The 143,160-nt window shown below is 33.7% G+C and overlaps 8 protein-coding genes across 11 annotated transcripts; 3 read left to right on the top strand and 5 right to left on the bottom strand.

Annotated features, from left to right (window-relative positions):
- The first annotated feature begins 3,581 nt into the window (after window positions 1-3,581).
- On the top strand, window positions 3,582-13,209 carry LOC129947114 (caspase-8). Its single transcript, XM_056057549.1, has 5 exons — window positions 3,582-3,801; window positions 5,254-6,024; window positions 12,071-12,281; window positions 12,344-12,650; window positions 12,725-13,209. The coding sequence occupies exons 1-5, from the start codon at window positions 3,709-3,711 to the stop codon at window positions 12,858-12,860; spliced, it is 1,518 nt and encodes a 505-aa protein (XP_055913524.1). The 5' UTR covers window positions 3,582-3,708; the 3' UTR covers window positions 12,861-13,209.
- Window positions 13,210-30,326: 17,117 nt separating this feature from the next.
- Window positions 30,327-51,246, bottom strand: LOC129947828 (transmembrane protein 198). 3 transcript variants are annotated; one of them, XM_056058555.1, is made up of 6 exons: window positions 50,346-51,246; window positions 37,988-38,090; window positions 35,732-35,994; window positions 35,311-35,475; window positions 34,966-35,238; window positions 30,327-31,029 (listed from the first exon to the last, which is right to left on the bottom strand). In XM_056058555.1, the coding sequence occupies exons 1-6, from the start codon at window positions 50,418-50,420 to the stop codon at window positions 30,853-30,855; spliced, it is 1,056 nt and encodes a 351-aa protein (XP_055914530.1). In that variant the 5' UTR covers window positions 50,421-51,246; the 3' UTR covers window positions 30,327-30,852. The 3 variants fall into 3 exon arrangements, with proteins under 3 accessions (XP_055914530.1, XP_055914531.1, XP_055914529.1); XM_056058556.1 differs by lacking the exon at window positions 50,346-51,246 and adding an exon at window positions 49,832-49,918; XM_056058554.1 differs by lacking the exon at window positions 50,346-51,246 and adding an exon at window positions 49,812-49,904.
- A 9,380-nt stretch (window positions 51,247-60,626) lies between these two features.
- LOC129944396 (glucose-6-phosphate 1-dehydrogenase) lies at window positions 60,627-89,117 on the bottom strand. Of its 2 annotated transcripts, none has more exons than XM_056053785.1 (5): window positions 88,781-89,117; window positions 63,491-63,618; window positions 63,274-63,420; window positions 62,987-63,204; window positions 60,627-61,855 (listed from the first exon to the last, which is right to left on the bottom strand). In XM_056053785.1, exons 1-5 carry the CDS (start codon window positions 88,800-88,802, stop codon window positions 60,796-60,798), a joined length of 1,575 nt encoding a protein of 524 aa, XP_055909760.1. In that variant the 5' UTR covers window positions 88,803-89,117; the 3' UTR covers window positions 60,627-60,795. The 2 variants fall into 2 exon arrangements, with proteins under 2 accessions (XP_055909760.1, XP_055909762.1); XM_056053787.1 differs by lacking the exon at window positions 88,781-89,117 and adding an exon at window positions 85,513-85,672.
- Window positions 89,118-96,204: 7,087 nt separating this feature from the next.
- Window positions 96,205-98,555, bottom strand: LOC129945777 (RNA polymerase II subunit A C-terminal domain phosphatase SSU72). Its single transcript, XM_056055697.1, has 4 exons — window positions 98,164-98,555; window positions 97,900-98,029; window positions 97,700-97,825; window positions 96,205-96,529 (listed from the first exon to the last, which is right to left on the bottom strand). Exons 1-4 carry the CDS (start codon window positions 98,388-98,390, stop codon window positions 96,428-96,430), a joined length of 585 nt encoding a protein of 194 aa, XP_055911672.1. The 5' UTR covers window positions 98,391-98,555; the 3' UTR covers window positions 96,205-96,427.
- Window positions 98,556-102,412: 3,857 nt separating this feature from the next.
- LOC129946474 (zinc finger protein 665-like) lies at window positions 102,413-104,828 on the top strand. Its single transcript, XM_056056669.1, has 4 exons — window positions 102,413-102,654; window positions 103,496-104,350; window positions 104,423-104,551; window positions 104,615-104,828. Exons 1-4 carry the CDS (start codon window positions 102,511-102,513, stop codon window positions 104,792-104,794), a joined length of 1,308 nt encoding a protein of 435 aa, XP_055912644.1. The 5' UTR covers window positions 102,413-102,510; the 3' UTR covers window positions 104,795-104,828.
- On the bottom strand, window positions 104,812-112,352 carry LOC129946473 (large subunit GTPase 1 homolog). The gene is made up of 5 exons (XM_056056668.1): window positions 112,162-112,352; window positions 110,894-112,096; window positions 105,433-105,586; window positions 105,165-105,370; window positions 104,812-105,082 (listed from the first exon to the last, which is right to left on the bottom strand). The coding sequence occupies exons 1-5, from the start codon at window positions 112,255-112,257 to the stop codon at window positions 104,867-104,869; spliced, it is 1,875 nt and encodes a 624-aa protein (XP_055912643.1). The 5' UTR covers window positions 112,258-112,352; the 3' UTR covers window positions 104,812-104,866.
- Window positions 112,353-115,199: 2,847 nt separating this feature from the next.
- LOC129946305 (sperm-associated antigen 7) lies at window positions 115,200-117,307 on the bottom strand. The gene is made up of 5 exons (XM_056056439.1): window positions 117,123-117,307; window positions 116,896-117,049; window positions 116,641-116,812; window positions 116,414-116,570; window positions 115,200-115,517 (listed from the first exon to the last, which is right to left on the bottom strand). The coding sequence occupies exons 1-5, from the start codon at window positions 117,199-117,201 to the stop codon at window positions 115,411-115,413; spliced, it is 669 nt and encodes a 222-aa protein (XP_055912414.1). The 5' UTR covers window positions 117,202-117,307; the 3' UTR covers window positions 115,200-115,410.
- Window positions 117,308-118,863: 1,556 nt separating this feature from the next.
- Window positions 118,864-121,722, top strand: LOC129945798 (actin-related protein 8). The gene is made up of 10 exons (XM_056055718.1): window positions 118,864-118,996; window positions 119,057-119,215; window positions 119,279-119,479; window positions 119,629-119,792; window positions 119,869-119,989; window positions 120,062-120,331; window positions 120,394-120,621; window positions 120,714-120,909; window positions 120,981-121,109; window positions 121,464-121,722. Exons 1-10 carry the CDS (start codon window positions 118,970-118,972, stop codon window positions 121,634-121,636), a joined length of 1,668 nt encoding a protein of 555 aa, XP_055911693.1. The 5' UTR covers window positions 118,864-118,969; the 3' UTR covers window positions 121,637-121,722.
- Window positions 121,723-143,160: the final 21,438 nt, after the last annotated feature.

Below are 143,160 nucleotides of genomic sequence, written 5' to 3'. Positions count from 1 at the left end.
TCTTAAGCCAAAATCAAACAGCATTTAAACCCAACAGAGGATGTACGGACGCCCTCCTTTATATCGATCAACTCATTTCCAGAGCCTTGAGCGCTAAGAATCACATCTCGATACTCACCTTAGACTTCGAAAAAGCTTTCGACAGGATTGGGATTCATGTAATCCTAAACAAACTTAAAGAATGGAGTATTGGCCCCAAAATTTTTAACTATGTGAAATCTTTTTTAACCAATAGAAAGTTCTTCATAAAATGTAACAACTCCTACTCTACCTCATACCGACTTGAAAATGGTATTCCCCAGGGCTCACCATTGTCAGTAGTGCTTTTTTCAATTGCCTTCCAAAACATTTGCGAAATACTTTCTAAACGTAAAGCTTTAAACTACTTCATTTATGCAGACGATGTATATATTTTGTGTAAAACTCAAAGAATTAATGAAATGGAAAGTATTCTCTCAGAAGCAATCAAAGACATTTTAGAATGGGGAGTCACCTCAGGTTCAAAACTCTCTTTAACTAAATGCAAAGTGCTACACATATGCCGTAAACAAAATTGTACACCCCTTAATTTATGTATTAATAATGTAAATCTTGAAAATGTAAAAAAATTAAAAATATTAGGATTAACCTTTAATAACAAATACAATTGGCGTGACCATTGCTTAGATCTTAAGATGTCTCTAGCCGCAAGGGCAAATATTGTAAAATATCTATCTAGCAAAAAAAGTAGTGTACATGTAAACTCACTCTGTAATGTAACAAAATCTTTTATTTTAAGCAAAATAGATTATGGAATTTACATATATGGAAACTCACCAAAAACAACACTAGGAATTATAAAACCTGTCTATCATCAAGCAGCGAGATGTAGTGTTGGCGCCTTCCGAACCTCCCCCATCAAAAACATCCTGGCAGAGGCTGGCCTACCAACGATAGAAGAAAGGAGGGAAAAAATAACACACAAACTCTACGCAAAACTCATCTTCTCATATAAATCGCCAATTGACAAAGAAATAGACCTAATGACGAATCGTAAAAAGAGATACAAGCAACCATCAGCCCTCTCCACAATTTTCGAGTCTGCAAAAAATGAATTCCCGAAAAAGAACCTCATCAAAATAAAAAGCCCCTATTCATTGGAACCTCCCTGGCTAATAGATCCAACCTCTTTTGTAATGGATCTAGCACCGTATAGAAAAACGAACACAAACAACTTAACATACCGAAAGCTCTATCTTAACATCTCATCGGATCTCAAAGCCAATAACTGGAACTTCAAGTTTACGGACGGATCAAAGACCAGTGACAACACGTCTTTTGCCATTGTCAATGATGATGGTAGTACTGTTCGAATCGGGTTACTCCCACAAACAGCTTCCATTTTCACCGCCGAAGCCTTTGCAATCCTTAATGCAATAGAAGTGGCAATCAAAACTGGAAAAAACAATGATATCAACATCATCAACAACATCCGGTCCCTATTAATAAAGTCAACCAACCTCATAAAACTAATGTGGATTCCAGGACACGTTGGTATTATAGGGAACGAAAAGGCCGACGAAGCTGCCAATCTTGCTCACAAATCACCATTGTACCTGTACAACTTCTACACTAAAAACGACATAGTAAGGGGTCTTATGAACAACATTACAGTTATCGAAAAGAACAATTGGCTCATTTATCAACACCACTACACAAAAGTCAACCCCACGAAAACACCACCCAATTATCCTACAAATCTCCCAAAAATTATGATCACTAATTTTATCAGACTACGACTCGGCCATACCTCTGCTACCCACCTCCACATTCTCAAAAACGAACCACCACCTATTTGTCCCAACTGCCACACTACTCTCAATCTTCAACACCTGCTCTACAACTGTGAAACAACTAAACCATACATCACAGAAATACTTACCGGAAATGATGTCATCGAAATCTTAAGCAACCCAACTAAACCTAATATATTGAAAATCAATGAAATACTTTTGAAAACTAAAACTTCCATATAAATCTATTACCATATTATGTCAATAAATTATAATTTTAAATAAATAAGTTAACCTAGAATTAAGTTTATCTGAGCGTAAGGCCACTGTTGCTTTCAGCTCTATTCTTTTATATTAACGTGTAATTTCATTACTCGCTTAATAAATGTATAATAATAATAATAAAATTTTATATTTTATTGTGGATAAATTATAAGAAAATTAAAATAAAGCTAACTCACATTTTTAAATTAAAATAAAGAAATAATCCACGAAATCGAACACTGAATAATAATAAACACTCTTTCGCCTGTGAATCCGCCAAAAAAAGCTATCGGATTCAACATTACGACATTTCAAACTCGCCTTCGAATTCGTTAATTGGTCGAATTCAAAATGAAGAAGGCGAAAGAGAAAGCAATAATTGAAAAATGGCAAACTCGTTAGCAAAACGATTCGCCGCGAACCTCATGATCAGGCCCCAGTGGTAATTTTTACTTCCTATTAAAAACTATAATTTTTTTGACATTATAGTGTTGCCAGAGCCTTAGTAAAATTGTAATCGATGTATAAACAAAAACGGTGGGAATATTGTCTGGATAGAAAAAATAGAAGAATAACAAGGGTGGTAGCAAATAAAAACGATTGAAGGTGGATTTGCTATAAATCTGAATGTGTGTAAAAGTGACATAATAAAGATGAAACTGTTGGGTATGTGACTGTTTACTTCTGCCGGTTTACCTCCACTAGTTTTCCACCGCCTATTTAACTCTGTCAGTTTACCTCCGCCGGTTTACCTCTGACAGTTTACCTCTGGACAGTTTACCACCGCCATAAGGTAGTTTAAAATGTGGTTTATTTTGCTTATAGGGTGCTTCTTTAGTAATGCTTTCTGTTTTTAGCGTTTTATATTATAGTGCCACTCGGCCGTGAGTTTATTTATTTTTAAATACTTTTACTTATGAATGTTTTTGTATGGTTAATTTGACGTTTTGCCTATTAAAGAGGTATAAATTGAACTTTGTTTGATTAAATTGTTGAAGAAGAAGATGTACTGTCAAAACTATCAATCAAAAAATGTATTATATTACTATTAAATGAAAATTTGAAGTTGTATTAACATTTGCCTTAAATAAATATTGTTTGTTCTTTTGTAAAATAGTATTTTTATTTGGAAAATCCTTATCAAGTACCATTCGAACACTTTCATCTATTCCGAAGTATAAGTGCTTCTTGTTGCGTATAGTAGCTGTTTTTTCGTTTTCGGAAATGATACATATACAATACTTTGCTTTGTAAAATTGTATTCTGGAAGTGTCACTCATAATTCATTGTATAAAGAATAAAAATAAAAAAACAACACGAAACAAAATGTTAAAAGTTTTCAATTAGAAGGTAGTTTTGAAAATAATAAACTAGCTTACCTGCTCTAGAGGTAAACCGTCCGGAGGTAAACCGGTGGTGTCAAACTGTCCTGCTTCGGAATAGTAAAGTCCACCTTTATCTACGAATATATCTTTGAACACAGCCTTCATTATGTTCATAACTTTACTTTGATTTGTTTGACATCTTATCTGTCAGGAAATTCTAATCCGACGACAGTGATTTTTCCCAACAGTTTGTTTTTGTTTCGATTCTTTATTTTTCTATTTTAATTTTTACTTTTTACAAGTTTAGTTAAAAATTCTAACAAAGTCAGTTTAAGAGAAATAAAAATATGAGTTTTAATAGTAATATTCTTTCAAAAATAAAAAGTATTGATGTAGAGGATTTATATTTGGTTGAAAATGATTTATGTTACCACGAAAAGGTAGAAAACAACAAAACTTAGTTTTATTGGTTGCAATAAATACTTTAATTATTAAATTAAATTTGTGGTATAACCATAAGTTTGCATATTATTAAAATACATATGTTATGGTTATGGTTCGGTTCTTCCCCTAAGGCACGGATCTGTTGAATCAATGCAATTCATTATTAAATGTATGTCCAATATCCAAAATTATAAGACATTTTAAAAACAATCGGTTTGGTGAATTTATAGTAAACATGTTACTAACTATTATTGGATTATTATATACAGGCTTTTGGAATAAAACCAAATAAATGAAGTCATTTAAAAAATTACTCATACTGTGGCGAGAGTCCTAAAAGCTCTCGGCATACATAAATCTGCTAGTCTAGATGGTAGCCCCAGTACTATTCTGAAAAGGTGTTCTTCCACACTTGCATATGCTTTTGTATCTATCCTTTTCTCCTGAGCTCGTTTAGAGTAGTTATAAGACAGCTAGTCTCCCTAAAATTATGGATTAATTCCACTAATTTCCCTTCTCTCCAAGAACATGGAAACGCTGATTAAAAATCATCTTAAGAAATATCTTATCGACAAGCAGGAAGGTTTTAGTAGCAATACGTCCACTGGTGATCTCATGTGGATTAGGCATATTTTTTTCTAATCGCTTAATAAAATATAAATTAGATGGATTCAAGTTTAAACTTTGTGCCCAGAACTATCTTTCTCTTTTTTATAAATAATCTCTTGTCTCCAACTTCTAATCTCATCAAATGTTTTAAGAGTATAACTGTCATATCTGAGCTAGTGCTCCAGTATCTCAATTAAGACTCTTAGACAATATTCAACGAAGAGCTTTTAAAATGATTGGTGACAATAAAATCTTTGATTCATTTACGGCCCTCGAACATCGTCGTAAAGTTTATTGCCTCTTAGTTGTTTTACTTTATTTTAACTGATTATCTCGTTTAACAGCTTCGTAAACACCTCCTTTTTCAACAGTTTGACCTTTACACTTCTACGAATGTTCATCATTTTTTTAAAGCTCAAAGTTGGCCGAAATATAAAGTACAGAGATTAGGGTTAAATCTATGCTCAAACGCCCAAATTTAAAGTTGATAACCCAAATCATAAAGTGAGATAAATTCCAAAAAGGGAAACGTCGTAAAAAGTATCACTAAGAAAACATCACAAAGCTCGAATAAAATTTCATATCACCCAAACCAACATTCAATGTCGTAATGTCCAAAATTAAAAATGTCATGGCCAATGTCATGTTAAAGCCCAGAGATTCGTTCATTAACCTAATACGCGAAAGCCTTACTGCGTTATATTTTTCCCTTTCATTGCAATGTTCAGGAATTTAAACCCAATGTCTTACCGGCACCATATTTTTAACCCCTTCCATTTAAATTATAATTCAAAAAATAAAATTTGAAGATGAACTAAAAGTGCTGTTTAATTTCTTAGGTATCCATCGCTTTTCTGCTATTCGCTGACTCCAAAACAAATGCACAATACATACTCCAGAAACTCCTAATTATATCATCAACTCAAGATGCTTCCACAGATATTTTAATAAGCTACACCAAAGTAAATCAAAATTGGAAACCATACCTTGTGGAAGCTCTGGCAATAATAAAAGCAAACAAAGTATTACGAAAACTTGGATTACGTCTTTCCGATGTCCGAACACACTTCCTGCCACACATACCCGAAATGAGTTTACACATCAATCCTATAGTTAAAGTACTTTATTCAATGTGTGAAATGTTAACACCAATCGAGGCTGGAAATCTAGTCTTGGAAGTTCGAGATGCAATAAGCCAACAAGATCATTTGCGTTTCTATAATTTTGACTATTTAGAAATTTTTCTACTTGACTGGATAACAAAACGTGTATTAGATGCATCTGGTAGTCAAACAACTGATATTTCTATATTAATTGATTATTTTAAACTCAACAGTATGCAAAATATGAAGGACATGTTAGCATACGCATTGAGAGATGTGAATGCTGAAGCGAATGAAAGTGAGCGTAGGGATTCTCAGGAATTGGAAGTGAAGAAGAATTATGCGAATGACTTTTCCAGTTCTACAACAACAAAAAGTCCAGAAGTGGTGCATCGACCTTTGGATCTAAAAACTGGAAACTGTTATAAGGTTGAAAGAGAAAGTGCAGGATTTGTATTAATAATAAACCAGAACAAATTTCATAGTTCCATAAATCCCGAGTTACAGGTAAATTATTGAAAAAGAAAACACTCAAATAAATTACAGTGCCTCACTTTAGTATTGTCAGAGCAAGCTTTTTAAACTTTGCAGCAACATTTCGAGCTATTTTGTTAATTTTGTTTTGTCTGGTATATGCATATTACTAAACATAATTAGTTTGATTAAAATAAGTTTTTCAGGTTTAAAGAAAAAAATATTGAAGTTAGAAAATACCTTATTTCTCTAGCACAAAATTATAAGTATGTTTGTCTTGAAATAATTACAGCTTTCTGACAGTTATGCCACTTAAAAAAAAAAAACAGTTGTTTGCGAAAATAAAATAAAATTTATTAAAATGATCCCAATAAAAAAGAAACAACCGAATCGGAAAGAAAAATTAGTCAAGGCAGGTCATATGCGGAGATTGGAAAAATTATGGACAGGAGCCAATACACAATTCGCAGCGTTGTGAAAACCAAATACAGCACTCCAAAAAAATTACTTGGTCCCTACAGTAAAACACCTCTGTGGAGGAGTGATGGTATGAGGGTGCATGTCTGCTGCGGGGTGGGCGAGCTTGTTTTTATCGGCGGAATTATGGACATGAAAGTTTATATTAATCTTTTGAAATAAATCCGAACAAAAGTGCTGACAAATTGAACTTAACAGGCTCGTTTACGTTTCAGCATGACAATGACCCGAAACAAACAGCTCACGAAGTGCGTACGTGGTTGGCATATAACATTGCATATGTGCTTCCACACCCACCACAATCCCCGGATGTCAATCCAATTGAGCATTTATGAAAAGAATTGGATAGACGCATTAAAAAGCGTGTGATATCTAATAAAGCTCAACTCAAACAAACATTGGGCTGGTTCAGGCAACATAAGGCACTTCATTTGCAGTCAACTTCATTCTTTGAACGTACATTTTGACCAAGGCAACTTAGTTAGTTTTCCAAGCGTCATTAATTTCAAATTCAGAACTTAACTTCACAAATTTTTACTTTAAGTTCATAGTACAATAACTACCAAACACATTATTGTCTAAAAAAACACTCCTCAGACAAGCTACAAGTCGATTACGATTTGTCTTTTGTGTTGTTAAGAAATAATACTTATTTCTTTTTTAAATTGAGAAGTAACACTTTTACAGAAAACATTAAATGGAATTGTGCAAAAAATAAATAAATTATAGAGTAGTAAAGCTCAGCTTTCACTTGAATGAAAGAACATGATCAATTGTCATTTTGAAATAAGATGACTTGACTTGATAGTAAGAGAGATCTCAGCTTACTTTCCAGACAACTTTCCAATAAAGTTGCCTTAATTGGAAGGCATTTTTTTGGCTGCTTGCCAATCAGATACTAGAAACTTGCCTTATTTTCAAGAGAAATGGCAAAACATTGGAGAAGAAACGACCAACAATTTGGTACGTTCTATGCCAAGGCGTTTGGAAGCAAAAGGGCCTGCCTGCTTAGTACCAATAGATTAGATTAAATTCTTTATTTGGATACTAAAATTACATTAATTTAAAGATAAGAACATAAGGACATGGCGTTGTTGCCGTCTGCCTGATAGACATTTCAGTTAAAAATAGTTTAACATTATGAAAGTTTTGTTTTTAGTATAAGAAATAAAAACTGTATTGTTTAGTGATTTTTCTTAACAATTTTCAAATATAACAGATGAATAATTTATTAACTTGAATATATTTGTATAAAAAAGATGATAAATAATACAATTTTTAATGATTTTATAATCTTTAAAGAAATGTACACAATTTTGACATGATTTGAAACACAACAAATTTGACTTAAAATAGCTCTATTTTTTTCGATTTTGCATTCTCATTAATTCGAGACTTAAAACAGTAATTTTGCCGTTATCTTAAAATAAACTTTTCCGTTTTTAAAAACAATTATAGTAGATATCAAATCAATTTAGTCGTGATTTGAAACACGAAAAATACTAAATTCTCAATTGCCATAATTGGATACATGACCGCTCAAAAGCTACTTCTATAAGCTTAAGCATGTTTGCAAAATTTGAACAGATTCGTCCAACCACTCAGCCCGTTAAGAATGTCAATAAATTGGTCCGTAGACAAAAAACTCACTTGGAAATATAGCCGTCGTATTTTTTGTAATATTGGACAAACTGCTATGAAATGATTTATAACCTCCACGTCTTTTCTATTGCAGAGAGTGCAAATTTGTGAGAGGTCCGATCTATGGGGGACAAAGTTAAGATTAAGGATCTCGACTCTAGCTTTAAAAATTGTGCCGATAGCTTCCGAAGTCATTTCTTTACAAAAAATAGTTTGAAGTTGATGACAATTGATGGTTTAAGCGCTTGTATATGTTTCTGCTTGCCGATGAGGATGTACTTTGCAGGTGTTCTAAATATTTAGCCATTCCTCTGCATTATTTTCCCTTAAGGAGAGTACTATATCAACTCCTGCAGCACAGCAAGCGCGTTCCATTATCTGATACCAATACTAACTTATATTTATGTAAACTTCTCTGTTTAAAGATTTAGTTTATGTACCAATAATTTTCTGCTGGAAGATTAAGATATTTTGTTATTCATTATTTTTTTTTTCTTAGATCTGGCAAACTTATTTAAATTAAATTAACTGCGTTTAATAGTACATATATATATATATATATATACCAAACCAATACAAATTTTAAAATAGCGTGTTTCGAAGGCTCAAAATGTTGCTTTAAATTAAAAAAGCTTACTGTGCCAATAATTAAGTGTGGCATTGTATATCTGTAGATACATATTTTTATACATAAATAGATCAATATATTATTGCTAAAAAAGAAAATTATTTGTCAAATCAAATGAGGGCAGAAGAGAAAAAAAAAGTAAACTGTTTTTGAGAGCACACAACATTTTGATTGCTTACCTGAAATATATATTAGACGGTAATTAAAAACGATTAATTTCAGCTATATAAGTATCATAAGTTATAATAACTTCAACACTTATTCTACTTTAGTTTAAAAGGAAACTCAATTTAAATTAGAGTATATAAGGCTAAGGAACAGCCGAATTTAATATTACAGCTTATTTCATCTAGCAATTTTATAAGCGTTAAAAGTAGAATCTTAAGTTTTTTAAGGTTACCGTTTTTTTATTGTTTTTGGAATAAGTTTTTTTTAGTTAAATGAATATATTCCCTTGCATAATTAATATTTTAAAATCGTCCCAAGATCTAAAATTGAGCAGCTAAGAACTAAAATTAAGCAGCGAAAACTTTTCGTAAACCATTTAAAAAAAATGTCTATCTAGGTGAAAAATGTATGCGGTCAACATGAGTCCAGCAAAAGTGCAGCATATCAATAATAGAATAGGAGAAGTGCGCCGAATAAAATATTCACTTCCAACAGTGATCCTACCAAGACAACGATCCGAAGCACAGTGTATAGTCTTGGTTGATATGCAACTGCCTTCATTCAATGAAACTGCCATCATAGTCATTGGCTGCGTTCAATCTCGATATATAGGGTATCCGGATACCTTTTTGTTAGTGTTTTACGTGTAAATTAACAGCTAATTAAAAACTGCTGAGATGTCAAAAAAGGAATCCAAAGGTGTCCAAGAATTTCTGGGGTATGTAGGTATCTGCCACAGCAGATTCAACACATGGTCAATCTAAAGAAACTTGAAAATTGATTTCAGTTTTTTGTATTTGTCGGTAAACAAAAAGATACAAAATGTTAGTTGAAGTTGTATTTTAGGATGTTCTGTACATTATATACGATGATGAAGCTATTTGACCCCGAATTTTAGAAGGTAATTATGATCTATTTTCACATCGCAGCTTAAATGTTTCTCTACCAAGAAACCAGACACACATTGGTGGAATCAAGCTATCACACAAATTTTAATTGGCTTACAACTTTCATGTGGGTGCGGTGGCGTAGTGCGTAGTGCACTAGCTCCTCACACGCTAGATCGCTTGTTCAAGCCCAGCTCGGGCAAAAAGTTCTTCAAAAATTAAATTGAACATAAAGCGATTAAGCACCACTAAAGGAGTCTGATGATCGGGTTGGTCCCCGTGAAATAGCTATGACTCCAGCCTATGAACTTGGTGATAGCACACACAAGTTGTTGTTGTTTCATTCTAAATATTCAATTTTCCAATTTGTTCACCAATAAACGTTAATTTACAAGTTGTTGTTTTTTTTTTAATAAAAGTGGATCAAATAAGTCGTAACATTAAATTTGGCTGTATTCTTAGAAAATGCAAGGTAGCTTCTATAAATTTCATTCGTTGTATTTGTAAAGTTGCATAGTTATAGAATAAATGCTAAGGTGTAATATTTAATTTTAATATCGACTACAACTTATTGTAATTTGGAGTTATAGTGATTTAAATGTTCGCTGGAACAATTAGGATGTTACCCATTGTATGTGACGTACAAATTTCACACATGATTAATAAATAATTATCGATGATTTTCCCATAGAAAATTTCAGTGTGTTTACCTAGTTTAATCTTCAGAAGAGTCAAGAAGACGCCGGCTGAATGCTGAAATGCCCCAAATACAAAAAAATTATTCCTCAGAAAACGATTTTAAAGGTTTGAAACATAATTTCGTAATTTGCATTTGAAAATTTCGACCTTTGAATTTTTATATACATGAATGGAATATTTCTTTTTTTTAAATTTGAAGCCCTAGTTAAAAACATTTATGGTTATTTAAAAAAAAAATTAAAGTTTAGAAAAAGTAAAAAATGGATATAGAACCCTTTCCATACGAATGTTAAATCTATGAAAACCAAACTGCAAATTTCCTATGGATATAGAACCTTTATGCTTTTAACATTAGGAATTCAACGATAGCAAAAATAATAATAAAATATAAAATTTCTAGCACTTTTAATTTTTTTAAATCTACTTGTAGTGATAAATATATAAAAAAAAAAGAATATTAATATAATGGCTTAACCCTTCCCTATATTACATTGACTTAATTTTAAGTCGATAAAAAAAGTATGAAAAATGACAAAGTATTTTTACACTTTACAATTAAAAATACCCAACATGAACTTTGGTTTTTAAAATTTCCTAGAAAAATACAATCAATTTTATTCGGAATTGGTTTAAAAAATACTTTAACATTCATAGGATTAAGTTTTAGTATTTTTCTTACAGTTTTTCAAATTAATTATATTTGGTTTGTACCTTTTTTGTTTTTATCCATTTTAGTAAAAACAAAAAAAAATGCTTGAATATTATCGATAAAAACCTTATTAAGAATACTCTAAATGCATTTATATAGTTTCTGAACCTGAAGATATAGAAATAGTCTTATTAAAAATATTTTGTTCCCCTTATTTTTATTTTTTTTAAATATAAAAAAAAGAAGATATTATGGCCTTTTTTGAGAAATTATCCTTATAAACACAGCAGATATTACTTAATCAGCCCTGAAAACTATCAAAACCAGAATTGAAGCGTCGAAAAATAATCAATAAATATTTAATTAATTATAGACAGCTTAATAAATAAGTCATCTCGAAAATGTTACTTCTATTTATACTTTTCCAGCTGATTGCACTTTTGTCTATGGATATAGGGCACATAAGCAGGAAAAATGTCACTTGGTTTCAATAGATTGTAAAAGGTTACATGCTCTATATGCCATCTCATGTGGATATGAGGAATTTAAGCATTAAGCGTCTGTTTTTAAAACTTTAATAGAAATACTGCCCCACCTCGTACAAATTTTGGATATGCGGCAATTAAGCACGAACAGAACCGAAAATATGTGGTCTATGGAGCAAAACTAGTTTCTGTAACTTGCATTTAACGAATTAGTATATCTTCATCTTTAACTCAGTTTTCAGAAAAAGTGGTCTGTGGGGCATTTAAGCATTCAGCCAGCGAAGAGTCGTGGCAACAATTCATTCAGAATCACTAACCATTGTTTTTTTTTAAGCTTGGAAATTGCAATAACATTTTTGATTTGAAATTCATTCTTTTATTTTAACATAACCTGATATAACATTTTTTCTAAACTTGATGTTTTTTTTTTTGTTATCAATCACAGCACCTCCTACCAAAAAAACCGTTAGCCGAACGCTTAGGCACAGACGTTGATAAATCCTCGTTAGAAAAAACGTTTTCATCATTTGGATATAAACCAGTTGTAAAAGATGAGCTTAACCACATTGAAGTTCTAAGTAATATTCGAGAAATCGTTAAGCGTTCCATAATGTACGATTCGTTAATTGTATGCATACTAACACACGGCTGTGAAGGTTTGTTTGGAAAATAATTCTCAATAAAAAGATGTCTCAAAATGCATGTATACAAATTTCAGGTGCTGTTTATGCATGTGATAGCATACCGATAAAAATTGATGACATCAAACAAATCTTAACTGATAAATCTTTGAGTCGAAAACCAAAAATGCTTATAATACAAGCATGTCAGGGTACAAACCTCCAAACAGCCAAATATAATGACGCCAATTTAGAAAGTGACTCACCTGAGGAAAATTCCACAGACTATGGAGATATGGTACAAGCAATGTCAACAGTCAATGGATTTGCATCGCTCCGCCATACAAAAACTGGATCTTGGTTTATTCAAACTTTGTGTTCAAAAATTAACGAGTTAGGCGATAGGTGATATATTTTGTTTTGTTTTGTTTGTTTATCCATTAAACATTTTAATTTTTTTGTCTATTTATCTTCAACAGCGAACACATTTTAGATATTTTAACTGAAGTGAATAATGAAGTTGGAAATAAGAGAGGATTTGATAACGCATGCATGACTCCAATATCTTATCAGACACTTAGGAAAAAGTTTCGTTTACCAAGTCGATTGGCCTAATTTGTTGTTTATTTAAATAGTGTTATGAATATCTTTTTATATTATAATTAATATGAATATATTTTTATATTATAATATTTAATATGATAAATTGAAAAGTTTTATAAATAAAAATGTAAATGCTAATTACACTAGTCAACAAAATTCAAAATTTGTTTTGTCACACGAAAACTTATACCAGATTTTGAATGTACAATAGCCACCAAACAATAATGTATCAACAGATAAAAATTGACACAACAGGTTACTTCGTGACATCAAGATTTATATTTTTATGAAAAGTTCAAAAATCAGTAACATATAAAAAAATATTTCTTAATGTAAAATAAATATTTATGACTTGCGTGAATATTTGGCTTCTGGTAGGTCCATTTTAATTCCCCAGCAGTAATCTGCTAGCATTCCTGGACTCCATTTCCCTTGATAGCCCTTTTCTATGAAGGAAATGTCCTGATGAAACCTCTCGCCTTCTTCGTCGTTCACAGCTTTCCTTCAAAGTTTGTATCCTTTCTCTGTCTCTACTGCGCAATTCGCAAATGAAACAGCAATGTTTTGTGTAACCAAGCTGTAGCCCAAGCAAAGGAGCAATGACTTTAAAATCCCCACAAATTTTCCAAACATGTTCACTGTATTTAATTTTTTCAAGAAGGAACTTCATGTTTTCGTAAGTCTTTTTCATGTTAGAACCATGGCCAACCAGCACTGAAGGAAATTTGTTTCCATTGGGTAGCAACACTGCTTTCAAGCTAGGTTTTGAAGAGTCAATGAACAATTGCCAGTGACTTGGATCGTATTCAAAATTTAAAAAATTCATCACCACAGGAATGTTATTACAATAGACTAAATCATCTGCTTTAGTAAGGTTTCATTTCTTCGTCACGATGTCGGAAATAAGAAATTTTCGTACCAGGAGAAATTAAATTCCAGTCGGTTAATCTAGACCCCAAAAGCTCAGCCTGTTTTTTTGACAAGTTCAAATCGCGTACTAAATCGTTTAAATAACTTTGTGTCAATAAATGCGGTTTTTTTGAAATTGAAGGCTCATAACTTGGGTCACTCTCTTGAGATATTCCACTTTGTTGGCTAAGAACAAATTCCGGACAAGGAACAGAATCCATACTTTCTGCTTGATTTGGAGGCTTTGGCACAGGCAGTTCGGTGCTATGTAGGATTGGTCTGTTGGCCTATTGGGTACTGGACAGTGTGTTTAGAATTAGTTGTTATGAAATGAATATGTAGCTGTCACAAACAAACTGAATGTGACTGATACAAAATAAATAAATAATGACTTATTTTTGAATGATGGTACATCAACATAAATAAAAATCATCACAAAGTTCGTGTGACAAAAACAGTGTTAACCAGTGTCAGTGTTATTTGTTAGAACAGCCCCAGGTGTTAAATTTAATCTCAAGAGTCACAAAGAAAGTTATCCAATATTTTTAAATTATATTAGAATTAATTATTGCTTCTAGGAAATAGACGGAGTTCAAAAACACTAAGAACTCCACCAAAAATATCACCAAGGGTTACTCCATCGAAACCCCCAACGCAAAAATCAAATGACATAGAAGTCATTAACGAAAAAGGAACCATCCATGAAAAGATCGAAACAAAAGATCAGCAGTGTTTCACAAAAAACAACGAGATCCACCAAGTTGAATCCGAAAATTATTTCGATAAATGGCAAATAGAAATCTTAGCCAGAAAACAACTTGAAGCCCTTGTTGAAAGTCTTCAGCAACAAGTGAAGAGACTCGAAGAAAAAGTCAGCTTGCTCGATAAAAAGTCCGTGAAAGACAATATATCAAGTCAAAAGTCACCAGTAGTGAAAAGCCCACAAAAAACTGCTAATGAGTTTCATACTGATGAGGAAGAGCTCCTCCTTGAAACTGAAGGAAACCGAAATAAACGTAAGTCAAAGAAACGAAAAGCAGAGAGTAGCCCAGAGGCTGTTATAAAATGTCAGCAAACAGGTTCAAAATCAGATACTGCTACAAAAATGAGAGCATCCAATAAAGAAATAAGAGATTTACCCCAAAATAAGTCTCACGTTAAAGGTACCAGGCAAACTGCCCCACCCCCAATTATGATCTCCGGATTGGCAATGTTTGGCGAGCTAAAGAGCATAGTAGAAAAATGCACGAATAAGGCATGTAAATATACATCATACAATAAAGACAATTGGAAAGTCATTGTTGAAGACGCCGATGCGTATAGATCTGTCACTGAAGAATTGAACAAAAAGAAAATTCAGTGGCACTCGTACGAAAATAAAGCTACAAGATCGATAAAAGTAGTAGCAAGAGGCCTTCACTCTTCATGTGTTGCCAAAGAAATTGTCGAAGACCTTATACAAAAAGGCTTTCAAGCTCTCGATGCCAATAATCTTATTAAAAATGAGATAGTAAAAGACTCCACTGGGGTATCAACGACAAAAAAGAGATCTCTACCTTTATTTATGCTCACGTTTGAAAATAAAGAAAGTCTCGATAAGATTTACAGTATTAAATCAATTATGGGCATAGTTGTCAAAATTGAACCACTGCGAAAGTCGAAAAGTGTTCCACAATGTAAGCGCTGTCAAGCCTTTGGGCATACACAAAAATACTGCAATCGCGAGTTCGCTTGTGTTAAATGTGAAGGCAGACATGCAACCAAAAACTGTCCCATGGGCAGAGAACAGAAAGCGAAATGTGTTAATTGTCAAGGCAATCATCCTGCAAGTTACAGAGGATGTCCAGTAGCAAAAAAGTTCCAAGACACAAAAAGAAAAAACAAAACTGGGAACAAGTTTAGAAACTCAACCAACACAAAACCAGTAGTTGAAAGCAAAAAAGTAACGGTCGATAACATTACTAAAAATCAACCGGGAAAAGCAATTGCACTAAGCAAAAGTGATGAAAATAAATCCTATTCCCAGATTGTAAAAAATGTGCGGAAGAATGAGGAAACTTCTATAAAAGAAATGCTGGAACTCATCCTGAAAAGGATTGACCAACAAGATTTAAACATAAAACAGCTAAGCGAAGAAGTCGCTCTTAAAAAACAATGATGGACAGAACACTCAAAATCGCAACATGGAATGCAAACGGTCTCTTACAGCATGTATCAGAACTAAACATCTTTTTAGACATAGAGCATATAGACATTTGTTTGGTGTCCGAAACCCACCTCGCTATTGAACAAAATCTTGATAATAAATTACCAAACTATACATGTTATCACGCTCCGCACCCAGCTGACAAAGCTAGGGGAGGATCAGCAATACTTATAAAAAAGTGCTTAACACACTTTGAAGAACCAAAGTTTACTAAAGAAAACATGCAAGTAACAACAATTAGTATTGGTATAAAAAAGAAAGAATTCAAAATAGCAGCTATATACTGCCCTCCGAGGCGCTCTCCAACTGAAGAAGACTATGCAGAACTCCTACATTTGTTAGGACATAACTTCCTTGTTGGTGGCGACTTCAATGCTAAACACACCCAATGGGGATCTAGGCTCATAACAACAAAAGGTAAACGGCTATACCAAGCAGGCCGAAAATACAACTGCGAATTTTATTCTTCTGGTTCGCCAACATATTGGCCATCTGATACTAACAAAATACCAGACCTTATAGACTTTTTCGTAGTTAAAGGTATTAAACGAAATCATATAAGTGTCGAAGGTAATTATGATTTATCATCAGATCATACTCCAGTAATTTTATCACTGAGCGAAACAGAAATAATAGAAAAAAGTAATCCCAAGCTCGTGAATAACAGAACAAACTGGAACGAATTCAGAGACAAACTTGAAAATTTTATAAACCTAAGATCCCCTATGCAAACAATTGAACAAATTGATCATGAAGTAGAACAATTTATTGCTGATGTGCAGCAGGCTGCAGAAGAAAGTACTCAAACTATTTCGAATGCGAGAGAAAAAGAAATAAAATATCCTATCGAAATAAAGGAGTTGATATTGGAAAAAAGAAGAGCTAGAAGAAAATGGCAATCCACTAGATTCCCAGATGATAAGGTAGTTTTTAACCGTCTTAACAACGAATTAAAAAAAAGAATCTGTGAGTTTAAAAATGATTCACTAAGTAGATTCCTGAAAAGTCTGACGACGGATGCTTCTACAGAATACTCCTTATGGAAAGCAACTAAGCGTCTAAAAAGACCTCAGACACAAAACCCGCCGATAAAATCTCAAGATGGTAAATGGATCGGAAACCCGAAACAAAAGGCTGATCTCTTTGCTGAACATCTCGCGAATGTTTTCAAGCCATTCCCAGCAAGCACAGCTACAGATCCCTTACAGTTTGTTGACAGAAACGACGAATGTGAAATACCTTTTGTCACGCTCAAAGAAGTAAGAAGCATGTGTCAACATAAGCTGTCAAACAAAAAATCACCAGGGTACGATCTTATAACTGCTCAGGTTCTGAAAGAAATGCCTCTTATAGCCTTCAAGAAATTATAATAAACGCATGCCTTAAACTAAGATATGTGCCACATCATTGGAAAATTGCGGAAGTCATTGTTATACCTAAACAAGGTAAGCCACCAACAGAAGTTACATCTTACAGACCAATATCGCTTATACCAATCATGGCAAAAGTTTTTGAAAAACTGCTACTTAAAAGGCTTAACAAAATAATTGAAGAAAGAAGACTAATTCCGAGCCATCAGTTTGGATTTAGAAATAAACATTCCACGATAGACCAAGTGCATCGAATTACGGATGTTGTGGAAAAGGCACTTGAAGAAAAACAAGTATGCTCGTCTGTATTCTTAGATGTTGCTCAAGCTTTTGACAAGGTTTGGCACTTGGGACTTGAGTACAAACTGCATAGGGACTTCCCCAGGCAGTACTACGAAATACTGAAATCCTATATTACGAACCGACTCTTTAGAGTACGGTACGACCAAAATTACTCGGAACTTAAGAAAATTGAAGCCGGTGTACCACAAGGAAGTGTCCTAGGACCAACCCTGTATCTGTTATATACAAGGGATATTCCAGTGGACATCAACGCTATCATGGCCACCTTTGCTGATGATACTGCAATATTGGTGCCAGATAAATCCGTTACGAAGGCTACACAAAAATTGCAAAATGCAGTCGATAAAGTTAGTGATTGGACGCACAAATGGCGTATCAAATTAAACGAAACAAAATCGACGCATATAAACTTTACAAACAAAAACATAAACAATGTTCCAATTTTTATAAACAGTACAGAAGTACCTTACTCCAATACTGCCAAATACCTTGGAATGAATTTGGATGCAAAGCTTAAATGGAAAGAACACATCAAAAAGAAAAGAGAAGAACTAAACTTGAAGTACAGAAAAATGTACTGGTTAATAGGAAAGAACTCTGACCTTTCTATCCAGAACAAACTAATGTTATATAAGCAAGTATTGAAACCCGTTTGGACATATGGCATCCAACTATGGGGCTGTACAAAGAAAACAAATGCTGAACCCATCCAAAAATTCCAAAGCAAGGTCCTTCGTGGAATAATAAATGCCCCTTGGTATATAAGAAATAGCGATCTACATCGTGACCTTCAAATTGAAATGGTTACAGAAGTGGTTAAGAAACACGCTGTATCACACAATAAGCGGCTGCAAAGTCATACTAACTCTGAAATGGAGACCGTATTAAATGTACGAGACAATGTTCGGAGATTAAGAAGAACCAAGCCTCATGAGCTGATGGGCTAAAAGCTACGGGAAAGTGTTATAACCTTAAACTTCCCCCAATGCGATTTTAAAAATTAAGAAATAAAAATCATTTGTCGATCTTTCATAGATTGGTCCTGATTCACCGGTGGTTTTAGTGCGGTAAGAGTCCCACACTACTCGGTACCGATTCTTACCGAGTGTCTTTTGAAGATTTCCATCGGATATAAAAAAAAAAAAAAAAAAAAAAAAAAAAAAAAAAAAAAAAAAAAAAAAAAATATTAGAATACTAGTAATTCTTTTTTTTGAAATGTTTAACTTTCGAACGAAACTCTAGGCGATTTAATTTCAAGTTTTTCATATTAATTTTTTTTGAATAATTAAAAAGTTTTAAACAAAAGAAAATGAACAAAGAGAAGTCTGGAATACCTGCAGAAATCGAAGCAGTAGATGGACTCATATACAGATAGGGCGACCGATTCTTTGTGAGCAGATCTATTGTTACAGAAAGTTGAAACATAGCATGGTTGTAAGTTCTCAGAAATTCGAGATACGAAAATGATTTTATTGATTAATGCAACTACACAAAGGGCATTAAAGCAGTTAATGGTCGATATGGGGGTGCATTGTATGATTCACGTATGAGGTCTCAGTGCGGAAAGACCTTCCTTTAAAGTCTTTTGGAAACGTAGAAGGTTTATTATGGCTTAAAATGGCATTCAATATGATTGCTGAACCAGGTTGTAGGCTTAAACTCTTTCTTGGAGATTCTAGCTATCCTTTAGCCTTCGATTATGAGTCCATACCGTGCAGCTGAATGAACGTCTGAATCAAAATTCATCAAAAAGATTTGCATCACAAGATCGATTATGGGAAGAGCTTTTGGATTCCTAAACAGAAGATTCCGATGCCTCATTTCGGTACGAGAGCTTCACTATTCAAATTAAGTTTTGGAAAACACACCTCATTTAAATTTAAGTAAACATTTTATTGGCGAAGGCGATTGCCAGGAATATTCGAATGTTGCTAAAAGAATGGTTTAGATAGTGGCTTACATCTCTCAACCAATCATGTGTGCGAGTAATGTTGTCAGAGATGGAAGGGACCTACAGTTTATATGCCGAATCCGAACGGCTAATTTGAAAGCATTTTTTCATGAAAAGATTGTCAATTCCTCGCAAGAGGCAGTACCCGTGAAAAAAGTTAGGCGGCACATGCAGGGATTGAACCGAAGACCCCTTGAATGACAGACCAACGCACATTTTTTTTTAAATCAATTTTATTTATTATTTTTTAAAACTATCTTAAAGCTAGACAAAAATTCATAAAACTAGCCTAATTATCCATAACTTACAACTAACTTACTGGTCCGATACGGGCACTCTAAGTTAAACAATAATACATAATTCTAATGCCTTTCGGCCTTAAGATCTATTTAACTTCAATTCAATTTTATTTATATTTTTATTCATTTGATAATTAAAAAAAATTAATATCCATATCATTTTTTTAATTTTACTTAAAAACTACTTAAAACTAACTTAAACTATACCTTTTCTACCTATAAACTACTTAAAACTAGAACAACCACAACAGAAAATCTAACTATCATAAAATTTTTTGTTTTTCATTTTTATTATTTTTTTTAAATTATTTTTTTGTGCCCTACCATGCCTATTCTGCTTAAAACTATGAAACAAGTATGTAAGGCGGCCAAGGCTTAAAACCACATCCTGACTAACCTCTATCAAGTGCCGATTGAAGCCACCAAAACTGGTTCTCCCACTTCACCCTATCAGTTCGGTCCCGTTCGCACACAGCCCTACTGAACCGAAGTTGCTGTGCTCTACCTTGTGCCTTGACGTCCCGATTAAAAAGGAGTCGCGGTAGATTAGCGGAACTGTCAATCTATACTGTATCAGACCGCATCTGTCAAAAAAGAGGAATGCCTCTGGTGGAATGAAGCCGGTCAAGCGTGCACTCTCAAAATACTCGTCGTTCGGATAGAACGCCCCAAAAATTAAATTGTTGGTCGAAGACATAGCTCTTGCAATGTGATATCGAACGAGCTTTATCACGAAACTGTCAATTCTGTTGATTCGAGCCCCGTTGTATAGGACCTCGTTGGAATAGTAATGTAAGTACAAAAGAACACAGTGTCGTAAACACTGCCACTCAAACCCGAAGCTTCTCCATCTGGGAAGGGGCAACGTTAAACCACACAGGACAACCATAAACAATCATCGGCAGAATGAGGGCCATGTACCAAATTACCTTCACTCTGGGGTCAAGCCGACTGCTGTAAAACAGCCGTTTTGTCAGAGCGAAGGCTCCTGTGGCCCTGGTCAGAGCAGCATTTATATGTCTGTCGAAATATAAATACTGATCTAACCAGATACCGAAATACTTCACCACATTTTTGCTCTCTAGTGGCTGCCTGTGAAGACCAACGATGACCATCTTGCGCCAATTCTTGCACGTATCCCTCGTGGCCCTAGCCAACGGAGTCCGAAACAGAATTGTCTTCGAATTCTGGTTATTTATTTTCAGTTTCCAGTCTTCACAAGATCACTGATTCTTGTCGAAATCACGCTGCAAGAGAATTCTAATAACCTCAACCGTTCTGTACGAAATTGCCTTGTAACACTACCTATCAGATGGCTGGTGTAAATGCTGAAGAAAATCGGCGAATTTACCGCTCCCTGTTGAAGACTATTTTTAATTAAGAATGTTGTGGTACAAGTACATTGCCACTTTTGACAACAAACTTTCTACCGTTTAGCATATCATAAAGTATATACAATAATGGCTTGCTTACGCCAAGCCTGCTCATTTTTAGTTAAAGACCCTCTAACGATACGGTGTCAAAGGCCTTTTCCAAATCAACCAAAACAGCACCTGTGCATTGTTGCTTTGATTTATTCCATTGGATATCGGAAACGAGTTTAGACACAGCATGAATTGTGCCATTTTTTTTTTTTTTTTTTTTATAATAAGCGCACACTCAAGGGGATATATTACCCTTATTATGTAGACACAGTGTGAGCACTAGGAAAGGGAGAGAGGGGTTGAAAGGAGATGTCGGTGCACATTGGCTTTGAATTCCTGAATATTGCAATAGCTGGGAAAGACAGAGTGTGGTAAGGCATTCCACATTCGCATAGTACGGCTAAAGAACGAATCTCTATACTTGACAGTACGACCGAAGATGGGCTCGAGGATATATTGATGAGCATTCCTAGAAGCGCGAGTATTACGGTTGAACTGTTTAAGGGGAGGAATGCAGCTGGCTATTTCTCTAGAGCATAAAAAATTAAAATAACGGTAAAACAGGGTGAGACAAGAAACATTTCGACGATGTTCAAGTGACGTAAATGATCTTATGATGGTAATATCACCAATCAATCTAAATGCTCTACGTTCAATACTATCCAAGAGGCTTAAGTAAGTTGCAGGAGCACCAGTCCAGATATGGGCGTTATACTCAAGCTTTGGACGTATATAAGACTTGTAAATAACAGCCAGATCAGAGGGGGAGAAAAACTTCTTGCATCGCCTTAGAAAACCCAAACATCTTGCGGCATTTTTGGCGACATCGCGTATGTGATCGTTCCACAAAAGGTGGTTGGTGATACACATACCAAGAATATCCAGATGTTCAGTTTCCTCGATGCAAGTGCCATTTATGGATAATGGCAGCGGGGGTATATTTCGCTTTAACGATACAAGACAGCATTGCGTTTTCGAAGCATTAAATTCCACGCGGTTTCTTTTTCCCCATTGTACAATGCTGTTTAGGTCGGAATTTAATGAGCTTATCATATTTTGTCGTTGCAGTTCCACATCCGAAGAAGAGGGGTGTGAATCTGAAAACGAATATGAAAAGCTAAGAGTACTATCGTCAGCGAAACAATGTATTGGATTAGATGTTGCAGACAGGAGATCATTAATAAAAATGAGAAAGAGTGTTGGAGATAGAACAGAGCCCTGGGGCACACCAGCATTTATTTTGTGGTTTTCAGACTTGAATCCATCCAATACAACTTGTATTGAACGATTCGAAAGGTAATTACTAATCCAATGAAGGAGGGATTCGTGCAAATCGAAAGCACGCATTTTCGATAAGAGAGCCTGATGCCAAACCCTATCAAATGCTTTTGAAATATCTAGTGCAATAATCTTACTTTCTCCAAAGCTATGTAAAGATTTGTTCCACTGTTCGGTGAGATGAACCATGAGATCACCAGTGGACCTATTGCTACGAAAGCCATACTGTCGGTCATTAAGAAGCTTCCGTTCTTCAAGATATTTCTTGAGCTGATAATTAATCAGCGTTTCCAAGAATTCCTCATATTTTTTACAAATGACCAAAAATTTTTACTGCCTTTGGGACATTGCAGTATTTTTTGCCGTAATTTTTGGTCATGTAAAAATTTGGTCCGTCGAATATTGGCGTTGTAGGCCTTCCTGGCTTGCTTGAACTTATTCCGGTTTTCCTCAGTTGGATTGGCTTTAAAACAACGGAAACTTACCTTCTTAACCCTAATAACCTCTTCACAGCTCGCATCGAACCATGCGTTTTCCTTAGGTCTGATGCTTTTAACCCTATTCGGGATAAAAGTTCTCATTCCAGGAGAATCAAACTTGTGATCATATCAGCGCTGGCGTCAACGTCACTATCGAGGAAGCATAGTGACCAGTTAAAGATCCTGAAATAATTATTAAGACCGTCCCAGTTGGCTTTCTCGTATTGCCAAACGGTTCTCTTAGGAGCTCTTTCTTTAACTGGAGAGTTTTTACACGAGAAATTTGCTGATATGACACAATGGTCAGATGTGCCTAGAGGAGATAGGACACTAATAGTGTACTTACCAGGGTCAGAGGTAAGAAACAAGTCAAGAGTGTTTTCTGCTCGACCTACCACGTCCAATATTCGTGTGGGCTCGTTGACCAGCTGAGTTAGGTGGTTTAACTCAGCGAAGATCTCAGCACACACTCCTTCTGGTGTTGACTGGCCCGAATGTTGAAGCCATGAAGAATTGTGTACATTGAAATCGCCCGTAACAACGATTTCAGTGCGAGGATAGGACGAAACAATTCTTTGGATGGAATCAGACAAAGCATCAAATTCACGAGAAGTTGATACTCTGTCTAGATTTGGGCTTCGATAAAGGAAGCAATAGTGAATGATTTGCTTATTCACGGAAAATTTAAACCACATAAAATTGAAAAAAGAATTTGTGCAGGGACCATATTGTGGCAAAAACTGATAAGCAACATAGTGCCAATACAGCTGGCCTGTTTAAAGCAGTATGGGAGTACACAGAAAGAAAATTCGATCCAAGCCCACGAATATTACAATAATCTACCCTGAAATTTCCAGCCATTGCAAATAAAAGAAACACAAAAACCAAAACAGACGAAGACTATAAGAAAAATATTACTGAGTTGAACCACAGAATGCTGTTCGATACACGGCACTACTAGTGTTATGCCTTAGTAGTGACAATCTGTTATCAACGATGACGTAGTCAGTGTATCAATTGCATTAGTTATTAAACACAATGCTATTTGATACACAAGCTAAGCCATGCGACTGTACGAGAGGTCATGATTTAATATGAGATATTAATTTTTAGACGAAGATTAAGTATCTCTCTTTTAATTCGAGTTTAACTAATAGTTTTCTTTTAGCATGGCTTTTCCTTTTTGAATTCAAATAATAGTTTTTTAAGTTTTTACTTCTCTTCCTTTCCAATTTTTAACTTCCCATAGGAAGTTATTGTAATGGGTCCGATTTGTCAAATTGAAAATTTTGACATTTCTCGACGTTTCAAGGTCCCTAGAGTCGAAATAAAAGATTTTTAGAAAGATGTCTGTGCGTGCGTGTGTACGTACGTTTGTACGTCCGTACGTCCATACGTCCGTATGTCCGTACGTCCGTACGTCCGTACGTTCGCGACGTTTTTTTCGTCGTCCATAGCTCAAGAACCAGAAGAGATATCAACTTCAAATAAATTTTGTTATACAGATAATAAGGCAGAAAGATGCAGAAAGGGCTCTCAAGAAAATTGCGTGGGTGGTTTTTTCACTATAGCAGGTTGAAAAAAAGGTGAAAATTTTGTTTAACCCTAAATATCTTACGAACCAAAAACGCTAGAGACTTGAATTAAATTTTATAAAATATATTGTAACGTGATACCAAACAGATATATTTTTTTGAAAAAAATCAATATAACGGTTTTTTTTATAAATCAATAAAACTGAAAAAAAAATTTGTCACCTCCAAAATTTTACGACTGAAATATGATTTTATCTCTAAAACAATTTTGTGCAACGAAGAATAATGTTTTTGACATCTGATAAAATTTTGACAAAAATTGAATTGACAGTTTTTATTACAAAAAATAAAAACCTAAAAAAAATGTATAAAAGTTGCTAAAAATTGATTTTCGACTCAAATATCTTTTCAAAACTTTGAGATATTGGCTTTAATTTACTTTTATATTTCAAAACATCTTGTTGTCAACATTCAGTTAAATTTTGAAAAAAATCGATTTTACAGTTTTTGTACAAAAAATTAAAAACCGAAAAAAAATTAACAAAAGTTCGTAAAAAATGATTTTCGACTCAAATATCTTTTAAAAACTTTGAGATAATAGATTCTAACTAATTTTTTCTTAGAAGAAATATTGTTTTTAACATTTGGTAAAATTTTTAAAAAATTCGAATTGACAGTTTTTTTTACAAAAAATAAAACTCTAAAAAAAACAATACCTACTAAAACTTGGTGTAGTTATTCAGTCTGCTCGATGCAAGTACCACTCATGGAAAGTGCCATTGGAGGAGGGTTACGATTTTGCGACAGTAGACAGGATTGAGCTTTCGAAGCATTAAATTCTACACAGTTTTTGATTCCCCATTGAACAATGCTGTCAAGATCAGAATTTAATGAGCTTATCATACGCTGCCGTTAGTAATCCACATCCGAAGAACAAGGATGAGAATCTAAAAACGAATATGAAAAGCTGAGGGTACTGTCATCCGCGAAACAATTTAGTGGATTAGAAGTTAAAGACAAAAGATCATTTATAAAAATAAGGAGGAGTGTCGGAGACAAAACGGAACCCTGGGGCACACAAGCGTTCATTTTGTGAATATCATATACCTACTAAAACTTGGTAAAAATTTACTTTCGGCTCAAATAGCCTTCCAAAACTTAAATATATTGGCTTCAAACTTATTTTATTTCAGAGAAAATATTGTTTTCAATATTCAGTAATTATTATATAAAAATCCAACAATCCGTTTTCTTCATAAAAAATAAGATCTACAAAAAATAGAGCGCAAATTTGGTAAAAATACATATAGAAAAACTTTTAAGCAAGACAAATCGACAGACAGGATGGGAAGTTATCAGTGTGGGTCGCATCCCAGCCTCTTTTTGTTTATGTCCCTCATCACCTCATTCGAATTTGTCTGGAAGAAAATTTAGTTTTCGAATGGAAGAATTTCTTTATCCCTAGCAATCGCATTGAATATAATTTTTTTTTCTTATAAAGGTGCTGAGTTATGACTAACTTGCTTTGAGAGCTTAATACAAATCCAGCTTGAAACAACTCAGCCACCTTCACCTCGATTAGTGTAAGGGATTTATACATATGTTTTTAAATTTAACAACATGGGATCCAGATAAATGTTCATAATTTTCTTAAACTTTCTTTTAGTGTTGTCTTTTAAATCCGCCGAAACCTGTGATAAGTTAAGGATAAAATAATTATGGATGGAATCATATCGATTTCGATGTTCCCTTTACATAGAACAATGAGAAATAAGTTAATTGCTACAGTGGCTCACAGCTTATTTGATACAGTGATTAAAACAAAATGAATTACCAAATTTAATAGTAGCACATACAAACATTTCACGTAGGCTTATAGATTCATACTCATAGTTTAATTTTGCATTAAATGGGTACCAAAATATTCTACATACTTACTCTTTTTATATACAAAAAGTAGCATTTGCTCAAAAAACACCTTACGACTTAATTGGTACACCTAATTTAATCTAATTTTATTTTTTATTTACCCGCAATTGGTTGTTGTTTTCTTATTATTATTGTTCCTATGGTTATTTGAAACAGTTTTTCACAATTTTTTGTGTGATATTGTGAAACGTTATATCAATTCTAGTCTTTTTATTAAAGTGGGTCGTCGAACAACTGTTGAAGTCCGCGAAATGGTTATTCAGCATTATAAAAGCCGAAAATCTATCCGCAACATTGCCAAACGTGTTGACCTAAGCCCATCAACGGTGCAACACATAGTGGAGTGGTTTGTTCATTAAAATCAAATCAAGGACAAAGAAAGAAATCCACCAAACAAAATGTTCAATCCTGCTGATGAAAGATCAGTCGTGTGCTTCGCGACAATAATTTCAATATGGCAGAGTTGCACGAAAGTAACCTTTAATCAGCAAAAAAAATCAAAGAAGGCGTTTATCTTTTGCTAAGGAACCAAAGGCAACAGTTTCTGGGATTCAGCTATCTTTGAAGATGAGTTAAAATTTAACATTTTTGGCTCTGATGGGATGTCCTATGTTTGGCAAAAGCCAAATACGGAACTCAAAAAGGAGAACCTAAAAGCTACAGTAAAGGATGGAGGCGGAAGATTATGGTATGGGCTTGTATGTCTGCAGCTGGTGTTGGTAATTTAGAACTCGATATCTTGAAAAAAAGTGCTTGGTGTCGTATTGAGCAAAATTTTAACAGCCAATCCGGAGCTTCGTCTTATAGGAATAGCGAGTCTTTTAAAAGGCTGTATGGAAACTACAAGGCCGAAACCCGGAAGGAAGCTGCTCAAGAAAAATTTTCTAGTGTACAAACTGGTGGTGGGAAGCCGTTCAAACCGACAGACCCAAATTTTGAACTGGCTATCTACATTATGAACCCAAAAACTGTTCATGGATTGGAGAAGGAGTTTGAGGGTGACAATCAAGTCAAAGAAAAACAAGGCGAAAATGTAAATTGTAAAACAACAAATCACTGCTTGCCTGCTTGACTTCTTAACTATTTTTAAGATTGCAGAAAACTGGAACAACGAATGGGGTGGCTACAAACCCTCTATGCTGAAGAAAACTGTTCATCCCAAATTAAGAACCCCATTTCATACCATTAGTGACACCGATTTACTGGATCTCAATGAAGAAAGCAACTTGCCTGAAATTGAAAATCCACCAACAGTTGTTTTGTCAAAAGGTTTCAAAAAACAATTTGAAAGTAGTTTGCTAGAGGTGAATACACCTTGGTTTACTAGAAGAACCCCCGTTGGTAGGCCCAAATAAGAAATCTTCGTTTTAAAATTCCAAAAGCTTTTTCAATTACTCCTCTCGAACGAATTTGAGACTCGTTTGCAACTGTTCTGCTGTGCCATGTGGGTTGAGCAGTGGCGTCATCAAATAAGGTTTTTGAGGATAAGCTGAATCACCTAATATTTAACGAAAATAACATTCCTACACATATAGAACATTTTAAAGTACCTAACCTACCCAAAATAAAACAACCTGTGTATGAGCTAGACTCTCTTTCCAAAACAAACGTCGCCACCACATTGGTGAATATCATTTTAGCATTGCAAATTGCTTGGACGTTTTGAGAAAAATAACTTTTTCTGTTTCGAAAAACTTCTGCTTCAAGCCCACCTTAACATTAACATACACAATATTCGTAATCCATATTTTGATAAATAAAAAAAAAAACATTATATACCAGGAGACTGAATTTTAACATGAGTGCCATCAATGGCGCCCAATAACATTCGGAAACGGTGCTATTTGAAAAAAAAGAGGCTGGGATGCGACCCACACTGATAACTTCCCATCCCGTCTGTCGATTTGTCTTGCTTAAAAGCTTGTCTATATGTACTCGTATCAATTCTAACCAACTTTGCGTACATACTATTTTTTGTAGACTTTATTTTTTATGAAAAAAGGACTGTTGAATTTTTATATAACAATTACTGAATATCGAAAACAATATTTTTTGTGAAATAAAATAAGTTTGAAGTAAATATTTTTAATTTTTGAAAAGCTATTTGAGTCGAAAGTAAATTTTTACCAAGTTTTAGTATTGTTTTTTTTAGAGTTTTATTTTTTGTAATTTCAATATTGTTCCAAATTGTATCGAATGTTGAAAACAACATTTCTTATAAGATAAAGTTAGTTTGAAGCCAATATTTCAAATTTTTGAAAAGATATTTGAGTCGAAAATCAATTTTTACCAACTTTTGTAATTTTTTTCTAGGTTTTTAATTTTGTTTACAAAAACTGTCAATTTGATTTTTATCAAAATTTTTCTGAATGTTGAAAACAATAATTTTTGAAAGATAAAAGTAAATTAAAATAACTTAAAGTTTTGAAAAGATATTTGAGTCGAAAATCATTATTTACCAACTTTTATAAATTTATTATATATAAATTTTTTTCAAAAAATACATTTCTTTGATATCACGTTACACTATATTATATAAAATTTAATTTAAGTCTCTAGCGTTTTAGGTTCGTAAGATATTTAGGGTTAACCAAAATGTTCACCTTTTGTTCAAACTGCTATGGTAAAAAAAACGCCCACGCAATTTTTTTGAGAGCCCTTTCTGCATTTTTCTGCCTTATTATCTGTATAACAAAATTTATTTGAAGTTGATATCTCTTCTGGTTCTTGAGCTATGGAGGACGAAAAAAACGTCGCGAAAGTACGGACGTACAAACGTACGTACACACGCACGCACAGACATCTTTCTAAAAATCTTTTATTTCAGCTTTAGGAACCTTGAAACGTCGAGAAGTGTCAAAATTTTCAATTTGAAAAATCGGACCCATTACAATAATTTCCTATGGGAAGTTAATTATGTATACGCCTGAGTGTACCCAAAAGCCTTATTATCTGTATAAGAAAATTTATTTGAAGTCGATATCTCTTTTGGGTCTTGAGCTATGGACGACGAAGAAAACGTCGCGAACGTGCGGACGTACGAACGTACGTACACAACAAACTGCAACGTCATCATCAAATACATCCAATATTTCGAAGTCCATTTTATTTAGTTTTATTGATATTGATTTTTTTTGAATCACTATTTATATTAGCTTACAAGAACGTCCAAAAATTGTTATAACGATTGATTCAATCATTTATGTGTTACTTAAATAATCTATGCGACACTTTTTCATACACATAAATTATGTTTGACTTAATGACTTTTATGTTTAGGTTTGAGTTTGGTGCAAAGCAATATTTGTCACTTTAGCGTTTATGTTGAATATAAAATTAAATTTAATGTCGAATGATTATTTGCTATTTCGATTATTTTTGCGAAAGGTAGTTCCGTTTTTTCGAAATTATAAAGTTAAAACTACTTTGGTGTTCGATTACAGTATATAAATTTGTTCTAAAAGACCAGAATAGCTCCGATCGTGCGAATTCGAAAACCAAAATTTTGTGAAGAACTAAATAAATACAAAAAATTGAGGACAACTTATGTATGTACTTACTTTTCCCACTATTCTTGCACACCAAAAAATTCCAAAAATGTTTTTCTTTTTATTAAATTGTATTTATTATTTTAAATAATATCGATTTGCCTTTATTTCGTTTCATTTTATATTTTAACAATACAAACATAGTAGTAATGATTTTACTTTAATTTATAATCATATTTTGTTTCTTCATACGAGAGAGCGTCATTCCATCAAGGAATTACGAGGATATCGTTTAATGTTTTATTAATTGTTTTTTTTTTCTTTTGGCAAAAATTAAAGGAATACATAAATAGGTACATTAATTAACGACAATATTAGTCAACTTAGTGGTCGGTTTAACTTTTTAAATTCGAATTTTGAAATAATATTTTTTATTTAACATTAATATAATTAATTATTATTAATTATAAATTTACCATATTTTTAAATTATTTTAATTTTATTTTTCATTTCTATAATGCTGATAGCTTTGGACCGTATTATGGTACATGCTCGTATATTTTAAATTATTTCCATGTGTATTTTATCGGCAATGTTTACAACATGTGCATTAAACCTATTAGTTATTTCTAAATGTTTTATTATTGTTTTTTTTTTTGAGTTATTTTGTATTTGTATTATTTAGAAAAATAAATATGGAATGAAGCGAAACGCTGTATGCTTAATTGATTTCAATTCAATTTCTATATTTTTAAATTTGATGCATTTACATTTTTATTTTTTGTACTGACCGTACTGGGCGTCATCGGGTGCGATTAGTTTAGTGGCCAATATTATCCTTGATCGCGAACGATCTCGATCTTATCACATATATCTGAGTCAGGAATAGTTGTAAAATGGGTGCGATCACTTCTAAAGGTATTGCGTTCGTTTGAGCTAGTCTTAAGGGATCTCTCTGAGGGAGTTTCAGTACCGGGTTGCACACGCTTTTGGAGGGCTGAGACGAAATTCTGTAAAGAGTTTTTTCAAAAATACATATTGTTAAAAAAATAACTATAATCAAAATAAATATTTATAATTAAAAATTATATTTATAATTTAGTATGAAACAAGTAGTATAAAACAATTGTTTTGTTTTGTCATGCAGTTTTTAATATTGGGTATTAATTTCGAGTCGAGTAAAAAACACTGATATTTTTCTATGATTCTTTATCATGGCGTTTAAAGTTAACTCATTAATGTTTGGCATTTTATTTTAATATATTTTAATTTTAATATTGAGTGAGATTTACACTTCAAAGCATGTCATGTTCTTTAGATATTTGGTTAATATGGTACTAGCGGTGATGGTTAGTGTGTAGGGCTCTTAAGCAAGAGAACTTGATTCGAGTGACAGAGCCCCAAACAACACAAATCTAACAAAAATAGAAATTGATCAACACTTACAAGAGATGAACGAAAGAATAAAACGAACAATGGAACGGACAATAACTGAGTGAAAAGAACGTGACAAAATGGACCTCTACAGAAACGCGACTTTAGACGCACAAAAGTGTCTTACTGATAAGACACAAGAACTTGTACAGACGAATTTCAGACGCGCACGACCTGGAGATTAGGAGCGGAGTATGATCCCCAAAATCGACAAGATATTTAAGAAAAAGAATTACAATGACCTTCTTTTGACTTTTTCCATATTTAAAGATCCGAGTGAAAAGGTGGAGTCAATGGGAGCCGCTCTCCAGTAAGTTTTCAAGGTGAAAGTTAGCAATCACCTCAACCACTATCTGCAAAACAGAGCCATACTTTATCACTTTTACCTTACGAAATGAAATGACACATTAGAGTTCTGAGACCCGCTATTTCATGTGGTTCAATGAAAATTTCTTGGCAAATGCCATAATTACCAAGCAAAGGGGACCAAGTTTTTTGTAATGAAGATTGTGCTCCAGCTCATATTGAACTCAAAAAAACAAAAAGTCATCAGGTGTCGATGCTACGAGTATATCCAACGTTGTACTAAGGCATGTACCGTTGGAGGCAAATGACATTTATACCACACTCTTCAGTGCATCGGAAGATCGCTGTGGTTATACTTGTCCCGAAAAAGGGAAAGGAAATCTCCAACCTGTAAAATCTTCTTTAGAGCATCAGCAAAGTTTTTAAGAAGGTCATGAATAGGGCTCTGGCTAAGTGAGCTGCGGAAACAATATAATTCTGGATGAACAATTTGGCTTCAAAGCGGATCATGAAACAATTCATGCTGCGTCTTAAATTGATATTGATATCGAATGGAGTAAATAAAAAACAATGCACAAGTGCTGTTCTGGTTGATTTGGAAAAAGCTTTCGATATCGTATGGTTAGAGAGTGTTTATCTAAAACTGTTGGTTTGGCATAAGCAAACTATTGGTAGATAGTTTGCTGCAAAAAGGGTAATCAAAACTACCACAACATTTCAAATTAAAAATGGTTCTCAACAGGAAGCGGATGATTCATCGATTTTTATCAGCATTTACACCATCGATCTGATGTGTAGTTTAACCATGGCTATTTAGTACGCCGACTATCTAATTGCGTACTGAACGGCCAGTAAGGTTAAGGTTATTAGAATTCTCTCTTAGCTTAGACTGGAAGCTGAAAATAACTATCCAGAAGTCGGAGACAATGCTGTAGAGAACTTCGTTGACTAAAGCCAGAAGCGATACGTGCTGCAAGAATTGGTGCAAGATGGTCATAGTTGATCTGGACGGGCAGCGAATAACGAGCAAAAATGTAGTGAAGTACTTTGGTATCTGTTAAGATTAGTATTTATATTTTGAAAGACATACACATTCTGCTTTAAACAGGGCCAGTGGAACTTTCGGTCTGACGAACGTTGCCCCTTTCCACATGGATAAGTTTCGGGCGTTCGAGCGACAGTGTTTGCGACCGGCTTACATCGAACAGCGAATCTTCTCACGTTAATTACTATTCAAACGAGGTTCTATACAAGAGGGGTGGAATGAACATAATTGAAAATTTCTTGATAAAACTCGTCACATTGTGACAGCTATGACTTTGACCAAGAATTTAAATTTCGGAGAGTTCTACCTCAACGACGAATATTTTGAAAGTAAACACTGCAGCGGCTTTTTTCCACAAGAGGTAATCCTCTTTTTAGACAGATGCGGTTTAATACATAATAGATTGGCAGTTCCACCAAACAAAGAACGGTGAATAGGCTTTAAAATCAAGACATCATTCACGGCACAAGACGGAGCAGAGTTCCTTAGGTTCAGTAGGGCCCTGTCCGAACTGGACCGAATTGATAGGGTAAAGCATGAGATCCAATTTTGGTGGTTTCAATCTTCATTTGAAAATGGGTAGTTAGGATAGGTTTTAAAGCCTTGGCCGACTTACATGCCTTTTTTTATCGTCTTAGAGTATTTAAGTAAAGTAAAAAAAGATCTTGAATATTTAAAAAGAAATAAAGGGACTGGTCATAGCTATCAGTAAAATCCATCAGATAAATGTTTATTTTTGATTTGAACGTATTACAGATTTATTTCTAGCAAAAGATTGATGTAATAAGATGAATCCTATATTCAAGATTTTTTTTTTCAAAAAGCAACTCTGCAATTTAAGTTTTATTTAATTTATAAATCCATTTTCATTTTTTTAATAATGAAATTTCATTTTACTGAACAGCTGACTGCCAAAAGCCAAAAAAATTCCATTTCGTTTTAGTGTTGGTGTTCCATTTTTGTAATGTTCCCATCTCCTCATTAAAAATTTTACTGATGAAAGCAACAGTAAACAAATTTTCTAAACCCCCACTTATAGCTATCATTGGTTTTCATCATTGAAAACAAACATTGGAATTTTCTTCACAGGTCATTAATAGGTTTCATTAAAAGTTTCTGTCATTGAAAAAAAATTCCTGATTGAAATCCACCGAAAAACTTTCACTGACGGAAATCTGTCATTGAAATTGAAACTCAAATCAGTGAAACGATTCGTTTCACTTTTGAACATCAGCTGTTCAGGAAAATGAATTTCCGTCCGGAAAATAGAAAAAATACATTTTTACCGAAAAATAAATGCACAATTGAACTTTTTTCCTAAAAAAATATTCTTTGTGATTTCCGATCGATCAGTATATAACTTTCATTTCTAATCAAAGGGAAACACGGTCAAATATAGATTCAAAACATTTTCCGGATCGATTTCAATGATAGCTATTAAAGGCCTCTAAGGCACGGAGCCTCAAGGTGACATTTAATTTAATGACATAAATTTACTGATTGCTATAAACGCTTATTAGTAAAACATTTCCGATTCCTCCTGTTTCAAATTTTACTGATGGATTTTACTGATAGCTATAACCGGACCCAAAGTAAAATAGATTTTAGGCAATAGAATTAAGTATTGTACTTTAACTTAGAGTCCATATGGGGACAGTATGTTAATTGTATTCTAGTTTTATGAATTTTTTTCTAGCTTTCAAATAGTCATAAGTTTGAATTAACATGCCATAGCTTTTGTGTTCAAGCCCTGCTTCTGCCACGTTAAGTTTTTTTCACGACTACTGCCTCTTGCGAGTAAAGTGCTCTCTCAAATTGGTGGTTGGGATTTGACACACAAGCTGTAGGTCCCACTTGTGCTTGTTTTTAATAAGTCATAAAGTAAGTGAATCATCATTACGTAAAGAATGTAGAACCAGGTTTTTATTTTTATACGTGACAATAAAAATTATATAGGGGAAAATATTTCTTCCAATTTGTAGGTAATAAAAACAAATTTAATTTCTGTTATGACATCAAGGTGTCGAACAAAAAATACCTCCCAAATAGACTTACCGATGTTTGCCTTTTACCCGAAATAATGTTTTCCCGATCTTTCATTATTTTCCTCAATTTCAATGTTTTATCAAAAATTATCAATAAGATTGATATGGTTACTTACTTGTGAAATAATATCTCCTCTAGCTGTTCGAACTTGATAGAGATAACGATATTTTCGCTGTCGAGCTTCTTCTCGAGTTTCTCTAGGCCTGGAAGTTGATCGACATCGGATGTCCTGAGGGTGTCTATGATAGATTCGTTTCCTATGATCGACTCGCCATCCGGTAATGAAACATTGTACCATTACACTTATAATAGCAGCAACTGGCCAAGTGCATATAAGAATTCCACCGAAACAAGGAGGTGGGGCAGGATTTGGTTTCATGTTTAAAATCTTTAAATAAAATAAACGTCAACAAAATTAATAAAACATTTAAAATAAAATTTATTAATTTAAACATCTCACCCAATTTGCAGTGTCAAGTCCATGCATAAAATAATCAATGGAAGCCACAATCATTGCAGTACCAACTATACTAGAAGCTAATATTGTTATGTATTTTACACAACAGAGCGTTAAAACTGAGAAAATTACAGCACCGCCTACGACAGCAACATATATTTCTCTTGGCTAGAATATAAAATTACATTATAATTATAGGTAAGTAGTTAAATATACGTATTCCTATATATGCACATATGGGGTTAAGGGATTATTTATTTACATTTGAGAGGCATAAGAATTAAAATAATGATTACATAATTGCTTAAAATAAAATATCATTGGAAGTAAGAAGTATAAAAAAGGGAGTGGATGGATGGTGGTAAATTGCTTAAAACATGTCATCGGGATTATTTCTCTGACAATATTATGAATGTAAACTTACCCCAAATTCATTGTCTGGCATTGTTGCAACACAAACGGCCATAGCAACAGCAGCTAATAATGCTCCAGCAAAAGCACTTACTAGAGCCGATGCTATAGGATGAGCAGAACCTAAAACGGCTCCAATTAAACCCGCTACAATGGCAAGGGCTGAATCAGCTGGGCTTCCCAGAAGTGTTATTTTCAAATCTTGTAAAATGAATATACCATTGGCACCAACAAGCAATCCACTTAAAAATCCAACAGCTCGAAGACATCGATAGCCTAAAATATTAATAATTTTGTGTATTATAGAAGGTATCTTAGAATTAACAAAAGAGTTGTGTTTAACGGGTTATGAAATACAAAAGCTTGACAGGTTATAACAGCGGCGCGGCGTTTAGAAGGATAATTGTACAAAAGATGTAAATGTTTTTGTTTTCATAATGGCTCGTTCTTGACAGTTTAAATGTGTCAAGTAAAACCACTTTTAACCCTGTTGAATTTTGAAATAAGTGAACATACTGTTGCACAAAACATAGATTAGTGTTTTAGTCCTGGCCCTTCAATATTGAAAAATGCATTTCTTATTTGTCGTACAGTTGATGTGTGTTCTCTTTAATAGATCTTTAAGAAGTTCAATTATTTTTGATAATCAGGATTATTTTGTTAGAAAAACGTTCTACTATTACTTATTTATTTAATTTTGCAGCCTTTTGTTTACATATGTATGTAGATGATTTTGAGAAACGTACGCAAGCAGATTGTGAATTCACTGATTTTAGTAAAGCGGACAAGTTGTGTCATACAACACTAACTTTTAAACGGTTCTGTTAAGGTTTTAACGACAATTTGTTAAATTGCATTTCATCATACTAAAAAAATAGACAATATAGTATAATATTTCGTAATGAATGTACGAGTCCATTTATAGTAAACTCATGTTCCCCGGGGCTGCCATATAGGTCCAATCTTTTTATTTCATTTATAAATGACTTAGTTTCGATCTGACTGCCCTTATACATGCTGATGACATTAATGGCTGAAACACAAACACGCTTCAGCTACGGCTTCGCCTGACGTTTACGAGTTCAGTCATAGGAATTCAATGCATGTTATCACAATAAAACTTTGACTTCACGTTTCGTTTGACAATTGTAAGAAAAGAACGTAATGTAACGTTATTTGACTCAAAACACAAAACTCTAGTTCAAACTTGCAGAACATCACTTAACACTTATACAAAAAGTCAAAAAACAAACTGCATTTGCATTTGGAAGGATAACCATTGTTTATTAGAAAAAGTTGAAAGGTAAGTTATTAAAATATTGAGAATGTTTTATTTTTGTAGAACAGAAAAAAGTTTTGAAGAAATCCTCAGTCTGTGCTTCTTCTTGCTCCATGAGCTGAAAAAAACCCACGAAAGGCTGTTTAAGCTTCTTCCGATAAATTCAATTTTTTCGATTTAAAAATTCGTATCTTTTACACGAAAAATCAAAACAAACTGGGAAATAAATAACAGCTGCCAAAGACAGAAGTGGCATTTTAGAAATGTCATTGAAAGCAACCTCGAAGCAGGCCCAACATCTAACTGCCTACTTTTAAAAAAAGACTTAATATCATTAACGGAATTGACTTGGGTGTAGTTTTATACTAGAAACTTATGTACGTTTAATGAGCATATTGGATTTGTTGTTAGAAAACAAATGGAGTCCTTGACTTCATTAAGAGATTTGATCGCGATTTCATTGGTCCTTATGTTCTCGAGCTAATTTTTATTTCATTTAGGATTTTGAATTATGCACGTGTAGTTTGGGTAATTTATTATTCTGTACATGAAATGAGAAGTAAAGCGACTCAGAGAAGGCTCTGTTCTCTTCCTTGATTACGTGGAAATATTCCGGCCACTTATTCACAAAGGCTCACTCTTATTAATCTTCCTTCATTAACAAACCGTTAAAAATATTTACAAGTTTGTTTTGCTGGAACAATACCATCACTCTCGGTTTTTATTCATTTTACAATTTCTTCTTGAGAATTGTCATTTTTTTTTTTAGTTTTAGTTAGTTTTTTTTTTTGCTGAAGTTAATTTTAACTTTTGATTTTCACAAAGCTTTCTTCTATTTATGTTTTTTGTTTTTATTATTCTGACAGATCTTCTTTGAGTTGTACCAATTTTTAAATACAAAATCTGGCTACTGACGATGGGTTTGTTGGGAATTTTCTACTATACTTTTTATATAATGCCAAAAAAACACGGGTAATGTCAATATCTTACCTAATAGTGCGTAAACAATTCCAAAAACAGCTGTGATTGTCCATAAAAGGGCAGATATTGTATCTGGTGCAGGGGTTGCACATGATGGATTATCCATTATCCCCTGGAAAGCAAAAATTACAATTTATAAAAATAAAACTACTTATTTTAGGATCTAAAATATGATCATTAAAACAACATAAACACTTTTCTCTATCCATTAAATAGTTACTTATAAAACAACTCTTAAAAAAATTGAGATATTTTGTATAAAAAAGCGTAATCAGGCGTAATCTTTACATTTGACAATTTTGAATATTATTAAATCTAAGGAATCGAGATGATCAGATGACAATGCTAAAATCGAATTTATTCATCGAAGATTGCATTTGATAATTTTCGAAATTTTATTTTGAACAAGAGATGAAACCTCAGATGAAGCATGATTTCGCTTTTTTAATTGGAAGATCTTATAATAACACAAAGCTTAAAGAGTGTTTATGTACAATTGAAATAGTATATATTTTTAATTAAAAAATTAAAAGATATTAATTTCTCTAAAATGAGTTCTTTTTTTTATGTTCAAATGGTAGACATGAACATTCAAGAGGACTCAAGCGTCCACAGGGCTTTCTCAAAATCCACCTTTGTCTATAAACTTCTTCTCTCACCTCTCCGCGGTGAATATCGGGTGCCTAATACCTCAACTGGAGATTGGGATCCAACCCCAGTGGAAAGTTGTTGGAGGCAGCAAACGAGAGAGGGGGAGAGGTGTTTCCACTAAGGCACCTCTCCTTACCCAGGCGGCAGCGGACGAATTCTCGAGATGGAATCAACGGTGGCGTCTACAGTTCCAGTAAGGTTGAACTACTTAGTGAACACCTTATAGGGCTTCTTCGAAATATACGGAGCCTAGGCCTATAAGGAGCGGTTTATCCGGCTCCCCTTCCTTGGAGTTATACTAAGGATCTGGCCCTCGAGGTTGGGGGTTGTGCCGTCGGGGTGACTTCCTGGCCACGTAAAAATACCTTAAGTTTCGAAGCACCATCAAGCCTCGGATAAGGACGGATTTACTGTTGACAGCCCACGCAAACGAAATAAGGACAACGAACTTCGGATCTGTACGTGGAATGTTAGGTCCCTTAACAGACCACGTGCAGCCGAACAATTAGCGGAAGCCCTACACTGCTGCAAGGTAGATATTACCGCCATCCAAGAAGTGCGATGGGATGGACCGGACAAACGCAAACTAAAAGACTGCTATATATAGACTCAGGCAAAAAGTCTTGAGTTTCAACAGTGTGAGCGGGCGCATCAAGGCTTAGTATGCGCGCATGCCCCAACAGAGGAGAAAGATGAAGACACCAAAGGCATATTCTTCGAGCTCTTGGACAAAACATATGAGCAGTGCCCTGGCTATGACATTAAAATTTTCTTAAGAGATTTTAATGCCAATCTAGGAAGAGAAGACATCTTTGCTGGCATAATCGGGTGATACATCCTGCACGAAACCACCTCCGACAACGGATTCAGGCTGATCGATTTCGCTGCAAGGCGAGACGTTCTGGTAGCTAGTGCGCAGTTCACGCATCTTAATATCCACAAGGGGACCTGGAAATCTCCTGACCAATCAACCGTCAACCAAATTGACCAAATTACGATCGACGCACGACACTTTTCGAGTATACATGATATCCAAACATTCCGAGAGGCCAACATTGACTTGGACCACTACCTCGTTGTAGCCAAGGTACGGCTACGGATATCCCGATGCAAGCTAAAACAAGGAAGTACTATGAGAAGATTCGACGTTAGTCGGCTACAATCGCAAGAGACTGCCATGTCCTTTTCTGATCGAGTCTCTAATAACCTCTTAAGGAGTCCTATGCTGCCTGCATTAGGCATTGAAAACCAGTGGCAAAAGTCAAACAAAGCTGCTGGAGCTGACGGCATCGCTGCCGAACTATTCAAAGCAGCAGGCGATGACTTGGTACGGAGCATGCACCAACTCATCTGCAAAATATGGTCGGAAGAAAGCATGCCCGATGAGTGGAATCTCAGCATAGCGTGCCCGATACATAAGAAGGGAGACCCTCTAAACTGCGCCAACTACAGAGGCATCAGTCACCTTAACATGGCATATAAGATCCTCTCTGCCGTATTATGTGAACGCCTGAAGCCGTTCGTTAACAACCTGATAGGGCCTTATCAGTGTGGCTTCAAACCAGGAAAGTCCACTATCGACCAAATATGTACACTACGGCAGATCTTGGAAAAAACCCAGGAACTTCAAATCGATACCCACCATCTCTTTATCGATTTAAAAGCAGCGTATGACAGCATCTATAGGGAAGAGCACTACCGAGCAATGTCTAGTTTTGGCATCCCTGTCAAACTTATCCGTTTGTGCAGAATGACGATGGAAAATGCACGCTGCTCTATCAAGGTCGGAAAAGATCTTACCGATGCATTTGATGTCAAAAAAGGGTTAAGACAAGGCGATGCACTGTCATGCGATTTCTTCAACATCGTTCTGGAAAAAGTTGTGCAAAACTCAACCGTCAACACTAGATGCACAATCTTCCAAAGGTGCATCCAATTACTCGATACGCAGATGATATTGACATAATTGGAAGATCAAAGCGTGATGTCAGTGGAGCGTTTTTAGCGTTGCGACGGAAGCAAAGAAGATGGGTTTAGTGGTCATTGAGGGCAAGACCAAGTATATGCTGTCATCAAAAAAGGACACTGAATAACGACGTCTTGGACAAAACGTCACCATGGACAGCTATAACTTTGAGGTAGTTAAGGACTTTGTCTTCCTAGGCACCGCTATTTACACAGACAACGACACCAGCGCTGAAATCAAACGAAGAATAACCCGTGCAAATCGCTGCTTCTTTGGACTTAGAAGGCAATTGAGAAGTAAAGTCCTCTCTCGAGCATGTAAAATCACCATCTATAAGATACTCATCATTCCGGTTCTCATTTATGGCGCTGAGGCCTGGACCCTGTCAAAGAAAGATGAGAACGTCTTAGGATGCTTCGGGAGAAAAATTCTTCGGGTGATTTTTGGTCCCGTACGCATAGATGGAGAATGAAGGAGAAGATATAACGAAGAACTGTACGGGCTGTACAGCGACACTGACTTAGTTAGCAGAATTAAAGTCCAACGGCTCAGATGGCTAGGTCATGTAGAGCGAATGGACATCAACGCTCCAGCCCGGAAGGTCTTCGAATCCAATCCCGAGGGAAGGCGCAGTAGAGGAAGACCGTGACTCAGGTGGAGCACCCTGGTGGGAGAGGACCTCAACCAACTTGGCGTGCAAAAGTGGAGAGAGCTAGCTAGGGACCGAGCTGGCTGGAGACGCATGTTGGTTGAGGCCCAGGTCCGCCCGGACTGTAGCGCTAACTTAAGTAAGTAAGTAAGAGTTCTTTTTTTTGAAAATATAAATGAACATCTAGAAGTGTTGAAAAAATTTAATTTTCCATATTACTAATTTTGTATAAACCTTTTTTCTAACGAAGAAATTGCTTGTTCCCTTAAGGTTCGTTACAAAGAAGTTTTACTGTAATTTATTGCCGAAAAATAATTTCTCGTTTTGCAGTATTCAAAATAATAGGGGATGTTAAACTAACTTTGTGAGTTGGTCAATTAAGTATAAGAGTTAGTTTTGAAATTTAAAAACAAAGATTTTTTTTAAGAGAATGGCGCCTTCCAAGCCAAAGTTGGTGCTAGTTATTGAAAATTATGGTGGTTAAAGAGTTTTTTGGCTTTCCCCTTGAAGCTGCATTTGATACCGTCAATCGAAAATCTCTCATTTACAAAATGACCTCACTTGGTATATCTAGAAAATTTCTAAATATCTACAGTTTGGGATGGGGCCGAGGTTTCAAATTGGTTTCAAACGACTGCAGGTGTTCCCTTAAAGATGTATCCTCAGCCCAATCTTGTTTGCCCTCTATTTCAGATAATTTACCCGGTGGAGTATGTTTTTCTAAAATATTCATATAAAAATACTTCTGTACGCAGATGACTTGGTTATTCTAGCGGATAACCCATCTTTCCTCCAGTTACAAATTAATACAGTCCAAACGTACTGCAATATCTGGGACCTTATAATAAAATCAGAGAAAACAAAGATAATGGTTTTTGAAGCACGGAGTTGTAGAAGGTTGAGAGAAGAAAGGTGCTTCCTTAACACCCACCTTATTGAAATAGTACAGGAATTCAAATATCTAGGAGTGTTGATGTCTGCTAACGGTACCTTCAATAAACATGATCAGCTTAAGAGTAAAGAAGCTAAAGTAGCTTTAATTCGAATCTTCACACATCTATCATGAAGGTTCTTTTGCGAACAAAAGCAAAGCCATTTAAGGAATGGACTCAACTTGCCCGATTGCATAATGTTTCTCTTTAACTGAATGAGTTTAACATAGATAACTGTCAAGATATCTTTTTAAATTTTATCGCAAAAGTTGATGAAAATATATATCTTCAACATCTACATAGAGCATCATCATCGTCAAAAGAGAAATATATAGAAATCTTAGCCACTCCTTAAATACTAATGTGACAAATTAGTTCAATATTAGACTCTGCGAGAGCTATAAGTACAATTTTCAGAGCAAGGGTTGAAATATTGCACTTAAATTATATTCCGCATCGGTTAAATCTACCGCTCCTTTGCAATTATTTTAACAGAAATGAACGTGACGATATTTACCATTTCATAGCTATTTTTCCGATACTACAAGAAATTCGAAGGCTCTATTTACAACATAGTGTCCTCTCAAGAGAACAAATGTTCAGTGTAATGAACGGGTCCGTTGGGTGCACAAATCTCTTCTCTTCATGTTCGGTGAAGATGCTTAAATTATAGAAGAAGCTTTTTAATTTTTTTTTTGACATTTCTCGACGTTTCAAGGTCCCTAGAGTCGAAATAAAAGATTTTTAGAAAGATGTCTGTGCGTGCGTGTGTACGTACGTTTGTACGTCCGTACGTCCGTATGTCCGTACGTCCGTACGTCCGTACGTTCGTGACGTCTTTTTCGTCGTCCATAGCTCAAGAACCAGAAGAGATATCGACTTCAAATAAATTTTGTTATACAGATAATAAAGCAGAAAGATGCAGAAAGGGCTCTCAAGAATATTGCGTAGGTGGTTTTTTTACCATAGCAGTTTGAAAAAAAGGTGAAAATTTTGGTTAACAATAAATATCTTACGAACCAAAAACGCTAGAGACTTGTATTAAATTTTATATAATATATTATAACGTGATACAAAACAAGTATATTTTTTGAAAAAAATCAATATAACGGTTTTTTTTATAAATCAAAAAAAATAAAAAACAAAATTTGTAACCTCCAAAATTTTACGACTGAAATATGATTTCATCTCTAAAACAGTTTTGTGCAACGACGAATAATGTTTTTGACATTTGATAAAATTTTGAGCAAAATCTAATTGACAGTTTTTTTTACAAAAAATAAAAACCTAAAAAAAAATGTATAAAAGTTGGTAAAAATTGATTTTCGACTCAAATATCTTTTCAAAACTTTGAGATATTGGCTTTAATTTACTTTTATCTTTCAAAACATCTTGTTGTCAACATTCAGTTAAAGTTTGAAAAAAATCGATTTGACAGTTTTTGTACAAAAAATTAAAAACCGAAAAAAAAATTTATAAAAGTTGGTAAAAATTGATTTTCGACTCAAATATCTCTTCAAAAATTTTAAATATTGGCTTTAAACTAATTTTATCTTATAAAAAATATTGTTTTCAACATTTGGTAAAATTTTTAAAAAATTCGAATAGACAGTTTTTTTACAAAAAATAAAACTCTGAAAAATAACAATACCTACTAAAACTTGGTAAAAATTTACTTTCGGCGCAAATAGCTTTTCAAAAATTAAAAATATTGGCTTCAAACTTATTTATTTCAGAGAAAATATTGTTTTCAATATTCAGTAATTTTTATATAAAAATCCAACAGTCCGTTTTTTTCATAAGAAATAAAATCTACAAAAAATAGTGCGCAAATTTGGTAAAAATACATTTAGACAAACTTTTAAGCAAGACAAATCGACAGACGGGATGGGAAGTTATCAGTGTGGGTCGCATCCCAGCCTCTTTTTTTTTTAATTCAGTTTGTTCGCCATATTTCCATTGCTCATTTCTTTCGTTTCTGCAAGATACATCTTTAAAAACCAGGACTTTTGATTTTTCCGTATTAACTTCTAGATTCCACACTTGGCAATATTCTTCCAGTTTATTGATTATCAACGGTAGAGCAGTCGGTGACTCTTCAAGAATGACAATGCCATTAGCATACATGATCACATTCGTCCGTTTGTTAGCAAACTCCACTTCACAATTGAAATACTCAAACAAATCATCTAGAAAAAGTGCAAATATCAAAAAGCTTAGATTACAGCCTTGTCTCACATCTTGGTTCACTTCAATCCTCTCTGATTTTTTTTTCCATTATATGTCTACTATGGTGTTTTGGTACAGTTTTTCAATAATATTGACAAAATAAGTTGACACTCCTGGATTAAATAGCTAGTACAGAATTTTCATAGAATATTTATAGAATCAAAAGCTGCTCTTTTTGGTCGAGTTTCCAATGCGCAAGTAAACGAAGCACAAAGATATTATCCACTGTGGAATATCCTTTACAAAACCACGTTGAAATTCGCTAATTTTGTTTTTATCTTGCACCCAAAAGTTCAACTGTCTTTCGTGAAGAACGATTGTAAATATTTTTAAGGCTGCATTCAGAAACGATATTCTTCTTGTGGATTGGCATTATTAGGGCTTCAAAGAAGTGATCGGGTAACGTTCCAAATTTAATGTTAAGCACTTCCTTCAATTTAATCTTAAACATAATTGTGCTATTTTTAAAGAACTGGTATACCATTTCATTTAGCGGCCTTGTCATCGTTAAGACTTTGTAGAACACAACTCACTTCATTTTTAGTTATATTCTTATCGAGTTTCTCAATCCAAATTGATGGTCATGCATAACTCCAAGATATTTGTGTTGAAGAATTTAAAAGTGAAGCAAAATGATAAATTAACGCCTGCAGTGACACTGCTGCTGAAACTTTTACTTTAGAACTTCCATTAAGTTTCCTCGATATAGCTCAAAACTCGAACGAATCTTTACTTCGACTTAAGGAAACCGCTCAATTTTCTTCATACTTCTTTTTTTCTTTACATGTATTTTTGTAGAGTTTGTTAATCTCCAAGTAATCTAACCTTACATTTTGAATTTCATACCTTCTAAGGAGATTAGGAACAGCTAATGATCTATTCCTTAATTGCTCACATGAAAAGTCATACCACTCATGTTTTAGTTAACTTGTTCGTATTTTTCATACGCTGCTTCCTTAATATTTCGTTCAAGTTCGCAGATTGGAACAAACTTAAAAGAACTCCTGGTTTTACATTGAGTAAGCATGTTATCCATATAGCATTTTGGAAGTTGCCCATAATTCCATCTAAGAATGGAATTATCCGGCAGGTTATGAGTAGCACATTCGAGATGGGAATTATTTGAAAGTGATCCGAATATGTTATATCACCAACAGCAAAATCTTTTAAAAAAAGCACTACTCTCCTCCAATCAAACCATAATCAATTACCGAGCTTCCCATCTTTGAAACAAACGTGAGTTCACTTTTTTGTCAACCTTTGCTACTGTTCAAAATACGCAAGCCGAACTCGTTACAGAGATTAACGACTCTATTTTTTAAACATTAAGCTCTGAAACTACTTATGGACTTATAATCTTCAAATAGACTATTTTTTAATTGGAATATATTTATATTTCCAAAATAAAAACACAAACATTTATGAATAATTGTCAAAAATAAAAAGAATACGTATACGCTTGAATGTACCCAAAATTCTTCAAATAGACAATTTTGCTGTTGGAAACTATTTATAATTTACTCCCCGATCATTTCCAAAATAAAATCATAACAATTTATGAATAATTGTATAAAATTAAAATAAAAAAGGGGCTGGGATGCGACCCACACTGATAACTTCCCCTCCCGTCTGTCGATTTGTCTTGCTTAAAAGTTTGTCTATATGTACTCGTATCAATTTTTACCAAATTTGCGTACTATTTTGTGTAGATTTAATTTTTTATGAAAAAACGGACTGTTTTTTTTATATAAAAATTACTGAATATCGAAAACAATATTTTCTGTGAAATAAAATAAGTTTAAAACTAATATTCCAAATTTTTGAACATATATTTGAGTCGAAAATCAATTTTTACCAACTTTTGTTTAATGTTTTTTAGGTTTTTAATTGTTTGTACAAAAAAGTAATTCTTTTGATTGATTATATAATTTTGATTTCAGAAGAGCCAATTTCCAGCAGTTGTCTGAAGATTTAACCATTTCTGGAATTGCTGATACACTAGCATTTTCTAACATTGACGAAGCAGTTTCAACTTTTTATAGAATCCTTAATTGTTGTTTTGAAAAAAATTTACCGATAAAGAAATCAAGAAATACAAACTTTAGCCATCCTTGGTACACGAAAGAATTGCGTTTACTGCGTAACAAAAGAAATAAGACATGGAAAACGTATCTCAAAACTCTGTCTCCAGTCAACTTCTCTTTTTATGTTGAACTCTTTAACCAATTTAAATATCTTTCTAATTATTTATATGCTTCTTATGTTACTGATATGGGCACCTCTTTGAAAGAGAATCCTAACAAATTTTGGAATTTTGTAAACTTAAAGAAAAAAATCAGATGGCTTTCCAGTTAACTTCACTTAAAAGAACCTTTCGTTAGATAAAACTTTTGATATCTGTAACGCTTTCGCGACGAATTTCCGTGAGTCATTTGTTAATAGCCCTCAAGAAGTTGATGAAGTATATTGTCATAATCTTCACATTTTTTTGCAAACTAGCTGTAGTCATATACCTGTGCTGCAGAGTACGGTCCTTGATCTTTTATCTGCGTTGAATGATGACTGCTCAGCCGGTCCTGATGGTATTCCCCCGATAGTACTAAAAAAGTGTAGTAATGCTTTAGTTGAACCCCTTACGTTTTTATTCAAACTTTCTCTAAAAACAGGCAAATTTCCCAGTATATGGAAGAAGTCATTTTTAACGCCAATTTTCAAGAAAGATAACAAGTCGGATATAAGCAACTACAGGCCCATTGCAAAGCTTTCTTGCATTTCTAAAGTATTTGAACAAGTTGTTTGTGAAAGCGTAGCATATTTTAGTAAAAATATCATTTGCGAACAGCAACATGGTTTTGTGAAAAAAAGATCAACCGTTACTAATCTCCTCACATTCTCAAACATATGTTCAAACGCTTTAGAACAAGGTTATGAAGTTGACTGTGTATAAACTGACATTTCTAAAGCTTTTACCAACTTAGCCACGGAATTATTTTATTTAAACTTAAGGCTCTTGGTTTTCCACCATTTTTCTTAGCTTGGATTAAGTCATACCTTGAAAACAGATCCTACGAGGTAAAATTTAGAAATTGTCATTCTGAACCTTTTGTTGCTCAATCTGGTGTTCCCCGGGGAAGCCATCTTGGCCCTTTTCTGTTCATCCTGTCTATTAACGATGTATCGTCATGTCTACGCTCAAGTGAACTTCTCATTTTTTGCTGACGATATGAAGATTTTCAAAATAATAAAGTCCAACCATGATCGTATTCTTTTACAAGCCGACATTGATAGTTTCACATTTTGGTGTGGGAAAAATAGCCTTTTACTCAACTCTTTAAAATGCCAGACTATAACTTTCACTAAAAAACTAATCAGTAACGTATTTGACTACTATATATCACAGCAAAAACTCTGTCGTGTCTCCACATTAAAAGATTTAGGTGTACATTTCTGTTCCAACTTAGAGTTTACACATCACATTAATGTTATTGTTAATAAGGCAAGTTCTATGCTTGGTTTTATAAAACGCTGGGCAAAGGAGTTCAATGATCCCTATGTTACCCTTTCTTTGTATAATTGCCATGTTCGTCCTCATCTTGAATATGCTTCGCAAGTATGGATTCCCTATTACGAAATTCATAGAAAACGTATTGAATCAATTCAACATAATTTCATTCGCTTTGCCCTAAAAGGTCTTCCTTAGGAAGATCCCTATGATCTGCCTCCCTATGAACATCGTATTCTACTTCTTCAAATGCAATCTCTCCATCAAAGTCGTGTTAATAATGACTTAGTATTTTTTCATCAACTCATTAATGGTGAAATTGATGCACCTTATTTGCTATCTTGTGTACATTTGAATTACCGGGGCGGAACTCATCACTTGCGCACGTTTGATTTTATACATATTGACTTCCATAGAACTAACTATGGCAAGAATGAAGCTTTAAGTCGAATGAGCATTTTATATAACTTAAACTGTTCATCGATAGATTTAAATTTAAATAAGGTGGGATTAAAATCATTGTTTAGAACCAGTGCTCCACTATCGTAATTTTTTGTTCTGGAATAGTTAAATGCTAATTTTGTTTTGTATTTTGTGCGTGTGTTAGGCTATATTTGTATTATTTTTTACTAACAACTAACACATGCACTTATGACGAACTGTCAATTAGATTTTTTTCAAAATTTTACTGAATGTTAACAACAATATTTTTTGAAAGATAAAAGTAAATTAAATCCAATATCTCAAACTTTTAAAAAGGTATTTGAGTCGAAAATAAATTTTTACCAACTTTTATTCATTTTTTAAAGGTTTTTATTTTTTGTAAAAAAAACTGTCAATTAGATTTTTCAAAATGTTTAAAACAATATTTCCTATAAGTTAAAATAAGTTTGAAGCCTAAATTTCAAGTTTTTGAAAAGATATTTGAGTAGATATTCAATTTTTACTAACTTTGAGTAATGTTTTTTTTTAGATTTTTATTTTTTATAAAAAAAAACTGTCAATTAGATTTTTTTCAAAATTTTATGAGATGTCAAAAAAATTATTCTTCGTTGCACAAAATTGTTTTGGAGATGAAATCATATTTTAGTAGTAAAATTTTGGAGGACATCTTTCTAAAAATCTTTTATTTTGACTTTAGGGACCTTAAAACGTCGAGAAATGTCAAAATTTTCAATTTGACAAATCGGAACAATTACAATAACTTCCTACGGGAAGTTAATTATGTATATGCCTGAGTGTACCCAAAAGTTATGCAGTTTTTTGGTTTTTGAAACTAAACTAAAAATATGTTTATTTATTTCGTTTGTTACAGTTAACCAACATTCAACTTCTTGCATATATTTAACTAAGTTAGGATTAAGTTAGTACACTTAACTATCCTACAGTAATGGCTCTCTGTGTGCAAACAAAGAACAAACAGAAAAATGCATTCCATTGTGTGTAATTTGCCAACCTAATAATGGATTGGTCATCTCATAAGTTGGTGACGTCTTCAACTATAGATATCATATTTTCTTTATCTATGTAGATGAACAAAAGATTCTCCTCACTGAGTATCAAACTACTGTTCTTTTGTTCTTATTTTTTGGGTTACAAGAAGCTACTCAGTTAAACAAAAAAGGACACGGCTTTTGTTTGCAGTAGAATTTTTCCCTCATAAAGAAAAACTATTCAATATAAACATTCTTTTAACATCATATTTTTTGCTTATCGTCCCTCGCTAAAAATATAAAAAAGGATTCTTTTCTTGTGTCTACATTAATTTCAATATTCAACAGTTTTTCTTTTTTTAAAGCTAAAATAAGAAAAATTGCATTTACTGAATGTCAAATGTTTGTTTGTTTTTGTAATTTCCCCTTTCATTTTTCAAAACAAAATAAACACAAAGCAAATGATCTCACTAAAATCGACTCTGGCAAACCTCTTGTAGCGCGCTTCTGCTCCATAGTACTCGTCATCGTCGTCGTCGTCCTCGTCATATTCGTTACAAACTTGTACATGACTGGCTAATAGGCACGGTCCTTTCAATAAAAAATAAAAAAAAAAATAACTGAAAAAGAAACACAAATTCGAGTGGAAATGTATAACTAGCTCCTGTTTTCGTTTTTACCTTAATTGGGAACATTTTTTTGTAACATAGCTTGTTCTAAATAATTCTAAAGAGATGTAGACTCTAGTTGATTGTATATGCCTAACTTTCACTGATCCGGATTTCTCTGACCTAAAGTAACACGCAATGAGTTCAAGGTTTGACCTAAAAACCAAAATTTCACTTATGTTTTTTAGTTCTTTAAAAACTGAAAAAAAAACACCATGCATGAATAAGAAAACGAAATAATTAATAATGTTAAACGCGTTACAATTCACAATTAATTGTTGCTATGCAAATAATAATCATCCAATTCACAGACACACCACTGAAAAGTGTTGATTACCTTTATGAGGAATGGCCAGTCTAGAACTGGTATCTCCGACTCACTTCCGTTTTCATCGCTATCCTTGGAGTGCATTTTGTTATAGGTATTCCTTGTGTTGTTTCTTTTGTTTAAAACTTAAGTGGGAGTATATTTTATTGTTGTTTATATGAAACCGAACACACTATGTGTCATTCATTGTTGTTTTTGTTATTACAAATTGAAATGTATATCTGGAACAGCTAATTATTTGCATTGTCCTTTCGCTGCATTGTACCCGACCGACGACGCACAAAATGTCCTCACCCCCGTTTTTGGTGTGATATCAAATTCATTTATTGATTTTTCAATCCTCATTTTCCTTTGTTTACGGTTTTCATATTTAAATTTATTTCTTTTCTGTTTTTTTATTTAAATTTTATATCGAAGGATATTTTTTTTATAAATAAATGAAGGCATCACCAGAATTCATCGGAATGAAAGTAATTAGAGTGTTCATGCACACCATGTGCTTGGTCAAACAACAAACAAAGGAACACATTCATTGGTGAGTGAACTCCCGCAAATTTTCACCCTAAGTTTTTAACTTCTCTTCGCTCAGAAATGGGTGGTGGCGGTTTTAGCAACATAAAAGAGCAGCAATGCTAAAAACTGTGGGATATACTTTTTTTGGAAAGGATATTTTAGCCAGCTGAAGAAGCACGAGAGAGTAGAGGAATTTGTTAAATTATTTGTTTATATTTACATTTAATTTATTTGTTATTAGTTTATCACTTGAATTATTTATAATACACTAAATGTAGGTAAAGGTAATTGAAATTTGGAACAAGAACTAGGAGTGCTAAATGAAGTGAATGATGCTCTAATGGAACACAGACGCGACAACCGACAGGACTTTCACGGAAAACTTCTACATACTGTTAATATCCACATATTGCTCGTTGTCCTTTTGCAATGAAAATTTATTTTATTTTTGACGAATATGCGCAATGAGAGAATGCAGGATTCTTTTAGGGTAAAGTAACAATGTTTCATTTCGAGATTGTGTGATATTTTATTAAGTTTGGTAATCTCAAAGAAACAATTAAAAAATAATTGTGTTTTAAAACATTTTAAAACTGGGTTTAACCCCCTTTTGTGTAGTTAAGTGATATAAACCATTAAAGCACGTAATTTGAAGGACGACATTTAAGATCTTATGTAGATCTTTGCTCTTTGACGATATCCCTATTAACCCTTTTCTACTATGTGATTCCATTAAATTTGTTTGTTTATCAGACTTTCGCATGCAAATATTTATTTATATTTATGTTTTAAATTTTGTTACAATCCATTCCCATGGAAGCAATTTCAATTTACATTTGGACATTCAACTCAAACCATTTGTTCATCAGGAGAAACTATAAAACTGCCTTTTCCTAGCAATTTTACAAGTCTTTACGGTGGTCACTCATTTAAAATAAGAACGTCAAATTCTAACCAATTAGAAATTGGCAATCAATGGGTGGTACCGTACTCACCACTGCTCTCAAAAACATAGGTTTAGGTTTAGGTTTAAAAATTCATTTATTTCTTAAATAAGTTTAGATACATCAAGTTCAATAAGACTAAAATGTAAATAAAAAATTTTGAAATAAGTAGTGGCATTATGTTAGAAAATAAAACAGTATTAAATGCCACTTCGGTAATTAACAAAAAATCAAATAAATAAATTGGGTGGGGTGACCCTTAATTTTAAACTTCAAGTATAAATATAAATATGTACAATTGGAAAATAAATCAAAGAGAATCACAATTAAAAAAATAATAAAGCAAAGTCCAGAAAATCTTAATTAAGGAATTACAAAAAGAACGACCAGATACAAAAATTTCAACAAATTAGAAAACCAATTCCCAAAAATTCACCAGAAATTAAAAGGAAAATACAAAAAACATTAAGTTTATGAAAACATAATTTTTTCCAAATCACCCAAATCAGATTCAAACAACCAACTCTTAAGATGTTTCATAAAAAGATTTGGTAAAATAAGTGACCTTAACATACAAGGTAGTTTATTAAATAATCTAGAAGAAGCAACAGTATACAAATTTCGAAAAGTAGTAGTCCGGAAGTTAGGAATAGATACAAGATATTGCAAGTTGTTTCGTAGGATATGACTGTCTAAAATTCTAAAATTTAGATTTCCTGAGCGCAAAAAAAAAGTTTTTAGGATTTTGAAACAATAGAGGTGACGAATTGGAAGAATTTTTAGTTTCACAAATAATGGAAAACTGTGATGCAGTCGCCGTTTTCTGCTTATTATTCTAATAACATACTTTTGGAGAGTAAGAATTGGTTTAACTTTGCAAAAGTGCGTTCCGCCCCAACAGGCAATTCCATATTGTAGTTTAGAGTGGAAAATCCCATAATAAATTTTTTTAAGAAACGCATACAAGGCTCATATTAATGTTGAGCTTTGTAGTTCAATTAAATGCATTACGTACATTTGCAAGTACATCAATAAGGGCAGTGATTTAGCCATGATTGGAGTACAAAACATACATAAATGAAAATGACGAAATAGCACGATACCAAATGGGCAGATACATAGCAGCAACGGAGCTATCTGGCGTATACTTAGTTTTACCATACACCACAGAGAACCATCTATCCAACATCTTGCAGTGCATCTTGAAAATGGCCAACGTGTATATTTTACTGAAGAGATTTTTTTTTCAAAGATCATTTGAACAACCAAAAACGTCGTTAACTGGATTTTTCTCACTCACAGTTAATGGTCGAGTGTTCAGTACGTATCAAGATGCATGTCGTGAGTTGCAACTTTTAGAAGATGACAATCATTGGGATCTGAATAGCGATTTGCAGCGAGAAGAACAATTTAATAATCTTGATTTAGCTACAATTCTTGCATTATTAACTGACGAACAAAAGAATGTATACAATCGGATTATGTTGGCTGTTGATGCTAAACAAAGTGGTTTCTTTTTCTTGGATGCACCAGGTGAAACCGGTAAAACATTTTTGATATCGTTGATCCTTGCGAAAGTACGGTCGCAAAAGAAAATTGCATCAGCAATTGCATCATCAGGCATAGCTGCTACTTTGTTAGACGGTGGTCGAACAGCACATTCTGCTTTTAAGTTACCACTAGATGTCCATAAAAATACAAATGCTATGTGTAACATTAAGGAAAGGAGTGGAATCTACAGTGTTACAAAGGAGGTTAATAATAATTTGGGATGAGTGTACCATGGCTCATAAACATTCAATCGAAGCATTAAATAGAACTTTGCAGGATTTAAACAGTAATGACAGACTTTTTGGTGGAGATATTCTACTATTATCTTTTGATTTTACAACTTCAAAATGGATCGAACAGCACGAGCATTTTCTCAGCAACTATTAGATATTGGAAACGGTGAAGTGGAATTTAATCAAGATACCCAATGCATAAGATTGCCAGACAATTTCTGTACTGTTGTTGAAACTAAAAATGATCTGATCGCGAGTGTCTTCCCAGATATAATAAATAACTATCTAAATCACAATTGGCTCAGTAATCGTGCTATTTTTGCAGAAAAAATGTTGATGTCGATCTAATTAACCACCAGATACAACAATTATTACCAAGCGATATAATGTCGTTTAAATCAATCGACGCTACTGTCGATGAAGACGAGGCAGTGAGTTTTCCAATTGAATTTTTGAATTCTTTAGACATATCAGGAATGCCACCACACAATCTTTGGTTAAAAATTGGATCACCGATTATTCTTCTGCGTAATTTGAACCCCCCTAAACTATGCAACGGTACACGTTTGGTAATCAAAAAAATCACCGGAAATGTTCTCGAAGCAACTATTTTGGCAGGAAAGTTTAAAGGAGAAATCGTTCTGTTACCACACATTCCAATGATACCGTCAGATTCTCCAATACCTTTCAAAAGATTGCAATTTCCTATCCGTTTAGCTTTCGCGATGACTATTAACAAATCACAAGGACAAACAATGTCTATTTGCGGCTTAGACTTAGAGAATCCATATTTCTCTCATGGGCAATTATACGTGGCCTGTTCACGTGTAGGGAGACCATCGAGTTTATTTGTGTTGACAAAAGACAGGCTGACCAAAAATATTGTTCATCGATTGGCACTTCAGTAAACTTTAACTGTGATTTTATTTTATTTATTTTAATCATAGTACTTATTAATAAAATAAAATTAAAGATGTATATAAATAAGTGTTCAATTTTGTCTACTAAGTCCTTTCTTAATTACTCAGCCACAGCAACGCGTGGTCAGGTCTGCTAGTAACAGAACAAATTATTTCATTTCAGAATGATTTTGAAAGTTTAGTTGATTTTGTTAATTATGGTGACCTGGAAAACTTAATGATTATTGGCGATTTAAGTGCCCGAATTGGATGTTATCAAAATTCTTCTGTAAATAACAGGCATTCGAGTGAGACAGCGATTTTATTTAATGAAATTAGAAACTCAAAAGATCATATATTTAATAGCAATGGTAAACTTCAAACAGATTATTTTGAAAACTTTGGATTGTCTGTGTTGAATGGAATATCTAGAACTTATACGTCTGGCGAATCTTTATCAGTGGTCAATTCGTGATTAAAATCGTAGCAATAGCGAGAGATTGGCGGAATACAATTACAGATTTCAAAGTGGAATTAGCGAATTTTTCAGCACACTTGCCTATAGTAATTTAATCTTAGTTCATCAATAATGTTTCACAAAGTAAATTAAACAAATTTATTAAATTGAATTGGAATGAGAAAAATGCTCAACTCTATAAATCTCGTTTAAATAGACAGTGTAACTCTCGTCCTACTCATCCTTTAAGCAGATTAGAACACAGTTCCGTCACCTAACAACAACCCCAACTCACATTTTTATCTTAGAAACGTATGGTTCGATAGCGATTGCAAAAGATTATGTAAATATTATCTTTTGTGTATCTAAAATAGTTTGTGGATAAAACGCTTTAATTTTCAAAAATATTTGCCTACATGTCAACAAGGAATACATACAACTGTGTACAAAAACTCCTAACTGCAAGAACTCAAAAGAATTTTGGAGTAATGTTCGAGAATTGGTTGGACGTAATAGAAATATGGCGAATACTCTAGGAGCTGAGACACTTGCTGCTCATTTTAAAATACTTTTTTCGGTCGATGAGAATCAACATTATTTCTCCTACGCACTTTCCAACTTCAGAGTCAGTGAATTATATAGTCCAATATCTTGGAGTGATCTGGAAACAAGTTTGAGTAAGTCGAAGAATAACAAAGCTCCAGGCATAGAATTGATTCCTGTCGAGTTTCACAAAAACAGCACTGATCAATTTAAAAACTATCTTGTGGAGTACTTTAACAGGATACATAATGATGCTTATGTACCAAAAAACTTTAATAAAGCGGTTATTTTTGCCATTTTCAAGAAAGCAGATTCAAATCTTGCGGAAAATCGCAGAGGAATTTCTATTCTTAACTCTATGAGGAAGATTCTGACTTCAATTCTGTACGAAAGGCTTACTAAGTGGATTGAGAACACTAATCGTCTAAGCAAGTTTCAAGTTGGTTTTCGGTGGAGTTTTTCAACGATGGATCACATTTTTGCACTTACCAGTATTGCCAGGAAATCTATTGAAAAGAAAAAGAAATTGTATGCTTGTTTTGTAGATTTCAAAGCAGCCCAATAATGCTTGCTTTATTTATCGACGATATCTGTGATGAGCTTCCAGGAGGAATACTCTTCGCCGATATCCAAGTGAAAGTTTTACTATATTAGTTGTTCTAGCTGAAAATCCTTGCACTGTGAAGCTCCAAATAAACAGATTAAACTTCTTCTGCGATAGGTGGGGCTTGCATGTTAACACAAACAAAAGTAAAATAATGATTTTTGAAGCGCGTCAAAAAAGAAAGCTTCCGGAATAGAATTGGTCACTTAATAATGAACGTATTGAAGTAGTACAAGTGTTTAAATATCTTGCAGTTTTGCTTACGCATACATAATTTACATTTTTCTAAGCATGTCAAACAAAAAAGCAAGAGGCTAAAATTGCGTTGAGTTTATTATGGCCAAAGGTTTTTGCCAATCCAAAAATCGATCTTGTGTCAAAATATCGGGTCTTTGTGAATATGAAAACATCATCAAAAATTAAGGATATTGGCTCCAAACTTATTTCACGTTTTTGAAAAAATATTGTTTTCAACATTCAGTAATTTGTTCATAAAAATTCAATACCTAGTTTCCAAAAATTAAAATCTAAAAACTTCACAACATTGTTTAAAATGTATACTCAATATCAATCTAAGTATACAAACATAGACTTGATATTGGTATCGTACTTTTTTATACAAGCAATAAAACTAATACTACAACTGGTAAAAATTAGTTTCTGCTAAAAAAGTTTGGGAACAAAAACAGATATTAAAATTAAACTTATTTCATCTTATTTTGTTGATAACTTTTAGTTAATTTTTTGGACAAAATTTAACTGACACCTTTTTTACACAACATGAAAACCACCAAAAACAACAAAAAAACTGATAAGAAATGGTTTTCGACTCAAGTAATAACAAATAATAATGACTTCAATTTTTTTCATGTATATATATAAAAATCAATGCCAATTTTCGTTGTAATGTTATAACTCAACAATGCCTTTACCGATTTGGCTAATTTTGGTCTTGAATTATGAATGGAAGTTCAGAGAAGGTTTGTACGTAGAGACAATTTTAAAAAATATCTTGAAAAGGTTTAAAATCAACATCTTTCTATACTCCCATATACAAACAATTTGTACTAATACTTAAAAAAATAAAATGTACAACGGAGCTGTAATAATAATTGAAGATATGTGTCTAACGATTGTAAATAAAGCATTAGCACAATTGGGTATGACCGCATCAAATCGTGAGATACATGATTTTTTTTTATCGTGAATTGCAACGTGAGCAGGAGTTCAATTCTAATGATTTACAGACGTTTATTTCTAAAATCGAATATAATGATAACTTTCGTTGTATCATTGACTTTAGCGGCCATTCGATCGGAACAGAAATATGCATTGGCACTTGCATCTTCGGGAATTGCTGCTACATTATTAGAAGGTGGTCGGACTGCACACTCTGCATTAAAATTGCCATTGATTGAAGGGTGAATGAAACTCTAACTCGCAATATTTCGAGAAATTCTGCTATGGCAAAAGTTCTGCGATTAACGTCAATTATTTTATGGTATGAGTGCACAATGGCGAATAAAAAATCAATAGAAGTATTTAATCGAACAATGCAAGATTTACGCGGTAATCAACAGCTGTTTTGGTGGTGCTCTGACTCTGATATTTTTGTCAGGGTACTTTCGTCAAACATTGCCTGTTATTCTTCTATCAACTCCTACAGATGAAATAAAGGCCTGTTTGAAGGCATCAAGTTTTTGGACATATGTACGAAACTGAAACTGAATATTAATATGCGTATTCATCTACATAATGATGAAACTGCCAAAGAGTTATCAAAACAATTGTTAGAAATTGGTCATGGTAAAATACCAATCGACAGTACTAACGGATTGATCACTTTACCGAACAATTTTTGTACAATTGCCCAATCTATAGATGAGTTGATTGAATGTGTTTTTCCCTAATATTCTTCAGAATACAGAAATCATGATTGGTTATACGACAGTGTTATGAATCAAGGTGAGGCAATGAATTATCGAATTGAATTTTTAAATTCATTTGAACCTGCGGCCCCGGAAGTTACGAAAAAAGAAATTACGCCAGGATTTTTTTTCGGAAAAAAGCCAGAAAATGTTTTCTGCTTCAAATTGGAAAAAGAAGCGGAATTTTTTTGTGGAAAATAAGCCAGAAACATTGGAAATTGTGCCAGACAGAAATAGAAAAAAAAAACAGAAACCAAAATGGAAATTAGGCCAGAAAACCAATTGATATGACATGCATCCGCGGGGGGGGGGGCGTTCGCGGGCACGGCACGGTTAGCCGGCGCGGTCTTGGGCCCGGCCCGGCGCGAGTGGCCATGGCGTTGTGGACGCGGTGCGGGCCGGCGCGGTTACGACGTGGCTGCCACGCAAAAAATTACTAAAGTTTTCAATAATTTTTTTTATTTGTAACAATTTAATTAACAAAATAGAAAAGAACAAAATATTTTTACTAAATGTAAATTTGCAAAGTGTCTGCTACGATTTCCCGGCAGCATGGACATTTGTAATTTTCGTTTGAATCTGCAACTGCTTGAGCTTGCAACTTTAAGTTGCACTCCGAGCATATTTTCATATGTCTGCACGGCAACAACACAACGTTTGGTGAAAGGACCTGACATATTATACATAATATTACATCCGCTTCGCAACTAAACAATAATTCTTACAATAGATGATAGAGACAAAGAATGTGTAGTAAAACTGTTTATTTATTACAACAATTTATACAAAATACAGTTTTCTGGCGTTTTTTCCTAAACATGAAAAATATTTTCCAAATATTTTTTGTTTGCTTTTTTTCCATTTCTGTAAATGGACCATTTCTGTAAATGGACCATTTCTGTAAATGGATCATTTCTGTAAATGGAAAAAACACCAGAAAATTTTTAGGAAAAAATGCCTGAAATTCTGAAATTTTTCCAGAAAAAATTGGGATTTTTTCCTAGAAAAAAAAGCCAGAATTTGGTACGAAGAATTTTTTCCAAAAAAAATTCTGGCGTAATTTGCGGGAGCCGAACCTGCTGGTATACCACCGCATTGCTTGAATCTGAAAATTGGTTCTTTGATTATATTATTGCGAAACATTAATCCATCGAAACTGTGTAATGGCACCAGATTGGCAGTGAAAAGTTATCGCCAAATTTGATTGAAGCTACAATCTTAACTGCTAAATTAAAAGGACAAGTGTGTTTGAAGCCAAATACTCCTATGATTCCAACTGATATGCCATTGGAATTCAAAAGATTACAATATCCTGTGCGTTTATCATTTGCGATGTTCATAAATAAGGCCCAACGGCAAGCACTTCACGTTTGTGGTGTCAATTTGGAGGAATCATGTTTTCCACATGGCCAACTTTATGTTGCCTTTTCCAGCTGTTTTAGACTAACCCATATAGACCCACCTTTTTTTATTTTTTAGTTTTTACTCTTTGCGAAAATATATAATAATATAAACAATATATCATTTTGGTCATTTGGACTTTTGAATAGCTAGCAATTAAAATATTTTTTTGTTTGAATAAAAGAACTTAATAATCTTTTTTTTTATAACTATGCCTTATACGTAGCGAAGCACTTACTGAGCTGCTTGTATTTTATAACCACGAACAAAGTGCTTTTTTTGCTTCAAATCACAGTAGTCGAAGCGAAAAAGCCCGCCATTTGTTGCCACTTTTCCTCAAGGTCTCTGTAGAAATATTTTTATGGCAGCCATCTTGGAAAACATTCTGTTTTGTAGTTTGATGTATAATAAGTAATAACTAATAACTAACCCTACAGCTTAGTTGATATCTATTTTGGATCTTCCAGTTTTAAACTCTGTAAAATTAACCTTCAAAAGCAAAAACAATTAACGTAGAATGTCGATTCTCCTGTTGATTGCATTTATTTTCGACTTAATAATTCGATTAGACCGTTTTTATACCTTTAAGCTATCTCTTTTAAAATTAGAAATTTTCTATTAGCTTGTAAATAATCAAATAATTTATTCACTGCCTATTTTTTTTTCTTGAAAATGTTGCATATAACATTGGTAATATTAATGTTTCCTGTCAACAATATCTGCTTACTCTTTTAATGACCTGGATTGTGTTTTCTTGAACACTAGTCTGTTTCGGTTGCTAGTGAATAGAAGATATCGTAATTTGTTTTCCTATGTCTGACTTTGTTACCTTTTTTTAACCATCAAAAAACAGAAAGATGCAATGGTTAGATCTAAGTTAGTGGAACGATTATACATATTTGCAATGTGAATAAACCAGTAACAATAGATCCAGGGACATTAAGCTCAATTACAATTTGTAGATTTTATGTCCCAATTGAGTGGGACATAATTAAATTAAGGCTTTACATCCCATCCATCTAAGCCCTAAATTTGAAACTTATGTAATTTTTATATTTTAGATTTTGTGTCCTATTTTTATAGACAAAAATTGATATTGATCCTACTCAGGTGGGACTCAAAGCCTACATTCAACCGTAACTTGCTACCGACCATTTTCCTATAAGTTTCTTTTTATATTTTTAACCATGATAACAATTCAATCAAATAAAAAAAGATTTCATTACTTCATAGATCAAAAATATTCTTTTATTTTTGTATACAAAAAAAAACTGTTGGTAGGTAAATTAAGCTCTCTCCACCCAATATATCTCAATTACATAACTCTCCTTAAAAGCTAAATACATACACATGTACATCAGCATGTTAAGCACACACACAAAAAAATCACTTTTCAGGATTCTTCCAAACATATGAACCGTAATATTTGAAGTTACTCTGCTCGCACTTCTTGTTGGCTTCTTTAGGTCCACGTGATCCGTAAACATAAGGTATTGGCTTGATGCGTTCCTTTTCGATTTGATGGAGAATTGGAGTGAATATCCTCCATGCCTCGTGAAGTTCATCCGAACGAACAAAATGCATAAGAGAACCACAGAAAACATCTAATATAAGTCTTTCGTAGGCATCTGGAAGATAGGAATCCTTATAACGATGTTCATAGGTGAGATCCATTTCGGTTTCCTCAATATCGAACGTGATTCCCGGGGATTTGGTCATCATCTTAAAGTACAGAGCTTCTCCAGGCTGTACACGTATAACAAGCTCGTTTCGTTTCGAGTTACCTTCGAAAATGTCACCAGACACATCATGATATTGAATACGAACTTCAGCTTTTCGTTCGTTAAGGGCTTTCCCGCACCGCAGGATAAACGGCACTCCTTCCCAACGTTCGTTCTTAATTTCAAGCACTGCTAGAGCATAAGTTGGAGTTGTGGAATCTTTCGAAACTGTCTTATCATCCAGATACGACAGTTTCGCTTCACCTTCACCTTCAGGATTGCCAATATATTGACCCAATACCATATCGTCCAGTGTCAGGGAACGGATATTTTTGAGAACTTTCACTTTTTCATCACGAATATCATCTGGATGACAGGAAACTGGTTTTTCCATAGCAACTAATGTTAAAATTTGTAGCAAATGGTTTTGCATGACATCTCGAATAATACCAAATTCATCAAAGTACCCGCCACGCCCTTGAGTTCCGAAGGGTTCTTTGAAAGTTATCAAAACTGATGCTATATTTTCGCGATTCCACGTTGAGCTTAGGATCTTATTAGCAAAACGAATTGTCATGAGATTCTGAACCATTTCTTTTCCCAAATAATGATCAATTCGATAAATTTGGTCCTCAGTAAAGAGGGAAGCTAAATGATCACTTAGAGCTTTTGAGCTTGCGGCATCACGACCGAATGGTTTTTCAATAATAACCCGATTCCAGCCACTGAAAAGAAAATAAAATAAAGTTTTTCTTTTAAGTAAACTCTTACCAGCAGAGGTTTTAAAATGCTTAAACGATTAAAACAAACAATTTCACAATTAAGCTAAAACGTATAGTATGTATAGTAGGAAGTTTGTGAGATGCATTTTTATGTTTCCTTTTTATTTCAAATCACAATGCAATCATTAAAAAAAAATATAATCCGTTATTTTAACACTAAAAAGCGTGACACAAGAGTCTTTACAATTTAAAAATGTTCAGATTTATTGATGCAATCGCTACTAACGGATGATGAGACATAAGTTTAGTTAAACTTTATTCACTCAAGTTATAGAGACTAGATTAGTGGGGTCAAATTTAAATCCAGAATTTAAGTAGTAATATCCGACAAAATTAGGAAAATGTCTTAAGAACGAGTTTTATAAAAGTGTTTCTGTATTTAATTTATAGTTGAACCCTTTCTCTGTGGTTAAAGCACAAACATACAGTTTAAGCAAGATATTGGGTAGGTTCAGGCGACATAAGGAACTTGAAAGTGAGTCACGTTTCTAGCATCTAATTGGCCAGCTGCCAAAAAATTGCCTTTCAATTAAGGCAACTTTGTTGGAAATTTTACTGGAAAGTTAGTCAAGAAAAATCTCCCTAACTACCAAGTCAAATCTACTTATGTCAAAATGACAGTTAATCATGTTTTTTCATTCATCTGAAAGCTGAACTTTATTCCTCATTTATTTTGTCCGTAATTCCATTTAATATTTTGTGTAATAATATACAAAATATAAAATACAAATAGTGATGGACTTGTAGCTAGCCTGAGGAGTATTTTGTAGACAATAATGTTTTTAGTAGTTTTTGTACGATGAACTGACGGTAGAAGTTAGTGAAGTAAAGTTCCAAGTTTGAAATTTATGACACTAGAAAACTATGAAATGAAGTCCCTTATGTTGTCTGAACCTGACTATGTAACGTTGAACACTCTGGAACACATATGTTCATGTAAAGTAAAGTAAGTAAATGAAGTAAATCAACGGATCTAAGTACATTAAGGATTAAATCTTTTGTAAAAGTTAAAAATTTAAATTTCTAAATCACTTTGATATCACCCCAACATAAATATGTAATTAATTTACCTACTTTCTAGACATACAAATATTCTTGATGTGAACTGTTACATTCTCGAATACAGATGGTGGCAGAGCTAGATAGAAAATTCTATTAGCTTTTGATTTGCTTTCCATTTCTTCCATTGTTTTGGTCAAGAATTCATATCCTGTTCGACCATCATAGTTTCCTGCAACGTATTCGTTCAAAGACCAAAATTGCTCATATCGTTCCATTTCATTTTTTTGAACCTAAAACCATTTTTTTAAAAATAAATTTTAGAGATTTGCCTTAAAAAATAAATTAATATTGATGTTTACATTCATATAAGGTTCACATTTTTGACGAAGTTCCTTAACTGTCAAATGAGATCGTGAGTAGCCACAAAATTTTGTTGACTTTGGCAGTAAGTTATCTCTGAAAAGCCACCATAGAGTCGGATAGATTTTTTTCTTCGCTAAATCACCCTTAAAAAAAACAAAATTTATAGAAAACATATTTTTTAACTTGCCAAGTTCTTTTTTATAAAGCTCTTACCGAAGCACCAAATGTAATGAAAGTGTGTGGGATATCACCATCAAAATGAGTTCCTTCGCAAACCATTTCAACAGATTTTAAGGATTTTATTATACGAGAAAGTGTTCCTTCTTCGTTGGTTGTATTTCCTGAAATTGAACATTTTTTTAAGATTATTCAAATTGAAAACAATTTTTTACTATAGTTCTAAGGTTTTTGAAAAAAAAAGTCAACTGAAGTTTATGGGGCCAACGCAAATTCTTCATTACTTTAGAATGGTCAGTGGTACAGAAATATTTAGGTAAAATAATGACAACAAATTAGGATAATATTCTACGGGATTGAACGCAAGTAAAAAACAAAAATGCGGGCTACTGTTTTCGTAAAGTTTTGTTGGGGTTACCTTTCTTTTAATGAGGTCTAATTTAAAAGGAAGTATTTTAATATTGGATTCTATAGCGATTCAAATTTCCTTCTTTATTATTCTACGGGCTATAACTAAAGGGTGATTTTTTTGAGGTTAGGATTTTCATGCATTAGTATTTGACAGATCACGCGGGATTTCAGACATGGTGTCAAAGAGAAAGATGCTCAGTATGCTTTGACATTTCATCATGAATAGACTTACTAACGAGCAACGCTTGCAAATCATTGAATTTTATTACCAAAATCAGTGTTCGGTTCGAAATGTGTTTCGCGCTTTACGTCCGATTTATGGTCTACATAATCCACCAAGTGAGCAAACAATTAATGCGATTGTGACCAAGTTTCGCACTCAGTTTACTTTATTAGACATTAAACCAACCACACGAATGCGTACAGTGCGTACAGAAGAGAATATTGCGTCTGTTTCTGAGAGTATTGGTGAAGACCGTGAAATGTCGATTCGTCGCCGTTCGCAGCAATTGGGCTTGTGTTATTCGACCACATGGAAGATTTTACGCAAAGATCTTGGTGTAAAACCGTATAAAATACAGCTCGTGCAAGAACTGAAGCCGAACGATCTGCCACAACGTCGAATTTTCAGTGAATGGGCCCTAGAAAAGTTGGCAGAAAATCCGCTTTTTTATCGACAAATTTTGTTCAGCGATGAGGCTCATTTCTGGTTGAATGGCTACGTAAATAAGCAAAATTGCCGCATTTAGAGTGAAGAGCAACCAGAAGCCGTTCAAGAACTGCCCATGCATCCCGAAAAATGCACTGTTTGGTGTGGTTTGTACGCTGGTGGAATCATTGGACCGTATTTTTTCAAAGATGCTGTTGGACGCAACGTTACGGTGAATGGCGATCGCTATCGTTCAATAATAACAAACTTTTTGTTGCCAAAAATGGAAGAACTGAACTTGGTTGACATGTGGTTTCAACAAGATGGCGCTACATGCCACACAGCTCGCGATTCTATGGGCATTTTGAGGGAAAACTTCGGAGAACAATTCATCTCAAGGAATGGACCGGTAAGTTGGCTACCAAGATCATGCGATTTGACGCCTTTAGACTATTTTTTGTGGGGCTACGTCAAGTCTAAAGTCTACACAAATAAGCCAGCAACTATTCCAGCTTTGGAAGACAACATTTCCGAAGAAATTCGGGCTATTCCGGCCGAAATGCTCGAAAAAGTTACCCAAAATTGGACTTTCCGAATGGACCACCTAAGACGCAGCCGCGGTCAACATTTAAATGAAATTATCTTCAAAAAGTAAATGTCATGGACCAATCTAACGTTTCAAATAAAGAATCGATGAGATTTTGCAAATTTTATGCGTTTTTTTTTTTAAGTTCTCAAGCTCTTAAAAAATCACCGTTTATATAACAATTTGTTCATTCAACGAAATTTGCAAACGGACACAGTCTTTTGAAATGAGAGCCTAAGTACCCTAAGTTAGGCAAGTTTCTAGTACTTGAACGGCCAGCTGCCAAAAAATTACCTTCACATTAAGGCAATTTTAATGGAAAGTTGACTGGAAAGTAAGTCAAGAAAAATCACCCTAACTATTAAGTCAAGTCTTCTTCTATCAAAATGACAGTTGATCATGTTTTTTCACTTAACTGAAAACTGAACTTTTTTACTCTAAGACTTATTTATTTTCTGCACAACTTCATTTAATGCTTTCTGTAAAAGGGTTCCTTGTTAATTTGAAAAAGAAATTTATAATATTTCGTTACAATACAAAATACAAATTTTGGTGGACTTGTAGCTTGCCTGAGTAGTGTTTTGTAGACATTAATTTTGTTAGTATAGTTTTTGTACTATAAACTTAAAGTAGAGATTTGCGAAGTAAAGTTCTGAATTTGAAATTCATGACACTTAAAAAACTAACTATTTGCCTTGGTCAAAATTTACGTTCAAAGAATGAAGTTGACTGTAAATGAAGTCCCTTATGTTGCCTGAACCTGCCCATTTGTTTTCTTAAAAGACTCAACTGTCAAGAAATGTCAAAATCCAATTACAAATGATATGATCTCGTTTTCTCTTTTTCCTGCAAAAGTAAACCAAAATAGACTAAAAAAAAACAACATGTGCAGTGGTGGACAAGAATTTGGCACACTTGTTAAAGAAAATAAAAACCATTTGTTTTCTTATTATGAAATTAGTTATATTTTAATTACATTGCTTATAGTTTTAATTGTACTTTATTAAATACTTATGTATGTTTAACATTTGTAAGAAGAAAAAAGTATGGAATGTAGAGACATCAATTTTTCGCCTGGACACGAATTTAGCACATTCAACAGTTTCTTGATGAAATTTTACTTACCGTTATCATTTCTAAGTTTTTGTTAGTATTTGGTGGGGAACCTTTTATTTTGCAGTACAGAAGCAATTCTTCTTGGCAAACTTTCAACCAAAGCCTAACATCGTGACTTTGGAATTGAATCTCCTGCCACAATTGTGTTAAATTGGTTGTTTTTTTTGCTCAATGTTCAACATAATTCCACAAATTCTCGATCGGGTTAAGATCGGGTGATTGTGCTGGCCACTTTAAAGCATCGATTTTATTCACCTCTAAGGCACACTTCACTAACTTTGAAGTGTGTTTAGGGTCTTCTGCGAGATTCAACAGGATATCTCGGTACATCTTCTGGTCCATTTTGGTGTCCATTTTGATGGGGCCAACGCGCGCCGTGCCATGAAAAATCAGCCCAGACCATAACGTTGCCTCCACGGTGTTTCATCGTCTTAATGGTATACCTTGGGTCATATGTCCTGTTTTTTGGACGCCATTCATATTTTTTCCCATGCGATCCGTACGGGCAGAATTTGGATTCATCGCTCTAGAACACGTTTTTCCAAAAACTAATTGGTTTTTCTAGGTGAGGTTTGGCAAACTATAATCTATATTTCAGTTTTTTTTTATAGAAGCGGTTTTCTCTGAGCAACGCACCCACGTAGATTGTTTTCGCTTCGAATGGCGCTGGAGGTCTTAAACGGATCTATCTTCATTTGTAGTTCTCTTTCTGACCCGGGGTTTTGTTCAACGTTTTCAATCACTCAAAACTTTTTGAAATGACGAAGGGCATTATAAAGCAGCTTATTGGAGCATTCTAACATCTTAGAAATGTCTGTTACCATCCGCCCTTTTGACTTCATTTTCAAGATCAGACTTCTTTTTTCCTTTGAGCACCATTTTCCTTTTTCCATGACCAATTATTTTTTTTTATTTTTAAGGAATATTTAATTACCTCAAAAATTATTATTTTCTTTTTAAAAAAACACAAAAATTAAAAATACACTCTTTGATTGCAAAACGGGATAAATTTATGTCCAGCTAAAAACAACGCAAATCACAAACAATCTTCATTTTTCGCAAAACGGTATTTTACTTTTCAATCATTTACACATATTTATTACCATATAAGGTAGTCATAGTAACAACATAAAAATGAACCGTTACTTGCAAGTATTAAAGAATTGAAAGTAGAAAAATACTTGTACTCTTTTCAATGTGCTAAATTCGTGTCCACCACTGTAAGTTGTTTTGCGGTAATAAAATAATATAAATATTCCCTATCCGGTTATTTTCATTCAGTCACTGCCTCTCCGACATTTATGGTTTTATTTAAAACTAACATTTGGCAGGTTCAAACAACAAAAGGCAAGTTTTTAGTATTATATTGGAAAGCTGTCAAAAATGTCCTTTCGGTTAAAGAAATTTTATTGGAAAGTTCACTGGAATGTTTATTTTATGAATTGGCAATGAACATTTTGCAAAAACTAAATAAATCATGGTATGATAAAGTTCAGTTGATTAAAAAAAACATGATCAATTGTCATTTTGACATAAGTAGACTTGACTTGATAGTTTTCTTGACTAACTTTCCAATCAGCTTTCCAATAAAGTGGCCTTAATTGGAAAGCAATTTTTTGACAGCTGGCCAATCAGATACTAGAAATTTGCCTTACTTTTAAGTCATCTGACAGTTGGTCATGTTTTTTTTTGGTTTGTCTGAGAGTGTTTTGTAGACAATAAACTTATTGGTATTTTTTGAACTGAAGGTAGAGATTATTAGTGAAGTAAAGTTCTGAGATCTGAAATATTAACTAACTACCTTGGTCTTATTTTGAGTTCAAAGAATACAGTTGACTGGAAATAAGTCTCTTATGTTGTCTAAAAATACAAATTTACTCAAAAGAATTTTCCAATTAATGAGTTACTCAAGCCGATTTATACGGTTAACGTAAATACATTTTAAGTGTTTTGAAATTAAGATACCACGTCGTTGGAACTATCTTAAAGGAACAAATTATTGATCTTTCCAAATAATAACACATTTATTTAAAAATTTATTTTGACGACGAAAAATTCACTTATCTGAAACCACTAACGTCTTGTAAGTGAAATGTATCCAATACATTTAACGAACGTGAACTCTACCAAAACTTATTAAAAACTAAATTTTGTCCACAGTAAATTGAATGCGATTCAAATTGGTATATAGAAAAAATATACTTATTAATTGTTATTGATATTTGAGATTTCAATAAAATGTTTTATACTGATGAAGTGATTCCTGAATAGATAACTTTCAAATTCTCGCATACGTCCAATTGTGGTTCTCCAAACCATATCATATTGTTTACTATAAAGACACGTGACTCAAAAGTAAATCATCCAACCACATTTTTCCTCCCGATATAAAGAAAATATATTGTTTAGATACATTTTAAATTGATTGTGATAGTGATACAAATAACTAAAACCTCAACATCATGTCAAAATAAATTATCACTATAAGGTTTTATCAAACGCTGTTTTGACATATGAAGTGTAAAAAATCACTTATCTGTTAATTAACGATTTTTAAGGCCATCTTCTTGGTTCAAAAAAACTAGGGTTTAAACCCCTAAGAGAAAGAAATGCAAAATGTTCATTTTAATAATTTCAAGAAATTTGAAATAGTTTTAATTTATTAATCTTTCAGTTATATTGAGGTCGATTTTGACTATTGTTTTGCATAGTGATGAATATCAAATTCAAAGAGGACTCACTAAAAACAAGTTAAAAACATAAAAATGTATCTAGATGCAATTGTTTGAGCATCCGCAACAATAATAGTTACAAATTATACTTATAAATAATGACGTGCATTTTAGTTTAGGTAAAAAAAAACAATATGAACCACAGTAGGTAAATGCGTGTCTAAAGTATATCATGCATATCTCCAACAGAATAATATTTTTCAAAATCGGTTAAATACAATAGGACCACAAAATTGTATTACTCAATTTTACTCAACTCTGTTTGCATATGCAGATGAGTTTGAGTTTTTCAGTCAATCAATTTTGTGTTAATATTACACTGAAAAAGTTTCCGGAACTAACTGGAAAGCAATTCAAGACAAACTTTAACAGTATAACTGTCATGGACACAGAACACAGCACTTCATTACTAGTAGAATTTCTTAAATCACTTAAGCTGCCGGTGTGCCCTGGCATAAGCTTCAATTGCAATAAGGCGTTCCAGTAATGGCTGAAACACAAACACGCTTCAGCTTCGTCTGCGTTACGTTGGGGATGCTTTGAAGTTGCTTTGAATGACACTTCCAGTATGACATTTCTAAAATGGTACTTCTGTCATTAGCAGCTGTTATTTTTTCTCAAAATAAAAAACAATATGAGTTTTGAAATCGAAAAAATTTAATTTATCGCGGAAGTAGCTTACACAGCCTATAATAACCAATGGGAATCCCTCCAAAAGCAAATGTATTTTGTTTGTTGACTATTTACAGCTGTTGAGCTGTCAGAAAAAGAGAAAAATCAAATTTTCAGCAAATTTGAACTAGAGCTTCCGTTTGGAGTCATATTACGAAACATTACGTTATTTCCTTACGATTAGTTGTCAAATAAAACGTGAAGTCGAAGCTCCATTGTGATAGCATGCATTGAATTCCTATGACTGAACTCGTAAACGGCAGGCGAAGCCGAAGCTGAAGAGTGTTTGTGTTTCAACCATAATTCTTATGCGGATTTTAAATGATCATGATTCCTATATCTTAACTGACGGCATTCGAAAGGGTGAAATTTAATTATTCTTCGAATCCCAATAGTTTCTACAAATTTAGCGTTCTAATTCAAAAGGCTATTGTTCCCCATTAAAGTTAGTTTCGCTATTACAATCTATAATGTGCAAATGCAAACACTTAATGGCTGAATCACAAACACGCTTCAGCTTGGGCTTCGTCTGCGTTACGGTGGGCCTGCTTCGAGGTTGCTTTGAATGACATTTCTATTATTTCATCCCTCCAAAGAGCAAATATTTTGTTTGTTGACATTTTTGTACAGCTGTTGAGCTGTCACAAAAAGCAAATGTTCAGATAATTAAACTAGAGGTTCCATTTGGAATCACATTACGTTACATTACGTTCTTTTCCTTACAATTGTCAAACGCAACGTGAGGTCGAAGCTTCATTGTGATAGCATGCAATGAATTCCTATGGCTGAACTCGTAAACGTCAGGCGAAGCCGAAGCTGAAGCGTGTCGTGGACGCGATTCAGCCATAAATCTTAAAGTATCGGGGTGAACCTAGAAGAGATTCATGCTTTACCAATTAAACAACAGACAGCGTTGATTTTGGTCCCTCTCTGATGTTTTTTTTTGATTGTGAAAAGCTTACCAACTCACTCATGTATACTTGACCCTAAAATGTATCTATATAATATTTTAAGCCGTGTGTAATGGCTAGTAATCAAAAAAGTTAAGTTTCTTTAGTAGTGCCCTTGGGCACATTTCACCAACTTACAAAATTGTAATTAAAAGTGATTTTTCACAGAATAAAAACTCGACACATTTCATATCACTAATTTTTTGTGTTTACAAAATTGTACTTCTTATCTACAAGTGAGATGATTTGTGAAAATTTATAATCAACAAGCAACAAATTTGTGAGCTTTCAAGTGTTTTGTAGGTTTCTGTTTCTCCAAAGAAAAACAATTCACAAATTTCCGTTTTGTTGTGAAAAACTTTTATCGTTAACGACAATTTTAAAGTTTACTGCTAGTCCATGGAACCATTTAATATCATAAATCATTATTGGAAATTGTTAACTGCACTTAAGCTAAAACTTGATAAAAGGGTTTATGACTTCCTGTATCACGAACGAAATTTTAGTAATTATTGTTCTTTTTTTTATCGAAAACGCCGCTTAACGATTAACGGTGCGCAAAGCAGTTGATTTGGTCGCTTAAATATTATAATTTTTTTCTACTTCACAATTTGTTTAACAAATCAACAGGCAAAAAACATTTTATTATATTTTTCCACACATTTAGGAATCAAGTTTTTTGCTTTTTATACCTTTTTTACCCGGATACTTTTATTACCCGAGAATAGCAATAGGTACATATTCCACCATTACAATTTCCTAAAATTAAAAGGCAAATTCGAAACGAGCGTTAGAATTCCCTTAGATCAAATATTGAACTACAAACATAAAAACGTATAAAGAGGTGGTTCACTAGGATGAGGCCATTTTGAATAATTCCATGGAGGAGGTAACAACGAGTTTTTAAAACTTGTGTATAGAATATCAAAGAGAGTTGTCGAAAAAATCGGTTTGATTTAATTTAAAACACAAATAGTTCCCGGAAAGACTTTGACACCTACAGATAGAGGCAAAATAGATGCTTTCAAGGATTAATGGCTCTCAGGATGTGAAATAAAAAGGAGACTTAACAGAAGCAAGACAGTTGTAAGCAATTATCTTGTTGATTCACAAAAGTATAGGTAAAATTAGGAAGGTCTCAATTTAGCAGCGACTAAAATATGCAAATGTGCAAAGCTGTAACGTACGCATAACGTATGCATAACGTCCGCAACACTGAACGGTAACAACTAAAAGGTTAGATGAAAAGGTCATTTCCGAAGTTGGATTCAATCAAAAGACGTGGAGCTTTTGCCATGGCCATCATATTCAATTAAAATCGTTTGGCCATGGCTATCTAGTTAAATTGATAAAGGCAAAAGACAATTTAAAGACAGTACTTTCTTACCCAAGCTATTCGTGATGCCTGGGCCCAAATTTGTATGATAACTTATTTTTTCAATAAAGCACCATGATTGTTCTCCAAAACGTCTTATCATCACCATATCAATATTTATGTAAAAAAGAGGCTGGGATGCGACCCACACTGATAACTTCCCATCCCGTCTGTTGATTTGTCTTGCTTAAAAGTTTGTAGGTTTTCGGTTGGGTTCAAAAAGTTGTTATTTGAATTATTCTTAAAAATTTTTAAATTCTTAACAAGATTTTGTGTATAAAGAAATAGTTTAGTTTGAAAAACTAGTTTTGTTAAATAGATTTTTAATCGAAAACAAGTTCTTACCAATTTTATTAGCATTTCTTAAATTTTTACAAATTGAATGAATGAAATTAATTTGGAGAGATATCAAGAACCGAACATCAATTTTGACCAAATTTGCGTACTATTTTTTGTAGAATTTATTTTATATGAAAAAACGGACTGTTGGATTTTTATAAAAAAAACTACTGAATATCGAAAACAATATTTTCTGTGAAATAAAAAAAGTTTGAAGACAATATTTTTAATTTTTGAAAAGCTATTTGAGTCGAAAGTAAATTTTTACCATTTTAGTATTGTTTTTTTGTTAGGTTTTTATTTTTTGTAGAAAAAACTGTCAATAAGATTTTTCTCAAAATTTTACTGAATGATGAAAAGAATATTTTTTATAAGATACAATTAGTTGGAAGCCATAATCTCAATTTTTTGAAAAGATATTTGATTCGAAATTAAATGTTTACCAACTTTGAGTAATGTTTTTTTAGGTTTTTTTTTTTTTTTTTTAAACTGTCAATTATATTCTTCCCAAAATTTGTCCGAATGTTAAAAACAATATTTCTTATAAGTTAAAATTAATTGGAAGCTATTCTTAAATTTTCGAAAAGATATTTGAGTGGAAAATCATTTTTTACGAACTTTTATTAATTTGTTTGTTTAGTTATGTTTTGTAAAAAACTGTTAATTCGAGTTTTCTCAAAATGTGTCCGAATGTTGAAACAATATTTCTTATACGTTAAAATTAGATGAAAGCCATAATCCTAAATTTTTAAAAAGTTATTTAAGACAAAAAATCATTTTTTACCAACTTTTCTTTAATTTTCTTAAGTTTTTATTTTTTGTAAAAAAAATATCAATTCGATTTTTCTCAAAATTTGACTGAATGTTGACAACAATATTTTTTAAAAGATAAAAGTAGTTGAAAGCCAATGTCTCAAATTTTTGAAAAGATATTTAAGTCGAAAATCAATTTGTACCAACTTTTATTAATTTTTTGTTTAGGTTTTTGTTTTTTGTAAACAAAAATGTCAATTCGATTTTTCTCAAAATTTTTCCGAATCTTGAAAACAATATTTCTTATAAGATAAAATTAGTAGAAAGCCATATTATCAAATTTTTGAAAAGATATTTAAATCGAGATAAAAACAAAACTGTCAATTCGATTTTTCTCAAAATTTTTCCGAATGTTGAAAACAATGGCGCAAAATTTTAGACGGTTTAGTACGATGTTAAATCATTTTTAGTATGATACTAGGTTAAAAAAAGGATTTTGATAATTTTAAACGAGTTTAGTATCGTACTATCTTCTTAACATTTTACTAAAGTTAAAATCACCAAATGGCTACTTTATCTTTTTAGTATCGTACTAAATCTGTAGGACATATGTCATTTTTCAACAACAACACGCTCCTTTTCTGGACAATGCTTGTCTTTATTGTTGCAACCTTAGATACCCTCCTGAGTACCCACAACCACTGCCACCAACCTTCACACCGAAGCCAACAGTTGTTGCATTATAGCTGCTTCTGGGTATTAAAGATGCTTTACGAGGAATAGATCATTCGCAGATATTCAATAATTTAATGCACATTTCATTTAAACGTTTTCACTAAACAATAATTCTTTTACCTAGTAGAATAAAGTTTTAATATTATTCGGTGTTAATATCCAAAATAGTTGCAACGAACTTAAACTTTAACGCAAATAAAACACGGCGAGTTATGAAAACAAAATTAATGAAAAAAAAAAAAATACAAATTCCATGTTGTCACTTTGACATTTGCAAAAATATTAAGGAATGTTTGTTTTGTTTGCTCCACAATCTGTCATTTTTTAGATGTGTTCGTGTTTTTTTTTAATAAAGTGGCTTTAGCATGATACTAGTTAACAAAACAATAAAAAGTGTTTAAAATTAGTGAAAAGTTAGTAGATTACTATGTATATAGTAAATTGTTAACTAGTATCGTGCTAAGGCCTTAATAGTAGGTTGTTTAAAATTTTGCGCCAATATTTCTTATAAGATAAAATTAGTAGAAAGCCATATTATCAAATTTTTGAAAAGATATTTAAATCGAGATAAAATTTGAGTAATGTTTTTTTAGGTTTTTATTTTTTTATAAAAAAAGGATGAAATTAGTTTGAAGCCAATATTTTTAATTTTTGGAAAGATATTTCAGTCTAAAATCAATTTTAGTATTGTTTTTATTAGTTTTTTTTTTATAAATTTAAAGATAAAATGATTGTTTGCTCGTAAAATTTTCGAGGCGAAAAATATTGTTCTCAAGTTTTTTTTATTAAAAAAAAATCAAGATATATTCTGCGCGAGTGAAACATATTTTATACCCTTTTTAAAAAGTTTATATTTTGATCTTTGGGAATTCCAATTTGTTTACATAAATTCCAATCATTTTTATCAACTTTTTTGGTAAGTGTTTACTTTTAATTGATTAACTTAACTTAACTGCCCGTAAAAGCTATTAAACAAAGAGATCTTTGTTTTTAAAATTTCAAACGGTATTATTTTGAATGCCATTAAGATATTAAAACTTGAAAGTAATAGTTTATTTAATACATTTCCAAAAACAGTTACAATTTGTGTATTCTCAAGCTTGAGAGGGAAAAACGAATGGACGAACAAACGTGATTTTACACATTTCAAACAGTCAATTTTAAACAAATTCACATTTAAATGAAATTGACACTATTGGTAAGAAAATAAAATTTGTATTTAGTTCCTTAAAACAGGAACATTTTGTAAAAACAGTTTGGTGGTAACGAATTGCAGCGTGGTTGCTACGAACTGTCAAACTCTATAAGCGTTCCACATACCATCCACACTGCAACGAATAAATAATAAGGATAACCTCAACATTGGTCGAAAAATATGGAGAAAAGGGTACTTCAATTCGTAGCTGTCTGCGAATAGAATAGAAAAAAGAGGCTGGAATGCGACCCACTCTGATAACTTCCCATCCCGTCTATCGATTTGTCTTGCTTAAAAGTTTGGCTATACATATGTACCTACTCGTTTCAATTTTTACCAAATTTGCGTACTATTTTTTGTAGATTTTATTTTTTATGAAAAAACGGACTATTGGATTTTTATATAAAAATTACTGAATATCAAAACCAATATTTTCTGTGAAATAAAATAAGTTTGAAGCCAATATTTTTAATTTTTGAAAAGCTATTTGAGTCGAAAATCAATTTTTACTAACTTTTATTCATTTTTTTTTAGGTTTTTATTTTTTGTAAAAAAGCTGTCAATTCGATTTTTCTCAACATTTTTCAGAATGTTGCAAACAATATTGCTTTTAAGATAAAATAAGTTTTAAGCCTAATTTTCAAGTTTTCGAAAAGATATTTGAATCGATATTAAATTTTTACCAACTTTGAGTAATGTTTTTTTAGATTTTTATTTTTTTATAAAAAAACTGTCAATTCGGTTTTTCTAAAAATTTTATCAGATGTCAAAAACATTACTCTTCGTTGCACGAAATTGTTTTGGAGATGAAATCATATTTTAGTCGTAAAATTTTGGAGGTGACAAATTTTTTTTTTTCTTCAGTTTTTTTAGATTTATACAAAAAACCGTTCGATGGATTTTTTTCAAAAAATGTACTTGTTTGATATCACGTTACAATATATTATATAAAATTTAATTCAAGTCTCTAGCGTTTTTGGTTCGTAAGATATTTAGGGCTAACCAAAATGTTCACCTTTTTTTCAAACTGGTATTGTTAAAAATCCACCCACGCAATTTTCTTGAGAGCCCTTTCTGCATCTTTCTGCCTTATTATCGGTATAACAACATTTATTTGAAATCGATATCTCTTCTGGTTCTTGAGCTATGGACGACAAAAAAAAAACGTTGTGAACGTACGTACACACGCACGCACAGACATCTTTATACAAATCTTTTATTTCGACTCTAGGGACCTTGGAACGTCGAGAAATGTCAAAATTTTCAATTTGACAAATCGGAACCATTACAATAACTTCCTATGGGAAGTTAATAAAGTTAATGTGAAAGAAAAGTAAAAATATGCGAACATCCACAGTTCGCAGTTCGTAGTTCGTAACTCATGTGCAATATGCTTTAAACTTACAGTTAAATTCGTTAAGTTTAATTTCACATTCTGCGTCATTTCAATAAACCCCAACTTATTTGCATATATGTATATTTAAAATCATTCAATTAACTGATGTATCACAAAGATTTGAAGTATATTTATTCTATTCGCGGGAATCATATTACATATCAATCATTGCGCTTCTCACAACTTGAATCTTGTTTCAAAATGAGAAAAACCTAAATCGGACACATTTTATACGCTTTAAAAATGTTGTTCATGTTTTCTTATAAGCTTAAGTAAAATAAGGCCGTAAACAAAACCATTATATTTGGTTTTGCGCCGGGTCTAACTTACTCAAGTTTTATAACTCTACATAGAACAATATACTGCAGAACGAAATTTCACTGTGCGATCGATCTAAATCAAAACTTTCCTATTTCGTAAGACTCCAATACCTGCCCTTAGGAATAAAGTTAATAAATAAATTAAAAAAACTTTAGATAGCTGTCTAACTGCATCGTTTCACGATCGGGTGATCGTATAGGCACTTTTAAATTCTGTCCTGTGTATTTAACTTATGCATCATGCTACATATTGATTGCCGACTTTAACGTAAATTAAAAGCCCTCAGGCTGTAGGCTTGCAATTTGTTCTATATAAAAATTATAATTTTCTACGTAGTTTCTTTGAATGAATGTCAATGTCATAATATTGTCGTGAAAGTAAAAATTGTATTTATATTTATGTTTAGGTATGTACAGTACATATGTAAACAAAGCTTTTATGGCCTTTAGTATTTGTTTATTTTAGTTGTTCTATTTATATTATTTATATTTTTTAGTTTTGTATATTATTTTGAATGCTATCTATTTATGGGTCCTATGACCAATGGAGTTTAATTTGAATTTAACTGCCAAAGATTTATTCTGGAAAAGAGAAAATAATACATCTCAAGAATAATTTAATACAATAACTATAGGAGGTTCATTGAACAAAATGTGTCATATAAAAGAATAAAAAAATAAAACAATTATTGCTTATTGTTTTGTTGAACGATAAAAAAAAGATAATATTACTGAAAGGAGAATTCATGCGTCCAAATATATGTAAGTACTCACATACCGAGTTCATCCGAGTAGCAAATTGTCATTTTGTAATAACTTTTTAAGTTACTTAAATTTATAGTGGAAATACAATTATTCTTATAAGCTTTACCCACCCTTAGGTAGGTAGGTAGAAATGGCGATCTCAAGGCAACCTAGCCTGAGATCCAATTAGCGCTGTAGTGCGCCGTTTTGATACCAAAAACTAGTTTGACCTTTGATTGAAAGGGATAGATTGATAGAGAAGCTTCATAGCGATTATGTTAGAGCCATTTTGTCGAATTGAGAAAAAAGATTAGGTCTCTAATGTTTGTCTATATAGGAGGGCCATATCTTTCTAGATATAATGCAGTTGGGTAAATTGCTCCACCTTCGGGTTGATTCAGTTTGGTAGATAGAAAAGATTTTACTCTTCATGGCACCAAGAGGAATGTTAACCACTTCCGCAAGTGAGCTATGAAGGGCCGATCCTTGCCTGGCTAGCTCGTCAGCCCGTTCATTTACCACTATGGCCCGGAACCCAGATCCCGAGGTTAATATTCAGGTTCGAAAGCTCATCGCGACATTGCTGGACCAATTTAGATGAGGATATGGCCGAGTTAATGGCTTTGACAGCTGCCTGACTGTCTGTAAAGATAGCCACATTTCGGTTTTGGTTTGGGTTTTGTTTAAGTACCTTACATGCCTCCCTTATTGCCAGCAGCTCAGCCTGAAAAACGCTAGCAAAGTCAGGAAGCCTAAAGGATTTGGCTACATTTAGGGACCTAGAAAAGATCCCAGAACCAACTCCGCACTCCATCTTTGAGCCGTCAGTAAAGACGGTTGTGTCGAAACCTATCGACACGATGTCATCCTCCCAATCTTCTCTGGATGGGAAAATAACCTTAAACCCTTACTAAAGCTCAAAGTAGGAGTACAGTAGTCAGTGTCTACCGAGATAATATCTAAGGGAATCAATTTCGTTGTGTTGTTGTGACCATAAGGTTTTGACAACCAGCTGTTTGATTCCTTCAGCCTAATAGCGCTGAAGGAAACTATGTATTTAATAAAAAGGTCGATTGGTAGAAGATCCAAAGTAACGTTTAAGGCGTCTGTTGGGCAAGACGCATGGAGCCTGTGGTGCTCACGCAAGCTGTTCTCTGAACCTTCTTTAGCTTATTAATATTATAGGCTTTGCTAAGAGCAGGCCACCACACAATCGAACCATATGTTCGGATTGGGCGTACTACGGCTGTGTACGTCCATAAAATCGTGTTCGACTGAAGTCCCCACTTTTTGCCGAAAGTTTTGCTGCAGGCTTAGAAGGCAACACAGGCCTTCTTAACCCGTACTTCAATATTTAGTTTCCAGTTTAGTTAGGGTCGAGTATAACTCCCAAATATTTTGCACTGGAAGACAATGATAGAATATGACCATTGAGTCGAGGTAGCGTGAAGGGCTGTACTTTAGTTTTGGTGGTAAAGAGCAACAGGTCAGTTTTACTTTGGTTAACTCCTAGTCCACAACTCGTGGCCCAGTTGCTAACTTTCTTCAAAGCTGACTCCGTGATTTCACTAATCACAGAGGTCTACTTTCCTGACATCAATAGCACCAAATCATTCCACATCTCTCTAATTTAACGAGAATTTTATCCATGACCAGAAGCCATAGATGAGGCATGGAAATAATCCATTCTCGAATGAAGTCTTCTACACCGAACTTAACGAGCGATTCTTCTATGGATTCTGTAAGGACGTTGTTAAAAGCACCTTGGAAGGTGGCAAGAGTAAATTCTTTATAATGGATTGTTTGTTCTACAGTATGCACTACCTCATGGAGGGCAGTCTCCGTAGATTTGCCCTTAAGATAAGCATGCTGAGAGCTTTCGAGAGGTCGTCCAACTAGGATCTCTCTAATATGGTAATTAAGAATGCGCTCCAAGGTTTTAAGCACAAAAGATGTTAAGCTTATTGGTCTGAAATCCTTCGCGGATTCGTGACCTCGCCTACCCACTTTCGGGATAAAAACTACTTTGACCTGTCTCCACGACATGGGCACATGTTTGAGAAGGAGACATCCTTTAAAAATTTGTTCCAGCCATGGAGCTGCCACATCATGCAACTTTTGAAGCATAACTGGCAGTATGCCATTCATGCCTGGGAAATATGGAGAAAAAGTATTGATGGCCCACAAAATATTTTCTTTGGTTATAACGGAATTGACTTGATCCATATGAGAGCTACGTATAGCTCTGTGGTTTCAAGCGATTCGGGGTTATCACTCTCGCAACCCGGAAAGTGCGTCTTCATCAGTAGCTCAAGAGATTCGGCTGGAGAGGCTGTCCAGGTTCCATCAGGCTTTTTTAGAAATGAAGGATTACAATGTTCCTTCGATAAAACTTTGCTGAGCCTTGCGGAGTCCTTTATGTCTTCGATTGATTGGCAGTATTCTCTCCAGCCTTGTCTTTTGGCTGATTACAGGGCTTGTTTGTAAATTTTAAGAGAGTCTTTATACGGTTGGTAAAACTTATGTTTGTGGCAGATATTGAAAATTGTCCTCGTCATTTTCCTAAGACTCGACAGTTCTTCATTCCACCACGAAGGAAGGGTTTTACGGCTATATTTAACTGGGCAAGAGACTCTAAAAACTTTACTTATAGAAGTTTCAAAGGTTTTCACCTTTGATTCAAGGTCTCCTATCGATTCAGTGAGATTCGGTAAGTTGCTTGGTTTGGAATTCGCAATTTGACTGAATTTCGTCCAGTCAGTTCTTTTGGGATTTCTGTAAGGAGGTGGAGGAATCCACTTGTGATCCGAAAACGAATTTAAAGGGGAGACTCTCCAATTCTCCACTAATAAATTACGGTTGTTTACTAAAGTAACATCAAGCACATCCTCCCATCCATCATAATTTTCCGAGCTCGGAAAGATGAAAGTGGGAGTATTGCCTCTATTACAAATGGTCATATTATTTTCAATAATAAAATCAAAACGTGACTCACCTCGTTCATTGATCACAGAACTTCCCCAAAGGGTATGCTGAGCATTACCCACCCTTAGTTTATTGTAAAAAAATTAAAGTTTTAATTTTCAAAAACCATAATTATTGTGTTGCTCGCTCACCACGAACAAAAAAAGGATAAAGACTTCTGCTGAAATAAAACTAGATTACTTTATCTTTAGGTCCATTTTCTGATGAAACCCTTATTCTCCAAAACTAGGATTGTTAAAAAATTAGAAATTAATTCAGTCCTAACTCACATTATAATCAAGTTCTTAAGCTCTTGAACTCCGATTTAGATGTCAGTTTGAGCTTCGACATAAATGTGAGGTCTATACAGTATTAGAACTCAGTTGAATTTCTAAAGTACATTGGATTTATTAACAATTTTGAGAACGTTTGAATCTTAAGAAATGATACAGTACTGTGCAAAACGTTTGCAACTATCACCGACTATCAAAAAAAAAACATTTCGTATGTATAAACGTTGTTCCAATAAAATTATTTGTATTCCTTTAGACTTCTGTATGTGTCACCTTACTGTTCATAATCTTAAAGCACTGACAGGCAAATTCTACAAATACACTGCTTTTACAAAAACAATAATGATTTCAGCCGTGCAAAACATTTGCAACTAGTGGCCATTTCTCTTTTCGTGGTTAATGTGATTTATTTTGAGGTTGGTAAGTTTATACGTGTAGCTTTATTTGTTTAGTTAGTTTTTGCCGGGACTTTGATTGATAAAACGGTTTTGTTTAAAATAAATTCTTTTTAAATTGAAACAACATTTTTTGTTTTAAAAATGGCGGAAAACAAATGTAAAATCCAGAACTTTGAGTGATTTAAAAAAAATAGCATCAAAAAAAGAAATTTCAAAGAAATATTCCAAATCGACTATTTGTAGAATTATCAAAAGTGGAAAAGTGTTATGATGATTGTTAAATAACAAATTTATTCCGAAGAAACCTCACGGCATCATTCAGGGAAGCAAAAATTGAACTTAGGTAACCAATTTACCCATCAACCATCAGACGGCACGCACTGTAGGCCATTGCGTTTTGCGTGGTTTTTAGATAGCAAAAGAGCCATTTATAAAATAAAATGTGAAACCTCGTTTGGCTTTTGCAAAAACTTATTTCAATTGAAGTCCCCAAAAATGGGAAACGGTCTAGTTTTCTGACGAATCAAAGTTCAATATGCACGGATCGGATGGAAAACAACATGTCAGAACAACATGCCAAGACGTGAGAGAATAAATCACGGACAGTCAAACATGGAGGTGGTTCAATTTTGGTCTTGGGCTGCTTCTCTGGCCAAGGAATCGGGCAAATTCGACAAGTGTAGGGTATAATAGAGTCTGAAGATTATGTAGACATCTTTGTTACACCATGCTGCATTATATCCATTGGGAAATGGACGTTCCAACACGGCAATGATCCCAAACATAAGTCGAAGTTGGCAACAAATTGGATAACAGGAAAAAAGATTGAGGTTTTACCATGACCATCCCAATCTCAAGACCTAAACCCAATAGAGAACCTGCAGGAAATTGTAAAGAGAAGAATTGGCAGCAACATTTTTAAGCACAAAAGTGACCTATTCGCTGGAATTTAGAGGCAGTACTCCAAAAACGGTTATTAATAACTTTATAGCTTCGATGCCCACATGATATACAGCCGTTATAAAAAATAAAGGGTACGCAAATAAATATTAACATTTCCTTGCCTTGAAGTATGAAAATAGTTTGAAATTTAGATGTGAGGTCTAAGTTGCAAATGTTTTGCACAGCAATTTTACCAACTATTAAAGTATTTAGTGATTTATTTTTTGTTCAAGTGAAGAGTGTTATTTTTTTCCCAACAATTATAACGTAATATCAAAAAAGTTTAGAAATCTAAAGAAAGAATGTGCCTGTTTCATTTTCTAAACTTTTTTTTTAATGAAAAATGGAAATTCTAGTTGCAAATGTTTTGCACAGTACTGTAGATTTTTTTTTGCCAAGAAATCTCATTCGCGAAGGGTCCCATTATTTAATTATGTATGCATGTACATATTTAAATGAAGAATGTTTGTTTATTTTTAATGTTTAATTGTGATTGCCACAATTCTGTTTCAATTTAATGTTATGGAATTTAATTTATATGTTTTCCTTAAAATTAAAAAGAAAATAACTACATGCACGCAAGGTCTCATTTTTCTTGTCACTTTTCGTCGTTTTTGTTTTAACTGATCACAGAAATAAAACCAATATTTGCATGAATCTAGGCAAAAAAAAAAAACAAAACAGAAAATTAGCCTCCCAAATTATATTCAAATTAAAAAAATAACTTTGACACGATCTCAGGGTTATTACAAGGGTCCACGAACAAACCTAATTTACTCAAGGTGCATTTAAAACAAATTACAGATTTTCAAATTACTTTAGTATCTTACTTACGAGTAGTTTCTGGGATTTCTCATTAGTTTTGACTCTATATGAGCTTTTCAGAAAACCTTGAATTTAATACTTTCCTAGTTTTGAAAAATACGTTTTTCAGTTAACTCGTGATTTCGAATCTAATCTTTAATTTTAACTATTTGCTCAAGTTTTTGTTTATATTTTTATATTTTTTAATATATTTCAAAAACTTTTTATGCATAGTCTGTTTAGACAACAGATTCTTTAGTAAAATCTTAAAACCAATACTATATAAACTGATATAAATATTTCAACTTAGATTTGGAAAACCATCATCACCATTGAAAAAATCTATTTCATAAATTTAGATAGCCTTCAAAAGCATTATATCCGTTTTTTCGAATTTAAAGAATTAATCAAGCTTATTTTGAGATTCTTTTTCAATCGAAAGTTATTCGAATTCGAGAAGATTTTATTTTGTGATTAGATTGATTCGAAATTTTGCTGATCCAATCGAAAGTTCATTTTAAAAACTAAGTAAACTTCGACTTTCGAATGATTCGAATCAAATGTCATTTTTGTGTCGTTCAGATATTTTCTGGTGAAAAGCTAAAGAAACATGTTAGTTTTAACAATTAGTATACGATGATTAAACGATATTGGTTATATTGACGAGTCACATTCTAATTGGAGCAATAGGGATGAAAAAGTAGTCCTGATAAGGTTGATGGAGGTAGCAAACGGTTTTATGTAAACCGTGTAGATGCTGAACGGTTTTGAAGAGATGCTGCCATGAAGCTCAATAGCCATTAGAATTAGGAAACAAAACTATTGCCATTGTTTACTTTGTCCAAAATAAGAAAAAGTATAGGTACACCGATCTGAAGTTTATAAACATTGACGACGGGGCGACTTTCCATTTCCGCAGCACGAATTTCCTTCTGATTTTTTTACAGTTAGGTAGGGGTCTCAATAGAACATGTTTTAAATATTAGGGCGAGGAAAAAACTTTAAGTCATAAAAATAAATATTTTCTTTTTCGGACTTAGCCCTACTTTTTTTGTATTGCATTTTTAGAGCCTAAAACAAGTTTTTTTTTTAACTGATAGCACGGCCGGCGCGGCGGCGGCGTACTAACAGCTAGGTATGTAAGGTATGCAACCCCCCTGCTTGGGGTCACTATAGGATTTGGGGTGGGTGCGAGTTTGGGTATATGCAAAGTACTTTTTCCTTTGAGCACTAAAATAAAAGAAATTACCAAGAAAACAAAACAAGTATGGTAACACTGAACAAAAAACAGGGAAGAAATGTCAAAATCAACCATTTTTGTGTGTTTTGTATGTAAAAAAATGAACTTTACAAATTAATTAAAAATAGAAATAAATGTTTTCTCGCTCTAAAATTGCTATAGTTATTATTTATTTGCACATATCTATCGAATAAAAAAAACCGCGAGTCAAAATTCGTGCTGCGGTAATGGAAAGTTGAGCCCTTGATTGTTTTCATTTCAATTGAAAGTGTGACTATGTGTGACGAATATACATAACATTTTAAAAGGTATAAACACTATATGGAAATTTAAACCAAATATGGTGACGTTAGTTTTAAAAATGTTTAATTTCATGTCTTGAGTGTTTTTCTTTATCACTCTATTGACTTTACTTATTTTTTTAATTCAGAAACTGTTAATTTGTGTCAAAAACTCTGAATTAAAATAAGATTATTCGAAAAACAAAACTTTTGTGTGGTCACATTACATCAAATCAAAATGTCAAATCATTTTGAACAGCTGATCTCCAAAATAAGGCTAATTTCGGTTCATTTTCTGCAATGAATATTTTTCATTCAAATCTCAAAATAAACAAAATTCGTTCGAACGAATAAATCTAGTCACTTAAATCAACGTTTCGTTCGAATCTCAAAATAAGCATGAATATTCCAAAAACCTGACGTGATACAATAATTTAGAAGTCGAATTTGAATTAAGACCATCGAAATCGATTGAAAAAGTTCAATTTCATTGCCAGTAAGAAAACCATGTTCGATCAGGGTAATCAATGCCATCAGAAATCCTTGAAACCAATAACAAAATATTTTTTTGAAATTCAAAAAGAATTAGTACCATTTTCCTTTTCTGACGAACAAACAAATAGGTACTTATAACTTTTTGTCATTATTATCAGGTATAAAACAAAGTGAGCTTAACGCACTATTCTTTAGGATAAAATTATGTATTTTGGGAACATACACGAAATTCACTAAGAATATTCAAATCTTAACTGAAATTCAACCACAAAATTTCACTAAAAATAGATTTAAATAAAATAAATTACAATTTTGTTTAATGCTGTTGGAAAAAAGTGAAAAAGTAATTGCGTTTCACAATAAATAAATCATGACTGATTGAGTCAATTAACAGTTAAAATTAATTAGTCTATTCAAATTGCAGGTAAACAGATATGTACAGATGACGAAATAGAATAGACACAAAAGCATAAGATCAAAATGTTGTCACTTCATAAATAAAATACCAAAGATCGACACATCTACTTTATTAGGTAGGTATATCTTCAATATTTAACTATAAAATTTGTCTTGGGAATGAAACTTTGTGTATTTTTCTTTAAAAAAAAATTGAAAATTTATAAACTAAATCCTTTTGATTTGTTTATTCAAAATTATTTAATAGGTACCTCAATTCAGTTCCTTTATAGGTGTAAAAATAATAAATTTATAGATCACAGAACTTAGAAACGCGCACTTTTCTACGATTTAACACACTACACGTGTTTTTACCGAATGCCGACTTAACAATATCCAATATTTTTGTTTTGTGTACCCATTATACCAACCACTTGGTAATGAAAACTTTTTTCTTTCTCTAATTTTTCCCTTAATGACGTCACCAATCACATTAACTTGAGCAAAAATTCAAATATTTTTTTATTTTCTTCTTACGCTCTCACTGGGGCGGTAGTTTTGAGATGCGTACTTTAAGGGCAAGTTATGATTTCTTAAAAAATAAACGATAAATAAATGCGGTACAGTATTGGGGTCTACACATTTTTTTTTAAATTAATGTTTATGTATAAAATTAGTGAGTGAAAGTAAATTTTCTATTTTAAGACATATTTTCCCACATACAAAGATGATTAATGTCCCAAAATTGACTTTTGAAATTATTATTATATTAAATTCTAAAAAAAGAACAACAAAACGTGGACAAAACACTAGGTATGTACATATATGTGTTTTTAATTTAAGTGAAATCTAAAAGAAATTAGTGTTTTTATGATTTTGTTTGTGTTACTTTCATTTTCGTTTTTTTTTCCTAATACGAATAAAATTAATTATAGAAACCTACTAATGTAAAAAGTCGATCTCGTTGATGACAAAATGCTCATAATAAAGCTTAATTTTGTTCACTTTCAAAAAATCATATGTACATATGTACATACATTATGTAACAATAAATATTCAGATGTACATACTATATACTTATTTTTAAATTTCTTTAATCGTGAAGAAAACATTAAAAATAAACAAAGTTCTGTAAAAGAATATGTAATTCTATGACTTGGCCAGTTTGTATTCTATGATATCAGAGATTTCAATATTCTGAGAAATATTTACAAAATTTCTAGAAAATTTTTCTGTCAGAAATCTAAGAACTGAATTTTTATGAGTTCCTTATCACACAATTCAAAAAGGATGAAAAGAAATGCAAAACTAATTTGATTACTAGGTGAGAATAAATAGTGAATAGTGTTTTTATTCCATTCTTCTGCTCAGTGAATGTGAATAAGAAATTTCTCAGAAGTCTTAAAAATATAAACTGTGGAAATGAAAGGATTGAAGACTTTTCCCATCGATATATACACAATGTTGCTGCAATTTTCGTTAAGTTACCAAGCTTACAATTAAACAAGTTCCTGATAACACGTTTTGTGAAGAATTGTATCATTTTTTTCAATACCGAAATCCGGGTATACATTTGTGAGGCAAAAAAATGGATAATTTTCAACAAAATCTGTTGCTTTTGCAATTTTCACTTAAAACTGAGTATGTAGGCTGTGCGGAACGAATTATTTACCTTTGGTATAAAAAACAAATAAAAAGAGACTATCAGTATTTGAGAAAACGTCGAAATAAAACATCTGCAGTTTTTACGCCAAATCCAAACGTTTAATTTAAGAAAGATCTTTTCATGGCAAAAATTATTCTTAAAGGATTTTCAAACTCTCCACAAGAGGAACCAGCAGCTAATGGCACAGGCAGGGATTAAACCCAAGACCTCTTGCATGACAGTCCTTCGCAATATGAAAAGCAGAATGAAATATTTGTTAGAGAAATCACTGTCACATTTATATGGAATTATCCGCATCGGTAAAATTTGATAAAATGTATCTTAACGTAACTAAATGGCTGCATTTAACCCTGCAGTCGTCGCGCGGATTACTATTGTAATCCACTCATACAAAATGGAGTATTCCTAAGAAACTTTTCTTCTCTTTTAGTATTTACAGTTAAATAGATAGAAAAGTTAGTTAACTTAACTTAATATAACATGTAAGTACATTTTAAAGCCAAAATAAATTTGAAAAAATTAAAGCATTTTGGTTTATTCTAATTTTAAAATGGATTAAATATGTAATCCACGCGACGACTGGTGTAACATTTTGGTGCGCGACGACTGCAGGGTTAATATCCTGTTAATAGGCAATTTTTAGATTCCTTATTGAGAAGAAGTGATGGGAAAAAAAGAAGCAAACAAACATTAAGATTTCGAGGTGCAAAACTATTTTAAAATAAAAAAAAAACATCCATTTTAATAATTCACCGGATTTTTGCAAAATAATTAAAACACGATGTGTTCAATCCAGAAATAGGTACCCTGTTTATCTGAGATTGAACGCAGTCAATGGACAGGTTCAGAGACAACATAAGGGACTTTCATTGGCCGTCAACTACATTCTTCGAATTGTAGTTTTGACAAAGGCAAATAGTTAATTTTTCAAGTGTCATACATTTAAAACTCGTAACTTTACTTCACTAGTATATACCTTTATTTGATCGTGCCAAAAACCAATGTTGCCTTCAAAGAACTAGCAAGCTGCTAGTCCATGACATTTTTTTTTGAGATTTTTTTTGACTATATTTCCATTCAACTTTTCAATAAATGTTCCTTTATTGGAGGGCAATCCTTCGGCAGCTGGCCAATCAGATACTAGAAACATGCCTTACCTTACCTTACGTTTAAACTTATATGACTGCTAATCTAACAGAATTTATATGTATATCTATAAATCCAATGCATATAGTTTTCATGTGTTAAATGCAATTAAATTAAAACAATATTCAAGAAGTTTATTACTTTCAAAAATTTAAGTTCATACAAAAGCAAATTTGTACAACCCAGTGGGAAACCTTAACTTTTTTTATATTTTCATATTCATGAACAACTTTACTCACACACATAAATTAAGTTAGTTTGTATTCATCGCCTGATCGTGCAATGCCCGAAGGTATAATAGGTTGTACGTAAACGTAGGTAGGTACATTAATTCCATTAGAATGTTTCTAGTTAAAGAGGTTGTTACTTTGACATTGACCGTGTATAGCTAGAGCTTAACAGTGTGGATCATTATTTATCATGCATTTCAATTTAATTAGTTTAAGGTACCTATAAAATTCATTAAAGTTTTTCAATTAATTGATAGCTATAAACAAAATAAAGGTACAACAAGTTTCAAGACTATGACACTGCAAAATAGTATTATCGTCAGAGAAATGCCACAAGTGGTTGGACTAGAGTGTAAATATAAATCTTTGAGTATCTATCTATTAATTTGTCATAAAATATCAGAAGAAGGAGGAGCTTTTTAAAGACAAAGAATATTTTGTTTATCTTTGAAGAAAAACTAATCAATTCGCTTATTACATTCGAGTGTACCTACTTACCATTTTTGTTTGCCGGTTCCATTTTTTTTTATGTAACGGGGAATACTCAAAAATTCAAAATAATCGTATGAAATAAAAACTAAGAACAATGAACACTTCAACCGGATAACTGGTTATTCAAAAGATTTGACGTAACTTTTATTGACAGTAAATCATTAAGTACTAAATTTAGATTTATTAAAACAAAATGACAGTAAAATTATATATCTCGTTAGGAAAAAAGTTATCGTGCGTCGTTACGAGATAAATAATATTTTGTGATGATCTGGTAAGCGTTCGACGGACAACAGAATAAGCTCCACTCGAACATATGTCGTACGTAACAGTCGAAATGATACTAAAATCCGTGTTGATTCACGTGAATGATTAGCCTCGAAACTCGAAAGCTACCATACCATACCATACCGCCGGCCGTCGCCGCCGCGCCGGTCGCGCTGCCTGTTTAGATCGAGGCAACAGCTGACGCTAAGCAAGAGCATTTGTATTCTTTTTTTCTGTTTCAATTTTCATTGATTATGAATTTTGTTGTTATTGTTATGTTACTTTCAAACGCTAGTGATTATGTTGATGGTGATTCATTTTGAAGCCCCAAAGAGAGGAGAATACTATGCAAGCAGGTTTATTTACATCATGCTTTTTGCAGTAATTAAGCATTTGGGAGATATTTATGTTGTCATAATCAGATACCCAAATAAACATATAGCTCTATAGGCGATCCATTAATCGTGAGTTGCAACTATAGATATATTGCCAACAAGACGTATTCCTATATAACACCATGTTGCAACTCTAAAGTTAAGGTTGTTTGCAGTGGTTAAAAGACTTTTATTCTATTGCTGTTAAACTTTTGTACTTTTGTGAAGCAAGTACCTAGTGGGTTCACCACTAAGTATGTATGTAGCTGTTATATATAAATTCCGATAGGCGTCCGACGTGAACCTCTACTTTAATTATAATTACATACTTTACTATAATTGGGAACACATAGATAATAAAAAATTTGTGTAAAAATCAGCTTATTGTAGGCTATGACTATCGGTTTTATTGCAGATGGATGAACCTAACCTAACTATCAATGATATTAGAGAACATTCAGGAGCGGATTTATTGGGGAGGTTATAACTTCGAAAGAGTAATAGATTAATGGAGAATTTTAATATTTTACATCTCTTATGTTGAGTGTGCTTACAAAATTTCATCTGGGGCAATCTGTTTTTCGATCAGAAAGTCAATACTCTATTCGAAAGTGCTTTTCCTTCCCCTTTTAAGTTAGTACTCCGTTTAACACTTTAATACCGTTCTTAATACTTTTTCCATTTACTATTTCTTATGAGATTTGGCAAATTAAAAAAGCTAGACCGACAAGCAAACATTAATTGTGTTTTAAAAGAAAGGATTTAAAATAAATCGAAAGATAATAGATTCGACTGCGATTTAGATAAATGCCGAAAATAGTGGAGAGCGGAAAATTATACGGGACAGAACAAATATTATAAAAATTTGTGAAAAAAGATAAAATTCGGTTGCTGGCAAAGATTGATTTCTATGTTTAACTTCGAATCTTCAAAGATGCTTTTATGTACAGTTGTGTTCATAAAAATAGCAGTGCTCTTAATATTTTTTATAATATTTTTTATTAAACTTGTAATAACAAACTAAAATATTTTATTCACAATAACAGAAAATAAGTATTATCGATTTTTTACCGTTAGTCTTGTAACAGTAAAAACCGTTTTAAAATATATGGCTGTTCATAAAAATAGCAGTGCATGACAAAATACTGGATCTATTACGTAAGAAGTAAGACAAACTGTAATAAGTTATATAAAAGTATTTTGAAGTATGCTTTGGGTCATAGTCTTGTTGGTATATCCAAACCAACGGCATTTCCTCTTCAGCATAGGGTAACATAACCTCCTCGATAATTTTTATATACTCGGTTGCATCAATTATACCCCCGATGGGATAGATAGGCCCGACCCCGTAGTATGAAAAGCAAGCCCATATCATAATTTTTCCTTCACCATGCTTCTCTGTTTTTATAGTGTACCGTGGATCGTTTGCTGCATTTTGGTGTCTTCTCACATATTCTCGACGACCTTTGGATCCAAAAAGAACGACTTTGCTGTCATCGCTCCACAGAACATTCCTCCACTTCTCTTTTGCCCATTTCTTGGAAAACTCCATTTTCTTTGCCACATGCCTTTTTGTCAAGAACGGTACCTTGCAGGGACTTCGGGCAGGTAACTTCGCTTCTAAAAGACGTGTTCGTATTGTGACAGTGCCGACAAACAATTGAAGTCCATTTCTTAGTTTACTAGAGCCTATGGAAGGGTTCTGTTTTGCTAACTGAACAATTTTTCTCTCACTTCTTTCAGTAGTCATCCTTTTTGGGCCTTTTTTGCCTTTTTAAAGCATTACTGACCATTTTTGCTGAGCAGCCAAGGATGTCTTGAATATTTTGGTAGATTTTTCCCTCCAAACGCAGTTTTCTAATAAGTTTTAAAATTTCTTCGGTTCAATGTCTTGACTGTCCCATTGTTTAATTTTGAGTTAATATTTATTAATTATTTTTATACTAGAATGTTACAAATACTTAAAACTTTTAAAAGTTAAATGTTTATTTACCGAAAAATAACAAAAAAATTAAGTTCTAACACTTTTTAATTATAAAATCAAAGACACTGCTGTTTTTATAAACACTCTATATTCAGAGAGTTTGAAATAATGTGTGTTCACCGGGAAAAGTAGAGTATAACTTCAAGCTAAAAGCCTCTAATATAAAAGACCGTTAGATGCCTGTAACATGTTAATTTTTGTTTGCAAGAATTTCCGTTATTTAAATAATTGACAATCAAATAAAAGTGACCAGGGGTGGAATCGGCTAAGGTGATTTTTGATTGTCACCTTTGTGATCATAAAAAGTGATCAAACTAATTTTTGCGTCTGTGTAAGGTGATCACCAAATTTTGTTTAGAATTTGGTATCACTTTAAAAGAAATTCACTGACGTTTGTTACAATTGCAGTGGTTGTATTCAAAAACCGATCTAGAGCTATCCGGATTATTATGTAATTATAGGTTTTGATGTACCAAGTAACCACGATGATTTTCTGCCTGCACAATATTCAGCATTCAACGTTTCTCGTTGAGCACTCTATCTCCATACAAAACTGTCGTGAGCACTCCCGCAATATTTTGTATTTATTGCCAGAATTTTTCTGTTCTCGTTGCAGATCTAGGCAACAAAAATGAATGAATCAATAAATTAACTTACGATCATAGCGTTTACACTATGTCTTCCTTTTCTATTGAAATACATATGCTCATTTTCCGAAGGGCGGAGAATCATGATTCATGACTCCCATCAATGCAGCCGATTACTAGGAAACAAATAATAAAATAAAAAACAAGTAATAAAATTAGTTTATTTTTACTAAGAAACAAAATCCTGACTCCAGGAATTTGATATTTTTCGTAGAAGAACATTTTTGTTGCTTCTGAAGCCCATTGATTAAATTTGATTGTAAGTGGGCACAATTTCCTCTCCATTTGTTTTAAGGTCAAAGAAATAACCTCACAAACAGTACTTTGTCCCATGGAGCTGACCAGTCAGCGCCAACTTGCCTTTGGTAGCCACCACCTCCAAGAAAATTTAAAGTCACGGCTAATCGAAGAATAGGGGGAATGTGTGTTGACCGCATATATAGCACATATGCGTACTTACTTTGGACTTGGAAGATCAAGAATGCTTATTTTATTGCGGAGGTTAATCCCCAAGAGCCGGATATTTCTATTATGATTAATATTTTCCTTTTCAGCATTTTCAGAATGTAAAATCAAAGGCACAAACACATTCATATTGTCTTGAAATTTCAGCAACTAAAAATCAATTTCGAATGAAAGTGACAACTAAAGAGCTGTCACCAAAAAAAGTCACCAAATCGTGATTGTCACCGGTGACTATCACCTTACACAGACCGAATTTGTTGATTGTGACTGTCACCTATCACAAATCACCTTATCCGATTCCACCCCAGAATTGCTATTTTTATGAACACAACTGTATATTTGAAAAGGTGAGCCTTCCACATTCTATTGTGCTGAAAGCCTTTGCCACAAATTATTTGAAGTTTGCTTGACGTACGATTTAAATCTCCCTTTTTAAAATCTGAATGCGCACTTATAAATTCTACTAAAATTTTAAATTGCTTATGTACATTTTTGCTTATAGATTCCCTCTTAATAAATTTTATCTGCGAAAATTGTTATAACTACTGCCATTTTTCTTTTCAAACTTAAATTTTAAGACTCGTCGCATCGCACGTTCCGATATCACATTTGTTGTTAAAATAAATGTTTCGTTTTTCGATGCCTTTGATGTTCAGGAACGAGTTGCCAGGTACGAAAATTTCACCTTTGTAACTGGCAACCCGTAAGTAGTAAATTTCATTCATGTAGAATCTTGCCTGAGGTTTAGCTAATAACAAAAAAGAACCGATGACGAAATACAGAGTAAGGCCCCTGATCTTGCATGAGCTTTAGCTAATAAGAAAAAAACCGATCTGTTCAAAAGAATTATGAATAATTGTTAACAAAAAATTGGACTAACATAGCTTATAATAAATAAAAGTTCAACAAGTTTATGAAGGCTTACGTCTTAGTGCCCATTTAATGATTCATGAAATGTTAAGGTGTTTTGTAGTAGTTGATGAAGTACATATATTTTCGTAACCTTCACTCCTTTTCACAAACTAGCTGTAGTCACATTCCTGTGCTACAGAGTACGGTCCTTGATCTTGTATCCGTGTTGAATGTTGACGGCTTAGCCGGTCCCCGTGGTATCCCCCGATAGTATTTAAAAAATGCAGTAATGCTTTAGTTGAACCCTTTATGTTCATATTCAAACTTTCTCTAAAAAAGGCAAATTTCCCAGTATATGGAAGATGTCATTTCTAACACCAATTTTCTAGAATTTTAACATCATGGATATAACAAACTACAGGCCCATTTCAAAGTTTTCTTGCATTCCTAAATTGTTTGAAAAAGTTGTTTGCGAAAGTGTAGCATTTTTTATCAAAAATCTCATTTGCGAAAGGCAACATGGTCTTGTGAAAAAAAGAACAACTGTTACAAATTTCCTGACATTCTCAAACATATATTTTAACGCTTTAGAACAATGTTCTGAAGTTGACCTTGTATACACTGACTTTTTTAAAGCCTTTGACCAACCTAGCCACTGAATTATTTTATTTAAACTTAAAGCTCTTGGTTTTCCACCATTTTTCTTAGCTTGGATCAAATTTTACCTTGAAAACAGATTATATCAGGTAAAATTTAGAAATTGTTGCTTAATCTGATGTTCCCCACGGAAGCCATCTTGGGTATTTGTTCTTAATAAATACATAAAGATTTTTTTAAATGATAAAGTCCATCCATGATTGTATTCTTTTACAAGCCTACAATGATAATTTTACATTTTGGTGTGGGAAAAATAGCCTTGTCCTCAACCATTTAGAATGCCACACGATAACTTTCACTAAAAAACGAATCGTTAGTGTATTTGATTATTGTATATCACACCAAAAACTCTGTGGCGTCTCCACATTTAAAGATTTAGGTGTTTATTTCTATTCCAACTTAGAATTTACACAACACATTAATTTAATTGTTAATAAAGCAAGTTCTTGGTTTTAAAAAACGCTGGGCAAATTAATTCAATGATCGCTATGTTACTCTTTCCCCAGGGAAGCCATCTTGGCCCTTTTCTATTCATCCTTTTTATTAACGACGTATCGTCATGTCTACGCTCAAGAGAAGTTCTTGTTTTTGCTGATGACATGAAAATTTTAAAGATAATAAAGTCCACCCAAGATCGTATCTGGGCAAAGGAGTTCAATGATCGCTATGTTACTCTTTCTTTCAATTGCCATGTTTGTCCTCATATTAAATATGCTTCGCAAGTATGGACTCCCTATTACGAAATTCATAAAAAACGTATTGAATCAATTTAACATCACTTCATTCGCTTTTCCCTAAAGGGTCTTCCTTGGAATGATCATTATGATCTGCTTTCCTATGAACCTCGTATTCAGCTAATTCAAATGCAATCTTCCCATCAAATACGTGTTAATAATGACTAAATATTTCTTCATAAACTTAGTAATGGTGAAATTGATGCAACTTATTTGCTATCTTGTGTACATTTGAATTATCGAGGCGGAACTCATCGCCTGTGTTCATTTGATTTTATACACATTGACTTCCATAGAACTAACTATGAGAACACTAAAGCTTTGAGTCGAATGAGGGTGTTATATAACTTTAAACTGCTCATCGATAGATTTAAATCTAAATAATGTAGGATTAAAATCACTATTTAAAACCAGTGCTCCAATATCGTATAACTTTATTTAATTATTTGTTCTGTAAAAGTTAATTTTAAATGTTAATTATGTTTTGTATTTTGTGCGTGTGTTAGACTAAATCGGCCTGATTTGTCGAGTTGAAAATTTTTTGATTTCCCGATTTTCTCGTTAAAAGGTATCTAGAATCTAAATCAAAGATTTTTAGAGCTATGTCTATGTGTACATGAGTACGTACGTTCGTATATATATAATTTGACTATTTAAGTACTATTTTGAAAAAAAATTAACGGTTTTCTTATAAATCAAAAAACTGAAAAAAAAAGTTTTTCACCTCAAATATTGTTTGAACCGAAAATAATATTATTTATATATATAATATGATTTTATTCGGCGAAGAATAACAAAAATAAAAATGCTGCTAAAATTGATGAAATTTGGTTTTCGACTCAAAATATTGGAAAATTCATACAGAATATATTGTTGGTAACTTTGAGTTAATGTTTTTTTGAAAAAAATTACTTGAATTTGTTTTACAAAACACTAAAACTACAAGAACAACAAGAACGTAACCTGCTTTTTATTTATGTTACACATTTTCTTTACCGTTGTATTTGTTGTTCTCGTTATAAATTTAACCAAACAAATGTATGAATGAAAAAGGATTTGTATCGTTTTAAAAATTGAATAAGAATAAACGAAATAAAGTACAACACTATTTGAGTTGTTATTATCTTGAAATATATATTTTTGGCCCAACATCTTAACTTTCTCAACCGTCGTTTTTCTCATTTAATTTAACAGCTGATGGTCTACCTGCACATTTGGAATTGCACAAAAAAACAACAATTTCTATTATCTATAAATAATGTTTAACAGAGATCTAAATTTTAAATTAACATTAAACTAAACTTAAAGTTACTAACGAAGGTAAGATCATCTCTTATTTCCATTTTGTATGTTTAATTTACGCGAACAACGAAAATACATTTTATTTTATGAAGTTTTTTTTTTAATTAAATATTCTTTACCTACTTTAATTTCAGAGAAAAGCCAACAAAAATTACATTGTTTTTATTTCGCTTTATAACATTTAATTGTTACAACATTACATTTAATGACTTTTTTATTTTAGAAGCTATTATAACTTTTATACAGAAATACAAAAATTACAATTTTATAGAAAAATATATGAAGATGTGGTAACAATCATTTAAATATCCTATTATGTTGAAAGCAAGCTTATTTGGATAATTATAATCACATTTGTGATTTGTTGTACGTCAGTAAAAAAGCACCGTGTGTAATACGCCTCGGCCGCGTCTTGTTTCAAAGTCTTGTAGGAGCTCGTCTATTTCATTGTCAAGATCTGTTGATTTGGTCATCTAAACATAAAGACAAAAAATATTAATCAACTGCAAATATGAACGGTTTTATAGTTGTAATTATATCACTCGTTTAATTAAATAATACGTTATTATAAAATCTGCGTATGGAATCCACTGAAATACAAAAATGCCACTCAAAATATGAAATTATTGCTGCTCTATTTCTACCAAATATATTTTACACTTCATCATGGCTCGACAGCCAGCCATATGAAATTATGTTGCCGGGGGCTTGCTTTGCTGCAGAAAAATATCATCTCATTTTATTGATATTCGTTCAAGATCTCTCTCTGGTAATTCCATAAGGTCTACCATTGAAAAGGAGGTGCGAAAAAATTATTCTTAAGATCAAGATCTCTCTCTGGGAATTCCATAAGGTCTACCATTGAAACGGAGGTGCGAAAAAATTATTCTGAAGCATATTTAAGATCGTTGTTCTTAATCATTAACTGAATGAGGAGATTTCTAGAGTGAAGTTTGTGTGATTCGATCGTCCATTAGTGTTATCTATATAAAAACTTATTATTAAGTTGAAACAAGGTAAAAACAACAAACTTAAAAAAAGTTTACTTTAAAACAACAAGAAAATAAAAGCTTTTTTTAGCTGCAAATTAACCCTATTTGGTAATTCCAAAATAATCCAAGGACATATTATTTCCTTATTTTTATTATCTATACATATTAACAAAACGCAATTTTTAACCAATCCAATGGATAGCAGGCCACAGATTTTCAGAAAAAAGTTTAACAGAATAGGGATACAAGTTGAAGCGAAACGCAGCATCCCAGAGGGTAGTGGAGCAAACCACTTTTTTCCTTACTTTTTCATCAAGGTTAAGCATCTTATCTTTCAATTTTGTACCTGAAATTAGAAATGACTTTTGCGAGTGTTTTGAAGATTTTAGTTCCATTGTAGTGCTGTATAGAATAAGACACACTAGTGTGGATTGAAGTCACAGCCTTGAAGGCTAAATTTTACACTATGACGTGTAAAAGTTATATGTACCTACTCTAAAAATGGCAATTTTCAATAAAAATTATTAAACAGTCAAGAGGAAGGAAATTAAGAACATCCGGGTGTCTTGATATTGTATCCCTCGAATATTTATTATCATCAAAACTTTTATAACTAAACATGCTCAAGGACATGCTGCATTCAAGATTTACCATGTTAATCATGTCAGCGATTAGAAAAGCTCCCAGCAACGCGTCTTCATGATTATCCTCGATGTCAATATTAAAAGTGTGAACGGGTTTATTAAAAGAATCTCTAGTAGCCATATACTCCAACACCTGTCAATTAGACAAACAAATTTATATTAATTTGAAATCAGACACATTGTACCTATATTTGTATAAGATTTTACCTGATCATAAACACGCTCCTCAACGGTAACAATTATATCGAACTCTTCTGGACAATCTTGAAATCTTTCGGGACACTTCTTGATTCGTCTATTTCGATCTAACATGTGCAACAGGCCATTGTTGGTGTAGCTAAACTTTTAAAATTAAGGAAAATAATCCCGAATGGAAAACAAAAATAATACAATTGGGAACAAGAATAAACAAAATAAAGTTCCTGTTTTTTGCTAAGGGAATATATTTTTATAACAATATAAAAAGGATACTATTGTTTGTCTTTGGCGATCAAATCATTGTAAATGACATCGTATGGTGTTCCAAATTCGTAAACATTTGGCTTATCAATGGCAGTTCCGGGAAGCTTTACTCTGTCGCCAGTACCAAACGATCGAACTTTGTAGCCTTTTTTCGCCAGAAACCCGTGAGCTTCCATGGAGCGGTTCATATTGGAGGAACATATAACCGCAATTGATAAATCTGAAGGATTTGCCATACTGTATTGATGTAGAAAAAATTATTCTACTATTTTAAAATATTTTTGAAACAAGTGAAATAACTTTATTAAATATAAAAATTAACTAATTATGACAAGCTCCGGAAGAGAGATTTACAAACGAAGTACGATGATTCCTTGGATTGGACTTGTAGCAAGTGCTAAAATAATTGACAGCTGTCATTAATGTTAGAGGTGAATGCAATAAAATGTAAGTGGTGGAAATAGAACTGAACCACAAGTGACAGGGTTGTTATTGAGGACAATTTAAAAACTAAAAATTTTTGTTTCTGCAGGTTAGTTTAAACTAAGATATTTCCTTACCATAATAATGCATCGCTATATATACGCTCAGGTATCGTCGTAACAGAATTAAAGGCGTCTTTAACTAACTAATCTTCTACTAAATTATCTACCGCATTTGCTGTCAAAAATACAGAATAAAAGTGACATTAGTAATGTGTAAAACTAAAAAAAAAACAAGAAATATATTTAAACGAAATTTAGTTTTGAACAGCGCTCGGACCATTTAGAAATGGAAGACATAAACATCTTAAAGGACGTATCCAAACCAAGGAGGTACAAAGTTTATGAACAAATTAAACCATTCACAAAATATAACGATACCAAGTTTTTTCGACACTGTAGTCAATATTCCGATCTACCCCTTTTTGTTTTTAAGTTTGTCTTATGTAATGGACATTTTATTGTAAAAATAAAAACACAATTTCTTCAATTTCAGTGTAATGTTGTCAGGGACGGGGAGCACCTATAGCTTCAAACCGAATCTGAACGGCTAATTTGAAATAGCACATGACAAGAATTACTCTTGCAGGATTTGTCAATTCCTCACAAGAGGCAGTACCCGTGAAATAACTTTTATTTAGCACAGGCAGACATTGAACATAAGACCTCTGGCATGATATAGTTCTACGCATTAACCATCACGCCACGGGTTTCAGGGTTTTGAATTTCTTAATTAGATAGATAGATAGATATTTTATTTTCATAGATAAATGCTTTTTACAAATTATTGTTTTTGTTTTTATAATACGCAGCTTGCTCAGAGATTTGATATTTAATTTATATCTTACAACTGAAAAATTTTAAAATATTTTAAAGATATTTTGAATTGGAAATTACATTTGAAGGAAAACTATGATTAAAACCTTCATTTAATATGTTTTATGCAGGGTTTTATATAAAAGGGAAAAAATGACTAAATAAAAATAAAACTTAAGATCTAAAGGAATTGCCAGGCTATGGGGCATAATATTTGCATTTTTAAATAATAATTGTAACAGGGAATAAATAATAAATATATAGACAATATAAATAAATAAATAAATTAATTAACATATAAGAAAATAAATAAATAAATAATAAATAATTTAAACAATAAAAAAATAATAATACAACAAAAACATATATACATGTATATTTATAAATAAATAAATTATATACATTTATTGGTTTATTAAATTTTGTATTAATACATTTTTAGAATCGCTACATCTTAAATTAAATTTTTGGTTCAGAAATTCAATATTTCTTGCAACTGGATATACACCGGTTTGTTTATGTAAGAGTTGAGTGGAAAAAAACCAAGGTAGATTTGCCATCATTTTCAAAGTTTTGTTTTGTGAAATTTGTAGCTTTTGAATGTGCGATTTTGCACAAGTTCCCCACACTGGACATCCATACAAAATTATAGCTTGAAAAACTACTTTACAGAGGATTATCTTATTTGATTTACTCAGGGGTGATTTCCTACATATAAGAGGGTAAAGCATTTTAGTAGTTATACTTATCTTGTTTAGGGTTTTTGTGATATGGTCACGGAAAGTTAATGTCTTGTCTAAGTATACACCTAGATACTTGACAGAATTAACCCACGGGATATCACAATTGTTAATTTTAAGCTGACCAAGTGGTAAGGCACAGGCTTTTCTTTTTCTAGTGAAAAACATGGCCTGTGTTTTTTCAGCATTAAGCTTAATTTTCCATGGTTTAAAATAATCGTAGATTTTGTTTAAACCATGTTGCAAGTCATTCTCAATTTCATGGCCAAAATTATTTGAGCTATAAATAGCGGTGTCATCGGCAAACATTGCTATTTCGCAATTCCAAATTTCTGGAAAATCAGCAACGTAGGTAATGTACAATAATGGAGCCAATACTGATTCTTGGGGTACACCCGACGATATATTTTTTAATGATGAATGTATGTTATTCATATTTACTTTGAATTGTCTGTTTCTGAGAAAACTTTGTATTATTTTTACGAGATATAAAGGACAACCAAATAACTTTAATTTATGAAGTATCCCGTCATGCCATATGCTATCAAAAGCCTTTTCAACATCCAAAAGGACAAGACCTGTAGACTGTTTTGCACTCATTTTTTCTTTAATGTGTCTGCAAATTCTAAGGACTTGGTGTGAGGTGCTATGACCCTGTCTAAAACCAAATTGTTGGTCTGGTATGACATTCGAGGTGTCAAGAAAATACAGAAATTTAATTTTTATGACCTTTTCATATATTTTGCTTTTTCTTAATTATTTTAAATTTAAGTTTTATTTCTTCTTGGGTTATTGCAAGCGTTAACATTAATTATTAAAAATAAAAATCTTGACCTTAGAAGAATTATCAAGACGACGAAAATGGAGTGATTTGTTCTAAGATTACTGACTTCAGTATTTCAAAAATAAGGTTTCAACTGCAAATGCATCTTTTTTCGCGAACAGTTATGTCAAAACCCACATTCACTTGATTTTGCTGCCAATTTTCAATATAAGTCTAGTTTTGAACAAATTTTGCAGAGCCTCGTATTCAATTGCTCTTATTATTCGAAATCAGTGATCTGAAAATATTTAATAATTTAAGTCTGGTTTTTAAGTGCAGTTGAGAATATTCGTCAATAGTAATTTGAAATTGTATGAACAATCCAAATTTGAAGTCATTAAAAAAGATTTAAAAAGTATCAAATTATATATAAAAAGCAAAAACGAGTACCAACTCAAAAGTGTACCTACATGTATCTGCATCTGCATAATGCAGAAAAGAAATATTTAAAAACCTGAAAGTATGAAAAAATACACCATAAATAACTCTTTCCATAATTTTTTGACAGTTACCACAAGCCTTAAAAAAATTATAATAAAATAAATACAAAAAATCCTAACAAAAGCTAACACATTGTAAGAAATTTTGAAAAACATGTTCGAACAACCAAAAAACATTGCTTTAAAATGAAAAAGGTGGCTTTAATTAGGAACACAATGTTTTTCTATGCTCTTAAAAAGAGAGTTTAAACTTACTTTGAATTCTTTACGTAGTTAAAACGCATTCAAATTTAAAAATATATCTCACAAATGTAAGACAAATATTGCAAGGTAGTTGTATAAATCTCACAAATTAAAAAAAAAATTAAAAAAGGTGTAACAAAACGTAGAAAAAGGTAAAATAGTAACAACATATAAAGATAAAGAAGAAATTTAAAGCTTATGGTACGCATACAACATTGTGGCAATACTGATGCAGACAAAGTTGCTATAATAAAGATGAACATGTTCGTCTTAACTGTATCCGGTTTTTTTTAATCTGCATTTTTCAAGCATTTTTATCTTCTCTCTCTATAAAACCAATTTGGTATCATTATTTTGCATCCTCTTTGCCTGCAGACTTTGAAGTGCAGATACATGTAATTCCACAATGAATAACTCTTTATTCAATAAATAGTACTTCAAATTCAAACTAGACTAGAAACATTTTCAAAAAATTCAACTAACATTCTTTTCATTTCCCAAAGTAAAAATTTTAGACATCTAAAACAAATTTTCGTCGCAATTTTTTTTATAATTCTTGACCGAAAAACGTGATTTAAAAATAAAAATGTACTTGTTTATGTAAACGCAGCACATTTCTCCGGTTGCATTGTTGCAATCGGAACATCGTGGAAATGAACACATAAGCAGAGCTGCTGTCAAACAATTTGCTAGATGTGCCACAAAATTGACATTTGTCATTTTAAGTTACAGTAGTATAAATATAATTGTGAACAAACAAACTAAAAGGGAAAATTTATTTATCATTATTTTGATTTGTACAAATTCAAAAAATGGCAAATGAAAACGAACTCGAAGTCATATGTCGGACTTGCTTAGCTGAAACACATTCGTTCAAATGTATTTACAAAGTTGGTATGCTCTGTGGAGAGATAACAACTTTGTCTGCAATGTTAAACGAATGCACATCTATCGAGGTAATTTGTTTAGTTTTGCTAATAAACCAACCTACTGATTTCTTGTGAATTGGCACAATGATAAAAAGAGGATCCATAATGATTCTCAATTGCAACTTTTCAAAAGTAACGATAATAAGTTTAAAGATCACAATTTCCGGTTGGTTAGATATATAAGTTTTAAATTCTAAATAAAGTCCAAACGCAAGAAGTTTATTGGCAACTAAGAAAATTGCAAACAATTCACTAACATACAAAATTGCATGTGGGCATGTTCCTCACAAATCAATTAATACTGTTCTTTCTATATAAGTTTCAGTGTTCCCTAAAGAACTCATTGCAATACCCCAAACAAGAAACATCAATTAATTTGCCGCAGTTATTTGCATACACTTAAACTGTTTTATTTTCAAAATACACAGGCCACTTGTAAAAGCCTTAAAGTAAACGAGCTATGAATGCGTATAAAATGTTGCACAAATGTTCTACCGTCACTAAGATTTGAACCTTGACTAAAAAGCTTACGGAGGTGATGCACTACGCATAAGATAAGATTGTTAAAATTCATAAACCTGTCCAGTATAATTCACATCACCGGTTAAAAAGAAAGCGGACGACATGTCTCTCTTCAAGAACTCCTGTCCAATTGCAATTGATGACGTTTACTGTGCGGTATCACAAAAGGCACCAGGCTTATCAATTTTTGTATCATTAATTGTTGTATTCAATGGTGCTTTTTAACTCCTGCAATAGCGATGAAAGATCAAGCAATACTAAATACCATAAACCTCAAAATTTTTAAAAAATTTAATCGTTTTCTGAATAAATCTAAAAATACTTTAAAACCCATCTTATATTTCAGTTTAATGAAGATGAAGAGGATCTACCCCGATTTATATGTAATAAATGTGTACAACAACTCACCAAAACCTACCTCTTCCGTCAAAATGTAATCAGAGCAAATGAAACCCTAAGAGAACAACATCATAGTATGAAAAATGAAGAAGGAGTCCACGGTACTTTGTATTACTACGAGCAAGCACCTTCAAATAATGGCGAACCTATGGAACACGACGAAGAACAGATTCAAGAAATAACCGAAGACGAAGATGAAGAACAAAATGTTGGCGATGAAGAGGAAGTATTAGAGGTACAAGAAGAAGACGACCAAACAAGCCAAGATGTTGAAAATATCGAAATTGACAGTAATTCCATTAAAATCGAACTAAACGCAAATGAAACAAGCCATTATGAGTTCGCAATATTAGAAAGTAGTGAAAACCAAATGATGATCGAACGCAATGAAGAAGTCATCGATGATACAAGTCAAACGAGTTCATTCAAAGAGGAGAAAGACCACAAACTACCAATGAATATACGAATGCGTCGTAGACGCTCCGTTCCCGGACCACCGTTTAAGTGTGAAATATGTGGCAAAAATCTAAGTAATCACAGTTCGTACAAGTATCATATGCAATTGCATTCTGACGCAACTCCATTCCTCTGCAGCCATTGTGGGGAAAAATTCAAGACGAGAAATGCCTACGATGGTCATATGACAACACATGATAGTAAAAATCCAAATATGTGTACAATTTGTGGAAAAATTTACCGCCAGCCGAGCTCACTACGGACTCACATTCTTACTCACACTGGGGAGAAACCTTATTTGTGCGGAATATGTGGTAAAGGATTGACTCAAAAATCTGGATTTAAGGTAATATCAGAGATTTCAAATTGATTTTTATTTTAAATTATAATTCAAATGAAATATTAAAACTTCTTTTAGAAACATATGCTGGTACACACGGGCGAGAAACCGTTTAGTTGCGATGTCTGTGGCAAAGAATTTCGATACTCTAGCAATCTTATAACACACAAACGTTCACACACTGGTCTGAAGCCATTCGAGTGTAAGGTAAGTTATAGCTCTTCTTTTCAACAGAAAAAAAGAAAGATTCAAATAATTTCGTTTGCTTAGCAATGCGAAAAGAAGTTCTCAAGTGGCGAGCAACTAAAGAGACATCTTTTGATCCATTCCGGAGAGAGGCCATTTTCATGCGACACTTGCCAAAAATCATTTAACAGGAGGAGCACGCTCATAGTTCACAAACAGATTCATAGAGATAAGTCAACTGTACATATTAAAGATGAGAAATAAAGTCTTTGTTTTTTTTTTTTTTTTGTATAAATTTATGTGTATTCACAAGAAATAAAAATATATATTATCACACTAATGTTGATCTAAGTGACTAAACTTTTTCCTGAGCTTTTCACGTTTTTCCTTTTTAGGTCGTCTCCATGGTTTGTCTGTTGCTTGACCCTCGACAGCCGCTTGAGTACTTCCATTTCCAATGTATGGAAAACTAGACCGGCCCCTAGCATGTAGTGCTCCGTTGTTTGTTTTGAAGAATTGATCACTTAACTCAGTAGCGGCATTTTTATCTATCTAAAATGGATAGAAGATCAAATAAGTAAATACTAGGCATGTGTGTTCTTTGTTAGTGAGAGGAATAATGGTGAAATCTTACTCTCATGGCTCTTTGTTGCATCTTGGGAAGGGATTCTTCTTCGACTACTTTCCTTGTTCGTTTGGGAAAAGTATGAAAAGATTCTTGATTAACTCCAGGTGGTGAATGACAAAATAGAAGTTTTCCATTGACGTAGTCCTTTAACACATAACGTGCAGATCTCGATTGATCCGGTTGACCGTTGGCAGTCATAAAGCCTCGGTTATCTAGAAAAGAGAGTTAGCTTTATGAGTACATAATATTTTTGTTGGTATTTTTAATAGCTTACACCCATAAGCCAATAATAATTCTTCTGCATGAGGAGGTCGGTTGGGATCTTCACCTTCAATCGGTTTGGCAATGATGATTCCGTATTTATCTTCTAGAATATGTTTTGGAATGCGAGCACACAACAGGTTGACCGGTGGAACAAAATCTCTCATCTAAAATTTAAAAACAATCGAACATTCATAGAATACAGTAAAAAAAATCAGTTTTGCTTAAACTGTCTGAGGAGAAAGTGATCCAAAAATAAATGAACTTCCATTATGTGTCTTAATAACACCAGTTCAAAATTGAAGGTCGTGCTAAGTGAAACAAGGAAAAAAATTAAAGAGCACATTTTCTCTAAGACTTATTCCTTAGTGGAAACGGAATTATGTATTTGAATTTTGACCTCATTCTCGGAGTCTTATTATTATTAAGTATTGAGTCAATCATAACACTATTGAGAAAAATCATAACACAACCTCTTAAAAGTTTTGAATTGAAACCCATTCTGCAAGATATTGGTGCATTTGAATAAATTATATTCTCGAAATATCTCGATTCTACACTGGAAATTATTGGAATAATGATCTATAGCTGATTTTTTGAGTCGTTTATAATGATGAGGAAAATGGACAAATTAAATTCTGGAGAGAAAATCTGAATTGAATGACGATGGAATAGCCAGACGCTACAATCACTTAGTTTGCGGAATTTATTTCAAAGCAAGTATTGAAGTCATTAAGCTCGTTTCAACAGGAGCCGATTTAAGCAATAGTTTAATCAAACTGTGCTTTAAGATAAATATCATCCCTCACTTGACGTTTTTCTGGGATTGACGGTAATTTATCAAACAATAGTAAGCGCATAACGGTTCATATTCTATTGACTTTCGGAAAGCTAATTTCAGCAACTTTCTGAGCTGAGATCTTGAAGTATATGTTTGATTTTAAACCTCTCTCAAATAATTAAGTGTCGAATATATTATAGATATGGTAAGTTCTCTGATTCTTGACCACAAAAGCTTTTCAAATTGTTTTAATAATAAACTGAAATCTTTAAGCAATCTTTCATTAACACCTCGTAAAAATAGATGAGAATTTCTTTCTATACTTGCGAGCCTGTCCTCAAACTACCTTCAATAGACGTCAGGCAAAGTATTACATTACTTGGCATTACTAACAGATGATAATTGCTGTCAAGCCAAAGTTCTTGGGTTCAATCCCTGTCTTTGCAATGCACTGGCTTTGGGAGGAATTGACAAATACTATAAGAATAGTTATTGTCATGAAAAGTGCTTTCTAAAATATGTCGTTTGTATTCATGCGAGCCAAAGCTGCAAGACTAGCCTCTCATTGGGACTCCTACAAAGAATCCGTAAGAATCTACAAGAAGGTACTAAGGAAATCCAAGCGATCTTCTTGGCGATCCTTCTGTGGCATGATAGAAGAAACTTCTGAAGCCTCTAGGTTACGGAAAATTCTTTCAACTAATCCAGCTATGCCAAGCTGCTTGAAAAATACAGACGGCTCCTGGACAAATTCAAGTAATGAATCGCTGAACTTACTATTGGACACTCATTTTCCTGGTAGTTCTCTTACCGAAACTTGCAACAGTTTTATACGTTCAAGTTCAAATTCAACATATCCACAAGGTCTGATCACAAAGGATAAGCTACAATGGGCTCTCAACAGCTTCAAACCATTTAAAGCTGCAGGACCAGATGGAATAATACCAGCAGAATTACAAAAAGCTTCTGATATAATTGCACCAATCCTTGAGGCAATTTTTACCAGCTGTCTTTACCTGGTCCATGTTCCCTCGGCATGGAGAGAAGTTAAAGTTGTTTTTATACCTAAAGCAGGTAAATGCTCCCAAGTCAATCCTAAAGATTTACGACCTATAAGTCTATCATCATTCCTTCTTAAGACCCTGGAAAGATTGATTGATATCCATTTAAGGGCACGTATCGATACAAGACTTCTGTCTTCGTCTCAACATGCCTACTGTAAGGGTAAATCGGTGGAAACAGCGTTACACACTTTAGTACGCACCATCGAATATTCCCTCCATCATAAAGAGTTCACTATGGTTGCTTTCCTTGATATCGAAGGTGCCTTTAACAACGTGGACACATCTGCAATCACTTCTGCACTGACATCTCTAAATGTAGAGAGTTCGCTTCGGGAGTTAATTCATTTAATGCTTACTAGCAGAATAATTAATTCAAAACTGGGCAACTCTTCTAGCAGACGATTCGTTAGTAGAGGGACACTGCAAGGTGGTGTTCTATCCCCTCTCCTCTGGAACCTAATGGTGAATGTGAATGAAATCCTAACTAGTCTGGATGCGGAGGGTTTCAGAGTGATAGCCTATGCGGACGACGGGACGTTGCTCTAGCAGTTTCAGGAAAGCATCTTAACATCCTAAAAGAACTCTAACAAAATGCCTTGGACAGACTAATACTTTGGGCTGATCAGTGTGGACTGGGTGTTAACCCACACAAAACCGATCTGGTCTTATTTTCGAGGAGATACAAAATTCCATTTGTCAACCCTCCTTACATTAAAGGAATCCAATTAAAATTCTCAGACGAGGCCAAATACCTAGGTCTTGTCTTAGACAAAAAACTAAATTGGAAACGCAACGTACAGGAAAGAGTCAAAAAAGCTACTGTAGCTCTCTTTTCTTGCAAAAAAGCTATTGGTAATAAATGGGTTTACAACCCAGAATCACGCATTGGCTATACACATCGGTTATCAGACCGATTTTAACGTACGGTGTAGCAGTATGGTGGACTGCTTTAGAGAAAGGTATAAACAGGGATAAGTTAAATAAAGTCCAACGTTCAGCCTGCCTATGTATAAGCGGATCGCTTCGCACGACCCCGTCTGCGGCACTGGACACCTTGCTCTACCTTACACCTCTTGACATATTTAGTAAACAAATAGCTGCAAGCTTTGCTATTCGCCTCAATGCTTCGTCGCAGTGGACTAACAACAACATTGGCCACTCCGTAATTCTAAGGTACTTAGAATCAATTCCAAAGCACACAGACTACACCATCCCCCAACTGTAGAGGGCTTCTATGGTCTGATCCTTACAACCTCCCTCCTTATCAACATCGGATAAAGCTTTTTCAAATCAGCCTCTGTATTGTTTGCCCGATTCTGAAAAAAGAAGACCCTCTTTACTGCACCAACTATAGAGGAACTAGTCTACTTAACATCGCTTGTAAAATCTTCTCTGCCGTAATCTGTAATATGAACGTCTAAAGCCCATCGTCAACAGCCCGATAGGTGCTAATCATTGTGGTTTAAGGCCAGGAAAGTCCAGAGCCATGTGTCGTCCGTATGTGCAGGATGACAATGGAGAATTCACGCTGCTCCATTCTGGAAACAACAGAATCTCTCGATGTCAAAAAAGATTTTAGACAAAGTAATGCACTGTCACATGATTTTTTTAACATCTTACTTAAAAGAATAGCGCAGAACTACCACGTCAACACTAGAGGCACTATCTTTCAAAAGTCTATCCAATTACTAGCATATGCTGATGACATTGATGATGCGGCAAAAATGGGTTTAACGGTTAATGAAGGCAAAACAAAGAACATGCTGTCGTTAAGGATAGACTTACACACCGACGACGTCTCGGTCAAAACGTCAACATCGACAGACGTACAAAAACTTCCAGGTAGTTAGGACTTTGTTTACCTAGGCTCCGCTATTAACGCAAAAAAAAAACACCAACGCTGAGATCAAACGAAGAATAACTCTTGCTGCTGTTTCTTTGGGCTAAGAAAGACATTTTTTAGTTTTTATAATAAGCGAACACTAAAAGGGTTTTGTATACCTTTAATATGCCAAAGACACAGTGTGAGCATAAGGAAAAGAGGGAAGTGTTGGGTAGGAGATGCAGGTGTACATTGATTTTGAATTCCTGAACATTGCAATGATAGGGAAAGATAGAGCGTGCTCTGTCAGTTTACCCTCTGGGCTCAAGGGTAAACTGATGGGCGTTCCTAGAAGCGCAGGTATTACGGTTAAATTGTTTAAGGGGAGGAATGCAACTGTCTATTTCACTATTCTTTGAATACTTTGAATACTGTCCAAAAGGCTTAAATAAGTTACTGTAGCGCCAGCCCAGAGATGAGACTTAGAGTTTCGAACGTACATAGGTTTTGTAGATTGTAGCCAGGTCAGACGAAGAGACAAATTTTTTCCATCGTCTCAAAAAACCTAGACATCTTGTGCCATTTTTGGCTACATTGCGTATACGATCACTCCACAAAAGGTGGTTGCTGATGAATATTCCAAGGGTGTCTAGATTTTCAGTTTCGTTGATGCAAGTGCCACTCATAGATAGTGGCAAGGAGGGTATATCTCGCTTTAACCACACAAGACAGCATTGGGTTTTCGAACATTAAATTCCACACAGTTTTTTATTCCTCATTGTATAGTGCTGGGTAGATCAGAATTGCATTTCCACATCCGAAGAGGAGGGTTGGGAGTCTGGTGATCAGCGTTTTCATGACCTTAGAAAGAAGTGACGTTATTGCTATCGGTCGATAATTTGCGGGGAAGGAAGGTTCGCCTTTTTTTGGGATTGCCTGAAAAAATGCAGTTTTCCAATTAAGTAGCAAAGCCCTCTCTAGAGGGACCAAAGTATAGCTATATAAGACACTCATCATCCCCGTCCTGCTATAAGGTGCAGAAGCATGGACTATGACAAAAGCGGATGAAAGCACCTTGGGTCGTTTCGAGAGAAAAGTTTTTAGTGTGACCTAGGGTCCCGTATGCAGTAAAGGGGAGTGGAGTTCTTCTCTTCGATGGAACGACGAGCTGTACAGCTACGTAGACTTAGCCAGAAAGGTAAAAGTCCAACGGCTAAGATGGCTGGGTAACGTAGAGCGTATGGAAACTAAACAGGTGGCGCGCACAATTGGAAACTGACCTAACCCAACTTGGAGCACGAAACTGGAGACATCTACCTAGTCACCGAGGTAGAAGAAGTTTGTTGCGTGAGACCATAGTTCACACAGGATTGTATCGCCACCTTAATACGAAATGCAGCCTCTATCGTGCAAAGGAAGGACAATAACGATATTGTCTTTTTAATCAACTTTTAACTGGTGTAAAAAAATCCACCAGATTAACGTATTTCGTGCCATTTCTTACTTAATACTAACACTGCACTTGTTGCGCCGGATGAGCACATTTTTTGTGTTGTCTATTCTTTGGTCTTAAGATATAGCTTGTATTAAACTTTCTTACCAAAAGATTGTGAAAAGGAACTGCCTGTGAAATACTTTTTGAGCACCAGACTACAACGCTCAGGGGCTAACAAAGGGAGATAAACCATGTGGAATGATATTGAACGTGTGGGAAAACAACATAACTGTATTCCAAAATTTGGATATTTCGACATTGATATGATTCACAGGAATTAAATATACTAATAAAACAAAAGCTAATAGCTACCTGATCAATTGGAAGAATTCCATTAAGTATCATATCAGCTTTAGTCAACACGAAACTTGGCATCACCAAACCGGGACAATCGCACAGCATAATATCGTTTTCAAGATATAACGTCTGGAAATGTTTAGTCTTTCCTGGGGTCGCCGAAACGGAAACTTTCTTCTCGGCCATTAAAGCATTTATGGTACTACTCTTTCCGACATTTGGATATCCCACAAGACCTATTGTTACGTGCTTTTCCATAGCTCTCTGTCCTGGATAAACGTTCCTGAACAATTCTATCAGTTCAGCTCTGTTGAGAAGCTTGGGATTATTTAGTTGGGATTTTTCGCCAGACCCAATTTTATTCTCAATCAATCTTAGCTGTTCTTCAGTTTTGTCTAAGCCCTTTATTATAGCCTCGGTAGCTTTTTTTAAATCGTCTACAGCAATAGTTTTTGTTTCGTTGTCTTCACGGCTTTCTTTTATTTTCTCTTGGGTTTGATCACTTTTGTAATCATTATCTTCATCATCTTCATCGTTCTCGTGTTGTTCCTTCGCCTTTTCAGCTTTGGCTTCTTCTTCTGCCAGGAAAGCCGAAAAGAAAGCTACTTTAATGTTTTCCTTATCGAAGTACTCTGCCCATGCAATTCTTTGCTCTTGGGTGAGTAAATCTGATTTGTTTATCAGAATCATGTTCATTTTGGTGTCCTTGACTTCCTGTACATACTTTTCGAGATCTTCGCTACGAAACAATAAAGGATTCCTAGCATCGACTATCTGAACAACTACATCACTTCTTTCTACCACACGCCATAATTGTCTCCAGAATTCCAAATTCTTCTCATAAGGTGTGAGAAGTATTTGATCGTCCTCGTCCTCCTGAAGCAAGGCTATATTACGCCTCCATTCTAAAAAGGATTCATTCTCAGCTCTCTGTAAATCTTCGGCTGACGTAGATTCATCCCACTTAGGACGACGTGGAATTTTCAATAGCTCTTTCTTATCAAAGTGTCTCTTCTCCAAGATGGTCTCTTCAGTTTTCGACAACAATCCAATGTTGCTTTTGGGATTAACAAATGCAATATTAAGTTTTTCAGCTTGAAATTCAGTGCCAGCTAGTTCGGCTGTGCGAAGAAACTCTTGGAAAGAAGATTCTTCGGTAACAGATTGGAGATTAAGACGACCCCAGTCGTAGCCGTCCTGCACTTCGGTGGTGTGAAGCTACGACGGAATTTATGGAAGTTAAGTTGTATGTGTGAAAATAAAGGCAAATGTTTTCTTCTTACCATTGAATCATTGTCAACTTTTTTTCTGGCGTTTTTCTGTCCAAAACGATCTTTAATTAAGGACCTGCCTAAAGTCGACTTATTTTTCTTGCTCATTTTCTTGTTAAGTGGATTATTGTATTTAAAATTTCTTATTTCTTAGCAGTTGCACGTGTGAAGAACATATTTTTGTCAGTGAGAGACCGTTTTATTTTGACATATGACATTTGTAACTGACAGCAAAAAGTTCTGTTTCTGTTCATGAATCAATGAACTTTCTAAGGTCTATGTGCCACTACTTTTATGAAACTTAATGCTGAACTTACATATAGCTGCATTGAAATTCTGCCCGCACTTTTTGTATAGAGAAAGAAGATTAAAATGTAGAAGATCTTCAAAAGTACAGGAAAACCGAAAAATATTGTTTTGAAAGAAAAAAAGAGTTTGTAATTAGGAACCCAGTGATTTCCCATAATCTTACTGATTTGTTGCTGTTGTTTCGAAATTTTAAAGCGAGTAAAATTCAAACTTGTTATATTTACATACATTGCTTAAGCCAGAACTTTTCTTTTAGTTAATTTTTCAATGATGAAATAGTTTTCAGTGAACAGGTTGCAGATTTCACATTTCGCAAAATAATCTTTGCACTGAAATCGTTTCATTTTCTTTGTATTCCCACTTATCATTTTCAATTTTAATGATCAACCCATATAACCGACCAAAAAACAAATTATAACTATAACTGGCCTTTTAAAATTATAGTTAAAAAGTACTATAATTTTGTATGTAGTAAAAACGCATTAAAATTGAAAGAGGTATGACAATAATCTAAGAAAAATAGATCAATTATTTTCATGAACCTCATAATTAAAAGGACATTGAAAAATTACAAAATGTATCATAGTAACAACATTCTAAAATAAAGAAGACATGTAAAGCCTTTGTTATGCTTGTAACAACACTGATCCAAATGAAGATGCTATAATAAGATGATGTTCGTATTCAGTATAATCATGACTTCTACAGTTCTCAAACTTCCTATAATACATAAATGAATATATTCTGCATTTTGGTATTCTATCACTATCTCACAAACATTCATTTTATATGTATCATTCTTTGTTTTTGGAGAAATCAAATGCAAATACATGTAAATCATCCATTAAAACAATCTATAGTCCATACTTCAATGATGCTAATCATACCAAAAGTGTATTTTGGGATAATACTATCCATAGTTACATTGATGTTGGTTTACAAGAAAAGTGTATTTGAGGATATACGAATATACGGAATAATAACTGAAAGATGACCTACTTTAAACAAATCAGCCCTAAAGGTCTATCCAAAAAGAAGGGAATTTTCACTGATGTTGCTGCTGAATTATTTTCTGCTCACTTCTCATGAAAAACTTAAATTCTTCATAAAAGCAAAGACAATAGAAGGTGCCTTGACTATTTACACTGAGACAATAGAACGCTAACAGCTGACTATCAAAAAGCGCGTTCTAACCTTCCTACCGGAATAAGCCTTAAAACTAGACCTACATAAAATAAGGAATTTATATTGAAAGTCATTCCATGACTTCTAATCCCAATCCGTAAATCAAACATAATATGTGTAGTCAATCAAATTCATATTCTTACAGAAGGTTCGAAATATTTAAACGAAACTGCATTTTATTGCAATTAATTGGTATCACATATTGTTCTTAACTATTAAATTAATTAAGTTCAATTATTCAAAATCGGATAAATAATGTTCATCCAACATTATGTTTTATTTTAAAACATTTTTGTTTTTATTAAATCAGATCAAATTAATATTCGTACATTATTTTTTATTCTTAAAATGATTACAAATAGCAGAAAAATACAATGTGAAACAGGATAACCATTTTATCATAATATTAGCAAAAAAACATCGAAGTAGCGCCACAAAACTTGTTGAAAGGCTACATCAGGAACTAAAGAAGGAATTTTCAACAGACGCTCTGAGGAACTGCAATCGCGAACAAGGTTTTAAAGGTCGAGTTGCCCAGAAAAACCGTTAAATGATCTTCACAGGCGAACGAGACCGAGCTGATAGGGCTCAGTAGGAGAACCAGTTTTGGTGGCTTCAATCGGCACTTAAAAGTGGGTAGTCGGGATGTGGTTTTAGGCCTTGGCCGCCTTACATACTTGTTTTATAGTTTTAGGGTTTAGTTTTAAGCAGAATAGGCATGGTGGGGCACAAAAAAATAATTAAAAAAAATATTTTACAATGGAATAAAGAAAACGCAAAAAAATGAAGAACAAAAAATGTTAGATAGTTAGATTTGCTGCTGTGATTGTTCTAGTTTTAAGTAGTTTATAGGTAGTTTAAGTTAGTTTTAAGTTTTATATTAGGGACCTAATTTTTTTAAGTGAAATAAAATAAGATATTGAAATTAGTTTTTTTTTTAATTTTCTAATTAACAATAAATAAATAGAATGAATTACAGAAAATAGATCTTAGGTCCGAATGGCATTAGAATTAAAGCATTATTGTGTAACTTAGATTGTCCGTATGGAACAATTAGGCTAGTTTTATGAATTTTTGTGTATTGCTTTAAGATAGTTTTAAGAATGAATTAATACAAAATTAATAAAAAAAAGTGCTTTGGACTGTCAACCCTGCCTGTGCAATCTAGTTTTTTTCACGGGTACTGCCTCTTACTAGGAATTGCAAATCCACTAAGAGTAGTTCTTGTCATGAAAAGTGCTTACTCAATTTAGCCGTTCGGATTCGGCTTGAAATTGTAGGTCCTCTCCATCTCTGACAACAGTAATCGCACACATGAATGGTTGAGAGTTCTAATTTATATTTATACTGAGGTAATTGTTGAAGGAATTTCTTTTTTTGTTTAAAAATAGGTGTAGGTGATAACCAGATTCTTTGTTTTACAACCAAATAACACCCAAAGCTTTTGTGTTTCGTGAATAAAACGGAAAAGTAAGTTACTATTTTTCTACTGCACAATTAATATGAGTTTGATTGACTGTATGCAATGTAAATAAATAAAAAATATGTTTTTGCAGTCGAAATTATTTTATTTATTATCTATACGTATATTTAATCGTTTTGTACCAATGATTTGATATTTTTTTTATAATCACTGCCATTTCTGTTATTTAGTTTTGGAGAAATCCAATTGTTTTGTTATTGCTTTCATTATACATTATGTATATAAATTTATTTGGTATTATTATATTTTATATATATCCAACAGTAACTGCGTAAAATGCAGTTTTATTTATTAATTCCATTCTCAACTTCTATTTTAAGACGTTTTTTAGCCTGTATATCAGCCATTGTCTGCTCTATTGATCTTAAATCTTTTTTATTTTTGCTGGGCACTGAAAGGAAAACAAATATGAACATTAATTTATTTAATAAAATGCATAGTATACATTTTTTTAATTGAAAATTACGGATCACGGGAAAGCCTTTAGATCTATTTTGAACCTTCTAAAATCTCTCTTAAAAAATGTAAATATTTTAACTAAAGCCCCATAAATGAATGTGATAATATGGAAATTATAGGTAATTTGAACGCACGAACCCTTAACATGTTTTGGGAACATTAGACAAATATGGAACAATATAAGAGCAGCTACTTGTGCTGATTGGCCTTTATATTTTGTACACCGAAATAATAGTTAAATACAGAGCTAAATAAAATATACAACATTCTTGATATGTGGCTGGAAAAAGAATCTCTACACTTAAAATTCGAAATTGAGCTCAAGAATAAACCGATGGGCATTTCTGGAAGTTTAAGTATTAAGCAGAATGCAATAGTGTATTTCGATATATGTAACATTGCTTTTTAAAATAACTGCGATGTTCAAAGGATGTAAGTTTAGGCTACATGAAGTTCATTTTAAAGGGTTAAAAAAACTTAGGTTTACTATCGAAGTATTATGAAGAAGAATTATGTCAGTTATCCACAACTTTTGAAAAAATGTAGGATTTATAGATACCAGCCAGATCAGAAAGGATATAACAGGATAGTCTTAAGAAATGTCAATTTATTTTGTATCCCTTATAAAGTTTTCAATCAACTTTAAAAAAAGTATAAACACGTCATTTTTCACATTTCGACTAATATTTATAGTTTGATTGACGAGTATGAAAGAACAAATTTCCTAGTATTCTATCTGAGAATGGGACTAGTGAGATCTTTTGCTCAGCACCATAGAATTATTTAAAGTAATAATAATAATATTACTTGAATGATATACACACTCACCGAATCCATAAGATTCATTTGTCTCGGTTTTTCTGGCGGCTTCCAGTGCTGCCTCTTGACCAATTAAATGAGCATACTTGTCTTTGTAGTTTGTTGTGGGATTAATTTTTTCCGGAGATTGTCTTCTTTCAACTTCTATCTGTTTTTGTTCTAATCTCTGAAAGATAATCGTAGATTTAATATTTAGGAAAAGGCATCGCTTTACCAAACCACAGCAAGTTAAATACCATTTTAGCGTATTCCTTGGCTGTTCTTTCGTTCCAATGAGCGCCATTTCGTCTCGCTTTAACTTCATCTTCTGAAGGTGTGTACTCTCGTTTGTAGACAACTGAGTATCGGTCATGACCTTCGATTCCAAAACTTATAGCTACAAGCCCCCCCACTTCAGCTACCTCATGTCTATTATACAAACAAAAAATTAAAAAAAAAAAACAAGTTTTACACATGTTTCTTTTAGAACAAAAATTTTAAATATTTCATACATTATGCTCCTGTAAACTTTGTCCATTGGTTGAAATTCGATGTATCGTCGCTCATCCTTGGAAAATCGATCAATTCTTTCTTGAGCATATTTTCGAAAGCGATTGATTTCCTCTTTTTCTTTGATCTTCATTAGTTCGAGGTGCTCCTTTTGTTCTACAAACAAAATAAAATTAAAAAAAAAATATATTGTACAAATTTGCAGGTGCAAGTTTTAAAACTTCTATACTTTTGATAAGTTCTCGGTCTTTTTCATTCACCGCAGGCGGTTTATCCATTGAGTTTAAAATTGAATTCAATAAATCCATTTTTCTGATTGTTTTTATTATAAAATTGATTTATTTGTGTTTACTTTTAATGGAAGACGAAAAACTTTTGAAAAATTCGTCTGTTTAGAAAACAGAAAAAGAGTAAACGTCAAATTCCACCTGATTTATGAGAACAGAGATGTTTGAGTAATTCTATGTTTTTTTTTGTTTATCTACTGAAGCTGCATTAGTCGGTGTTTACATTGAACGCTTTTTCAAGTGCTTAATGGCGAATGTACATGTATCTGCATCTACAATTATTGTGAAGAAAAGGAAAAGATGTATCCAAAAAATGTGTAAGGCTTCATATCTGTGGTCTGCACTTATGTTGCAATATATGTAAGGTAGATCTGATACCAATATTTTGCTTTGTAGATTTGTACAGATTTAACAATACAGAAAAGCTTGAATCTACCATGGTATAGAAGTCATAAGAAACTGTTAAAATTATAACATTTACATGTAACAGCAAAACTTAATATCAAATCTTAGTTTGATAAAGTTTAAAGTGAATCTACATAAAGTACTGGGAGGCAAATAAATTATATTCCAAGACTCAAAAATCAAATAGCCTAATTCAACGATTCATGGCTTACGTGTGTGAGAAATTAACGAGTTAAGTATTCCAATCAGTTTAACACAATTTTTACTACAATTGGCCGTGAAACTGGCCTAAGTGTGATAGATAGATAGATGTTGACATGTCTGTGTTTACACTTCTAAATAAATGTTCATGACATGCACTGTCATCTGCCTGAGAGGCATTCTTAGTTATATATTGTACTTAAGTTATTGAACTTGTTAAAACATAACTATTAATATGATTTTATAAGTAACAAATTTTAATGGACACATTTTTTTAATTTTAGGAAATTTAGTTTAGTACAAACAAATTTTTAGGGCTTTTAGATTAGTTAAATCAAAAAAAAAATTATTCAGTCAACGGATTCTTATGCCTGTTATTCATTCAGATAGTTCGTAACCTCTTCAACTTGCAAAAAGATTTTTGAACATGCCTTATCTCCGTCAGCATTGGGCGAACGCCAATGAAGTGTAATGCATCCTCTCTCTCGTGCTGATTACAGAGGCTGCAAAGATCGATTACCTCGTTACCATGGGGTCTAAAGTGTGTTCTACTCTATCACGGACAGCCACTTTAACCTAACCTACACAATCTCATTAACCCATCTAACAATTATCGAATTATCTCAGTCTATCTTATATATTAATTTAGAGAAACAAATCCTTTCCATCCCTTTCTTCCTTTTTTTATTTTTCTTAAAGAAGTTGCCAACTTCTATTATATGGTGTTACCATTTTCGGATAAATTTTGCTGCTTACAAATTTTTTAATTTTAAGATATTATTCTGAACCAATGGCTAGAAATGTTGAATTTATTTTATAAATATTTATATTTTTATGTTGCTTATTTTCGATAAACATATGAATGTTGTTTGTCTTTTAAATGGAATCTTTCAAATTAATATAGCTTGGCCGTGCATGCCGGGCTTATTTGGAAAGTGTCCAAATTGCTCGAAGCCCGTTGACAAGGTCACGTGTGTCCAGCTTTATACCACAAGCTATAAAACCAAACAAAAACAATGCAATTGCAATGAAACCGGAGTGTTTTTTCATAAATCCATCACTTCCAAATGTAAAAACAAACGGATCTTTTGTTTGACAACCAGAGTGTCAAGTTTGTTTTTGAAAACAAATTTAAACAAATTGAATTTAATAAATTATTAAAAAATTAAAATTTCTAATTGCAATGTCTAGTCAATCCAGTTGTCCCGAGGTAATCAAAATAGTTTTCTTTTCCATTTTCTGCATGACGCAATACAATTCTTATTCACAGCATCTTCAAGCTCAAATGATCATCATCATTCATCCCGGTTCATTGAATCTTCGTATAGGACGAGCTTCAGATTTCAATCCCATACGAATTATACATGCTATAGCTCGAAAAAAACGTACAAATGGACATTCATATAGAGACAGACTTCTTCCCCAAGTTGTAAGCTCCTTGATTCCTTTGATTTTCAATAAATCCTCATTAATTTTTGTTTATGAATATAAGACAAAAGAATCACTTACCGAATTCGAAGAACATCGTTTGCAAGTGTCTCACATCATTCAGTCATGTTCACAATCTGATGGTCGTCGAAGATACGCGACGCCACCACAGCAAATTGCTGCTTTCAATAGAAGATCTACTCCTGACATAGTTGGAAAGGCGGAGACAAATGTGCCAAGAACAGAAACTATCATCGGAGATGAGGTAATATTTAAATCCAATTGACAATTTATTTTTGTGTTTGAAACTATAAAGGGGGAAAAAGGGATATATAACCACAAATGGAGCGGATACTCTTCCATCAATTTAACTCTTTAAATAATGCGTATCATCCTTATAATTTTTGTTTAAAGATAATTAATATAAATATGGACGATCCCTACAACATACATTTCCCAATAAAACGTGGAGAACTGAATCTGCACAGTGAGCTTGGTGGTTCTCTTACCTCTGTTATGACTGATTTGCAGGATATCTGGGAGCATGTATTGAAAACAAAAATGGGCATTGATTTAAGGTAAGCAAAGCTAACATGTTTTTTTTTTAGAAGAAATTCGTGTCACCATTAAGTTTTCATTCATGCGTTTATGTAGCATCCTCAATCAATACAAAGCAGTTTTAGTTGTTCCTGACATTTACAACCGGAATCATCTCAAAGAGTTAACTTCATTGCTGCTTGTTCGAATGGGCTTTGGAAGTTGTTTTCTAATTCAGGTAACAATAATTAAGAACAAATAAAAACGATGTGTACATTTTGATGTAATTATCACTGTGTTCTGGTAACAGGATCATGTTGCAGCTACTTTTGGCGCTGGTCTAGGTCATGCTTGTGTCGTCGATGTAGGTGATCAAAAAACATCAATATCTTGTGTTGAAGATGGTATTTCTCAGCCAAGCACAAGAGTTAGATTAGAGTATGGTGGAGCTCATGTGACGCAAGTTTTTCACTGTCTTCTAGATAAGTGCTCGTTTCCCTACAAGGAATGCAATGATAACAATCTAAAAGATGTTTTTCTTCTCAAACAACTTAAAGAAAAATACTGCCATGTTAATTTGGTAAATAACTTGAAATTAATAACAATCCAAGAATCAGTTTGCTAACATCTACCATTCCAAAGGACATTTGTGGATCTCAGGAGAAAACATTTGAAGTTTGCCATGCGGAAAATAAACTTAAGTATACAATTCAATTAGGCGATGAGTGTATTGTTGCACCTTTGAGTTTGTTCCATACCGAGCTACTAACGATTACGGGAAAAAGTAAAGCGGCAAAAGTACAAATTTCGGCATCTCATCAGCCTGATTCAGAAGATTGTTTTGATGCCGAATACATACGAGAAACAAGTGTAAGTAATTCATAAGTCTTCATTATTGAAATTACCAATGTAATATGCATATAAAATATTTATTCGAAAATATTGTAATTATTTGGTTTTAGAGAAGAAATGCCCGCGAACAACTTGAACAAATTCAAGCTGATGGTGTTATTGTACCACCGGACAACCAAGAAGAAGACCTTGTTGTTGATTCCTTTGAAAATGAAAGAGATAACAAAAATGATAAGGATTTTGTTCTGCCAAATGGTCAAGTTATTGGTATTGATCAAGCTGTTTTACTTAGTATAGAGCGATGTCGTAAGAAACTTCTTGACCTAAAAGGAAAAACAATTTATCAATTTATTAAAAAAATATGTTATTTTGTATAGCTAATGAAGAGATGAAAAAGAAAATGTACGGTTGTGTACTTGTTGTCGGAGGGGGAATGAAGTTCGCAGGCATTGGTAAATGGTTGCAAAATAAAATGGCTTTAAATGTTGCATATTCTCATCGATCTGGTAAGTAAAAATGATTATTTAATTTCTTCTTTACAAATTTACAAATTGAAATGTGAGTCTATTTTTGTTAATTTCTTTATGACTTGAGCGGTAAAATGAACCAATCTGCCGTGTGGAACAAGTACCCAAAATAGATAACCTATGTAAATAAATCATCCATTTTAGAATCGTTAGCGCAAAAGCATATCGTTTCAGTTTGCGAAGGGTTTTTAGTTTCCTGAAAAGGTTTTTTTTCTTAGAATTCAAAAAGTTGATGATTTTAAAAATGCATTGCCAAACTTCCAATACAAAGTCCTTGGTTTTTTATAATTTATTTAGTTTTTTAATAAATATTTTTTTTTTCTAAACTATCAGAACAACTTGATATTGTGACAAGCACCAAAGATATGGACCCAGCAATGACCTCTTGGAAAGGGGCTGCAATAATGTCGTGTCTGGAGAGTGCTCCTGAATTATGGATAAACCAGCATGAGTGGCAAAAATATGGCCTACGTGTGTTAAGAGAAAAAGCTCCTTTCATGTGGTGAAATAATTTATATTAAGCATTTTCAAAGAGCATTTGTATCATAGGAATATCAAACACATAAGTAATAAAATAAATTAAGATGAAAAATATTTTCTTTTTCATGCTTGATAAGCTAATAATCTAATAAGTTGTTGATTCTGGATTAAGGAATTAACAAAACTGGAATATTTACAAGATTGAATAAAATAAGAAAACTAGACGTCTTTTCCTTGCAAATAACTTCCTATAGCTTAACTAAGATGTACTATAATAAATAAGTAAACTAAATTGAACAGAAATAATAATGCAAAAATTCTTATGGTTTATAATAAATGGTACGTTGAAAGCATAAACTACCTTCGTCACCCCAAACAAAAATCTAGTTTAGATAAAACGATGTTTGAATAAGAATACGAAAAACAAATCTTTAATACAAAAATCATAACAAAAATTATTAAAATTGTTCATATTAGATTCTATTATTGCTTTAATTTTGTATTCGACCGATAAATTGGCTATTTTTAAGACTCGCAGAAGGAAACTGGTCCCTTAACAACGCGCCTATTAAGGTCGTTCATTATTTCAAATATCTTAGGTTTTTGCTGTCTTACAATTTTAATTTTTCGAAACATCTGAAAGAAAAAAGCAACGAAGCCAAGGTAGCCCTAAACTTGACGTTGCCTAAGTTTTACTCTAACAAAAAAATCGATCTTAAACCCAAATATCGTGTTTTTCAAGCAACTGTGAACTGCTGGATGTGCTACTACCCAAGTTTTTGGATATTTACAATTGTAGGAGTTTGAATCCGTGTAAAGGTGTTTCTTCAAACGCCAAATTATGCTATATATGTAGAGTCTGTCATACCACCTCTTTACATTACAAACGTTAAAACTAACTCAGAATACATATTGAAAGTTATGAGGAGGGATGAAAGAAGCCTTCACAAATACAAAGCTTATGCAAACAAATTCCTCCCCGTTTAAGGAATGGAACCAGATAGATTCTTCAAATGGCAGTAATCTATTCTTTTTTTGGAGTCCAATTTGAATCAATGGCAAAACATGTTCAATGATCTGATCGCCAGAACTGATGAACATATCTTCAGTGAACATCTTTCAAGAGCCTCAACAACATTATCAGGAAATGTGTATAGAAACCTCAACCACCAAATAACATCACAGGCCAATTATTTCAGTAATGAGTTTTTTTCTGGTTCTATTACTTTTACATATTTAGAGCCTGAGACGAAAAACTGAGTCTTAGCTCTATGTCGCATCGAATTGATCTTCCACAAATCTGTAGCCGGAGAACCAGAACACATCACACATGCATCGTGTCCTCTACTAATAGAGATTCGACGGCTGTTTTCCGAACTGAGTTTTCTTTCCCGAACTCGGCTCTATGAAATCCTTAATGGAGATTTTGGATGGTCAACTGTGTATAGATACTGCAAACATGCTCTAAATTACCGCAATAGTTTTCCATTACTCTACAACCAGTTATTGCAATTGAAGGTTCAAACAAAGTTTCCTAATAACTATTTTGTGTTTCAAATTATGTAAAAATTGATTTTTTTTATTTCGAAATCATCTCAATATTGTGGAATTCGCACTTCATGCTTTAACAAACTATTATTTTTTTTTGTATATAATAAGTTTAACTTTAAATGTTTATTATTTGAATTTTAATTTCTTTACATTTAAATTGTGTTTTTGTTATAAAATATCTATCAGACAGGCTGCAGAATTGCCATGTCCTTATTTAAAAAAAAAACATTTGTTAATAAATTGTGTGGTATTAGGCTCAAACCAACGTATATGAGGTATTTACGTAAGTATCAAGGTTGCGAATTCTAGCTGCGTGTGATTTAACATATTTCATACAAATTCAAAAAAAATACTGTTTTTATTTCATCAAACTTTATTTGTTATACAAAAAGAAGACAAGGAAACTTTATAAACGAAAATAATAAAAAAAAAAAACAGGAGGAATAAAAAGCAACAAATATTTTAATCTGAAACTTTTACGATTCCCGAAAAAAACTATTCATATACATATGTTCGTAGTGAAAAATCACATAACAATTTTGTGCTACGAACGGATTTCGTGATACGGTTTTTCGGGTTTCGTAAGTTTCCGATTACGATGGAATTCATGATAGACCTGATTGAAAACGCATTTGTTTGTGCAAAACTATGATACCTTTTTTAAATTATCAGCATGGAACAGATTTAATAACGCCGACATAAAGTTCTCCATTTTTAGGTGATATTTTCTTCTATTTTGCTGAAATGATCTCCCAACAGTTTTTAAAAATGATTTAATCGCTTAAAATTGAAGTTACTCTAGATGTTGAAAAACCAGCCAAAATAATATTGGAAATTCACTTCGACAAAAGAAAATTATACCTACAAAGTAACATCCATCGGACTGGTATCTCTCCTCACAATTGGAAGAAAGCCATACTCAAGCCGATCCCAACAAATAATCGTAACCATCACCAAATTGAAGGGTATCGCCCCATATCTCTTCTTCCTGTTCTCTCCAAAGTTTTCGTAAAATTTTAGGACGTAGGATTTGATGGGTAATGGAAAGATCAATTAGCAATGAACAACATGCCTTTAAACCGAACAGAGGAGTCACCTCACTCATTCATCTCATAAAAACAAGCTATCCGATAATCTCTCAGCTAGCGTTGAAATGGCCTTTGACCGTGTCACAACTGTTTCTGTAATAGAACAGTAACATAAATGGGGAATTCCTCTTCAGCTTTTAAAGCTTACTCCTCCTTTTTATCTGAAGAACCTTCTGTGTGTGTTAACATCAAGGGCTTCATATCAAACAAATCAAAGCTTGAGAACGGTATACCGCAATGATCTCCTTTATCTGTATACCTTTACAATGCATATTTAGATGTCCTTATAAAGGAACTAGCAAAGCCAAAGCATAACCTTGACTTCGTCGGGGTATATGTTGATAATATTTTCAATGTAGCTTCAGGTGATCCATCAAAGGGGAACACAGTCCTTAAATCTGCATATGATGAAATATATGCTTGGACTCAAAAACAGGGTGCTATTGTACCTCCCTCCAAAATAGAAGCCCTCCACATCTGCAGAAAAAAGAAATGTTCATGCCCAACAACCCCGCTCGTGATTCGCAACAACTATGTCCATTTGAAAAAAGAACTTAGAGTCCTCGGTATATCCCTTCAGCATGGAATAATACTCTACATGTGGACTTCTTAAACAAATTTAGAAAGCCTCGATATAGCCGTAACGAATGCTACCCTACATCTACAGGAGCACTTAAGACAGCACCAATTAAAGCCCTTATAACAGAAGCAGGCTTCAATTCAGTACACCGACTTGTACAAAAAAGAGCAGTCAACTTTGAAATGAGAGGCAATAGGTAGGTTTGATAAGGAAGGGATTTAGGATAGGATAGGAGCGCGGAGGATTCAATGACCAGCCCATAAGGGTAGGCCAGAACTAGGATGGGATAAGGGGTACGGGAGTTAGGATAGAATGTCCACTACGAAGGCGATGGCATGCTCGCGATGCTCGGCTAAGCTCGCCGGATGAGGGGGGGATCTTACCTTCGTAGATGGACCTCACCTCTTTCCAAAACTAAAATTTCATGCCATTACTAAAACAACTTAAACGATCCCAAGACAAGACGATTACAATACCACATAACTCTAAAGAAACAAACACATATACCGACTTACACACCACAACCAAAACACGACTTCCAAGCTAGCACTACAAGTAAAGAACACCAAACACAGGACAACCTATACACCGCCACCAGACACAAAACTATCGACACACTACGACCGACACACCATCACCAGACACACCAACACCAGACACACCAACACCAGACACACCATCACCAGACACACCATCACCAAACAGCACTACGTTCACGCTCGACCTGACACACTATCACCGAATAACACGACATTCACGCCGGACCTGACACACCTCGGGAACGCTGCGGCTGTTGTTGCAGCATGGCCGTACCCACCCAACCTGGAGTTCGACTGGCCTTTACTTTCGAACTCCCCTTTCTAGTCTTTGAAGCTGAAGATTACGTTGAAGAACCCGGTTCACTGAAGAGCATTATCCAGCCCTACCGCACCTCCTCTGAAAATTGTAATCAGCACTCCATAATATTTAAGTTCTGAACACCAAAAGTTGATAAAATCAAAAAAAATAACACAACAAATCGACTACACTGTAACGTGACTTACATTTTATTTAAATAGACTCGTAACTAACATAAATGGAATATAAAAAAAAATATAAAGAATAATTTCGAAATTTGAAAATTAGAAAAATTGTAAATTTAAAAAAAATTGAAAATTTGAAATAACTTAAATAAAAAAAATCAAAGGAAAACACAAAATTTCTCCTCAGAAGTATATATGTACCTAGTGTACCTAATCCAAAAATAAACAAAAAAACAGGGACTTTCTCCGTATGGAGGAGACTTAAGTTCCCTTGTTCTCCCCGGAAATCTACGCCGTCTTCCTTTTATGAAGCAGCTGTATAAATTCCTCTTTTATCCTACCTACCAAGAGCTCTCTATAGGTAGCTAAAGGGATGCAAAATGTTGCCTCTACTTTGACAGGGAGGGGTATGGGGAACCTACGCCGCCCCGACGAACTTTACCCGTAATGCTTACTCGACACTAACAAAAAACAACGACGCACTCTAGACACATATACCGATACAAGGAGTTACAAAATAAAGTCGTTATAAATTTGAATATTTGTTGTTTCAATGTCACGTTACTAATTTTTCCTTTGTTATTTGTTGTACAGCTAGGTATACGTATATATCTATATATATATATAAGCAAATCCTAGAATCGATTCGCCAGGAACCGAATCCTTTTTTCCTATCCCGCCGGATTGGCGTAAATGTTAACGAGAATGCACAACGATATATATATATATATGTAGATGTAGTTAACCTTACATAAATATAGGGGTGAGATTGGTTTGGCTAGTAAAGTTACTTGGTGATCCGGGTCTATCGACGGATCAATCTTATGTTCAGCACCACCTCCACATCACCTTGGGAATGAAATTTTCTTGCTCTAGGACCGTCGGTCACTCCGACGCCAACCACCGCGCCGGCCGCCAAAACTCAATCTCACTACAATATGTATTTATGATTTTTTGTATTTGTTCCTATTATAATATAACTAAAAGTATCACTCACCCTCAGCTATTATTTTAAATTTTTTTTCCTCTTTATGGATTTATCTTCTTTCTTTCTTCACTGAACATACATATATTAATCGTTAAAAAAAACTTATACAAAAAGACCTTTAAGAAAGATAAATTTAATTTAAATTCTTAACGCGTTAGACGGACAACGAACCTATTTCCTTTTTTTTTCTTACGTTTTTTTTTCACTTCTTTTGTTTTATGCCACTTTTAAATTTAAATACATACATAGATGCTTTCGTCACCCACTCTGAACTACAAATGACTTCTAGTCAAGTTCCTTTAGCGGTTACGATCTTCAATTACCGCATAGTTTATTATTTCCCGCAATGTTCACAAAACTACTCTTTCAGCATCGTCTGGACCCTTGCTTTAAAGCTTAATTTCACTCCTATTTAATCCTTTCTTATTTTCCCCACCTTTCCCAATTCGCATTAAACTTTTCATTAAATATTTAATATTGTGGGGTATTGTTGTTCCTTTCATACCTATAAACATATATCCGTCGCTTCTGCAATTTCTTCGTCCTCCTTTTAAACCATCTTCTTAATCCCTATTCTTTACTTCTGTCTCTTTTTCATGACATATGTCTATTTCGTCCCTAATTGTCATGTCAGATTGTCAGTGATTCGAATTACGAAATAGAAGTTGCGTGCGCCGGTAAATAAATAAAAATAAAAAAAACAAGTCCTAGGAAAAACAAAAGAAATAAAATAACTAATTGGAATTGATGCAAACCAGAGCAGAGAGAAAAAAACTAAACGAGAGAACCAACTTCGACGGTTGCTCTCTTTTTGCCTACAAGCTGCGATTTGCACATAAACTTGCATATGTATTAACTCCATATAAAAAAAATGTGGGGAACGAATACTTATGCAAGAAGATGTGCATACTCCCCACATTGCAAAAATTGGCGTCCATCTTTGAAAAATGGCGTCCACCTTTGAAAAATGGCGGATGCAGTCAGCTGTTCAGAGGTGTTCAAAGAATATTCAAAATTGTGGATGAACAATTTTGTGGTACTCTCATTGTGTTCGTTTGGGAGTAATATAATTCGAATATGAAGTGAAATTAATTACTCTTGTTAGGTGCCATAACAATGACGATTTAGAAACAATTCTATATTACATATTTAGAGAAATTTTAGTTAGTTGTTTGAAGCCAGTTTTAATCATCAAGTAAGAAAAATAAATTAGGTGGTACAACAGTCCAATGAGAATTAGGACCTAGAAACATAAAACTCTGAAAGCACTACAACTATTATTTTTTATCTGTGAGGGTAAGTTCTAACTACATTTTTTTTGAAAGTGCATTGTGGGTTATTTATAGATGTTTGCTAAACTTTTTAGGCTATTCATAAATAAATCTAAGTTAAGGGCTAAACCTGAATAACTATAAACATAGAAAATGCTGTGTTCAAGTAATTATTATCGCAGCCAAATTTCATAATTAATTTTGTTGGTGTATAAAACAGCTGAAAGACTAATTCATGACAAATAAATGTTACGTTAACACTAAGTTCCAGAAAATATCGATTGAAACCGCAATTACAGAAGATATGGATATTTTATATTAATATTCCCGGTAATGTAGACCTTTATTATTTCCACCTATTATAATTAATTCGATGTTAAATAATTCAATGCAGTGTATTGTAGATAAAACAGCAGTTAAGTTATTAGTAAAGGTATTACTATTGAAAAACATGTACTTGTTCATAACAAATAAAGTCTAGTCTAAAAAACCTTAACTTTGTTATACACTCTTTCTGAACACATCTTTTCTCGTTTTGGTTGTTAATGCCATCTATCTGTAACTCAATGAAAGAGAAAAGAAAAACAAATTCACCTCAATCTTCCGTTTTAACGTTAACCGTAATTCATTGACAAACGAAAATTGTTTGCTAGAATTAATTTGTGAAAACCAGAGAGAGAAAGAAATATCAAATGTCTCGATTCTCTCTGCTCTTCGAGGTGAAAACATGTATACACCGATACGAATTCAACACGCTATAAAAAATGAGAGTAAGAGGTTCCAAAGGGACGGAGACGAGGAAATTTGGCTCTCTCATTTAGTTTTTTCTCTCTGACCAGAGTCACTAGGTAAGTAATTCCTCCTGCCTATTCTGACCAGAACTATCGATCTGGGTCTTACCCAGTCTATGTCCCTGGTCAGCATTGTAGGTATTCTTTATTATTTTTCCTAATATTTTTTTTATTTTTCTTGCAGGAATAATGACTAACCTAGGACAACTTTGGCCTATCGGTGGCCACAACAAAACTCCGGCATCAGAAGTGCCGATATTTTCACAAGGATGACGGTGAAGGCCGACGGCTGGTCGTATCGATTTAATTGTGAAGGACCTATGCCAATCTAATGCAAGTGCCATTGCATGTGGTGAAGTGCCTACTCTGCTTAGGCCGGGCGGAGCAAATGCATTTCCTCCTTGTTGGTTTTGAGTGGGGAAGAACCCACACTGTTTGAGCCGGGCGGAAGAAATATGATTCTTTCAAGCTGGTATCAGGTGGGGAAGAACCCTCGACCATTCAGCCGGGCAAAACAAGGCTACAAGTAAATTTTAGAAAGGATTTAAACATAAATTAAAATTCTTGGTACAGAGTAAGTCCATCTTCATTACGTTATTGATATATGCATGAATTTATAATTTACTCGTTAGTTTTTTTTTTTTTCGTGTACCTACCTACTATTTGGATACGCGAAGTTTGATTTCTTTAAAAAGAAGTAGTAGGTATAATAGGTACATACTAAAATATCTATAAAGTCAGTTGTCGTTTTATTGTAAGAGTAGATGTACTTGGGCACAATTTCAAAAAAAATGTATATACATATGTATATAGTTTCTGTGTTGTTATAGGTAGTCATTTAGTCCACTTTAAATCGATTGTTTCTTGTCGATGTCCTGGTTGAATTTCCTACTAATTCAACAACATTCGTATTCTAGAATAAAGATTCCAATGACTTACGTCAATCTCTGGATTGTACAAGTTAATATTGCTAAGTTTGGTTATTGCTTAAATTGTTTATGTACTAACTTAAGCTATAATTAAAATATCACAGATTGGAATTACTTATATCTAGGTTATCACAGTTGTTGAGTCAGTCGAGATGTTTTTTTGTTTTCGTTTACTCGAAATGAAAAATATCACAGATGTTTGTCCAGGTTGTTAAGGAGCTTAAAGAATCACGACGGCATTAAATACAATCTTTTTTTTTTTCAGTTTTCATGCGTTGTACCTACTTTCGATCACAGATGGTTTGTCATTTCTTGTCCACTACTCTATATCACAGTTGTTCGTTTCGTCTATCATATCACATGTTTATAAATATTGGTCATGAGACTCATTTGATTGTTTCGTTTCAATTGTCTATAATTTGCCTCTTACATTCTATGTTTATGTGTCCTGCAAAAACAAACTCAACAGTTATCTATTGTTTGAGATCTTTCGCATGAAAGATTCCAATTTTTTTCCCAACTAGGTTCTCCAGCTCGTACATGCTTTTTCCTACGGGTTTGACAATTCGACATTTAACATATTTAGGACAAAGTTTAGACGATAAAAGTTTCGAGGAGTCACTTAGTATGAAGTTTCGTTTGTAAACCTCTTGACCAGGCAAGTATCGGACATTTCGAGACCTGGTGTTGTACGTTTTCCTCCCCTTCTCGTTAGCTATTGTTATATTTTCTTTCAGCTTAGCACGTATTAAGTGCAATCGCTCTTGCCGCGGTAAGGTCGCCAAATCGCCATCCTCAAGGACGTTTAACTTTTGTGCCAGTGCATATCCGCTCGCGTGTGTCATCATATTTGTTCCAAAAAGAGCAAAGTATGGTGAGACACCGATGGCTGAATGCACTGAACTCCTTAAGGCACATGCGATGTCGCTCAAGTGGCTATCCCAATCGCGCTGATCTTCTTTCAGATAGGAACGTATGGCGGCTAATAACGTACGGTTGACTCTCTCGGAAGCGTTAGATTGTGGCGAGTAGTTTGCTGTTTTGAAATGACGTATTCCATATTTTTCCAAAAAACTTTGAAATTCCTTTGACACAAACTGTTTTCCATTATCGGAATGTAAAATTTGTGGAACGCCATATGCATTAAATATGTCGTTTCGCAAGTAAGTTATTATGTTACTTGACGTTGCTGAACGAAGCGGCTTTAGGAATACAAATTTAGACATATGATCTAGTACAACAAAAACATACACATTTCCTGCTTTTGACCTAGGGTATGGACCAACAAAATCAACATATAACTTCTGAAACGGACGGTCGGTGACATAACCATTCTCAATAGGTGGACGTTGGACTTGACTTGAAGACTTAGACTTTTTACACGTTTCACAATTACTTACAAACTGTCGAATTTGTACTGTCATGTTAGGCCAGTAAAAATACTGTCGTACATGGTACAATGTTTTCGCCATTCCACCATGGGCGGCTTGCGGTGGGTTATGGGCGATAGCAACCAAATTTTCGGTTAAGGTTGACGGTACCCATAACCGCCAAGAGTTCTCTACTAATAGATTTTCGCTATTCATAGGGAAGGCTCGTTTGTATACAAATGAATCTACTATCTTAACGTCGGGTAATTCTTTTTCATGCTCTCGTACGGTATCTATGAGATTTTTGTACTCCTCTGATTTAAATTCGTCGGATTCTAAATCTATCCAGGGAATTATTTCGCCCATGTCCAAGCTATCCAAGTGTGCTCGAGAAAGAGTGTCTGGCACGACATTCAGCGATCCTTTTCGGTGCTCTATGTCGAAGGTATATGATTGCAACTCAAGAGACCATCTAGCCAATCTACCACTGAGATCTTTCATGGTCATTAACCATTTTAAGCTAGAGTGATCAGTTATGATGGTGAAATCCATACCTTCAACATAAGGTCTGAACTTTTTCACTGCCATCACCGCGGCCATACATTCCTTCTCGGTCACACTATAGTTTCGCTGGCATGAGTTAAGTTTTTGGGAAAAATAAGAAATAGGACTTTCTTCATCAGCCTCTCCCTTCTGAAAAAGAACGGCCCCGATTCCGGAATCGGAAGCATCACATTGAACATAAAATCGTTTCGAGAAATCTGGGTGTGTCAGCACCGGAGCTGTCGTAAGAGCTCTTTTCAAATTTTCGAACGCGACTTTAGCTTCATCTGTCATGACAAACTTCGCGTTCTTTTTCTTGAGAGTATCCGTCAAGGGAGCTGTTAAGTTTGAAAAGTCTCTTATAAAACGCCTATACCATCCGGCCAACCCAAGTAACCTTCTCACCTGCCTAGCATTTTTCGGTATAGGAAAGTCAACTACAGCCTCTATTTTTGCCGGATCTGTTTTTAATTTTCCACCACCAACAATGAAACCCAAGTACTTCAGTTCTTTAAAACAAAACTTGGACTTCTTGACATTGATAGTGAGATTAGCCTTTCTGAGACAATCGGCTACTTCTCCTAACAGTGCAACATGTGTTTCAAAGTCTGGCGCGATAATTAACAGATCATCTAAGTAAACAAATACGCGATCTCTAAGTCGGCTCGGGATAACTTTATCCATTAGTCTGCACAACCTTTGGGCAGCATTACACAACCCGAAAGGCATCACCGTAAACTGGTACAGAGGTCTCCCCGGTACCGCAAACGCTGTTTTCTCTCTGCTATCTTTCTCCAGTGGTATCTGCCAGAATGCTTCTTTCAGATCTACACTACTGATGTAGTAAGTATCTGGAAGACGACTGATCAGACCTTCGATACTGGGAAGAGGATTGGCGTCCTTTTTGCTCACCGAGTTGACCTTACGGGAATCCAGGTAAAACCGGTATTTTACGGTACCATTTGGACCTGGTTTCTTTATAAGAACAACTGGTGAACACCATGGACTCTCACTCTCCTCAATAACTCCAATCTTAAGCATCCTATCGATTTCCTGGTACAACACGGCTTGGACCACTGGAGAAACAGGATAGTGCCTCTGCTTAATCGGTACCGCATCCCCGGTATCAATAACGTGCTCCATGAGCGTCGTCTTCCCGAGACCGTGCCGATCGTAATCTAAAAATTTTTGCTTTACCGTTTCCAATACCGATCGCTGTTCCAATGAAAGTTCATGAGCATTCATCAAATCAGCGTCCTGTTCTAGAACCGAAACAGAACTTAAAATGTTCGGAGCGATCTGGAACGCCTTCCAAAAGTCCACTCCTAAATACAATTCTTGGTCTAGATTGGGAACTAGGTATAAGGTGACATTATGTTCTACATTCCTATACTGGATTAACACATTTATTTTTCCTATTATTTTCTGACTTTGACCGTCAGCTGTTTTAACGCCCGAACTGTACGGTTGTTGTCGTATTTTTAAATCTTCTATAAACTTAAGACAATTTTTTCCTAAGATACTTATACTGGCCCCGCTGTCCAAGAGTCCGGTTATCTCTCGATCACATATTTTTACCTTCGCGTAAGGCCTAGGGTCAGTTTGGGTATCAATGACAGTCGACGCGATTTTATGCCGAGTTTGTTTTCTTATTTCATATCTCGATCTCGCTTTCTTAATTCTGCTGGATATTTCGCTAACTCTTCCTTGAAAAATTTTATCTCTCGCCTCATAATATTCTTTTAACCTAACGTGTAATGGTTTTATTTCTCTTTTGTTTCCTGGTTTCTTCTCTAAGTCAACATCTTTCTTTTTTTTCTCTAGCTAAAATTGTAATTCTTGTCTCATCAATATTGGATTTTGAATAGTCATTCTCTAAAGGTTTGTCTGGGGTGTCTGAGTCGAACGCGACTCCCCCGGAGTTGTCGCGTTCCGATGGCGGTTTTCCGGATTACACCGAGGACATTTGGGAGTGATAACACCATCAAGCCCACACCTGTAACAAAATATATTTCTTTTGTTGGAAGGACAGTCCACGAAAGAGTGACCTTGGATCCGACAGTTCCAACACTCTCCGGCCCTGCCTTCACCTTGGCCTACTAAAGTTTTCGGTCGAGCTCCCGAACGCTGAAAAGCATCTACGTGCTCACCTACTGATGAAACCACTTCTGGATCCGCAACAACATCTAACTCATTTGCTACGAACCGATGTGGAGCTCTATTCGGTTTTTGACCTTCTCGGTCCTTTTTCGGAAAAGCGTACTCCGCCTCCTTACAAGCCATCCTCAGTTGGTCCATTGAGAAAATGGTTTGAGGATACACTAACGGCTCCAATCGTTCGTTCAGGTTTCTCTTAATCATTCTTACCAGCTGATTTTCGGGGATCTGGACTTTTAATTGAGACCGTAAACGAGTTATCGCCGCAAAATAGTCGTCGCTTGACTCCCAGTTGCCTTGCTTACGATCCCTTATTTCACCAGTTATCTCGATATCCGATTTGGAACTCTCGAACTGACGTATTAAGGCATCACGTAGCATCGGCCAATCTGGCTGTCCATTTGAGCGAAGATACCACCAGTACCATTCACTCGCGGCCCCCGAGAGTAATAGATGAAAGTCTCTTAGAATCTCAGCCCATGCACACCTATACTTATCTTGTAGCATCTCGACTCTGAATACAAACTCCTCTACTCTAGGGTCAGCGGACTTCCCGTCAAACTGTAGCTTCCACTTGTCCAACCGGATGGGCGTTTTCATCACCGGTGGTGGATATACCGGAGGAGGGTTGAAGTAGAGAGGATGAGGGTATCTCGGAGTGAACCCATTTGGTTCCTGGTATGGGTTTGGATGGGACATGCCGTTTGCCTCAGACGCACTAACAGGACCTTGGTTCACACTCCGATCCCTTGTAGTATACGACGGCCTCGGATACTGATCGGCACTGAAATTATTAAGCTGATCGTTCGACTGACGCGTTTGCCCACCAGAATCTCCTATCAAATTCTGAACTCTTCCTCCCCCAGTTGGTGGACCAGGTTGAGTAGGGTTTGTTTCTTTCAAAAGATCTAAAAACTGTTTTCTTACTTCATTTCTTAGCGATTCGGTTAGTTGCCTACTAAGCGTACTGTTGTAAGACGCACACGCGTCACCTACGGCCTGATTAATCGCCGACCTAACTTCTTCAGTGATTCCAGAGTTAATGGCTACTTGAGCCCCCGCGGCATGATTGTTCGATTGACCCCCGCTATCGGATGACCTTGCCATACCGTTGACCCAATTTGACGGCTCCGGTGATAATCCTCCAGGTGGAGTCAAATTACTATACGAAGGTGCCGATAATGTATCGATCACACTTCTCCCATCCCCCGAATCTAAACCTACTAAACCTCCCTCAATTGGGTTTGCACCTTCGGTTAGTAATAAACCCTTTGACCGACCTTGTATTTCCTGGGGATGATGGTCTTTATTTCGAGCGCTATTGTCAATAGGTCCTACCCCACTAGGTTTAGCTGAACGTACTTCTTCATTCGGAGAGTTTCCCAACCTTGGACCAGACTTGTCCTTAGGAGAGTGCTGAACTCGAGACATCTCGGACGGAACTTGTAAAATCTTTTCACGTAAGGAGCGGGTAAGTCTTTGATCTGGCAATAAGTTTTGTACTTTGATTATTTTCTTTTCTAATTCTTCTTCCTCTTGTCTTTTCATAGGTCTTGCACAACAAAAACAAAAACTATACAACTATACACTAGACGCTATACAACAAAACCCTAACCTAAGATACAATTATTCCTATAATCTATAAACAAAAAAAAAATAAAACCTAAAACTATAATTGTGTACAAAAAAAAATGAATTTGTTTATAACTATTCTATAAAATCTAATTCTAAGCTAAATTATTCAAAAAAAATGTAAACAAATTATTTATGTAAATCCTTTAAAATCTACAACCCTATTCTAATACACTAAGCCTAACTAATCTAAGTAACACTACAAATATCTAAAAACTAAAGGTGGTACTTAACTAACTATTAATTATATTTATCTTTTTAATCTACCGATACCTATATCTAAGAAAAAAAAACTATACCTATGTATTTTTTTTGTTTTGGGTTTTTCTTTTAATTTGATTTATATATTTTTTTTTTATTTTTGATTTTTTTGACTGTATTTTATTTGTATTGATATATTTTTTTTTGTATGTATTTAACTATTCTACCCAAACCTTAAATTCTTAATTGCTAGTTAAAACGAAACTGATTAATTTTAAAAAAAAACTTTATTCCTAAAAACCGAAATAAAAATTGAAATTAAAAAAAACGAAAAGAAACAAAAAATATATATGTTTATGCTGGTACAGATTTTAAACTGATAGAAAAATTTGTAAACATTAATAACTTAAACCTATCGTAATTACTATATTACTATTACTATACACCTAAACTGATCAAAGAAAAAAAACTTAATGTTAAAAACGTAAATAAAATTGAAATAAAAAAAACATAATATATGTATGTATGTATGTATCGATTTTAAACTGAAGGAAAATTTGTAAAACCTTAATACTTAAACCACTTGTAATAGAAAAGCTAAAAAAAACATTTATCACTATCTGACACCGCGAACGTCGAACACTATTAAAACTGAACTAAAGACTTCGACAAATTGATAATACCAAAATTTTTCAAAAAAATTATTCATAAAACACTTCGGAGGTGTTTCAGGCGGATTCTTCAGTTACTTCTCTTTTTCTTCGTACATGGGACACTAACGAACTTCGCTTCACTTATTGCTAATCTCACTTTATGTTCCCGAGATATGTCCAACATACAACTTACACTCATTCACACCGCTCAATCACTACCATGAACACACACACAACATTATTTAATTATAAAAAGCCTGTTTTTATTTTTGCTTTTTGGGGTTCTTACCTCCTCGTCGCAATTAGGTGGGCATTCTATAAAGCTATCCCATCCAAGACTTACGATTCGACTAGAACCTTACCAAAATCACCGTCTTCAAATTGATTCTGGAACTCCAGTCGCGATTCATTCGGTACGTAAAAACCTTCCGAAAGAAGACATACTGGACTCCCTTAACCGTTTAGCAAAAATATTTATTCCTTACTCGTTCCGACTGTCCTCTCGAACCGATCTCCAACGCTTCGTCGCAAGTATGCAAGCATTCTTAAAGCTATCTTGCATACGACATACGCTGCAATTGAAAACGGCTTCGAAAACAGGCGGATACGGTTCACAGAATTTTGCATAATCTTTATTTATGGTTTCCGTTCCCATCTCTTAGTCTTTGCATCGCAAATAACCGAGTTTTCTTACGAGCTATCTCGTTTATGTCTTATGCTCCGACCAGGATCTGGGTCCCAAACCATTGAAAAGATTAAAAACAACATACTATCACATTCATACACAAAACTACTTTGGTTGCAAACACGTTGCAAATACGTTGGGCGCCATTTGAAATGAGAGGCAATAGGTAGGTTTGATAAGGAAGGGATTTAGGATAGGATAGGAGCGCGGAGGATTCAATGACCAGCCCATAAGGGTAGGCCAGAACTAGGATGGGATAAGGGGTACGGGAGTTAGGATAGAATGTCCACTACGAAGGCGATGGCATGCTCGCGATGCTCGGCTAAGCTCGCCGGATGAGGGGGGGATCTTACCTTCGTAGATGGACCTCACCTCTTTCCAAAACTAAAATTTCATGCCATTACTAAAACAACTTAAACGATCCCAAGACAAGACGATTACAATACCACATAACTCTAAAGAAACAAACACATATACCGACTTACACACCACAACCAAAACACGACTTCCAAGCTAGCACTACAAGTAAAGAACACCAAACACAGGACAACCTATACACCGCCACCAGACACAAAACTATCGACACACTACGACCGACACACCATCACCAGACACACCAACACCAGACACACCAACACCAGACACACCATCACCAGACACACCATCACCAAACAGCACTACGTTCACGCTCGACCTGACACACTATCACCGAATAACACGACATTCACGCCGGACCTGACACACCTCGGGAACGCTGCGGCTGTTGTTGCAGCATGGCCGTACCCACCCAACCTGGAGTTCGACTGGCCTTTACTTTCGAACTCCCCTTTCTAGTCTTTGAAGCTGAAGATTACGTTGAAGAACCCGGTTCACTGAAGAGCATTATCCAGCCCTACCGCACCTCCTCTGAAAATTGTAATCAGCACTCCATAATATTTAAGTTCTGAACACCAAAAGTTGATAAAATCAAAAAAAATAACACAACAAATCGACTACACTGTAACGTGACTTACATTTTATTTAAATAGACTCGTAACTAACATAAATGGAATATAAAAAAAAATATAAAGAATAATTTCGAAATTTGAAAATTAGAAAAATTGTAAATTTAAAAAAAATTGAAAATTTGAAATAACTTAAATAAAAAAAATCAAAGGAAAACACAAAATTTCTCCTCAGAAGTATATATGTACCTAGTGTACCTAATCCAAAAATAAACAAAAAAACAGGGACTTTCTCCGTATGGAGGAGACTTAAGTTCCCTTGTTCTCCCCGGAAATCTACGCCGTCTTCCTTTTATGAAGCAGCTGTATAAATTCCTCTTTTATCCTACCTACCAAGAGCTCTCTATAGGTAGCTAAAGGGATGCAAAATGTTGCCTCTACTTTGACAGGGAGGGGTATGGGGAACCTACGCCGCCCCGACGAACTTTACCCGTAATGCTTACTCGACACTAACAAAAAACAACGACGCACTCTAGACACATATACCGATACAAGGAGTTACAAAATAAAGTCGTTATAAATTTGAATATTTGTTGTTTCAATGTCACGTTACTAATTTTTCCTTTGTTATTTGTTGTACAGCTAGGTATACGTATATATCTATATATATATATAAGCAAATCCTAGAATCGATTCGCCAGGAACCGAATCCTTTTTTCCTATCCCGCCGGATTGGCGTAAATGTTAACGAGAATGCACAACGATATATATATATATATGTAGATGTAGTTAACCTTACATAAATATAGGGGTGAGATTGGTTTGGCTAGTAAAGTTACTTGGTGATCCGGGTCTATCGACGGATCAATCTTATGTTCAGCACCACCTCCACATCACCTTGGGAATGAAATTTTCTTGCTCTAGGACCGTCGGTCACTCCGACGCCAACCACCGCGCCGGCCGCCAAAACTCAATCTCACTACAATATGTATTTATGATTTTTTGTATTTGTTCCTATTATAATATAACTAAAAGTATCACTCACCCTCAGCTATTATTTTAAATTTTTTTTCCTCTTTATGGATTTATCTTCTTTCTTTCTTCACTGAACATACATATATTAATCGTTAAAAAAAACTTATACAAAAAGACCTTTAAGAAAGATAAATTTAATTTAAATTCTTAACGCGTTAGACGGACAACGAACCTATTTCCTTTTTTTTTCTTACGTTTTTTTTTCACTTCTTTTGTTTTATGCCACTTTTAAATTTAAATACATACATAGATGCTTTCGTCACCCACTCTGAACTACAAATGACTTCTAGTCAAGTTCCTTTAGCGGTTACGATCTTCAATTACCGCATAGTTTATTATTTCCCGCAATGTTCACAAAACTACTCTTTCAGCATCGTCTGGACCCTTGCTTTAAAGCTTAATTTCACTCCTATTTAATCCTTTCTTATTTTCCCCACCTTTCCCAATTCGCATTAAACTTTTCATTAAATATTTAATATTGTGGGGTATTGTTGTTCCTTTCATACCTATAAACATATATCCGTCGCTTCTGCAATTTCTTCGTCCTCCTTTTAAACCATCTTCTTAATCCCTATTCTTTACTTCTGTCTCTTTTTCATGACATATGTCTATTTCGTCCCTAATTGTCATGTCAGATTGTCAGTGATTCGAATTACGAAATAGAAGTTGCGTGCGCCGGTAAATAAATAAAAATAAAAAAAACAAGTCCTAGGAAAAACAAAAGAAATAAAATAACTAATTGGAATTGATGCAAACCAGAGTCACTAGGTAAGTAATTCCTCCTGCCTATTCTGACCAGAACTATCGATCTGGGTCTTACCCAGTCTATGTCCCTGGTCAGCATTGTAGGTATTCTTTATTATTTTTCCTAATATTTTTTTTATTTTTCTTGCAGGAATAATGACTAACCTAGGACAACTTTGGCCTATCGGTGGCCACAACAACTTGATTAGTAAGGTCCTTACAGACGGTTTTCATCCTCTTCACAAACCTTCCCACGAAGCTCTATTATGAAAAAAACAAAACAAGTAAAACTCAATATCATCTCTCAGCAAAATACTTAGCATGATGAAGGCTTACGGATGTATTACCATAGATACTCCAGTTTACGGAAACACCTTTTATCCTCCACCTTGGAAAAGACACCTACTGCCCATCGATACCAGCCTCTCTAACTACAAAAAAGAACACACTTCCAGTCTATCGTTCCAAATGCTTCACAGAGAACTAGTTGAAACTATCAAGCCTACATATATGACGGATCATTAAAGACAACAATACAACAACTCGACTTAATAAACGCAGACAATGGGCAGGTTCAGACAACTTTGAACGTGAATTTTGACTAAGGCAACTATAAAGTTTTTCAAGTGTCATGAGTTTCAAATTGCGAACTTTACTTTACAAACTTCTACTTTTAGTTCATAGTACAAATACTTACAAAAACATTATTGACTATAAAACATTCATAAGGCAAGCTACAAGTCCATCACGATTTGTATTTTGTATTGTAAAGAAATATTACTTATTTATTTTCCAAATTGACAAGGAACCTTTTTACAAAAAAACATTTAATAAAGCTGTGCAGAAAATAAATAAATTAGCCCAACAAAGTTCAGTTTTCAGTTGAAGGAAAAGACATATAATAAACTGTCTCTTTGATAGAAGTAGACTTGACTTGATAGTAAGGGAGATTTTTCTTGACTAACTTTCCAGTCAACTTTCCAATGAAGCTGCCTCAGTTGGAATGTAAATTTTTGGCAGCTAGCCAATCAGATACTAGAAACTTGCCTCACTTTCTAGTCCCTTATGTCGCCATGAACCTGCCAAATGAGGAAATCATCACTTGCTAAGGTTTCATAACTGACTCAGGCGGTAGTTACATTGCAGAAGTAACCGCAATGCTCCGGGCTTATAAATTTACTTTATATGTTTTTTTTTAAGTAAATGAAAATACAATAAATTAAAGTTAGACAAAAGGTAATTGTTTTGAAACCAATGTAATTTCGATTGCAATAATAAGGTAAGAAAAGAAGATACAAATTAAATACGGTAATCTCTTAATTTAAAATCGTTAACGTATAATTATATTAATTCAACGAGGAAGAAGCCGAGAGTGCATGTTAAGTTTCATACTAAATGAACCTTAAGTGAACTGGTAAGGAGTTCAACAAGTGAATGTCGTTGTTGAAGAACAAGCAGACGCTCCGACGTTAGAAATAAAAACGATGATGAATAAGTCTGTGGGTTTTACTCGATGAGGACATTCGTAGTCTATGAAATAGGTAATCAGACTCATGTATTTAATAATAATAATATGAGTGGCACAACAGTCCATTGAAAACTAGGGACCAGTATTTTACAACTCTCCACCATTCCTATGTTTGAGTAATGTTGTAAGGAATGGAGGGGAATCCGATCGGCTAACTTGAGAAAGCACTCTTCTTGATAAGAACTACTCTCGTCAATTCTCGCAAGAGGCAGTATCCGTGAAAAAAAACCCCAAGACCTCTAGCATGACAGTCCAAAGCACTAACCTTCATGCCACGGGTACTGTATGTATTTGCTTAATATAAAAAAGCAACATAACGCTTTTGTACTGTATTAAATCGTCAAAAGAGAAATTAATAGATTCAGCTTGAAAAGGGATTACCATGGTCATATCGCTTCAGACCGTAAACAAAGCGTACATTGTTGTTAAACGCAAACGTTCATTGTACGTCTGCTATTAGAGTCGCTTTTAGAATATAATTCACACCCGAACTTGTTGCTATAACTAAGGATATTTCTAACATGAGGCGCTTAGGAAGCTCATTGATATATGTATAAGAAAGAAAACAATAGACCTTCTATGGAGCCTGTCGGTAAACCTCTAACGGTAGTTTAACAAGTAGAGTTAAGCCTGTTTTTTGTTGCTCACATATGAAAAAATCAAATTAGCTGAGCTATGTTAAGAGTAAAACGTTTGATTAATTAGTAGCTAATGGCGTAAGATTTTATGGTCAATGGGGCCAAAAGCTTCATATAGAGAAGTCTATGCTATGTTATAGTTACATTGATAAGCGCTGTGATGCAGCTTTGTTTAGAACGAAAACGGAATAAATGGGCGAAAGAATGTTTCCGTTTTTAAGGTGTAAGTTTATTTGTTTTTGTATATTTTTTTCAAATACTTTCGATAAAAGTACCGAAATAGATCGATATTCATAACCAAACCGATTTTTTAATTACAAAATGTCGATCACTTTGTGCTGTGCAGAAGAGAACTAATAAAAATCAGTTCGAAAAGCCAGCCAAACTAATGGAATCGAACCCGAATCTAGGTTCTTCCAAAAAAAAGGAATATTGGGACCAATTTGCTACAAACCTCAACTCACTTGGGCCACCTACTCGCGATGGAAAAGAATGGCATAAGGTAATTTGAATTTAAAAGAAGACTATCCATATAAAACTGGATTATAAGCTTAAAATCAAAAGAAAACTTTTGATGAATAAAGTAGTGGCAACTGGTTTCCTTAACTCCTTTAGAACAAGCTGTGGATGAACTGCTTGGACTTGAGCAAGCTGTGAGGCCAGAAGGTATTTGCTTTGGTTCATCTAGCCAAATTTCAGAGGACTTATTAATCGGCTTACAATACATTGAAGCGCTCAATGAAAAAGACTGGTGAAGCCATTATTTAATTTTTTCTGTGGTCGACTTCAGCACTGCTTAAAGTTTCGAGTTGTATACCTTTATTTCTTCGATTTCATTTTTTGCGCAGGCGAAGCGTTCTTACTTTTTTTTCTGTAATTTTCGTTTTCTCCAAAAAACAAATTTATGTAGCTTATCATTTTGGTTTATTTTGTAATTTGATTAAATATGAAAACTATCAATTAATAAACACAACATTTTTTTTTTATAATTTCACGAGTTGACTTTTATTTATATCTGTTATTTTTTTTGTGTGGTAGCACTGAATTTCGAACTCAAATTGTAAAGTTCTTCAACCGTAGTATGTCGAATGTGTCAGTTCGCTGATGAAAACATCTCACTTAGAACCCAACCATAATAGGGTTATCATTCGACATGCCAATTGTAAAAGGGGTAATCGTCTTTTAACGCATCTGACCAAT

Source organism: Eupeodes corollae, chromosome 2 (assembly GCF_945859685.1).
Source record: "Eupeodes corollae chromosome 2, idEupCoro1.1, whole genome shotgun sequence".
In the NCBI taxonomy this organism is placed as follows: domain Eukaryota; kingdom Metazoa; phylum Arthropoda; class Insecta; order Diptera; family Syrphidae; genus Eupeodes; species Eupeodes corollae.
Note: the sequence above shows the minus strand (reverse complement) of the source record. Positions and strands in the feature narration are given on the sequence as shown.

Coding starts and splice junctions, on each gene's coding strand:
- LOC129946305 (XM_056056439.1), bottom strand. CDS start 117,201: ATGGATTTATTGAATTCAATTTTAAACTCAATGGATAAACCGCCTGCG. Junction 117,050..117,122: donor AGACCGAGAACTTATCAAAA/GTATAGAAGTTT, acceptor TTTTGTTTGTAG/AACAAAAGGAGCACCTCGAA. Junction 116,813..116,895: donor AAAGTTTACAGGAGCATAAT/GTATGAAATATT, acceptor TTTGTATAATAG/ACATGAGGTAGCTGAAGTGG.
- LOC129947114 (XM_056057549.1), top strand. CDS start 3,709: ATGAGTTTTAATAGTAATATTCTTTCAAAAATAAAAAGTATTGATGTA. Junction 6,025..12,070: donor CCATAAATCCCGAGTTACAG/GTAAATTATTGA, acceptor TATCAATCACAG/CACCTCCTACCAAAAAAACC. Junction 12,282..12,343: donor ACTAACACACGGCTGTGAAG/GTTTGTTTGGAA, acceptor TACAAATTTCAG/GTGCTGTTTATGCATGTGAT.
- LOC129945777 (XM_056055697.1), bottom strand. CDS start 98,390: ATGGCAAATCCTTCAGATTTATCAATTGCGGTTATATGTTCCTCCAAT. Junction 98,030..98,163: donor ATCGCCAAAGACAAACAATA/GTATCCTTTTTA, acceptor TTAAAAGTTTAG/CTACACCAACAATGGCCTGT. Junction 96,530..97,699: donor TCGCTGACATGATTAACATG/GTAAATCTTGAA, acceptor CTTTATGTTTAG/ATGACCAAATCAACAGATCT.
- LOC129946473 (XM_056056668.1), bottom strand. CDS start 112,257: ATGAGCAAGAAAAATAAGTCGACTTTAGGCAGGTCCTTAATTAAAGAT. Junction 112,097..112,161: donor AAGTTGACAATGATTCAATG/GTAAGAAGAAAA, acceptor ATTCCGTCGTAG/CTTCACACCACCGAAGTGCA. Junction 105,083..105,164: donor TGCAACAAAGAGCCATGAGA/GTAAGATTTCAC, acceptor TATCCATTTTAG/ATAGATAAAAATGCCGCTAC.
- LOC129946474 (XM_056056669.1), top strand. CDS start 102,511: ATGGCAAATGAAAACGAACTCGAAGTCATATGTCGGACTTGCTTAGCT. Junction 102,655..103,495: donor ACGAATGCACATCTATCGAG/GTAATTTGTTTA, acceptor CTTATATTTCAG/TTTAATGAAGATGAAGAGGA. Junction 104,552..104,614: donor TGAAGCCATTCGAGTGTAAG/GTAAGTTATAGC, acceptor TCGTTTGCTTAG/CAATGCGAAAAGAAGTTCTC.
- LOC129945798 (XM_056055718.1), top strand. CDS start 118,970: ATGTCTAGTCAATCCAGTTGTCCCGAG. Junction 119,793..119,868: donor AAAATGGGCATTGATTTAAG/GTAAGCAAAGCT, acceptor GCGTTTATGTAG/CATCCTCAATCAATACAAAG. Junction 120,910..120,980: donor ACTTAGTATAGAGCGATGTC/GTAAGAAACTTC, acceptor TATTTTGTATAG/CTAATGAAGAGATGAAAAAG.
- LOC129944396 (XM_056053785.1), bottom strand. CDS start 88,802: ATGGAACCGGCAAACAAAAATG. Junction 63,421..63,490: donor TCATTACATTTGGTGCTTCG/GTAAGAGCTTTA, acceptor GTTTTTTTTAAG/GGTGATTTAGCGAAGAAAAA. Junction 61,856..62,986: donor AATATTTGTATGTCTAGAAA/GTAGGTAAATTA, acceptor TTTTCTTTTCAG/TGGCTGGAATCGGGTTATTA.
- LOC129947828 (XM_056058554.1), bottom strand. CDS start 49,889: ATGACGAGGACGACGACGACGATGACGAGTACTATGGAGCAGAAGCGC. Junction 35,995..37,987: donor AATTGTTTACGCACTATTAG/GTAAGATATTGA, acceptor TTAATATTTTAG/GCTATCGATGTCTTCGAGCT. Junction 35,476..35,731: donor TGCCAGACAATGAATTTGGG/GTAAGTTTACAT, acceptor TTTATATTCTAG/CCAAGAGAAATATATGTTGC.